A 119909-nucleotide genomic window follows, 5' to 3' on the forward strand; every position below is an offset into this window, starting at 1 on the left:
TTCATGGGACCTCCCAACATTTTGTGATTGGCCCCATCATGCCTATGGCAGCCATTTTGTAATTCACATGGGAGTTCATTGGTCAGTCCTCAAATCAAGAACTAGATACCATTTCTTGCATTTCAAGGCTGCAAACTATCAAAAACTGGTGTTCCAAAAGATTCTTAACATACAAGTCTGAAACTTCAGTAGTATTTACTTACTTTATTTATCGCTTTTGCCTTTCTCACGGAGGTTAGTAATCCTAATTTCAGCAACATGAGGCAGATTTTAATCCCAACATTTGCTTCTGTTGCTCAAAATAAATCTTCAGGATTCCAGAACGGCTTCACAATTTCTGGATCTAAAGTGCAGTATGAAGGCAGGAGCCACCATTTAAGAGTTTATCGTACTTGATCCCTCTGATTTCCAGAGATCTTAAGTGTGCTTAACTCTGTGTTGCATTGCGGTCAAAAAGCATGTTCAAATGTGTGGCGCATTATTTGAAGACTGTGGAAATGGAGCGCTGTCACATATTGCTAATTTAGAAACTGTAGAATACAGTGTTTACCTAGTTTTGCCAGCATTATGGGATGCTTCCTTTTTGCCGGTTTTTCTAAGTCGGGAGGAATTTGGCTTTTCCTTTATCTAAATGCTAGTGTATTACCCCTTCATCAAAACTTTTCAGCTGTATAATTACCTTCTGAGACATGAGTCACTTTGGCTCCGAATTCCCAAACCGGCTGCTCTCGCTATAAAAAGGGGCAGAGGGTCCTTTTGCCTGGTCTTATCAACACATCCTGCACACTGGTGAAGAAATGGAGCTCTTTTATAAGTTTTGCCCATCTTTGTTTCTGGTTCTTTCTCTGAAATATTCCACAGCCGCCCCTGCTCTCTTTGCATTGCCACGTACATCCAGCTGGAGAGACTTCTATATCGCACAGGTGCGTGATGCTTTGCACATTACAATTCCATGGGCACTTGATTTAGGAGACCAGCCCACTGCATGCGGTGAAGTTTTCTTTCCAGTTAATATGCAAAGGATCAGGCTATAGGGCTATGAAGCAGGCTTCAATGAGGTCAATAGGAATTACCTCTGACTAAAGAGTACCCCAGATCAGAGTTTTCAGACATTAAATCTATATTTGTAGTGGTAAGGAATGGAAGGGGGTTATATGCTATTTTTGTTATTTGCTTTTCTCAGGTAATTGGCAGCTTTAGATTTCTGGAACTGTAACCTTTGTAGCTCTTGAGAACTGTAATCTCAAAGTGGAAATAGATCAAAGGTTGTTTAAATTCTTACCATAGGCTGGAATTGCATGGATTGTTTATGGCACATGGTCATCCATGTTACTAGTCTGCACAAATACTTACAAATATGGAGAAGCAGGGTTTATTGTGAGAATATGTTATTGTGAGAATGCTTAAATGCTTGTGTACCTGGGATCTCATCATTGTTCTGCCTCTTATGTTTCCTACTTATATATCCTCGGTTGTGGGAAGATCATTGTCTTGACCATTTCTTAATTTGCATTCCTCATACTATCCTGGATGGTGTTCCTAGTGGGGAAGAATGTAGAATGGTATAATATAAACTGCTTTCTCTTTTCTGTATTTCAAAATAATTTTATTGAAATATAACAATAATTACAGCAAGAAGAAATGGTGGGTAAATACATACCTCAGATATTCAGGAAAAACAGTGCAATATAATGAAGAGAAGAACCCAGTCTTTTAAAGTAGCCACTATCAAGAAGAAATTAACAAAGTCTAGTAAATGGCATTAATGGCATGAAGAATTTGTTCAAAAACCTTTTTGTTAGCTAAATAGTCCAGAAAAGGAAACCAAACTGAAGCAAATGTAGGGGTCAGGTTCACTCTGAGAGTGAGCTACTTGTCCATTATACAGTATTCTTGTACTTTTAACAGCCAATCCTGAAGTGTTAAATTTCTGACACTTTTCCAGTACTTAGCTAAAACTGCCCTTGCTTGCTGCAATTAGTATTTCAAGAAGTTCCACATGAATAGTACAATCAACATAAGGATGCCATTGATTTGGTACCAGGATTTCCAACGAAAGAGGAATCTTTATGTTTGTAATTGCATATATCTGAGAAATAATTAGTTTCCGGAATTCCTGCACTAGGGTTGCCAAGTCCAATTCAAGAAATATCTGGGGACTTTGGGGGCGGAGCCAGGAACAAGGATGTGACAAGCATAATTGAACTCCAAGGAAGTTCTGGCCATCACATTTAAAGGGACAGCACACCTTTTTAAATGTCTTCCGTCCATAGGAAATAATGGATAGGGGCACCTTCTTTCAGGGCTCATAGAATTGGACCCCCTGGTCCAATCGTTTTGAAATATGGGGGGTACTTTGGGGAGAGGCACTAGATACTATACTGAAAATTTGGTGCATCTATCTCAAAAAACAGCTCCCCCAGAGCCCCCGAAACCTCCAGAATAATGAAGTGCTCAGCAGACATTTCCCTCCCTCTCCCCCCCTCCCCCCATTTCTGGTGACAAGCGAGGGATTAACCTCTCTACTCACAAGTTGCTACCAACTTCTCCAAAGTAACACAGACACACCATCCCAAGAGGAAACCTTTCAATCGGAGACTGAAGCCTCCGGAGCTGGAAACGCACATGGCCCTCTGGGGGTGGGGCTTCCCCTGCCGGCCAGCTGACTGGGGGCAGGAAGTAGCCTGGGAAAGCGGAAGAACCCCTGCTGGGACCTGGGGATTGGCAAGCCTATCCTGCACAAAGGGGAAGGACCGCCAACAGTGCTTATAGGTGCCCACATCTCCACATCCTCTCCAGCATAAAGGCGATAGGTCCATTTGAGCAGGCCTCGGATTCAGTGCGAGCTCACAGGAGCACAGCTCCTGAACCTTTTTGAGAGTTCCACCTCCTCCTTCCCACCTTGTTCATTGAATAGTAGGTGCAGCTGCATAACAATCCCTGGATTAGCTCCACCACCTATTTTTCAACAAAACGACCCCTGCATTTGAGTAAAGTGTAATTTCTGAGGGTCAAGTACCAACGTGCCAGTACTCTGAAAAGTTGGTTGTGTATATTTAGGTCCAGAGGTGTTTGAATTCCATAAAGTGTCATTCTTCAAGGGAGGGAGGTTTGATGCAGTTTTTGAGCCAGGAAGTGGTATAAGACCAATTGTTTTTATGCTTTTATTGTTGTTTATTTTACTGGTCACACTAATGTGCTTGTGTTGACCCTTGGTTTGTGAACCGCCCTGAGTAGGGTTGCCAAGTCCAATTTAAGAAACACCTGGGGACTTTGGGGGTGGAGCCAGGAGAAATTAGGGGTGGAGCCAAGATCAAGGCTGTGACAAGCATAATTGAACTCCAAAGGGAGTTCTGGCCATCACATTTAAAGGGACGCCACACCTTTTCAATGCCTTCCTTCCATAGGAAATAATAAAGGATAGGGGCACCTTCTTTTGGTGCTCACAGAATTGGACCCCCTGGTGCAATCGTTTTGAAACTTGGGGGATATTTTGGGGAGAGGCACTAGATGCTGTACTGAAAATTTTGTGCCTCTACCTCAAAAAACAGCCCCCCCCCGAGCCCCATATACCCACAGATCAATTCTCAATTATTTTCTATGGGAATAAATCTCCATGGGGAATAATAGAGTTCCCAGCAGACATTTCCCTCCCCTCCTCCCGCTTTCTGACAACCCTGAAGCGGGGGGAGGGCCTCCAAACCAGGGGATCCCCTGCTCCCACCTGGGGATTGGCAACCCTAGCCCTGAGCCTGCCTTCAGTAGGAAGGGCGGGATATAAATTAATTAAATAAATAAATAAGAGGGAGCTACTTCACCATAAAGCCATTTTAATAATTTGTACAAGGAAAGAATGTTTTTTATAAATTGGATGGAGTTTTGTAATGAATTGTTCGAAATAAGTGAGTTCTGATCTTCTATATTTCTTAATAGAATTTTCAGCAAGGTGACGAAGTTGTAGATATTGATACCAGGGAAGGGGTCTTTTGCTCCGTGCATCTAAAGCAGTCTTTGGAAGCATTGGACCATTAGATATGATTAAATATCATTATTTAGTTCTAGGTCTTTTCCAAATCTTAAACGAGTCATTCATATTAGCTGGGGCAAACCAAGATTGTTTCATAAAGGTTGAAAGTGGAGATATAGGAGGGGCCAATTTGTTTCTATAATGGTTCCATACATTAAGAGTACATTGTAAAAAAAAAAATTTTTAAAAGAGGCAGGCCTTTCTGTTTTCTTATTCCAGATAAGTTTATATATACCGTTTTCGCACACAGCTTACCTCGCAGTCACAATCCTGTTCCCTCTGCAGCATCTGTCTGATTTCCCACCATCTGCGCTGGAGTTACAGGAAGTGTCGCGGCTTTTGCGTAGCAATGGTAAACTGGGTTTTAGCAGTTTACGTTTGCTACGCAAAAGCTGCGGCACTTCCTGTAACTTCGGCACAGATGGTGGGAAATCCAACCAGACGTTGCGGAGGGAACAGGATTGTGACTGCGAGGATTGTGTGCGAAAACGGTCATAAACTGATCTTATCAGATCTCAGAAGCTAAGCAGGGTCAGACCTTGGAAGGGAGACCACCAGAGAAGGCTCTGCAGAGGAGCCAGGACACTAGAAGCCCTCCCACTATGCCCCCCAAGCACAAGAATACAGAGCATCACTTACCCCAGACTGAGTTTCCAACAATATGCTGTGGCTAATAGCCACTGATGGACCTCTGCTCCATATGTTTATCCAATCCCCTCTTGAAACTGTCTATGCTTGCAGCCACCACCACCTCCTGTGGCAGTGAATTCCATGTATTAATCACCCTTTGGGTGAGGAAGTACTTCCTTTTATCTGTTCTAACCTGACTGCTAAGCAATTTCATTGAATGTCCATGAGTTCTCGTATTGTGAAAAAGGAAGAAAAGTACTTCGTTCTCTGCCTTCTCTATCCCATGCATAAGCTTCTAAACCTCTATCATGTGACCCCCTCAATCAACGTTTCTCCAAGCTAAAGAGCCCCAAGCGGTTTAACCTTTCTTCATAGGGAAAGTGTTCCAATCCTTTAAATATTCTAGTTGCCTTTTCCTGCACTTTTTCCAATGAGGTGCTGATAGCTGTTAAAGTCCTATTCTTCTTAGGACTCCCCTGGCCAGCCATGGGGAGGGGATCTGGGGCATCCCACAGTAGTGAGAACAAAAGTGTAAGAATCTGGGATTATGGTTGCAACTATGGACCTCCCTGGGCCCTGCTGTCTATGGGGATGGCAGCGAGGCTCTTCAGAATGTTCAGGATCACATTGGACCACCATTAAAGAGTATCAGGGGTCATTTCATAGAGAAAGAAATGCCAGAGTTCATTGGCATAACTCATATCACACACCCCTGACATCACCAGAAGTTGTAGTAAATTATATCAGCTCAGCATCTACCTTAAAATGTTTCTTGAATTATAATTGTCATAACAAAACATTACTCCCATCATACTTTTTAAATTTCTTTGTCCTTTTATACTTTGTATAAATCGATGGTGCGGTCACATTTGGAATACTGTGTGCAATTCTGGTCACCGCACCTCAAAAAGGATATTATAGCATTGGAAAAAGTGCAGAAAAGGGCAACTAGAATGATTAAAGGGTTGGAACACTTCCCCTGTGAAGAAAGGTTAAAACGCTTGGGGCTCTTTAGCTTGGAGAAACGTCGACTGCGGGGTGACATGATAGAGGTTTACAAGATTATGCGTGGGATGGAGAAGGTAGAGAAAGAAGTACTTTTCTCCCTTTCTCACAATACAAGAACTCGTGGGCATTCGTTGAAATTGCTGAGCAGTTGGGTTAGAACGGATAAAAGGAAGTACTTCTTCACCCAAAGGGTGATTAACATGTGGAATTCACTGCCACAGGAGGTGGTAGCAGCTGCAAGCATAGCCAAGAGGGGGTTAGATAAAAATATGGAGCAGAGGTCCATCAGTGGCTATTAGCCACAGTGTGTGTGTGTGTATATATATAAATTTTTGGGCCACAGAGTGTTGGACTGGATGGGCCATTGGCCTGATCCAACATGGCTTCTCTTATGTTCTTTTGTCCTATGTGGCCACAGTGGCATGATGAAGATTTCCATCTGTCTGCTTTATATGTTTTGGTTATTTTCCCATTTTTGTGTGGGGAAATATTAGAAAGTTTGTCAAATCTTGGCGTTCAGCAAAATTCTTACAGGGGGTTTGAACAATGGAGCCCAGAATCAAGTGGGGTTTTTTGGGGGGGAGGGGGTGGGATAAGAAAGAAAGAGCACAATAAAATTTAGAGGTTCCAGAGCTCTGCTCCTGTGAGCTCCTTCCCAAAAAGAGGCCTGAAGGAGTATCAACTAGACATTGAAATTAATATTGTTATTTTTTTCTGTTTAGGGGAGAGAGAGAGAAAGAGACAGCGTTTTTTTTTTTCTTTTTCTCTCCACTAATACTGTGGAGAATTTCCTGTAACTAATACTGCGTAGGTTTCCTGACCTCTCTCTTATTTTAGGAATATCTTGACAAGTATTACACACCAAAAGGAGAACACAAGGTTGGAGAAATGACAGCAGATGGCAATTCAGTGACAAAAAAAGTTCGGCAAATGCAGGCATTCTTTGGCTTGCAAGTGACTGGGAAGCTGGATTCTAGCACCATGAGTGTCATCAAGAGGCCTCGATGCGGTGTCCCTGACGTTGCAAATTATCGCCTCTTCCCAGGAGAACCTAAGTGGGAAAAGAGAACGTTGACATACCGGTAATGAGTCAGCATCAATTGTACTTGAGATATTTAGAATTACTTATTTTATCTGCGGTTTTGGGTTCTGTCTTCACATTATTCCTACACATTTCTTTTCCATGTGTGTTCCTCATCATGAGAAATTTCTGCAAAAGGAATTTGGATATTTTATTTTGTTTCCGCTCATTAGTTATAGGTAGTCTCTCCAAGTATTCATATAAAGGATTGTTGCCTGGGTTGAGTTCCCATTTTCATCAAAAGTAGCAACAGATAACACACCGAGACACCTGTTACAGATGTATTACACTTATGGTAATTGATACCCTATAATATTGTAAAGATCTATTCCTATGCTGTGAACATAATGTTATATATATTGATTATATGTTATTTTATACCTCTTGTAACTTTTACAGAAGTGAAAAGTGCTACTGATATGAAATAATAATAAAAGTTTTATTGGGGGGGGGAGTAGCAACAGATTACATAGATCTGAAAAACAGCCACACACGTGAAGTATCAGAAACAAAAGTTGCATACATTGGTTTGTTATCTGTTTTGGGGCACAATTTAGAGTGCTGGTTCTGACCTTTAAAGACTAAACAGCTTGGATACAGGATACTAATCCTCACACCTACTGCTATCCAACCCATCAGCCTGCTTCTCAAACCCTCCTCTCTGAACCATGGCTTGCGGAGGTGAGGCAGTTGATGGCTGGAGACAGGGTATTTTCTGTGGTGGCACCTCAGCTTTGGAATGCACCTCCATGAGAGTCTCCTAGGGTCAACTTTTTAAGTGCCAGACCAAAGCACATCTCCCCCCCCCCCTCCCAGATTTTTTAATTAAGGGCTTTATCTTATCAGCTTTCTAATAGTACACTTCTGTGTCATGGGTAGTTTAATGCTGCTTGTGTTTTCAGTTGTAAGCTGCCTCAAGCAGGAATCTGAAGAAGCTACAAAGAAATATTCTAAATCAATAAATAAATACAGCTGGCAGGGCTTCAAGGGCTGGAAGTGAGAGGGAAAGAAAACTTGCTCTCCAGCACTACCATCACCTGGAATTGTCTAGGGCTTGAGGCAGGGCTTTTTTGGTAGAAAAAGCGCAGCAGCGACTCATTTGCATATTAGGCCACACCCCTTGACATGAAGCCAGCTGGAACCGCGTTCCTGTTCAAAAAAAGCCCTGGCTTGAGATATGAAAAGCAAACCTTCCTGATCACATCTGTTCAAGACACTGAAGCCCTCACTATTCCATCTGGACTGGGGGGGGGGGAGAAGTTTGCCCCCTTCTGGCCCTGAAGCTATTGCAGAGGGCTGCACTAAGCTGAACTTGGGAAGGAATTGGGTGTGAGAGACCCAAGCAGGAGAGTGTGCATCTTCCAAGGCTGAGTTTACCCGCAGAGCTTAAGAAAATGATAACTGGATTTGAGGGAGATGCCACTCATGGACCTCCACTCCATATGTTTATCCAATCCCCTCTTGAAGCCGTCTCTGCTTATAGCCTCAGAATTTCCTGTGGCATTGAATTCCACTTGTTAATTACTCTTTGAGTGCAGAAGTACCTCCTTTTATCTGTTCTAATCTTATGGCTCATTAATTTCATTGAATGCCCACCAGTTGTTGTATTGTAGGAAAGGGAGAAAAGTACTTCTTTCTCTGTCTTCTCTATCCCATGCATAATTTTGTAAACCTCTGTCATGTCATCACCTCTCAGTTGTCAATTGTCATTTCTACAAGCTAACTTTTCCACCCCCTTAATTAGTTTATTTGCCCCTTTCTGCACCTTTCCCAATGCTATCATATCTTTTTTGAGGTGCAGTGACCAGAACTGTACATCATTCCCAGGGGTAGAATTCTAGCAGGAGCTCCTTTGCATATTAGGCCACATACCCCTGATGTAGCCAATCCTCCAAGAGCTTACGAGGCTCTTTTTTGTAAACTCTTGGACTGACTACATCAGGGGTGTGTGGCCTAATATGCAAAGGAGTTCCTGATAGAATTCCACCCCTGAGTATTCCAAAAGAAGCTGTACCATAGATTTATACAGGGGCATTATGATACTGGCTGCTTTGTTTTCAGTTCCCTTCCTAATAATCCCAAGCATAGAATTCCCTTCCCCCCCTTTTTTTTTTGCAGTCACACACTGAGTTGACATCTTCAGTAGGTTCTGACCCACAATTCCAAGATCTCTCTCCTGGTCAATTATCACCAGTTTGGACCCCAGCAACATATATTTATAATTAGGATTTTTGGCTCCAGTGTGCATTACTTAGCACTTTCCCATGTTGAGCCTCATTTGTCATGTTGAAATTATCTTTCCTTATCTTTCCTTTCAGTTTCTTCTTCACATACCCTCTCATTTGAGAGAAGTTACCCCTTTGCCCTAAGTCAGCTGCAACTTGACAGCAAGAGAGAAAGAGAGAGAGAGAGATCTGTAGTTGCTCATTCTTATAGATATATCCTAGTATTGATCAGGCATAGTTCAAATAGGATCCATCTGCACAGCCCAAGCCAACAAACTTGCCAGCTCCCCTTGTTTGAGGAACCCAGGGCATTCGGCAAAACAGGACATGTAACAAGCTGCCATGACCCCAGATATTGTTGTTGACACAGCCACATGCACTGATGCTGCAGGAACACCCACCAGTCTCTGGGTGTGGTGCAGCAGGTGCATAACCATGTTTGTGTGGTTATGCAGAGTGATCTGTTCTTCAGACATCTTCTCTTTGGATGATTGATAAAAGCAGTAGATAACCTTCATAGCTTTTTTCGACCGCTGGTAGCAGGGGTGGAATTCTAGCAGGAGCTGCTTTGCATATTAGGCCACACACCCCCTGATGTAGCCAATCCACCAGGAGCTTATCAAAAAGAGCCTTGTAAGCTCTTAGAGGATTGGCTACATCAGGGCTGCGTGGCCTAATATGCAAAGGAGCTGCTGCTAGAATTCCACTCCTGGGTGGTAGAAAATGCCATCAAGTCACAGCTGACTTATGGCGACCCCTGGAGCAAGAGGCATTTAAAAGTGGTTTCCACCTTCCTGCCTCCTTGTCATGACCCTGGTATTCCTTAGAGGTCTCCCATCCAAATACTAGGTAGGGCTGCCCCCGCCTTAAGTGTCTGAGATCTGATGAGATTTGGTTAGCCTGTGCTTTCTGAGAATATCTGGGACTAAAAGCAAGGATACCTTCTTTACCCTGTTGGAACGATATCATGGAATATTTTTTTAATTTTTTTAATTTAATTTTAATTTAAAATCTAGCTCTCTAAATGGAATTTACTGTGAAGTGTTCACTGTGGTTGTTTAAGTGATACCTAGACCTAGCACACACAAACCGCTCTGGGCTGTGAAGGGGCAGAATTGCTTCAGCAAGTGCCAGTTTTACCATTCAACCATAGTCATGCAATGTTCTGGTAAATGCAGACTGAGTTTGTACATTGCCTGTAAGGTAAAGGCCATAGAATACAGCCATGGCTTATTGGGGCCAAACCAGACATTCAAGTTATCAAAGAGTTGTGTTTGGGTTGCTCAGATATGCTGGAGCAGCAGTAATGGGAAAATATTGTTGTCATGGGAAATGGCTGGGGGGGGGGGAGGGAAAAGCCCTTCCTCCCCTTGTGGTGGTGTTCCAAGGTCATTTGGGCTTTCCTTTATTTTTTAAAAAAGCCATTCCCTGCAAGTGCTGTGTGTGGCTCTGAGGAACCTGAGCTGGGTTGAAGAAACCTGGATCCAACTCTTTAAAAACGCGAACATCTAGTCTGATGTTTACAAGGCTGTAACTCTGCTGAAGATGGCACTGTGGGAAATTTGGAAATTGAAAATCAAATCGATAGAGCCAGTTTGGTGTTGTAGTGTGTAGACTCTTATCTGGGAGAACCAGGTTTCCCCACTCCTCCACTTGAAGCTGCTGGAATGGCCTTGGGTCAGCCATAGCTCTTGCAGAGGTTGCCCTTGAAAGGGCAGCTGCTGTGGGAGCCCTTTCAGCCCCAGTGTGTCTGTTGTGGGGAAGGAAGATAAAAGAGATTGTGAGCCACTCTGAGATTTGGAGCGGAGGGCAGGATATGGACCCAATATCATCATCTTCTTCATAACCTATGTTTTAAATTTACAGGATTTCAGTGCATAGAACATTACATTATATTGAAGGTAAATATGAATGTATAAGAAATTTGTTTCTGAGGTTGCTCTGATTGTACTTGATTGAGAAGTCTCATTTATAGAATGACAAATGCTCTCTCTCTCTCTCTCTCTCTCTCTCTCCATCTCTCAATGAATGAGTTAAAATTACACTTATGTAACTCCAGAAGCTATCTGTTCCCATTGCGTGACAATATATGAACATATGAAGCTGCCTTATACTGAATCAGACCCTGGGTCCATCAAAGTCAGTATTGTCTACTCAGACTGGCAGTGGCTCTCCAGGATCTCAAGTTGAGGTTTTTCACACCTATTTGCCTGGACCTTTTTTGGAGATGCTGGGGATTGAACCTGGGATCTTCTGCTTACCAAGCAGAGTTGTTTGTTCCATGGTGTGGAATGTCTTTTAGAAACAGGCACTAAGTACATATTCCTATAAATGGCTGACAGTAGTGTTCAAACATGAAAAAAGTTCTTTTGGCATGGGAAATGCATACAGTATAGAGTTAGTGTGGGCTGGCTAGATTTGGTCTTGAGAGAGCATCAAGAAATTGAGAGCATCAAGAAACTCAATGTCTTTCTCTCAACCAGAACAGACTGAGGTCAGAGAATTAGATTCCCTTCTAGAAATGCTTTGGGTTGAAATAGAGGGCCCAAAAGGAAATTTAACTATGGGAGTTTGTTATCGCCCACCAAACCAAAAGATAGAGGACGATTATAATATGATGGAAGGATTAAAGAGAGCGGCTAAATGTAAAAACTGTTGTAATAGGTGATTTTAACTACCCGCAGATTGATTGGGTCAATATGTGTTCTTGTCGAGAGAAAGAGATTGAGTTTCTTGATGCTCTCAATGACTGCTATGGAGCAGATGGTCTCAGAACCTACCAGGAGTGGGGCAATCCTGGATTTGGTCCTAAGTAATGCCCAAGACTTGGTGAGAGATGGGAGCTTGGTGAGAGATGGGAGCTTGGGAGCAGTGACCATAACATTATTGATTTCACCATTTGTATAAATAGAGAGTTGCCCCAAAAGACCGCCACAACCACGTTTAACTTTAAAAGGGGTAAATTCTCTGAGATGAGGAGGCATGTGAAGAGGAAACTGAAAGGAAAGGTAAATACAGTCAAAACCTTTGGGGAAGCTTGGAGGCTATTTAAAACTACAATCCTAGACGCTCAGATAAAATATATACCACAAGTTAGGAAAGGCACAAACAGGTATAAGAAAAGGCCTGCATGGTTAACAAAGTAATGGAAGCTGTAAAAGGTAAGAAGGACTCATATAAGCAGTGGAAAGCTAGTCCAAGTGAGATTAATAAAAGGGAACACAGGCTGCGGCAAATCAAATGCAAGACTGTGATCAGGCAGGCAAAAAGGGACTATGAGGAGCATATTGCAAAACACATAAAGACCAACAATAAAAATTTCTTCAAATATATTAGAAGCAGGAAACCAGCCAGGGAGGCAGTGGGGCCCTTGGATTACCAAGGGGTAAAAGGATTACTGAAGGAGGATAGGGAAATGGCTGAGAAACTGAATGCATTTTTTGCCTCCGTCTTCACTGTGGAAGTCGAGAAGTGTTTGCCCGCTCCAGAACCACTAATTTTGGAAGGGGTGTTGAAAGACCTGAGTTAGACTTAGGTGACAAGAGAGGAGGTCCAACAACTGATAGACAAATTAAAAACTAATAAGTCACCAGGTCTGAATGGCATACATCCAAGAGTTCTGAAAGAACTCAAAGTTGAACTTATGGATCTTCTGACAAAAATATGTAATCTTTCATTGAAATCTGCCTCCGTTCCTGAGGACTGGAAGGTAGCAAATGTCACCCCCATCTTTAAATAGGGTTCCAGAGGCGATCCGGGAAATTACAGGCCAGTCAGTCTGACTTCAATACCGGGAAGTTGGTAGAAACCATTATCAAGGACAGAATGAGTAGGCACATTGATGAACACGGGTTATTGAGGAAGACTCAGCATGGGTTCTGTAAGGGAAGATCTTGCCTCGCTAACCTGTTGCATTTCTTTGAGGGGGTGAACAAACATGTGGACAAAGGAGATCCAATAGATGTTGTTTACCTTGACTTCCAAAAAGCTTTTGATAAAGTTCCTCATCAAAGGCTCCTTAGTAAGCTTGAGAGTCATGGAGTAAAAGGACAGGTCCTCTTGTGGATCAAAAACTGGCTAATTAATAGGAAGCAGAGAGTGAGTATAAATGGGCAGTCTTTGCAGTGGAAGATGGTAAGCAGTGGGATGCCGCAGGGCTCAGTACTGGGTCCCATGCTCTTTAACTTGTTCATAAATGATTTGAAGTTGGGAGTGAGCAGTGAAATGGCCAAGTTTGCAGATGACACTAAATTGTTCAGGGTGGTGAGAACCAGAGAGGATTGTGAGGCACTCCAAAGGGATCTGTTGAGGCTGGCTGAGTGGGCGTCAACGTGGCAGATGAGGTTCAATGTGGCCAAATGCAAAGTAATGCACATTGGGGCCAAGAATCCCAGCTACAAATACAGGTTGATGGTGTGTGAACTGGCAGAGACTGACCAAGAGAGAGATCTTGGGGTTGTGGTAGATCTCACTGAAAATGTCAAGACAGTGTGCAATTGCAATAAAAAAGGCCAACGCCATGCTGGGAATTATTAGGAAGGGAACTGAAAACAAATCAGCCAGTATCATAATGCCCCTGTATAAATCAATGGTGCTGTCTCATTTGGAATACCGTGTGCAATTGTGGTCACCGCACCTCAAAAAGGATATTATAGCATTGGAAAAAGTGCAGAAAAGGACAACTAGAATGATTAAAGGTTTGGAACACTTTCCCTATGAAGAAAGGTTAAAACACTTGGGGCTCTTTAGCTTGGAGAAACACCGACTGCGGGGTGACATGATAGAGGTTTACAAGATAATGCATGGGATGGAGAAAGTAGAGAAAGAAGTACTTTTCTCCCTTTCTCACAATACAAGAACTCATGGGCATTCGATGAAATTGCTGAGCAGTTGGGTTAAAACGGATAAAAGGAAGTACTTCTTCACCCAAAGGGTGATTAGCATGTGGCATTCACTGCCACAGGAGGTGGTGGCGACTACAAGCATAGGCAGCTTCAAGAGGGGGTTAGATAAAAATATGGAGCAGAGGTCCATCAGTGGCTATTAACCACAGTGTGTATATATATATGTGTGTGTGTGTGTGTGTATAATTTTTTTTGGCCACTGTGTGACACAGAGTGTTGGACTGGATGGGCCATTGGCCTGATCCAACATGGCTTCCTTTATGTTCTTATGTTAAGATTTTGGGTACTTGATCTTAGTGCTCTTTGGGGCTCATATGAGGAAAGGCAGTCCCGGAGGTAAGTAGGTCCCTGGCCATATAGGGCTTTAAAGGTCATTACCAGCACCTTTGAAAGTTGGGTCATTTCCACAATTCCTTCCCTGCCCACTTTGTCACCTATGCTCTTCCTGAGGGTCCATTAGTTCCCAAAAATAAATTTTCAGGGGACTTGGGAGGCTGCAGAATGAGAAGGAACCAGGAAAGTTTCACTCCCTGAAGTCCAGCTCTTTTGAGGAACACGATATCTTCTGTTCCAAAAGTCAGGCTATTACATTTTCTTCCTTTTATGTACTGGAAACAATTTTGCTCATCTTACCTATATGCCAGTCCCTTTTATTCCCATAACTGTACAGATATACTTTCTGAACTGTGCTAATTTTTCCAGAGTATCCAAATATACATCCAGCCTGAGTCATGCAGAAGTTGACAAGGCCGTAGAGATGGGGCTGAAAGCATGGAGTAACGCTGCCCCACTGAACTTTGTCAAGGCAAATTCAGGAGAAGCAGATATCATGATATCTTTCCAAAGTGGAGGTAATTTGGTGTTCACCATGGATCACTTTATCTCTGTTGCTATGTAAAGCAATGGAATAATATCCCCTGGGAATTTATACTAACTCAGTTTCAACATGTAGAAGATCCTGAATGGGTAAAGCAATGGGTAGGTAAACAACAAAGAGATGGGAAAGGCGAAAATAAGGAGTGTGTGAACAAATAATACTTCAAATAGTTGCAGGTCAAGGTTGGGAGTTTAGCTTCAAGTAGATTCTCTGATGAAGATTCACTGTCTGCAGGAAATGCTAGGAAAGGTAAGAACTCAGTGACTATGGGGAAAACTGCATCAGTAGAGATAAGGGATGGGGAGAGGAGGAAATGCCTTCTACTGCTGTCTTCCTATCCAAGGCAGACAAAGGTTAACTTAAAAGCCAAGAAATAAACTATAGGCAGTCATTGTCCAAATGCCTGAACTGTCATCCTAATAGAGTTGAATGTTTCCATTTTGCACCTGGAATTCTAAAATTGCTGGTATTTTTGCAGCAGTTCTGCAATGATTGCCAGTTTCCATGGAAATGAGAGTATGTGCAAGACAATATGCAATTCGAACACTGCCAACCTAATGGCCATTCTGTCCGTGGCAATTCTGAAATAATGTTCTGTCCTTGTACTATTCATTAGATCATGGCGACTCTTATCCATTCGACGGGCCACGGGGGACTCTAGCACATGCTTTTGCACCTGGAGAAGGACTGGGAGGAGACACCCATTTTGATAATGCTGAGAAGTGGACGATGGGGATGAATGGTAGGAGCACAGTTCCCTAATGCAACCGAATGTATCTAGAATAGACCGCAAAGCAATATGATTTATTTGCTTATGCATATAAAGAGAGCTTGTCATTGTGAGAAATGCCCCAACACTGGCTGCTATGCTCCCCAGCTCTCAGGTTCCCAAAGCTGTACAACCATGTTCAGAGTTTGATCCGAAACTTACAAACTTTGGTAGATGTTTTTGCTGCCCCCTCTTGGAAAACCTTAATTGTAATATTTCATATCAATATTACACAAGTCCAATATTTGACAGACTGCTCCAAGTCAGTCTGTGTATTCCATTAGAATGTATATCATCCATGTTTGCACATATCAGCCGCAATTCCTTTCCCACGCACCCCCCTTCACATCAGATCTTTAAGGCAGAGTGACTGAACAGTTACATGTATAAGCTTAGGGCTTTTTTTTTTTTTTTTAGCAGGAACGTAGTTCCAGGTGGCTTGGCTTCAGGGGTGTGGCCTAATATGCAAATGAGGTCCTGCTCAGCTTTTTCTACAAAGAAAAGCCCTATATAAGCTGTCTTCACACCAGATGTCAAATGATCCCGAAGCAAACATATTAAAAACACAGATATTTTTTAAAGTTCTATAGATGGGGGAATAATACAGATTATTAAACAAATAAAAGAAAAACAAAGTCTCTAGCTAGATCGTATGCACAATATTTGCATGCACATGCACAAATGTATCGGCACATACAAACAAAAGGTCACTGTTCTCAACTGATAAGATGTCCTGGTTGGAACATCACAATACTCTGAAGAGCCTTCCTTCACCTATTAGCACCCACTGACGAAACTTCAGTTGATCTTCATTGTTTGTTTGCAAGCAAGCAACTAAATAAACAAAGATGGCCAAAACCAGATGGTGCACCCTGACATGACTAGAAATGGTACATTGAAGTCTGTAGAACTTACTAAGGTTGATAACAGGCTGAATTATTTGTTTTGCTCTGGGGGAATGGCTGTAGCTCAGTGATATGACATCTGCTTTGCATGCAGAACATCCCAGTTTCAAATGCCTGTCATCAGCAGCTAGAAGGATCAAAGAGTTGGTATAAAAGACCTCACCTGGAGAGCCACTGCTAGTCACTGCAAGCCACTGGCCTTAGTAGACCAATGGGCAGATTTCTGTAGAATGCAGCTTCTTTTATTTTAGACAGAAGCATCTGCTTATGTGAATCATAAATAAAATATATTTTGATAAAATAAAAAAGATTTTGTTTTGTTGCACAGGATTTAACTTATTCACTGTTGCTGCTCATGAATTTGGCCATGCCCTGGGCCTTGCCCATTCTACTGACCCATCAGCTTTAATGTATCCTACATACAAATACCAACATCCCTTTGGCTTCCGCCTCCCCAAAGATGATGTGAAAGGGATCCAGGCACTATATGGTAAGAACCAGATTGTAAAAATAAAGTCTCGCTTATCCACATTTTTTATATCCTTATCTTCCCTAATTCTTTTGATTCCTTCCATTTAACTACTGTATTCTTTCATTCACTGTCTAAATCTTTTGGGTTATGAATATACTTAACTTGGAATATTTATGTATGTATCTCCAGATACCTGATCTTCCCTTCCCTCCTTCATAGGTGACAGTGACACACTCTGTTTTAGCATTAATATTAAAATGGTTTAATAATTATTACATGCCTTTACTGTTCTTTAGACAGAAACATATTTCTTAGACAGAACCATATAAAAGGCATATTTCCTTTTCATAACCTTCTCAGCATAACTGTGGAAATATCCTGATTCACCACCCCCAAACCCCTTTGGAATAATCACACTTAAAAATATTTTAACAAGTTTGTAAAATTGTGATTTTAAAAATTGTGGTTTGTTTCATTGACTTTGTGCTCATATTTCAACTCAGTTTCCAGTTTTCCCCCTTCCGTTGTCATGAAGGCTAGCAACTCTCCTATTTATTTAAACCAGTTATTTCCTAGTTTCAGAGTAGCCATGTTGGTCTGTGGTAGACCAGTTAGATGGAGAGCCAGTTTGGTGTAGTGGCTAAGTGTGCCGGCTCTTATCTGGGGGAACCGGGTTTGATTCCCCACTCCTCCACTTGCACCTGCTAGCATGGCCTTGGGTCAGCCATAGCTCTGGCAGAGGTTGTCCTTGAAAGGGCAGCTGCTGTGAGAGCCCTCTCCAGCTCCACCCACCTCACAGGGTGTCTGTTGTGGGGGAGGAAGGTAAAGGAGATTGTGAGCCGCTCTGAGACTCTTCGGAGTGGAAAGCAGGATATAAATCCAATATCTTCTTCTGCATCTTCTATTATTTCCTTGGAAAGCAAAGCATTCAAAGACTGGCAACACTAAATCTGATTTGGGTTGGACAGTATCTATGTAATTATTATTTAAAAAGAAATCAGTACTAGAATTCAGTGTAGTTTGCCCTTCTTAATAGAATTGGTTGTTTTGTGTGTGATATTTCAGGATCACGACAATCTAGTTCCAGGGTCCATCAACAACCAGTTCCCAAACCACCAGCTCCAGTTGATCCAGACCACTGTGACTCCAGAGTCTCATTTGATGCTGTTACAGTGTTGGGGAAAGAGCTTCTTTTCTTCAAGGACAGGTAAGAGTTCCAAGTGGACAGACAGAGAACAGCATGTTTCATTTTCTGTAGAATGTGGCTGTGTGACAAAGCTTCAGTCTATTCCAGTTCCACTCTCATCCATGATTGCTCTGTGGCGATTTTTGCTCTTCTCTCTAAGCCTCATAACAAGTGTCACTTGTTGAGTCACTGACTCTGTCACCCAGATGGTCCAATCAGAACCAGCCTGAATGCCCAGTCTTACTGTTGACTGGCTTATCAGATCTATTTATTACAGTTCCTGGGAATAAGGGATATTATGATGATGATGAAGAAGAAGAAGATGATGATGATGATTGTTGATGTTGTTGTTGTTAATGATGATGATATTGGATTTATATCCCGCCCTCCACTCCAAATCTCAGAGTCTCAGAGCGGCTCACAGTCTCCTTTATGAAACAGTGACGGGGACAGTAGGACCAATGATAAACACTCGATCCATTGTGAAGCATGGATTTGTGCATTCTTTGCTACTGGAATTCTTGGAAACTGCTCCCAACCATTCTGAAGGAGAAAGCAGGAATTAATGCTCACATGCATGTTTACCAATTGGCAGCATGAGTATATAGTTTGTACCCACAGGCAGACAAGGCTACGTAGAAAGCTGTCCTCATACACCCTCCCTTATGCACAAACATAGTTTCATTCAATAAGTAATTATGGCTTGATGATGACAAGCAAGGATAGTTTTATGTCAGGAGCACATTTCCACTTCTTCAGGGCTTTTTTTGTAGAAAAAAAACAGCAGGAACTTTTTTGCATATTAGGCCACACACCCTGACACCAAGCCAGCCAGAACTGCATTCCCATGCGTTCCTGGTAAAAAAAAAAAAGCGCACAACAGAAAACCTGTGTCCGTGCAAAAATTACAAAGCAACTAGACCAGTATACTGTGTGAGCATCAAACTTCAGCTAAGACTATCAATTGTTGTGGACGTCGTTCACCAAAGAGTCAGTAGGAATAAGAATGGTTTGTGGTGGATGGTGATTTTTTGTATGGCTTCTCAAGATTTGTATGGACATATTATTTCTATTGAATTTTGAATTTGATACTGAATACAGAGTGTTGACATATACTGGTCTAGTTGCTTTGTAATTTTTGCACAGAGAGAGGTTTTCGGTTGTGCTAGCAAAAAATAAAAAACCCTGTTTCTTGAATTCAAATATCCTTATACCTGCACAGGGCATTATAGCAGACACAGAACAGGAACGGTGGTGGATCCAGTAGGTTGATCTCAGAAGTCTTCAGCTGATCTGAGGCCCAATGTTTTTATATGTTTGGTCTGGGGATGAAATTCAGCAGGTGTAGGGACCAGCTCAAAGACTGTCCGCTTACCTCAAATGTATATAGGGTTGCTATGTGCCTACTGGCATTCCATCCATCTGCCTCTTGGATTCCATCCAGTGGTCAGTGGGAGAAAAAAATGCTGTCATTTCTGTGGAAACACCAAAGTGAAATGCCTCTCTTGGAATTGCCAATAATTTTAAAGTTTTACCATAGAGTTTCCAGTGATATGTAGAGAGGCGTGACATTAACCTCTGGGCATTTATTAGAAATAACACCAATCAACTCTAGGAATAGAAAATAGAAAAACCTAGAGAGGACTGGCTTCACATTCAGGGGAAAACCAGAAGTGAAGCCAGTCCTTTCTTAGAGCTAAAAACTCTAACTCTGAAGGAGCTGGGGATGTTTAGCCTGGAGAGGAGGCGGCTGAGAGGTGATATGATCACCATCTTTAGGTACTTGAAGGGTTGTCATATAGAGGATGGTGTGGAATTGTTTTCTGTGGTCCTGGAAGATAGGACCAGAACCAATGGGTTGAAATTAAATCAAAGGAGTTTCCGGCTCAACATTAGGAAGAACTTCCTGACCATTAGAACGATTCCTCAGTGGAACAGGTTTCCTCGGGAGGTGGTGGGGTCTCCTTCCTTGGAGGTTTTTAAACAGAGGCTAGATGGCCATCTGACAGCAATGAAGATCCTCTGAATTTGGGGTAGGTATTTGTGGGTTTCCTGCATTGTGCAGGGGGTTGGACTAGATGACCCTGGAGGTCCCTTCCAACTCTATGATTCTAACTCAATGGTTCTAGGATTCTAAAGCATCATTTTGTCATCACATGGGCAACATGACATCACTTCTGGTGAAATGACATTGTGCTACCTGCACAGCACCATTTTTTAAAAAGTCACAACAGCCTTCAGTGGGCTGGCAGACCAGTACTGAGGTGATTTTCAGTTTTAAGCTGTCTTGTAAAGCAGTTTGTTCATTTAATTTTGAGGCTGCTTCCTTCTTTTCTCCTCAATAGGATCTTCTGGAGGAGACAAGCTCAACTAAGGAGTGTGCAGCCTCTTTCCATCACAAGCTCTTTCCCTCAGCTCATGTCAAATGTAGACGCTGCCTATGAAGTACCTGAGAGAGGAGTTGCTTATTTTTTCAAGGGTTTGTTCACTTTTGAAAACATTTGCGGTCTGACTGAAGTTTAGTCCAAAAAAAAAGAGTTATGAGAAAGATTATTTATCATTTCAGTGTTGGCCTCAGAGAGCTTTTATCCTTATTCAACAGCACTAAGAAAGTCTATTATGACTATTTTTATTTTTTAATAGAGGAGAAATACGCAAGATTTTCACAGGGCTACCAAGGGCTGCATTAGAAATGACAATGGCACACAGATGATTTTTTTTCCACATTCACATATTTGTCACATTTATTGTACGTCTTTATCACTGAGCCTCAAGGTGGATTACAGGGTTATAAAAGCAATGTGATAAACCATACAGTAAAACTGGATTGCACAGATAAAGCCCAATGAAATAAAAATAACACAATACAGCCAATGAACTGGGACTTTGCAGCTGAAGAATGCCTTCACCTAGATATCACAAACTAGCCCAATCTCATCAGATTTGGGAAGTTAAGCACAGATGGCCCAGGCTAGCGTGACCACCAAGGAATACTAGGGTTGCTACACAGAAGCAGGCAATGGTGAAACACTTCTGAATGTCCCTTGCCTGGAAAACCTTAGGTAAGGTAAGGTAAGGTAAAAAATTTTTATTTATATCCCGCCCTCCCCGCCTAGGCAGGCTCGGGGCGGCTAACATCATATTATATATATACAATAATAAATATAAAAACTTTAAATTTAACAATGAAACTTAAATTTAACATCATAAAAACCCGTTAATGCATTAAAATTCATAATTTGGTTTAATCTGGCAGCAATGGTGGCATTCTGACGCTAATTTCTGCCAGTGTGATTAATTCCATGATAACATAGGTGTGGTGTGGAAGGAACAGGACCATGTTGGCGGATCCTTAAATTAACAACAACTCAGCAGTTGATGTATGCTTGTTTAAAGAGGGCAGTCTTGCAGGCCCTGCGGAACCGATCAAGGTTCCGCAGGGCCCGCACCTCCTCAGGAAGCTGGTTCCATAGAGCGGGGGCCGCTATTGAAAAGGCCCGTGCTCGGGTATTCTGTAGCTTGATCTCTTTCGGCCCAGGGATAGTCATTTTATTTTTTCCAACTGACCTCAGTGCCCTCTGGGGTTCATATGGGGAGAGACGGTCCCTCAGGTAGGCCGGTCCTCGGCCATGTAGGGCTTTAAAGGTAATAACCAACACTTTGTACTGGACCCGGTAGGTAATTGGCAGCCAGTGCAGTCCGCGCAGCCCCGGCCGTATGTGCTCCCATCTCGGGAGCCCCAACAGCAGCCTGGCTGCTGCGTTCTGCACCAGCTGCAACCTCCGGGTCCGGCACAGAGGTAGCCCCAAGTAGAGGGCATTACAGTAGTCCAATCTTGAGGTGACCGTTGCATGGATCACTGTTGCGAGGTCGCGACGCTCTAGAAGAGGGGCCAACTGCCTTGCCCGCCTCAGATGGAAGAATGCTGACTTGGCAGTGGCTGCTATCTGGGCCTCCATTGATAATGAAGGCTCCAGTAAAACACCCAGGCTCTTACTTACAGGGTTGTCATACGTTGGCTGCAGCTTGACAGCAGCGTAATACACACAATTAGAAATGCAGTGTGGTGTGGAAGGAAAGGTGCACTGACACTAGGATTGCCAACTTCAGGTTGGGAAATTTCTGGAAATTTGGGGGTGGAGCCTGGCTAGAGGCCTCTTTACAGACTAGAGGTCCATTCCTTCCCTTCCCCTCCTCAACCCACCATGCTCCAGAGCAGCTATTTCCCCCTCCCCAAGTCCCAACCTCCAGAGCAGCTGTTTTCTCATTTACAGGGCTGCCAGGTCCTACTTGGCTGCCAGCAAGGGGGTTCCAGGGTCTGTTTTGGGATATTCTGGTGCCTCATGCAAACCTCATATGTTCATGCATACCATGGTGACATCACCTGGAAGTGACATCATCACATCACCAATGCTGGGGGGTGATGCTCTAGTTTTGGGGTAAAACTCTATGGTTTGAGCCCAATTTTACCATAGAGTTTTGCCTAAAAGCAGGAGAGCCCCTGCCAAGCCTGGGGGCCTGGCAACCATATTTAGGAAGGGTAGCAAGTCTTTATATGTTTTCAGCATCACTGATTGAAGAGCAATGGACAATCATATCTGAAGCTTGTCTTATGAACTGCTAGGCTAAATTTATCTCACAAGCAATATATTCCTCTATTTATTTAAGAACTTTACTGCCTCTATTTCTGGCTAACAGATAGTAAGTGAGAAATGCAAAACCAATAAAACTATAATATTCACATATAACATTGTTCAAAGTTTAGAACACTTTTTTAACAGTCCAAGGAAAACATCTTTCACGGCTTTTTTTGTAGCAGGAACTCCTTTGCATATTAGGCTGTACCCCGCAATGTAGCCAATCCTCCAAGAGCTTACAGTAGGCCCTGTAAGAAGAGCCCTGTAAGTGCTTGGAGGATTGGCTACATCAGGGGGGTGTAACCTAATATTCAAAGGCATTCCTGCTACAATAAAAGCCTTGATAGTGAAACCCTCTTGAAAGCCTGCCAAAGTAAACTCAGCAAAATTATGTGAAAAACTCACTGAAAAGCTTTATAACTTCATGGAAACTCAGTAAGAAAAGCCAGTTTGGTGTAGTGGTTAAGAGTGGTGGACTTTAATCTGGACAACCAGGTTTGATCCCCCACTCCTCCACATGCAGCTGCCGGTGTGACTTTGGGTCAGTCACAGTTCTCATAGAGCTGTTCTCTCAACAGCAGTTATACAGAGTTCTCTTGGCCCCACCTACCTAACAGGATGTCTGTTGTGGGGAGAGGAAGGGAAGGAAATTGGAAACTGCTCTGAGACTCCAAGTGAAGGGCAGGATATAAATCCTCTTCTTCCTCTTTTTCTTTGTGTTAAGATGGACCCTGAGGAGGGTGGAGTTTGACAAGGAAAGAGACCTCAGCAAGGTAGAATGGCATGTCCTTATGCCTGCAGAAATGCTAGTTTGCATTCAAGCCTCCACTCCCCAATTCAGTTAGGGATTACATTGGTTAAAATGTTTACAACAAACTAGATTAAAACACACAAGAAAATTCAAGCTACAAATGCACTGCCAGCTAATGTATCTCTTTTTTCTCTGTTTACCAGGACCTCATTACTGGGCAACTCGCGGGTTCCAGATTCAGGGGCCCCCTCGGACCATTGCAGACTTTGGGTTTCCCAGGCATGTGCAGCACATAGATGCAGCGGTCTATCTGAGGGATGAAAGGAAGACACTCTTCTTTGTAGGAGATGAATTCTACAGGTTGCTTTATTATTGCATCTTACTAAAAATAGATAATAAGAGAATTCAGATCAGCCGTTAAGGTTGAGTGGAAGTAAGGTTGACTGGCAGCTCTGAGTTGGATCCACCAAAAGTGCTGCTCACAGGAAAGTGATTTTTGAGTCTTTCCCTTCCTCACACAGCCTGTTATTTGTATAATACTCCTCTCTGAAAATCAAGAGTACCTTAGAAATAAATGTGCCTCAAGATGGGTAGAGGCTGCAGTAGACTTCCAAAAACTATTCAGAAGAAATTAAGGGCAATGTATGGGGAGGCTGGAGTTTGGGGAGGAGGTGGTGGTGTCACTTCCAAGTGATGCTCTAGGAATGTTCCCTAATTTCTGTGGTAAAGATCATAGGGACTAGGGGAAAATCCTTGAGTGTAACTATGGAGATGTTTTTTCTTCCTTCTCATCGATTTCTTAAGAACAGAGTGGGGACGGGGAGTTTCCCATTGGGCTTGGGCCACTGGAAGCCTTGGTCACTGACAAATGGGAAATTAAGGGAAAAAATGCCTAAATTCAGTGCTTCTGCTGAGATAAGCTATGAGAAGAAGAGGAGACATGAGATGATTTTTCTTGATTTCCCATCATTGCCTCCCCCTCTTCTTTGATAAATATTGTTTGCAAGGTTCTCCTGATCTTCCAGGAGGAGTTTCTGCAGGAGAAGGTAAGGAAATACCTAATCTGCCAACACCTTACATGAATTCTTCCAGAGTATCCAGACCTCAAGGAGGGAAAGAGGTATAGTACTGCCCGATCTTATCAGATCTCAAAAGCTAAGCAGGGTCAGTAATTGGAAGGTTGACCATCAAGGAAGAGTATGCAGAGGAAGGCAGTGACAAAACACCTCTGCTGCTCAATTGCCTTGATAGCCCCTTGGTGGGGTGGTCATAAGTCAGTTGCAACTTGACCGCACTTTACACACACCTCCAAACCTCTGTTTAGCCAAAGCTGATATAATGGCCATGCTTCTCTGCTTAACAAAGTCCAGTTAAACTGAGGCCGATTTCCCACACACCTTACCTCTGAGAAGAGGAACGTGAGAGTGGCGTAAGGTAAGTGGGAAATTGGTCTGAGTCTTTAAGCTGTCTACCAAGCACTTGGCAGATTCAGTTAAAACAAAAATTGATGCAACTGTGTACATGATGGCATCATTATATAAGAGCAAAAAGTTAAATGTAATTAATAAAATAAGAGCAAAAAAAACTCCAACCCCAATTGCTGATAAATGTTCTGTAGTGAATACTCAGTGTCTTCCCTGCCACATACTCCCCTCCCCTTTTTACAAGAGTACAGACCCTCAACTTACACTGAAGGAGTCTCATTGGATCAAGATATCTGGAGTGAAACTGTAAAACCTGTTTGGCCTTTGAATTACTCTGGTGTTAAAAGCTACGTGTTTTCTACTTCTGCATAAATTTCTCATCAGTAAATTTATGATAATTTTTAAAAAATCTTTTGTTGTTTGCTGATAGATCCAGGTGGGTAGCTGTGTTGGTCTGAAGCCATAAGAACAAAGTTAGAGACTGATTTCCCACTCACTTTACGCTGCTCTCACGTTTCTCTTCTCAGCTGGGCTTCCTTCCGATTTCACACTATCTACCCCGCAGCTGCAGCTAGCGTCAGCTTTTTTGTGTGGCAAACAGAAACTGTTTTTTAGAGGTTTCTGTTTGCAGCAGGAAAAAGCTGAAGCTAGCTGCAGCTGCGGGGTAGATAGTGTGAAATCGGAAGGAAGCCCAGCTGAGAAGAGAAACGTGAGAGCGGCGTAAGGTCAGTAGGAAATCGACCAGAGTCTAATGGCACCTTTAAGACCAACAATGTTTTATTCAGGGTAAACTTTCGTGTGTCTGATGATTAAGTGTGCCTGCACATAAAAGCTTATCCTAAATAAAACATGGTTGGACTTAAAGGCACCACTAGACTAACTTTGTCATTTGCTGAGCTTTCCATTAACTTTTAAACAAAAAAAAACCCCAATGCAGTAGTGAACAGGGTTAGTTTGATGTCTTTTCTTTCCCCAATTTCTTCTTCCTGTGCTGCTGATGGACAAGGGCAAGCTGAGTCCTTGCAGTGCATTGGGATTCTCTTGCCATGATCCTATCCCAAACAATAGTAGTTTGTGTAGTTTGGCCAGAGAAGCAGCCTGCCTCCAGGGGGATGCAAACAAACAGAAGGAACTAATTATAGACTTCCTAGGCTTGCCAATCCCCAGGTCCCAGCCAATCCCGCTTTCCCAACCTCCTTCCTGCCCCCAGTCAGCTGGCCAGCGGGGGGAAGTCCTGCCCCCAAAGCCACCATGTGATTTGTTTTTCCCCTTCGGAGGCTCCAGTCTCTGATCGAAAAGGCTTCCCCTTGGGATGGGGTGTCTGTGTTACTTGGAAGAAGTTGGCTGCAACTCGTGAGTAGAGAGGCCAAGCCCTCACTTCAGAGTCACCATAAAAGGGGGGGGAGAGGGGAGGAACGTCTGCTGAGCACTTCCTTATTCCCTATGTGGAGATCAATTCTCATAGGGTATAATGGGGAATTGATCTGGAGGTTTTGGGGGCTCTGGGGAAGCTGTTTTTTTAGGTAGAGGCACCAGATTTTCAGTATAGTATCTAGTGCCTCTCCCCAAAGTACCCCCAAAGTTTCAAAACGATTGGACCAGGGGGTCCAATTCTATGAGCCCCAAAAGAAGGTGCCCCTATACTTCATTATTTCCTATGGAAGGAAGACATTTAAAAAGGTGTGCTGTCCCTTTAAATGTGATGGCCAGAACTCCAATTATGCTTGTGACACCCTTGTTCCTGGCTCCGCCCCCAATGTCTCCTGGCTCCACCCCCAAAATCCCCAGCTATTTCTTGAATTGGACTTGGCAACCCTAAGACTTCCTCAAAGGCAATCCTAAGGCAAGCAAAGAGGAACACAGAAAACCTGCTGAAGAGTAACAAAGAAGAACCGAGAAATTCATCCCTCTGCCCACACACAAGCTATTGCTTGCAAGTGTTTCTTTAGATACTGATTGCCACAAAGTCTAGGGATGGCCACTGGCTTAGATGACTTTAGATAAGGATTAGACAACTCTGTGGCAGGTCTGTGGACTTTGGTTAGCCAAAGTAAAAATATCTCTGCACAGAGTGTAACTTTGAATATTGGATACTGAGCTCAAAACAATGTTCAAGGGATGAGTATCACTTCCTTCCTACTAGACTTATGAGTACTCAGAAGCATCTGACTGTGGGGAAGAGAATGCTGGACTAGCTAGACCCTTGGTCTTTCCCAGAAGGGCTTTTCCTGTGTTCTTATGCATTTACCACCAGAGACCAAAATTGGTCTCATCCAGCCAGCAATTCATCTCCCTGCTTAGGGGTAGTTATGAATCAGTGAAATGTGACTGCTGTTCCAGCAAGATCTTGCATATTGCATCAAATGAGTGTCAAAGTATACTCATAAATACATAATGGTTTGGAATCCAATGACTCCCTTCCACCACACTGGATCCAGTAGCACACTTCCATGAAGAATTCTTTCCCTGGGTGAAGCTTTTTCCCAGTTGAGAAATACTTCTTCCATTGGAGGGAGACTTAGCCAAAGGATGTCAATGGCTCAAACTGTGGTAAGATGGAGTCTCTGGAACCAGCCCAATGTACAGAGACAAGAAATTCCCCCCTGTGATGTCCCTTTCTCTTAAAAGCTTTGATGAAGTCAGAAGAACAATGGAGAAGGACTTCCCAAAGAGCATTGAGGATGAATTTTCAGGAATCAATGGCAGAATAGATGCAGCAGTAGAGGTGAATGGTGAGTATTTTGTACATGGAGACACTCCGTCCTCCAAGTCATTTCATTTTTATATTACGAGGCAAAGCAGGTAAAGGTGTCAAATGAAAGTTCAATAGTGCACAAGCAACCTTGCCTACCATTAAAACAGACTATGGCCTTGGAACAAGTTCCTTTAAATCAGTTCACCCACCACTGGCTGCCCCACCATGATAGAGCACTCATTTATCCTCGCACCACCATTCTTTTTAAACAAGGCCCAATTTAAATGCGATACTAGCTACAGTAAAGATTTGTTTTATGTAAGCCACATGATTCTGATTTGGTTGAAAAACATTTACTCTGTTTGCTGTCCCAGGCCCATGCTCTATTTAGCATACAAGTAACAGGGCTTTTTTTGTAGCAGAAACTCCTTTGCATATTAGGCCACACACCCTTGATGTAGCCAATCCTCCAGGGTTGTGTGGCCTAATATGCAAAGGAGTTCCTGCTACAAAAAAAAGCCCTGCTAGTGACTTTGGTGGATGTACCACTTTTGTGCTAAAGTTACATATGGATGTTACACTAAATAGGGGTCAAGCCAGGCTTTTATGTGGATTCACCGTGGCCACTCTGACCCAGATAGTCCAAGCTATCCAGATCTTGTAAGATCTCAGAAGCTATGTGGGGTTCACCCTATTTAGTATTTGAATGGGGACCACCAAGCAATTCCAGGGTCGCTATGTAGAAGCAAGCAATGGCAAACCACCTCTGAATATCATTAGCCTTGAAAATCCTATGGGGTCACTATAAGTCAGCTGCAACTTGACAACATGTTACACAACACACACACTTGCACACTGGGCCCCCATCATGTTTCAGTAAGTCAAGTAAAGATGAGTGGAGCTTTATTGCAGTTGTTTAATTAGTTGGTAACAATGGTGCATACTAGCTCCTCCAAAGCAACAGTATTTATATTTTTTGGTAGAGGGGGCAGCAATTTCTGTCAATCCCTATTCCCACTGCAGTCTCCCACTTTGCCTCACACCATGACCTCCAGGTACAAAATATGAAGGGCTCAGTAGGTTGCAGTAGGAGGGGAAAGCAGGAAAGTCTTGCTCTATGAAATCCATGTGAAGCTGGATCCATGCAAAGATGGTGTGTCCTAGAACTGACTTCCAAAGCATTTTACAGAATGAGGGCAATACATTCAAACAAATGCAAATAGCAGGAAATACAGTTCTCACAGCTAAATCACAAGAACCCGAAGACCCATGTCTTCATGGGAGGTGCCTGACAAGACAACCACCCTTCATTCATTGTTAGGTAATAAGTTCAATAAAAGCTAGATGGAACTAAGTATTTGAAGAAGGTTTTGGTTTCTGCGCACCAATAGTCAATTGCTACATGAGAAATTGAGAGATGCTACTTATACCAGTTAGGAAGCTCCTTCTCCCCTATGAATGCTCACAATTGCCATCCCAAGCAGAGTTACACCCTTCTAAGTCCACTGAAGCCAGTGGATCTAGATAGATGCAACTCTGCTTAGGATACCACTGTCAATATTTTCTCATGAGCCCTTGCTCTGGCTTCTGTGAATGGAATGTTTGATGGGCACCAAATATTTGATCGACATAAAAAACTCAGCCAAACCTCAGTAGAATAATAGAATTATTTTTCTCCTGAGACTCCTGCATCTCTATCTAGTTTTAGATTACTCTTTTATAACCACAGGTTATCACAATAGTTGTCTGGTATATTGCGTATATGATCTGTGTTACTTCAGACTGTTTATAGAGGTTAACGCTTTTGTGCATTTGTGGTAAATATTATTGTTCTCATTTTTTATCAGTGATATACTCCCCTTCCATAACAAGTATACCAAGAAATAATAATCCACATTTAAATAATAAATCCGTAAAACTGGTAGGTGGGAAAAGATCAAATGATACAATCACACAAAGGCAGGTTGGGATTTCCCTTTGGATTAGTAGGCCCAGTTTTAATTTCCTTCCTTTTCTCGTTTTTAGGATTCATTTATTTCTTTCTGGGACCTAAAGCCTATAAATACGACAAAGAAAAGGAAGATGTTGTGAACATTGTGAAATCCAGCTCCTGGGTGGGTTGTTGAACTGCAGAAGGTGTTGGATAGTCACAATGAGTCTGTGGAGATATTGAGAACTGAAGAGCATGTGAGACAGAACCAAAGACTTTCACTTCCTTCTTCAGAAGCACGATGACAAAATAGAGAAAGCATAACTCATTCAAATAAATGACAAAACTGCATTACAGAAAGCTTAAAAATTCCTCAACCCATAGTTTTTTGACATGTCTGTCTCCAGGGTAGCAAAAGAAGTGCTTCTAAGTGTGAGGAAGTCACTGCTTTGATGCCATGTTTAATGCCATGTCTTTCCTCTCAACAACGAGATAATGTATAAGAACTTTTGACGCTGCAAGTGCTATATAAATGCTAAGTGTCAAGAAGTCCTTGGCTCTCAATGTACATTCCTACCATTTTCAGTACGTTACAGAGACCTTCTCGTAGGCCCCCAAACTTTAGAACTGGATTCTCATTCCCTCATAGTACAATCTGTTTCTTCTTAACTTTCTGTTCAATATTTTTAGGGAAGGCAGAACTGCCAGGATGAACACACGTTCTTAACATAATGAAACATCCTTGTTCTGTGGGACAGTTCTTTTAAGCAAGCACACTCTGTTGCATGCAAGGACCATGCCAATTGTCATTGTTCATATAAAACAATGTCTCCTCTTTCAGCATCTATGTATCTATTTCTCAAGTGTGGCCCCCATCTGCAGATAGATAAACCCACAGATTGGGGCCACGTTTATGCCAAACACATTTTTTCTGCAAACCTGGGGGATCCCTGGGTTTGCAAAAAAAATCTGAAAAATAAAAAACATCATTTGGGGGGGTTTAAATTCCCTTGAATGAAATAAAACGTTTTCTGCACATGCGCAGACAACATACCTACTGTTGAGCAGCTGGAGAAGGGGCCAGAGCTTGCAGCTGCAACGGTGGTGGCTGCCATGGCGACAGACCCTGGAAGCTGCTGTTGATGGAAAATCTGGGGTAACCCAGTAGCTGCTCTGAGGTCAGCCACTATGGAGCCCAGCAGCTGCTATGTGGCCAGCTGTGGTGGTGGCAGAGCCCAGAGGCCCCTCTAAGCTCGGAGTAGCTCCCAGACACCATCATCTTTGTGGCAGACATGCTGGATGGTGATGGGGGGAGTGGGATCCCCCCTGCAAATGTCACAGTCTCCCCACTTTTTCTTTTATCTTTAACAACCCGTAATTTTACTATCCCAGCAAGAGGAGATGTATGACAGGGTGTCATGTGGTCATTTCCACTGGCAGGTGAGTACTCTTCTAAAGCACTAAGATCTCTGGCTAGCTCAGGTGTTCTACATAAATTGGACATTGGCCAAGCAGTGTTAAGGACCTCAAAGATCTTCAGTGAGGGAGTCAAGTACAAGCTTTAACGTTCTCCCACTGAAATCGGTAGCCCTTAAAAGTGCTTTGCTTGGGCTGGGTTATGCTTTTCATGCCTGGAGAGGAGGCGGCTGAGAGGTGATATGATCGCCATCTTCAAGTACTTGAAGGACTGTCATATAGAGGATAGTGTGGAATTGTTTTCTGTGGCCCCAGAAGGTAGGCCCAGAGCCAATGAGTTGAAATTAAATCAAAAGAGTTTCCAGCTCAACATTAGGAAGAACTTCCTGATCATTAGAACGGTTCCTCAGTGGAACAGGTTTCCTCGGGAGGTGGTGGGGTCTCCTTCCTTGAAAGTTTTTAATCAGAGTCTAGATGGCCATCTGATAGCAATGCTGATCCTCTGAATTTAGGGGGAGGTGTTTGTGAATTTCCTGCATTGTGCAGGGGGTTGGAGTAGATGACTCTGGAGGTCCCTTCCAACTCTATGATTCTATTATTCTATGTCGACCTTCTGCAGGCAATGCAGGGGCACTCCCTGTGAGCCACAGACCCGTATCTAACAAAATGCTGATTTAATGACTTTGGTTGCAGCATTCTTTGGAGGCCAGCCTCGTTTCTTTCAAAACAGTGATCTGAGTTTTCCTTTTCTCCTCAGTCAGCATCAATGAACCCTTGAGTACGACTGAAAACAAACAGCTTTTATCTTTCATTGGAAACCTATAATTGGGTTTGCAACACATGTGGAAACCTGCAAAGACACAGGTTGTCAGCTGAACATTGGGAACAAGTGGCAGCCTTTGGTGGGCAGACAGTGATGTTGCACGATGGTAGGCAACATCATGACATCACTTACAGTTTGTACTCAGGAATGACATTATTATGCTCTAGGAATTTCCTTATATCTCTGGAGGGTTTCACTACCTACCTCCATCCCTTGCTCTTGATGAAGCAAAGAGGCCCAGGGGGTCCTGAGTCTATGAGGCCAAAACTTGCTCATTGCCAAGAGGTTGGCAATCCTAGCAAGGACTGAAAGCAAATGGCAAATCTCATCCTGTCCTTCTGGCTTGAATCCTCTTACTGGCTCTGTTCCCAGGGCCAGATTAACAATTAGGCCAAGTAGGCACTGGCCTATGGGCCCCCATGCCTTTAGGCGCCTCAGGCTGGCTTCTCCCCCCAGTTTCCCCCCTGCTTGCAGCCTTCCCAGCCTGCATGTGCAGCCAGCAACTAAGCCGCTGTTTGCCCAACTTGCCTGGTGCGGCTGATGCTGGCATCATCGCCAAGTTTGCCTCTCTCTGCCTCTCCCCCACAGCTTTGTCAAAGGGGCTTTTGAGAAGGTGCCTGCAGGCAAGGACCACAGGCAGTGGGGCGATCACTCCAACTCTGAGATAATTTGCAAGGGGCCCCCCAAGATTTTGAGTCCCTAGGTGCCTCCACAGAGTTTAATCCGGCCCCATCTATTCCCATCCACCTCCAGCTTCCCATTACTGCTTATTCCGTTTCTCCCCTCTCTTTGTGCCTCTCCCTCCCATCTCTTCACTGCCTGCTCTTCCCCTTCCTTTCCCACCTCCCTATTGCTACTTGTTTCATTCCCCATACCTCTCCTACTGTCTCATCTGCTTCCCCCTTCCCTTCCCTCCCCACTCCCCTCTGCTACTTGTTTAGGATTGCCAGATCCAGCCTGGCAACCAACAGGAGACAAGAAGAGTGGAGAGTGGAGATATAGAGGGTGGACTTCAGTGTGATGTCACTTCTGGCTTTTCACCTAAGTGACATCACACCTGACTAGGAATTGGCTGAAACACTATGGTAAATCCATGGAGTTTTCAGTGATTCCTGGAGAGGACTGGCATCATTTTGGGTTTTTCCTGAAAGGGATGTCTGTTCTCTCTAGATAGAAATTGCCAGAAGCTCAATGATTTTGCCATAGAGCTTTAACCACTACCTAGGGAGGTATGACATCATTTCTGTGTTTCCCTAGAAATAATGTCATGCCATTGGCCAACAGTCATTTCTTTTCTTTTTCACCTGCTTTCATTCATCCCTTTGCTACTGACTACTCCTTCTCCCCAGGGTGCTTTTGGCTGGCATCAATGAATTAACGTTGGGTGCTGTTTTGGGTTGTTATGATGCAAAGTGTTGCCTAGATTCCATTTTTTCCCCAGTTTTTTGTGCATCACTTTTTACTTATTTGGCCTTTGATTTTATTATTTTTTTACTCTTCATCTTTTTTTCAACAAACTTGGAGTTTGCAAAAACCTATATCCTATATACAGTGTATGTCTGTTACAAATAAAGAAATGCACTATTTGTATGAACAGATGTTAACATTTTCCTGTTAAAACAAACAGGTTAAGATACTTTGGTGGGGTCTGGTTTGTTACCAGTGTTCCTTGCAAAGTGGGGCCACCATATTTTTAGGTGTCTTTGAAGGAATGAATGGACAACCTGTAACTTCTTCATAACAGAAACCTCTGAAGCCTAGCCCAATTATCTATGTGTATTTTAATGTCTATAAATGTTAGCACCAGAAATATATATCTTAAATAAACACAATTATTTTTTCTTCACGTCATCCATTCAAAATTGTCTCTTTTTTGCATTTCAGAAGCTTTTGCCTACTTGTAATGAAGACTTTCCTTCAAATAATGGATTTCTTAAGCTACCCCTTAGTCTCATTTAGCACCCTGCCTTGCTAATTGTCAGGAGGACTACTTAAGTACAAGGGTGGTAGGACTGCCAGCCTTCATGTTGGGCCAGAAGATCTTCTAGAATTACAACAGATTCCCAGACTACAGAGATTAAGTCTTATGAAGAAAAGGAGACTCTTTTGCTGGGTGGTCTCTTATGTCCTTATGAGGACATATGTCCTACTGAGGTCTCTTCTTTCCCTAAGCCCCAACCTCCCCAGGCTACATGCCCAAATTTCTAGAACTTTCCCATCCTGGAGCTCCAAGCGGTAGTGATCTTGACACTAAGCTAGAGATGGGTACAGTTTGGTATGTCAGGTGGAGGAAGTTTAATAACACGAGAGGAATCCTGCTAGGTGAGACCAGCAGTTCTTCTCATCTAGTGTCTTGTTTCATATGGTGGCCAAGTAGCTGCCCAGGTGGGCTAACAAATAAGGCACAGAAGTCTTTTGCCAAATGTTGACTTCTGGCATTCAGATTCCAGTTTTGGAATTGTATTGCCTCAGTAAGGTTGAGGCTCATCAATGGGAGAATGGAGCAAATAGCATATATAATTTTTTAAAACCAAGATTGGCTGGGTCATGCGTATTATTCTAATTTCTTCGCTTCAGCAGACTGCTGCAATAATCCATGTTTTGTATCTCCAAGGGGATGAGCGTAGACCATCATTCTCTAAGTCTACCCTACTTCACAGGCTCGCTGTGAGGATACAGTGGATCTCTTTGAAGAACAGAGTAGAATAAAAATTCACTAAAGAGATAAAGGAGTCCTTGAAGTCTGTATAAGAAACAAAGACTTGGGGCATTTTGTTACACCTTTGTAGGTGTTGACAACCATATCAATAGGTATGTTGGCCACCCACTCCTATGTTGAAGTCTCCCCACTCCGTATGCGTTCTCTAGGGTTTACACCAAAATAAAGCAAGATGTCAGTTGCCCAACCGTTTCCAACATTCAGTTCTTGGGAAAACAAAAAGGAAATACTGCCCATGATTGAGCATTTCATAATGAACAACTGACTTCTGTAAATGTTTTTTAATGGTACTTCCTGATCCTGGGGTTCAGTCAAAAACATCCAATATGAGCTTTTTAAGGGTTAGTCAGACTGCTTAAGTCATGGGATATTTAATCACTTGGATACCTCTGTGTGTGTGTGCGTGCGTGCAAGCACCAATGTAGATGTCTAGAGGGTGCTGAGGAATTTTTTCAGCCACTTAGGTGTGGCAGAAGAAAAGAAGGTGTTCTCAGCATTCCATATCTATGAGTCATTTTTCAGAATATTGTTTCCCACGTGAAGCCAAGTATATGATCAATGAAAGGATTCAGATAATATCTTGTACCATTTTCATATATCTAATTCTCTTGGGTGGCCATGCAGTGCAGACCAAGTAATGTGCATGATAGGGACAATCAAGGATGGGAGGAAGGTGTTTCTGCAAATTTGGAAACTTTAAAAAAACACAAAATTAGAAGCGGGAATAAAACCATCTTTTTAAATAAAAGAACAGCCAATACTATTTTGGTTTGCTATAGCAATGAGAAAGGCCACCAACAATGGAAAGAGAAAAGGGACCAAGCAGCAATAGACAGAGGAGGAGGGGCTTCACTTAATTTTTACCATTATTCTACCCACTTTGCTAACCTCTCGCCTTTAAAATGTGTTTTAGCACACATTATAGATAGGTCTTATCTGTGGAACTGAACAAACACACACAGATAGAGAATAAAGGAACCTTGTAACATGCCCCTAGTTGTTACTCTGTGTGTTTCTCTTATAACAAAAAAAGGATGGGGGGTTGAGTAATATGACTGGCCTCTAGGCAATGTATGACATCCCTACATTGTAAATCGTAATTAGTTTCCAACTGCAAGAACAGGAGAAAACAAAAGGTCTATCATTCTTCACTCGTACTCACGAAGTCCTGAGTAAGAAAGGTTAGGGTGGCAGATCTCCGCTTTTGGAGTTGTGCATGTTGTCCAGTTGTCCAATTCCATTGCCTTAGTTTGTTCTAGAACAAGGTTTACAGAATGTGAAACAAAGGGGCTATTCAGATGCACAGTATAATCAGTTGTCGCTGGATTAAAAATGGCTGATACCGGATTAACAGAGGGAGGATTAAAAGTGGCTGATCAGACAGCAACATCTGCCTCCCGGTATTAACTCGTAGTAGCCCCCCACCCACCCAATCCTTCTCGGAACTGGAGTATTTTGTTACCCGCTCCTTTGCAGTGCTTTTTGAGTTCTCCGGTTTCACCTCGTAGTTTCCCCGTCTGGATAGTTCCCGACCACCTTCTGGATGTCTGAGGGCTGTCCTGGAGCAAAAGGAGCCTCACACATCCGGTTTATGGTTGCCATTTTTTTTACTACTTAGTAATATGCGCATAACTGCATAACCACATAATGTTTTAACCTATGTTCATGTGCGCATATGCACATAATGTGCATATATGCATAATACATGCTTGCGCATAATGTGCATATAGGTGGAGGAAAAAACTGCATGGTGCCATCGTGTGGATGGCAGAAGACAGTTTCACCGCGGAGTGATTCGAATTGCAGTATGGCAGCCTGATCGATAATATCTGGAAAAAAGATATTCGGAACAGAACCGGGTCAGTTTAACATGGACTCAAAACGCTGTGTGAACAGGGCCTAGATGTTTTAGTTACTGTTTATATTAAAGCTCTTTTAAGCCATTCCTCCCTCTGTTAATCTGTCCGTAAACCCAGAAATATTACAGAGATTTCCTTCATAGTTGTTTTAAGGATAATCGCATGCACGTTACAACCACCTCAGGGCTCAGGTCACACAAGGAGGGTGAGAAACTGAAAACACAAAGTACCTCATGTGTAAGGACTTCAAATGGTGACATATTCAGTCAAAAAGCTGGTATATGGCAATGTTCAAAAGTTCACCACACACAATGTACACAATATATATATATATATATTAACTTATAACAACATAAGCTGTCAAAAACGTCTCATGAAAACTACACTGTGCTCCTTGACAAAAAGAAAGATATATTTCCCTCAGCAATTATTCCCTCAGGGTTCCCTATGTCTCTGGTAAACGGCTAAACCAAAAAGTATGCCACATGTATGTGACCAATCAAATTATGACAGGCACAAAAAGATGGCATCTGCCAGTCAGCAAGAGTTCATTGTACACCTATGTACATAATATAGCTGCTAGTGTACAAAAAATGTAATCTGTTAAAAGTCACTTATATATTATGCTGTGTTCCTTGACAAAGGGAAGGGCATATTTCACATCCTGAGCTATCATTTCTCTGGGGTGCTCTGCCTTTGGCTATACACATGGAGGTTCAGCAGGAACTCAATTGCATATTAGGCCACACCTCCTGATGCCAAGCCAGCTGGAACTGAATTCCTGTGCGTTCCTGCTCAAAAAAAGCCCTGCCTATATAACTCAGGAGCTAGTCTTGTTAGTCAACAAAAAAATCCAAAAGCAGTTGTTTGGTAATGCTTGTATTAGGACCAAAGAACAACAATCAGAAATTAATCAAAAAGAACAACAATCAGAAATTAACACCTTTGAAAATGCCAGAATCCTTCTTTAGGCTGAATGTGCATAGATTATTAATAAACTAAGAAATGCAGTCTTGTACAGTATGAAAATAAATATTGAAAGGATAGTCAGTGGTCTGAGCTATCTTGTAATGTCTATGGAATGGATGCTAATTAATTCATTAATGAGTGTGGTGTGGTGGTTAAGAATGTTGGACTAGTATCTGGGAGATCAGGGTTCAAAACCCCACTGGTGCCATGGAGGCTTGCTGAGTGACCTTGGGTCAGTCACACTCTTTCAGCCTAACCTAGGATTGTTGTGAGGCTAAAATGGAGGATTTAAGTGTTCTGCTAATTCATGCTTATAGACATAGTAGTGAGGAAGTAGTTTTTAATTCAAAACACCTCTTCTTTAGGCTGCATGTTTATATGATGATTTCAATGATCATATAAAGATATTAGGGAAGACAGCATGGGATAGAACAATCTTGTCAGATATGGGAAGCTCAGCAAGGTCAGTATTTGGATGAGGTACCAGCAAGGAAGGATCTGTGGAGCAAGGTGCTGACAAACCACTTCTGCTTCTACCTTGTCCTGAAATCTAGAGGATTTCTTGAACTTGTGCTCTTTGACCATCAGTTGCACATCTCAGAAGGTGTTTATGAGGTGATGTGGAATAGCTTAGTCCTATACAAAACGTAGGGTTGCCAAGTCCACCATGGAGTTTTCCTTCCCAAATTGCTAGAGCATCCGGGAAAACCATAGAGTTTTCCCGGAAACGCCTAGAGTGGCCAATGCACAGCATCACTGGCGCAATGATGTCACTTCCAGGTGACATCATTGCGACATCGGAGAAGGTTCCCTCCGCCGGCTCAATGTCGGCTGGTGGATTGGAAACCTCCAGGCTGAGCGAACCAGCCCAGGGGCTTGGCAGCCCTAACAAAACAGCTGCCAGTCACATAGTAAAGATCCTCATGCAGTGATGGCAACTCTCAGCTTGCCCTACATGAGAAAGACATGCCCAACCACTCTCCTGCATAAAGTGTTGTGTAGGAGAGGGATGAGGCAGGAATGGAGGAGTATTGACATTGCACTGATGCCTTTCCTACCAAATACCCAGAAGTGCTGCCACATCTCTAGGCTGACATTAATGAAACTAGGATCTGAGCAAAACTTTATAATTCCACCATAGAGTTTTGCACAAATACTAGACTGTCATATTGACATTATGCCAGTAATGCAATGCAACTTCTAAGTATTTGCCAGACCTGACATTACACCGCTGGCTTTGCAGCACATAAAAAAAATATCCCTGTCATTGCTACTCAGTGGGTCAGCAGGCCATGGAGAGAGACACCAGGAGGTGTCCCTAGTGCCTAGCTATCCTGCTCTGTGCAACATGGGGGATGATTAGGGTTGCCAATCTCCAGGTGGGGGCAGGAGATCCCCCCGGTTTGGAGGCCCTCCCCCCACTTCAGGGTCATCAGAAAGTGGGGGGAGGGGAGGGAAATGTCTGCTGGGAACTCTATTATTCCCATAGGAAATAATGGATAATTAATCCACGGGTAACTGGGGCTCTGGGGGGGGCTGGCTTTTGAAATAGAAGCACCAAATTTGCAGCAAAGCATCCAATCCCTCTCCCCAAAGGAACCCCCAAGTTTCAAAAAGTTTGGGCGAGGGGGTCCAATTCTATGAGCCCCAAAAGAAGGTACCCCTACCCTTCATTATTTCCTATGGAAGGAAAGCATTTAAAAAGGTGTGCGATCCCTTTAAATGTGATGGCCAGAACTCCCTTGGAGTTCAATTATGCTTGTCACACCCTTGCTTCTGGCTCCACCCCCAATGACTCCTGGCTTCACTCCCAAAGTCCCCAGATATTTCTTGAATTGGACTTGGCAACCCTAGGAATGATATACCTAGCCTCTACTTCACTTGGAACAGGAAAAAGGACTGGCCCAGATTCCCTACCCTGCAAGGCAGAAGATGTGCCTTACCCTGTATCCATGCCCTGCACTGGGAGAAGGAAGTAGCTGGCCAAGGCACCCAGGCAAACTTCTTATGGAGCAGCCTGGACGGGTTCTTTCTTTCTCCCAGATTGGGAGGCAAGGCCCTTCAAGAACATTTTTTTCCCTCCAAGGCTATCCCTAACAACACTGCTAATAATGTAATGAACCCTAGAAATTTTAAGAAGCAGGTGCCATAGGAAATCAAAGATTCAAGGGGGCATAATCATATAAAATATGCAGGCCCATTTTCTAAAAAAAAAAAAAAAGGCATATTCCTCCAATGGTGTAGCACCATCATACTTCATTGTGTTACAAAGGAAGATTATTGGCATTCTCTGGCAATCCAAAAGTAGGTAAATATTAACCTGTAGTGGAGTGCCCTGGGGAAAAGAACAAAGCACTATGAGAGGATGCAAAACAAACAAACCAGAACTCAATGAAAATGTGGGTGTTTCCCTGTCAACGTAAAATGGTCGATGTGACATAAATATCCAGGAGTCTTGATCACGTAAGAGTCCTTCAAGGTATGCCACACGATGTGTCAAGTGAACACAGACACAAAGACTTACAACACGTTCCTGCAAAAGGAATTTATGGCTGTATGAGTGAAATTTTGGAGATAGGTTCCTTACTGTACAGTCCCTGAAAGTTGATGCTATGAGAGATCTGTTAGCTGAGAGTGACTGAACCAAGGCCAGCCAATACATGTGAAAGCAGGGATATGAATATAGGTCTCTCCAGTCCTCAGTCAAAATGTTGAACTGCTAAACTGCACTAATTGGAAGCAAAATAGATCCCCTTCTGCCATGGATGGAGTAACCATTGCATGGATCCACATTGGTGGACTCTAATCTATAAAATCGGGTTTGACTTCCCTCTCCTCCACATGAAACCTGTTGCATGATTTTGGGCCAGTCATAGTTCTCTCAGAACTCTCTTGGCCCCACCTACCTCCTTAAGGAAGAGAAAAGTGGGGTATCAAAACCTACTGTTTTCCATCATCATCAGTTGAGTCAAGGTAGGGTGCCATCTTTGTGGCTAAAAGAAGCTCGTAGAATGCCTTTTATGCAGCTGCATTAACTTGCTTCTTCAGTAATAGTGCTGGGTAACCCCTAGGCTGAGTCACTGAGGGACAACTGGACCCCACCAGTGGTGAGAAGCACAATGTCCACCAAAACTTCTGTCTCCCCAATCAGAATTACTTCCATTTTGTCAGGATTCATTTTCAACTTGTTTCCCCAAAGTCATTTCTAGTTTGTCTAGATGAAGGATTATATTTATGGGGATGGAGAACGGCTTACAACCTGCTTACAATTCTAAAAATCATAACTTTAGGCTATGTCATACAGAATGGAAGAGTAGAAAAGGAAAGAGTCCAGCAGCACCTTAAAGACTAACAAATTTTATGGCAGAATGTGATGGAACAGGCCCAATTTGACTTCCTGGTTCTGTCAGCCCCCTCTTTGGCTTGCATTACTTCTTGGAGGGTTCTATACCACTTCTTGGCCCTAGGATGTGCTGCCACAACCTGCTCAATTTAGAGGTCTTGACTGAGAGGAACAGGACTCTCAATCCCCCTTCCCAGTTCTGAGGCTACCCAGCACCTGGCTACCATAGAGACCAAAGTTCTTCTTCACCCTCCAAGAAATAGTGCAAACCCAGAGGGGGGCTGACAGAACCAGGTCTGTAAGTCAAATTGAGCCAGTTCTGTCACACAGTGTATGAGTTTTCATGAGTCTCTGCTTGTTTCTTCAGAATGGAAGAGAGCTGCTTTCCAGGCTGCATTGCAAGACCAAAAGATAGCCTCATGAGTTTAACTGTCTTTACCACATTACAGTACATTCTTTTCCAATGCGGTCTGTTACACTTTGGCATTGGAAGACAAATGATACACTGCTGGTTTAAATAGGTTGCAGACACTGGCTCACTGCATTATGTGCAAATTCCAGAAAAGCTGAAAAGCTAACCAGCTACAAAATTATAAAAGGCACCATATACAGACGAAGGTCCTTCTCGGTTTGATCTTCCAACCTAGGTATTAAAAGTCGCCTTTATGGATGTTTACATCAGCTGAACTCTTATCTTTGACATAGCCCTGGCAGGAACCATCAAATTCTCTGGAACTTTCACCCAAAATGTAGACCTATAAACAGTAATTTACCAGGCGGAATCTCAGGGAAATGTCTAGTGACCTCATTGTTTTTCACACTCCTTTGGTTTCAGACAAGCCTAGGCGGAATGCTGAAATGAACAAGATGCTTATTTTCTCCCAGTGAGATAGCAGAACATTTTTTGGCCTATCACCTGTGCTCTTTTAAAAATGAAACAGAACTTAGCCTGCTATTTAGGGGCTGGGTGGCATCCCACCCATGCTCTGTGACTTTTCTTTGGTGATTGTTGCTGCCCCTGTTCTGGCTTATGGCTCTGTCACTTTGGAGCAAGTAGCTAAAACATCCTAGCTAATTTTAGAGTTTCAGTCCCAGCACAAGAACTTTTATAGACTCGTAGAATCATAGAATCACAGAGTCAGAAAGGGCCATACAGGACATCTAGTTCAACCCCCTGCTCAATGCAGGGCTTTCGTTCTGCCATATCCACAACCACACTACACATTAATGCTAAGATTTTTAAATCTGATATGCTCTGCTAACAGAATGTCACATCACAGGGTGAAGTGGTCTATACCAAAGACTTTCAGCATTTTGCTTGGCCCAGAAACCAAATTTAAGTTGAGGAAATGACTGCAAAAAAAAAAAAAAAACATTCTTCTACTTACTCTCCATCTAATTCTGGGTTTATTGAGCAAGCAGGGGCATTTCAAGATGATTTCATCTTAACAATACTGCTGAGTCACCTAAAGAAATCCAGAACAGTTGGCCTTTGTGGGAATTATACAGTTCCTCAGCCTTGGAGGTAACCAAAAGCAATAGCAACAAACTACCATAGCTATCTCTGTTAATTCAAGACTGAATGAGATTATCTCTACTACACATCAGGTTAGGGTTCCCAACATACAGTCAAACATGCAGTCAGCGAACTAACATTCCTAAATGCTGCAGGGGCCCCATTCTGCTAAGGATCATGGTGTGCAGAAAGTAAGAACTTTAGCCTTCTCTTCCACGCTGTTTTCCCAAGCTGAAACAGCCCTGGGGACCCACCTGTTCTGACAGCATGTGGCAGAGAGAAGGAAATGTGGTTTTAATTGATTCCCCCTTTCACTTCATTGCCTTCTTCTCATGATGGACCTAGTGATCCACTGACCCGACTTCCTCAGATACAGAACACATCTACAGGAGGGGCAGAGACAGGAATATTCCTGTTTATTACATGTAGCTTTCCTTGTATTGCATAAAACCCAAGCCAGAGATTCTTTAAGATGCCTTTTCAGGATACTATTGATAATTTCAGCAACTTTTTTTTTTTTAACAGCCTGGTCCTTATGTAATTAAACAACCAGTATATATGCTAGTGGTATAATAATTTTGTCCCTGTATCTCCCACCATTTGAAGTATAGGTTCTTGTCTTTTAAATCCTAGTATCTTAGGGATGCAGTACTCGATAGACTGTCCAGATGTGGAGGGGCTATGATTCACAGTTAGAGCACATGCTTTGTATACAGAAGGTCCCAGGTTCAGTCACCATCATCTGTAGTTAAAAGGATCAGGTAGTAGATTATGTGGAAAGACCTCCCTCTGAGTAGACAAGACTGACCTTGACAGACCAATGGTCTGGCAGCTTCATGTCTGTTTCCATACCACCTTCTCTGCCAATTAAGATCTGCTTCTTAAGGTAGCAACAACAGAAAATGAGTTTTTGGTGGGTTCTTCAATTGTAGAATTCTCTCACTTGGAGATATACCTGGCACATATTTTCTTGTCTTTTGGGTATCAGGTGAAGAAATTTTTATTTATCCAGAATTTGGTTAAGTGTTATTGTATCTAATTTATCAAATTTGAACAGATTTTTTAAGGGATTTTACCTACCATATGGTTTTTATCTGTTGCAATTTTATTGAACTAGTTTCATTTGTTACAGGGTTTTGTGTTGTTTCATTTGTTACAGATTTTAATTGCACGTATCCTTTAGTTGCATACTACATGTACTTTCATCATCCTGTGCTGCTCTCAATAAATTGAGTTTCTAATGCTTTACATTGCTTTTATTGTAGTTTAGCTGTTTTGAGATTATTGAGTTTTTTCCTTGTTTAGTTCATCTTAATTCTATTTTTTTTCTTTGCACTTCCATAAGCAGCTGTGTTCTGGAGAGGTAAACAAGTAGTTAAATATTATTTATTTATTTATTTATTTATTTATTTAGATTTTTTTTTTTCCTCCAGTCGCAGTCCCCCAAGAAGCCGGGCTCAGAATGGCTACAACACAGTCATAAATCATCACTTAAAAACAAATCAAAAGCTAGAGGCAAACAAATGTAGCAGAAGACGATGCAAAAGCCAGTAGAGTCACTATCTTACATGAAGGGAGAACCATCACTGCCCTCAGCTTAATGCCTGGCGGAACATCTCTGACTTGCTGGCCCTGCAGAACTGTGAGAAGTTCCATGGGGCATAGGTGTTATAAGGCAGAGAGTTCCACCAAGCTGGAGCCAAGGCAGAAAAGGCCCTGGCTCTGGTCAAGGATAGCCAGGGAATAGATTTCAATTTGCCAGGGTGCAACGCTCTTCCGGGGGGTATACTAGGACATGCAGTCTTGAAGGTACATAGGTCCCTGATTGTTTGGAGTCAATACTTTGAACCTGATCCAATGCTCCACCAGAAGCCAGTGCAGCTCTTACAGCACAAGATGGATATCTGCTGTGCGCAGTATCCCTGTATGGCCCCATGCTGTTGAGTTCTGTATTAGTTGGAGTTTCTGGGTCAGCCTCAAGGGTAGACCCATGGAAAGCGAGTTACAGTAACCCATCTTGGAGGTGATTGCTGCATGGATTACAATAGCTAGGTCAGGACAGGACATGTACGGGGCTATTTGCCTGACCTGGAGCAGCTGGAAAAAAAATCCCAGTCTAGCAAAGTGTGTGACCTGGGCCTCCATTGTCAGAGTGGCATCCAGGATCACACCCAGACTCTTAACATTAGGTGCCAGCAGGGGTTGAATTCTAGCAGGAGCTCCTTTGCATATTAGGCCACATCCCCCTGATATAGCCAATCCTCCTGGAGCTTTTTTGTAAGCTCTTGGAGGACTGGCTACATCAGGGATGCGTGGCCTAATATGCAAAGGAGCTCCTGCTAGAATTCCACCCCTGGGCGCCAGTCTCAGAGACACCCCATCAAGAGTCAGGAGCTGGCACCCCAGGCAAGAGCGCTCCCCACCCCAGCCCAGCCATAGGATCTCTGTCATGGAAGGATTCATTCTCAGCTGGCTTTGCTTTAACCATCCCATCACAGACTCCAACCATTCTGCCAGATACAAATAAATATATATATACTTCCCATATTCCATCCTATAACCACTTCATTATTGTATTATCATAACAAGGATTTATTTCAGATTTGTGTTGGGTATTTCACACCATTTTGCATAGCTAGCAGCAAAAAGCATGAATCAACAAGGAAGGAACAAGCAGTGTTGCAAGGATCTGGGGAGAGGTTTGAAACAACTGTGAAGAGAACAAGTTTCCATATAAAGCATTAAGTTGAGAACCAATGTTAGACCTAAGTGAACAAAGAACTCACATGGTATTTCCTGGTTTGCGATCAAGGGATCATAGCAATTACTCAACTGCACACAGAGACCATGTACAGCTTATGTTTTTGTCATGATGGTGCTCCTGGGTTCAGATTTCAGAGCTGGCTGGCGTGCAAAGTGTTCCTGGTTTACTTTATTGATTTCCTGTATTTCCCAGCTGCTTTTCCATAAAATGCTTTGAGCAACTTACCAAATGAAAAAGCAGCTTCAATAACATAAAAGCAAAACTAAATTGACACCAAAGTAATAAAACAATCCAGTGTTAAGAGACTGCTCAGATTTCAAAAATGTCTGTCACGTCATTTAGAATAGTTAGCTTTGAGTCCAGTAGCATCTCAGAGACCAATAGTTTCAGGATATAAACTTTCAAGCGTCAAAGCTCTCTTCAACAAACACGAAAGTGTATACCTTTATGATGGCTCTGTCCACTTCCCTCCCTCAGAGGCAAGATTCTACTCCCCCCACCACATTTTTCTTTCTCTTTACTGACTGAGCCACTCTAGTAATGTTTTTTCTTCTTTGCTGAAGAACTCTGGCTGTCCCATCCTGTCACAGTATGGCATTTTGGCTGTTCTCTCAGCCCAGAAACCTGAGAGAAGGATCAGCTTGATTTAACTTAAACAATTTAAATGGCACTCGAGGGGTGACCTGGCACACATGGGTTTCCCCCCAGTTTAAGAAAACATTGTTACATCCAATTTGTTAGAGAAACTGTGGGGTGGCGTAAGGTTGAACATTTCAGAGGAGCTTGGTGGCAAAGAAACTGCTTTCCTTCCAAAAGGTCTCATATTCAATCTTGTGGCATTTCCACTTGAAAGGACCAGGTAATAGGTGATGTGAAAGACCTTTGCCTGCAGTCCTGGAGAGCTGCTGCCAATCTGAGTAGACAAGACTGGCCATGATGGATCAAAGGTCTAATTGAACATTAGGCAGTTTCATATGTTCATGTATGTGGACATTGCTTGCAGCCAGTCCAAGGAGGGGAGGGAAGCTAAGATCTAACTTCAGCTGGGCAGAGCAATTTCCCCCTTTCCTTTTCAGCCCTTTAACAGCCCTTTCCTTTCTTTCACAGTTGAACCACAGTATAGCTTTATTCCTTTAACTGGATTTCTAGCCCTCCCTCTCCTGCACAGTAGGGCTCAGAGTGGGTTACAACAACAGAGATATACACTAATTTAAAATGATTAAAACATAGAATGATAGTTAGGGTTTGTAGAATCTTTCGGGCTCAAGTGCCGTGTTCTACTGGAGAAAGTTTTCCTTCCAGACGTTTCGTTCTCAGCTGCGGAGAACATCCTCAGTGGCGTTGCAGCCGGAGCATGCGCTCTGACCTTCTTGGCTGCTGTGCATTGAGTGGGTACCATTGAGTAGGTGCTGTGCATTGAGTACCACTCAATGCACAGCAGCCAAGAAGGTCAGAGCGCCTGCTCCGGCTGCAACGCCACTGAGGATGTTCTCCGCAGCTGAGAATGAAACATCTGGAAGGAAAACTTTCTCCAGTAGAACACGGCACTTGAGCCCGAAAGATTCTACAAACCCTAATGATGTTACCAGCCGTGAAAACCTGAAATCTTTCATAGAATGATAGCTTTGGAAGGGGCCATACAGGCCATCTAGTCCATGTAATCACGCAGTATTTAAAAACCTATACAAACACCAGGTGGTACAATTCAGGATTGTGGACAGATACAAATTAGTAGAAGAGCCCCATGGCACAGAGTGGTAAAAGCTGCAGTACTGCAGTCGGAGCCTTCTGCTCACAACCTGAGTTCGATCCCAGCAGAAGCTGGTTTAGGTAGCCGGCTCCAGGTTGACTCAGCCTTCCATCCTTCTGAAGTCGGTAAAATGAGTACCCAGCTTGCTGGGGGGAAAGTGTAGATGACCGGGGAAGGCAATGGCAAACCACCCCGTAAAAAGAAGTTTGCCGTGAAAACGTTGTGAAAGCAACGTCACCCCAGAGTCGAAAATGACTGGTGCTTGCACCTTTACTTTTACAAATTAGTAAGTGCTCCCCAAAACTATCTGTATGTGCACCCAACAATGTAACCAGATACTGAGTAGGTGGACCAAAACCCACAACCTGGTGCAAAGCAGGGTAGAGGAGGCTGATGTAGTTAGACCTCCCCACTGCCTCAGCCATAGGTCTGGTGGAACATCTTCAATTTACAGGGCCCTGCAGAATTGCAACAAATTTACACCACAGTTCAGCTGAGAATCATGAAGGGAGGAAGAGAAGTATTGCAATTGCACCAATGTGACTGATAGAAAAGGGGATTGTACCATGCTGAGGCCCCTACCCTCCCCAAACCTCGTTCTCTTCCAGATCTACCCCCTAAGTCTCCGGGCATTTCCAACACTGTCCTTGCAACCCTAAGGTGCACCATTATCTGCTCCAGTATGGAAGCCTGCTATGTTATATCCTTAGGACTGTCTTTAGAGCCAGAAATGTTTCTTTTAGGGCAGAGGTCCTCAACATTGTTGAACCTACAGACACAAGGTGGTGGGTGCAGCCACAAAATGGCTGCCACAGCTTACCTTCAATCACAATGTGAAGTTCCTTGTGCTGTGGTGGCAGCCACTGCCAAAGCAACTTTTTTAAAAAAATCCACACAGCCAATCAAATTTCCAATGGCTAATCAGAGAAGCCTTGCTGAGCAAAAGCCCACCTGGCCCTGCCCACTTTTTAAAAAGACTTGGTGAGCACCAGGAGAGGTAGCTGTGGGCACCATGTTGCCCACAGGTGCCATCTTGAGTACTCCTGGAGAAAAAATAATCAAAAGCTTGTTTTCACCCCTGCACATATGCTAGAGTTGCCAAATCCAATTCAAGAAATATCTGGGGGATTTGGGGGTGGAGCCAGGAAACTTTGGGGGTGGAGCCAGGAGACATTAGGGGTGGAGCCAAGATCAAGGCTGTGACAAGCATCATTGAACTCCAAAGGGAGTTCTAGCCATCACATTTAAAGGGACGGCACACCTTTTCAATTCCTTCCTTCCATAGGAAATAATGAAGGATAGGGGCACCTTCTTTTGGGGCTCATAGTATTGGACCCTCTGGTCCAATCCTTTTGAAAATTGGGGGGTATTTTGGGGAGAGGCACTAGATGCTGTACTGAAAATTTGGTGCCTCTACCCCAAAAAACAGCCCCCCCCCAGAGCCCCAGATACCCGCAGATCAATTCTCCATGATTTTCTATGGGAATAAATCTCCATAGGGATTAACAGAGTTCCCAGCAGACATTTCCCTCCCCTCCCCCCGCTTTCTGACGACCCTGAAGCAGGGGGAGGGTCTCCAAACCGGGGGATCCCCTGCCCCCACCTGGGGATTGGCAACCCTAACATATGCTAGTTGCAAAACATTAAAGAAGCAGAAATTGCCACCTAAGGATGAATGGATGAGGAAATTGTGGTCAAGTAGGTCAGTGACTAATATTGCACTATATAAAAGAGTCTGGGGGAAATATGAGATATATACTCATAACTTTTTGGAATAAAAGTTCATGTTTATAATCTTTTTTTAAAAAAAAAAATCACAGCATTTGAGAAGTTACCCTGTATTGGCTGAAGCATCTTCTCTTCTGTTTTTCTCTTCCCTCATATTTTTTAAATACAGTTTTAAAAAATGGCAATAGCACATATCGGCTGTTCTGGAGTGGCAGTGGAGGGGACTACATTAAATTCCTACCTCTCTGCTGAACAGTGAGACATTCCGTTTTGGTTTCAGTAGTTGCAGATCGTTAGAAGATTCTTTATTACAGTACACAAGCCCGAATCTAAAATAGCACCAGAAGATAAACAGATATATCCAAACATTTTGCCCTCAGCTGTTAAATATAACCTTCACTGATGCAAGTTGGTCCCAGCCGAACTAATTAACCAAAGCCTTAGTCCAGCAGTTCCAAACCTTTGACTCTGCAGGCATCTTTGGAATTCTAACATTGCATGGTGAATGCAGTCACAAAATGGCTGCTATAGAATGCCTGCCAGAGGAGGCAGAGTCAGTCACTCAATGGCTGCGGCAGCTTACCTTCGGTCAGAGAGTGAAAATCTTTGTGTGGTGGTGGCAGCTGCTGCCAAAGCAACTTTTTGAAAAATCTGTGCAGCCAACCAGATCTCAAATGGCCAGTCAGAAGCCTTGAAAGGAAAAAGCCTTCTCTGGCCTCAGCCACATTTTTTTTTTTTTGGCAGGTGCCGAAAAAGGTGTCAGCAGGCACCATGGCACACACGGGCACCATGCTGGGGACCCCTAGTCTTAGACAATTAATCAGTTAAATGCCTCATAGGTTTGCTGCCTGACTCAACCTAAATTCAGGCTACTCGTTCATCCTTAAAAGATTTCTTGAGATTGGAAATCTGTATATATGGAGCTAAGCAGAAAGCATTCTGCCATTTAGGGCTAAGAACAAAAAGAGATGGGATGCAGCATCAAACCCGATAAGAAAGAGGGGGAGGTGTTATTTTAAAACAGCTGGGAGGCCCCAAGATTCTGGCCAAAAGCCTAATCCCTTTCACCTACACCTACACAGTTTTATAGCTGCAACCACTCTCCTGAGCTACAATGTGTTCTGCAATGGAAAGCATATAATTACCATGCAAGAAGCCCTCCGTAGTTTTCCTGTGGGGCAAACAGCAATTCAGTGTGTATAAAACTCATTAAGTACATCAAAGAAATCAATGCTCATGATGGACAATCCTGCACAGTCTGATGCACAGGGTAAACAGTCACCTTCTAAATGTTGCTTTCATAAAACTCTTCAGCTGGGCATCCATGTTGCCTACTCTCTCTATATGTAGGACTGCTAATTCCATCCCATACTATTGTCTGATGAAGTGTGCTTTTAGCACATGAAAGCTTCCATCCTGAATAAAACCTTGTTGGTCTCAACGGTGCTACTGGACTCCAACTTTGTTATAAAACTTTTCAGTGTACTGGTAAACTTTATATGGTATTACAATGCTTGAAACAGGTTACCATAATGTGGTGGTAGTGATCTGTGTTGTAGAAACCCTCATAATGTGATGATCCCCATTTATTTTTATTTTTTAATTTTATTTCTCTTATATTTTATTTATAGCCATACCCACAAACCATATGCTTCTCAAGGAGGTTTATACATCAGAGGCTGTATATAGTTCTGTCTTTAAGAGACAAACAAGATTTCGGGAGGGGGAGTATGACCTTTGTAGAATCAAAGATCCCTTCATCAGATATCTGATGCCAGGTCACTGACAATGGGAACTTTGACACACAAAAGTTCATACCCTGAAACTAAAGTTGGTCTCTAAGGTGCCACTGAATTCGAATGTAGTTGTTTATATGTTTATTTTTGTATTTTATTTAAAACATTTATTAGCCACCTTTTTCCTTTGCAGAACTCAAGGCAGCATACAATATAAATAAGATGAATAAAAACAATTATTTTTTTTAAATAAACACAATGGGCTGATTTTTTAAATAAAAACCCTAATGTCCAGTTCACACGGTAAAATCCAGTTGGAAAGTGCACTTAAAGTGGATTGGAAGTGGGCTATTCAGTGTGTGTGACTGCAGCCTCAATCACACAAAATAAAATGTGTCTGTAGAATACAGCAGCAACACCTCTATTGAAGTGTAGCAGCAGGATGTTTATGACACATTGTACAATATAGCCGATAAAGTTTTGATATTGCAAACCTCTGGAAACCTCAGATCCACATTATTTTGAGTGGACTCATTGGGGGATGGGAAGACAAAGCTGTGAGGAGAAAAACCAGCAATGGCCTGTCAAAATTGGTTTAAAAGACAAAAGAATCCAAGCTTGAGTTGCTTGAGGGAAATGAGCGGTAAACCCAGATTAAAGTGCATCAGTATGTAGCCTTAAAGGGTGTGTAGAACCAAAAATATATAACATTGTAAAAATTCTTCTTGGACTTAGATTCAAAAAAATGAGGGTAGGGGCACATTGAAAAGGGAGTGTCTATGGACAGAGAAAGTCCCACATAGCAGAGCAGCTTAACAAAGTTTATTCAACAAGTCTTCATGAGAAATCTTGATACTTCTCAGAGTGTTTGGTTATCCATTTTAATATTGAAAAATTATGTTATTAGTTTACAGTACTGTTCTTATTTGTGAAATGTCCCAAGCAGGCCTCTGGAAAAAAAATTATCTGAATGGATGGATGGATGGATGGATGGATGGATGGATGGATGGATGGATGGATTCCTTCTGTATCTCGAATAGGCACTTATAATGAAATCTGGATAGAATGCAAATACATTTAAACTGAACTGATTAACTAATTGGAAAAGTGGAAAATCAGATAAGAATTTTTGTATTGGTTGACTGACCAACTTCCAGCTTATTGATTTAATATAAGGAAGTTCTTTTTTCCCTTTCTTCTAAATTCTGTGGTTTCAGAAGAGTAGCCAAATGACAAATAATGTAGGCTGCTGCCTATCTTGGATTGGCATCAGGAAACGCAGACATATTTCTTCATACACTGAGGAAATATAAATATTCAAAAAAGTGACAGAAACTCACAAAACCACAGTCGTGATTAAATGAGTCAGCGTGGGGGTTATTGCTTGTTGTTCCTATATAAGTGTGTCCTCTGGCTGCTAGACACCAGTTCAAAGACTTTCTTCTTTGATACAGACCATTTAGCAAGCAGCATCATGAAGGCCATCTTTCTGTGCATTGCTCTTTTTCTGCTTTCTAGCTTTTCCTTCTCAAGCCCTATCCTACCAGCACAACACATTGAGGATCTGAAGTCTATAGAGGTATGTGAGATCCAAATTTTGATCAGCTGTAAAAACAATTTATAATGCGTGACCTGCTGGTATACTTCAGTGAATATCTGGCTACTAAATTCTGAAGATGCTTTTCTAATGATGCCATTTCTGCATAGCGTGGGTGGGGGAGGAATTGTAAAAAAAAAAATATGGAGAACCAGATGTGATGCATGACTTCAATTCAATTTGCTTTATTGCGGTCCATGACCAAATACATAGTACAATGCAGACCAACAACACCCCCAGAAAAATTGTGCAAATCTAGAGGGACCTAAAAAGGTAAAACATAGGATATAAAAAATACAGATAAAAAATTAAAAGATTATACAGCTCCAGTAAAATATTAATTAAAATACACTGATTAACATTTGTTTCAGTTTCAATAGCATTTATGGTACTATACAGAATACTCAGGGATTAAGGTAAAGTAAAATACAAACTTGGGAATATTCAAAAATAATTTAAAAAATGACAGTTTCAAGACCCCTTCATTTCTTTATTTTATGTAATTATCTCAAGTGTCTTAAAATTTAATCAAATGTGACATCAAATGTGATGCAATCGTAGGTCTAACAAAGTTGACATGACAGCAGCTTTATATTTTTTACTTATGCGTGCCCCACTCATGTATGAAGTGGGGGATAAGAAAATTAATTGAACATTAAAAGGGGCACATGGTTGAGGGGAATTAAATGTGTCCTCCTTCATGAGGTAATTCCTAAGAAGTTATTTTCTATGGCTGAACTTGGAGAAAAAGGATGAAGAAATAGAGTAGATGGAGAGAAGTTAGTTCTCCTCATACATGTATCTCTTTGGGGGTTAAAATAAGATCCCCCAGCTTGTTCCTTAACATAGTAGGAGTCAAGTTGCACCTTTAAGATCAACAAAGTTTTCTTCAGAACATAAGCTTTTAGGGTTGCCAAGTCCAATTCAAGAAATATCTGGGGACTTTGGGGGTGGAGCCAGGAGACTTTGGGGGTGGAGCCAAGAGCAAGGGTGTGACAAGCATAACTGAACTCCAAAGGGAGTTCTGGCCATCACATTTAAAGGGACTGCACACTTTTTAAAATGCCTTCCTTCCATAGGAAATAATGAAGGATAGGGGCAACTTTTTCTGGGGCTCATAGAATTGGATCCCCAGTCCAATCTTTTTGAAACTTGGGGAATATTTTGAGGAGAAGCACTGGATGCTATGCTGAAAATCTGGTGCCTCAACCTCAAAAAACAGCCCTTTCACAGCCCCAGATACCTGCGGATCAATTCTCCATTATTTCCTATGGGAATTGATCTCCATAGGGAATAATAGAGTTCCCAGCAGACATTTCCCTCCCCTCCCCCCACTTTCTGATGACCCTGAAGTAGGGGAAGGGCCTCCAAACCATGGAATCCCCTGCCCCCACCTGGGGATTGGCAACCCTATTTCATATGCTGTCTTCAGACAAGGGGATAAGGTGCAGTGGACTGAAATACATGTAGTTGGTGGGTTAAGTGCAAACTGATACAAAGCTAGGATCACATGGCAAAACAGTGTAACAGATTAGAAGGCCATTTGGTCTGGATAGCCATAAAAGGTAATAAAAGTTGCCTGCCAATTGGTGTTGCTGAAAGTCTAGGTAAAACAAAAGGACATGTATTTCCTTGTTCTTGTCCACCTAATTTACTTAAATTTGCTTTGTATCAGTTTGCACTCTTAACCCACCAACTACATGCATTTCAGCCCACTGTACCTTATCCCCTCGTCTGAAGAAGTATGCCTGCATACGAAAGCTTACATTCTGAATAAAACTTTGTTGGTCTTAAATGTGGCATTTGACTCCTTCTTTGTTCTACTGTTTCAGACCAACACAGCTGCCCACTTGGATCTGTTCCTTAACATGTTTGCTTTCTATGGGTAGGGATTTTTAAAATATATTGGGGGAGTGGCAAAACTGGTCATGCTGATCTTCAATCAGTGAGATATCCAGACACAGGGTTTTATTCTAGGAGACATGTTTGTTGCCTTCTCTCTTCTTCCAATAGCCCCTCAAAAAGCCAGTCCTGGGAGTTGGAGGATCATTATGGGGGAAAGCCCATAGGGGCTGTAATGAGGAGGGGGAATCATCTCCTTTCACTTGTCTTGGTGGAGGGCTAATTTTGCATGATTTCCCCTCCTCTTCCAGCTTCCCAATGCCACATAGCATTTTTCACAAGTTTCCGTAAACACTTGTGTCAGCAGTTTGGAGTTGGGTCTCAGTGGTCTGTTAAGAAAAGGGCAGAGTGGGCAAGATTTCCCTCCACAAATACAATCTTTCAAGTGTATGTCACATTAGTATCTAATGCCACAAAGATTGAACTACATGTGTCCAACAATATCACCTTATTGTTGGGGAAAAAATGTAATGAGTTTACACTGAGTTTGTAATGAGTTTACACTGCTAGCGGGCTTGCCCATAGACACAGGGTTCTAAATCATTGGGGAAATACAAAAATTCCATCAATAGGAAAAGAGTTAATAGAGTTATTCTGCTCTGCATCAATAAGAAAAGAGTTATTCTGCTCTGCAGCCGAACTCCTTTTAGCACACTCTTGGAAGTCTGATCATATACCTACAGCTTCTGAATGGCATATACGGCCTGGGCTGCGCGGACTGCACTGGCTGCCGATTGTATACCGGATCCGGTACAAAGTGCTGGTCATAACCTTTAAAGCCCTATATGGCCAAGGACCGACCTACCTGAGGGACCGTCTCTCCCCATATGAGCCCCAGAGAGCACTGAGGTCAGTAGGCAAAAATAAACTGAATATCCCTGGGCCGAAAGAAGTAAAACTGCAAAGCACCCGCACTCGGGCCTTTTCCGCCGCAGCCCCACAACTCTGGAACCAGCTCCCAGAGGAGGTGCGGGCCCTGCGGAACTTAGATCAGTTCCGCAGGGCCTGCAAGACCGCCCTCTTCAAACAGGCGTTCATTAATGATGGTACCAATGTTTACTGCTAAATTAATAATGCTTACCGCCACTGTTAGTCTAGGAATGTTTTAATCACTGATTGGTTTTAATGTGTTCTTAATGTTTTATTATTGTATTGTTCATTTTAAATGTTGTAAGCTGCCCTGAGCCTGCTCTGGCGGGGGCGGGCGGGGTATAAATAAAATTTTACATTACATTACATTACATTACATTACATTAAAAAATTGTGTGATCTTTGTGTAATGGATAAAATAGCTTCAAACATTCATGAGTCAGAAACTGGGATGTTTACCACTAATTTTGAGGCATTATGGTTCCTTTTTTAAAAAATTACCTTTCTAATCAAGAACCTATTCTATTGTTGTCCAATACTGTCAAAGCTATACTTCTTAATATGCATGTCTGTAGGCCATACAGTTTCATTATGGAAACATGTAGCCCTTTGGAAATGTATGTTAAGACTTTTTTAATGCTATTTCATTTAGTATGTTGCCTCTTTGATGCCTATGTAATATTACCCCATTGATTGTTCATGTATTTACTTATTGCAGTTGTTGTATTTAGTCTAGTTTCTCTAATAATTTTTTTAAAACATTTAAAATGTCTTTCAACAGACTTTACCAAGCCAGCCACTGAATCCAAGCATAGATGCAGGTGTCTAGTCCCCAGGACAGCACTGTGTTTTTGATCCAGCTGGGAGAAATGTGTGACCATGCACAGATTATCTTTCTGGATCAAGACTACTAAGTAATGGACTACCATGGCTCACCAATCTAGACTTAGTTCATGGGCTGTTTCCACTTTAGTAGTTCTGTTGTTCCACAAATTATCAACATATGTTGGTACTGACCTGCAACCCCACAGCCACTCTTTCAAGGAACAGTATGTTCATTAAAACTCTAAGGTAGCTAGTGTGTTTTTTTTCTTCATCCAGATTTATCTTGACAAGTTCTTCCCATACCTTCACAAATCGGACAGTCGTGAACTGGTAGATCGAATCAAGGAAATGCAGAAATTCTTCCATTTGACTGCAACCGGGAAGATGGATGCTGCAACAAGAAAGTTAATGGAACAACCTCGGTGTGGGCTCCCAGATCTGCAAGAACTAAAAGCAGCCCGACAAATATGGTCCAAGAGAGTGCTGACTTACAGGTTAGCTCTATCCTCTCTCTCTTTAAAATATCAACAGTTCGATTTCCAGAATTCCAATATTTTTAATTTATTGTGTTCCTCAAAGGATAAATAATTATACTCCAGACCTGCGTAAATCAAAAGTGGATCAAATCATACAAAGGGCATTTCAAGTGTGGAGTGACGTGACCCCACTGACATTCAGAAGAGTTAATGGACCTGCCGATATTGAAATTCTGTTCGCATATGGTGGTAAGCCTTTACTATTATCAACTAGCAGAACAGAATCCCTGCATTCCAAATGGGAAGGGGCCATGGCTCAGTGGTAGAACATCTGTTTGGCATGCAGAAGGTCCCATGTTCAATCTTTGGCATCTCCAGCTAAAAAGATCTGTCACTAGATGATATGAAAGACCTTTAGTGGTGACCTTGGAGAGCCAGTGCTGGTCTGAGTAGACAACAATTGACTCTGATAGACCGACGGTCTGATTCAGTATAACAACTACAACAAAAGGTGCACAGTTCTTAGACTAACATCCAGGGCTTTCTTTTGCATATTGGCAACACCCCCTGATGTCACCATTGTTTCACAGAGGGCTTTTTTGTAGAAAAGGCCCAGCAGGAATTCATTTCCATGTTAGGCCACACCCCCTGACACCAAGCCAGCCAGAACTGCATTCCTGTGTGTTCCTTCTCAAAAAAAGCCCTGGTAACATCCAAGAATGCACAGCATTGCATTCTTCGCTGATTCAGTATAAGGCAGCTTTATGTGTTCATGAATATATGCATAGAAACCATTTCCTTTTTCTGAAACACTACAATGTCAGAGGCCCAGAATCACTGCAGGATGATCTCTGAGCTAAACATGTAACACAAATGGTAGTTTCTGAACTGCAGTTTATCATAATGCTTCTTTCCTCCTATATTTATCCCACCATTCTTCTAAAGAGTGCAAGACCAAATTCACAATTCTCCTTGCATTTCTATAACTATCTTGTAACAGAGATCAGGCTGAGAGGGAGTAATTTGCCCATGTGAGTGTTTAGCCAAGTGAAGATTTGAATCCAGGTTTCCCAGAACCTAGCCTGGCACTCTAACCATTATGCCACCCTGGGCAGGCTTTCAGTTTTCATATTCTTCCCCTCTACACACACACCTCTTCCCTTATGGTAACTCACTGCTGCCGAAATACTCCCAACCAGGTTCCCCATGGCCACTGGCAGAGGAGGGGGGTAGGGCTGCCAGACCCAGGTTGGGAAACTCTTGGAGATTGGGATATGGAGCCTGGAGTGGACAGGGACATCAGTGGGATACAATGCCATATAGTACACCATTTTCTCCAGGGGAATTGATCTCTGTAGTCTGGGCATGAGCTGTAATTCCAGGGCATCTCCAGATCTCACCTGGAGCCCAGCATCCCTACTCCAAACTCTTTTTTAAAAAATGCATAAGCATTATAAGTTATGTACCTCATATGGAAGCAACATTGCCATTTCCACCAGTACCACCATTGACACCCCCTCAAAAAAAACACCCCTCTTCATACAACACAGAATATGGACAGTCAAATTGTCAAAGACTACGGGACTATTTGAATATGCTGAACATTTCAGAATATTGAATTTATTCCTTATTGAACAGATTTTTTACCTTAACAATGACTACATTCTCTTTCAACTTTAGCCCATGGTGACTATCCTTTTGATGGAAGAGGGGGAACTTTGGCCCACGCCTTTTTCCCTGGAAGTGGCTTAGGAGGAGATGCCCACTTTGATGAGAGCGAGCAGTGGTCAGAATCCAATAGAGGTAAATTCACACCTGAAGCAGTAGATAAGTACACCTTAGCAGGTCCCTTCACCAACTGTCCACCTTACCTTGTGCACTGTCCTACACTGATCTCTACTGAGAAGTTATGCCAAGAATCCTAAGCAAAAGACATGCCACTATGAGTACATTACTATTCCTTTATTGCTCATTTCCATTAAAAGCAGAAGTGGCCAAGAATAGTCTTGGCCAAGAATAACAATGCAGTCAAACTTTTCAAGTTCTTTCCCTGGGCTCTACATGAAAAAAATGTGTGAGAGTTTGTTTATAGATAACTTAAATATAGATGCACATGTGAGTGTTGCTGTAGAGCTGTAACTTTTTATATAGATATATGATTAAGTGTGTGTGAATTAACATATATGCATAACAGACAACTGTTAGACTTGGGACCATTGAATCCATTGAAGTACTGGGTTTCATCACAATAGAGAACAGCAAGAGACCACAATCCAATTATATTATTCTATATTTCTTTATTAAAATGTTTCTGCTCCCTTCCTTTTCCCATAATGCAAGGCAGCATACAAACCCAAATTTCAAACATGCAAAATGCAATGAAATCCCAAATCACCACAGTACCTGCTGCTTTGCTGTTGTTCAGTCGCGCAGTCAATTCTGACTCTTTATGAACCTGTGGACCAAGTCACACCGGCCCTCCTACCCTCCACCATCTTCTGAAGTCTGCTCAAATTCATGATAGTTACATCAGTAACGCTGTCCAGCCACCTCGTCTTTTGCTACCCCCTTCTTCTTTTGCCTTCTGTCTTTCCCAGCATCAGGATCTTCTCCAGTGAGTGCTCCCTTCGCATTTGGTGGCCAAAGTATTTGAGCTTCAGCTTCAGCATCTGACCTTCCAGGGAACAGTCAGGGTTGATTTCCCCTAGGGCTGACTGATTTGATCTTCTTGCATTTAACACACAACTTCTCCCGTCCTTCTTTTTCTTCTGTGTTTTAGAAATCAACCTCTTCCTTGTTGCTGCACATGAATTTGGTCACTCCCTGGGGTTGGCACATTCAAATGTCCCTGGTGCCTTGATGTACCCTACTTATTCTTATGTGAATCCTGCCACCTTCCGTCTTCCTGCTGATGACAGGAAAAGGATCCAGAGATTATACGGTAAATTCAATACGAAGAATGTGTTTCTTGTGATGACTTCACTTTTTAACACAGTCCTGTCCTTAAAAAATAAATTAATTAAAGCCCTTCTGGCTTGGGCCTGTAGTCTTATCTAAGGCTAGGACATGCACTTCTAATTTATCAACAGCTGATTCGGCTTGTGGATCAGTCCACCAACATATAGCTTGCCACAAAATAGCATGGTTGACGCTGATGATGCTCAACAGGGCTTTCTTTGTACCAGGAACTCCTTTGCATATTAGGCCACTCCCCTCTGATGTAGCCAATCCTCCAAGTGCTTACAGGGCCTACTGTAAACTCCAGGAAGATTGGCTACATCAGCGGAGTGTGGCCTAATATGCAAGGGAGTTCCTGCTACCAAAAAAGCTCTGGTGCTCAATACCTAGTGAAGGGAGAGCTTAATGGATTAATAGTGTTGGCCATCTATTTGTTGAGCTGACCCTGACATGTAGCATGCAACAAATGCAATGGATGGAGTAATGGGTGCCGAACAAAAAGTCACCATAATGGGAGCAACATCTGCAGCTGCCTGAACATTCCAGAACTAGGTTGCTGGAATCTGATATTGATATTTTAAAGATGGACTTTATTATCCACATCTTCTGTGAAAGTGTCCGCACGGCTATTTCCCATATTTCCTTGAAGCTTCCCTTGTACTTTATTTCCCCTAACCAATTTCTTTGCTTTTCTTTATCAGGAAGGAGACGCCAAAACCCCCTGGAGAGCTCCATTATGCATCTTACGAAATGAAGTATATTGTGTTTTGAACTGGTTATGCTTCCTTTTGAAAGGTTTTTGTGTGTGTGTTACAAAGCAAAGTGACAAGAATTCAATTTAATTTTGAAATGGCTGAAAGGGAAGCAAAAACTCAACAGTCAGATAAAACGTTCAGTTGCGACTATCTAGGGCTTGCAATAATTGTTTCCCAAAGGATAATGGTGGGGATTTTCTCACTAGATTTGCACATACACAAACACACTACACACTTACCCTGAACTCATCTCAACCTTTTCCAGATATTCTCACTGCATTTACATCAATACATGTGAAAGGATACCCTTGCTGTGGGTGGTAACAGTAGTGGGCTCCCTTTTCATTGCTGAGGGGATATGAGAAGTGGTCAAACCCTGGTGCAGATGCTAAGGTCACAAAGCAAAAAAAAAGGGAGCATGGAACCTCCTAGCTCTTTGCTTTTCACTCTATATTGTCATTCACTCTTTGTCGGACCTGAAGGTTTCATCCATTTCAAGCCAATTAAAGCCTTTGCCTCTCATGATACAATCAAAGTCCTGTTTGCCATTCCAGCAAAGGAGAACCACACTCCATATCTGGGAATAAATTTTAGGCCGACTGTAGGGAATCTAGCAAATCTACACCAGTTGGGTGTGGACTCTAGTCTGGGAGAGCCAGGTTTGATTCCCCGCTCCTCTACATGCAGCTGCTTTGTATGACCTTGGGTCAGTCACAAGTTTTCTCAGATCTGTTCCTCTCAAGAGCAGTTCTGGGAGAGCTCTCTCAGCCCCACCTACCTCTCAGGGTGTCTGTTGTGGGGAGAGGAAGGGAAAGGAGATAATAAGCCACTCTGAGACTCCAAGTGAAGGACGGGGTATAAATCCAATCTCTTCTTCTTCTTCAGATGTTTCACTGGACTCTGGTAGATTTCTGTTTTGATGTCCTTACATTCTGAAGGTTCATCTGCTGCTCTCTGTTGTGTTACAATATTGTTTTCCTTTATGAAATGCTTGTGGTTCCAACTGTATTGATTTTCTGCCAGCTGCACAGGATGTGAGGCACTATTCAAAATTTTCAAATAAAAATAAATACAATGTTATATATGCAGTCTATTACTATTACTGTTGCTATTACTACTACTACTTCACAGGTGATAGGAATTGTCATCTTGACATAGTAGACTTGGAACAGGAAGATCTGGGTTCAAATCCCTGCTCAGCCACTAAATCTCACTGAGTAATTTGGGCTCTACTTGTCTATTTTATATGCTGGTAGCATTTCGCATAATTTCCCACAGAAACAATTACTTTCAAATAGCCTGTTGCAGCGTAGTCATATTCCACTTACCAGAATGGCCAGATTTGTCTACCAATAAAATTTTCTGAAGACTTAGTATGACTATATAGAGCCAGTTTGGTGTAGTGGTTAAGTGTGCGGACTTACCTGGGAGAGTTTTGATTTCCCACTCATCCACTTATGGCTGCTGGAATGGCCTTGGGTTAACCATAGCTATCGCAGGAGTTGTCCTTGAAAGGGAAGCTGCTGTGAGAGACCTCTCAGCCCCACCCACCTCACAGGGTGTCTGTTGTGGGGGAAGAAGATATAGGAGATTGTAAGCCACTCTGAGACTCTGATTCAGAGAGAAGGGCAGGGTATTCTTCTTCAGTGGGTCTTCTTCTTCAGTGGGTTAAATCAGATACTAATTGTGGACAATAAAGTGTTTAAGTGCATTTATTGCTGACCCATGTGATGCGCTGATCTCACATGCTTCTCATGTCACAAGACTATTGCAAATATCAGTTTATTTTAGGCTACCTTTTCAACTCAACAGCTCTTTGCTACATGTCAGTTCTAAAGTCACTGGGGATGACTGTGACCTTTTCTTTAAAAAAAAAAAGCCAACGTATCTGTGCTATCCTATCCATTTGCACAATAGAAGACCAGTTTATATAACTGTACTATTGCCTGATGTCAACAAGTGGACAGTCACGTTATGATTGGGGCACTAAAGTCATGAACAAATGTTCCCTTTAGAGTGCTCCAGGAAAGGCAAAAAAAAATCTGTATATTTCCAAGCTTCCTGGAAAACTGTAGCACCAAAGGCCTATAAAACAATTACTTGTACAATATTCTCATAATTCATATAAAATTTTGTATTACACACACAATAAAGATATCTCCAATCATATACAATGTCCAATAGTCTTCATGTGAATAAAAGTCCCAAAGGGTGATTAACATGTGGAATTAACTGCCGCAGGAGGTGGTGGTGGCTACAAACATAGCTTCAAGAGAGGGTTGGATAAACATATGGAGCAAAGGTCCATCAGTGACTATTAGCCACAGCATATTGTTGGAACTCTCTGTCTGGGGAAAGTGATGCTCTGTATTCTTGGTGCTTGGGAGGGACAATGTGTGATGACTTCTAGTGTCCTAGCCCCACTGATGGACCTCCTGATGGTACCTGGTTTTTTGGTCACTGTGTGACACAGAGTATTGGACTGGATGGGCCATTGGCCTGATCCAACATGGCTTCTCTTATGTCCTTAAACAAATTCTTGTGAGTTTCCTTTCTTCTGTTGAAATTGAAAAGAAGTCAAGACAAAAAGTCTTCTTCTGTGTATAAATAGCCGAAGCAAAAAGGGAACCGGTTTCAATAGGTAGATCTTCTTCAGCCCATAATTTCACTTGTCAAAGAAGGCTTCACATACTATCCTAACAGAAGACTAACGGTTATACACTGATCCACAAAGAAAAGCACAAAACTAAAAACATACACACTCTCACTAGTTACCCAATGTCTTGTGTTTGAAGCGATGGTCTTAGTCAATTTCACAGGCAGTAATTTCCACGTTCTATTGCCAGTATCGCTTCTCCTGAGAAGCACCTATGCTCATAGTACTAACACATTTATGTTGGAATTGGATACAGCTGTTGGATTTGCTGCTATAGCCGAAAGATCACTCTTAAAGGTAAACTGTATTTTTACAGAATTGTTGACATCTACATACACTACACTCATGTTTCAACCACTTTATCAAAATAGCGACAGTTACAGATCCTAATTGGAGCCTGCAAGCGTTGCTATTTTAGCCTTATGAATTACAAAAATGCTGGCAATTCCATGTTCTGATTAAGACCCATACGCATGACTGTTTTGAGCTTATGAATCCAGTAACACACTCTGTGCAGGAGGTGTTCTTGGACATCCACTTGTACATATGGGTGGACTTGAAACTTCTCCAACACTAAAAATTTAAAATCATTAGGGGAATGTTTTGCCTGTGAAATTTACTAAGACCAGTGCTTCAAACTACGAGTCATTGGGTAACTAGTGAAAGTGTGTATGTTTTTAGTTTTCTTCTTTTCTTTGTGGTTCAGTGTATAACTGTTAGTCAGAGTGTTAAATCAGTGTTTGATTCATTAAATCTGTCGCATCAACTATCACCAGTGGTCTGACCTAGCCTCAGATCGCAAAGCATGGAGGCACACCATCCACCAGGCTGTCTCTTCCTTTGAGAACGCACGCATAGCTGGTCTTGAGGACAAAAGGAGATTGAGGAAGAATCGCACTGCTACAGCACCAACCCTAAATCAGACTTTTCTCTGCAGCCACTGTGGCCGGACCTGCCTGTCCCGCATTGGTCTTGTCAGCCACCAGCGAGCCTGCAGCAGATGTGGACTATTGCACCCTTCTTAAATCTTCGTTCGCGAAGCCAAGCCGAGAGAGAGAGAGAGAGATTCATTAAATCACAAAAATGTATCCGTAGAACACAGTAACAAGACATCTATTGAAGTGTAGCAGCAGGACATTTACAACGCATTGTACAGTATAGCGGATAAAGTTTTGATATTGCAGATTTCCGGAAACTTCAGATCCACGATATTTTGAGTACACCTATTGGGGAATGGGAAAGCAAACCTGTGAGAAAGAAACAGCGATGGCAAAAATTGGTTCAAAAGATAAAAGAATGCAAGCTTGAGTGGCATGAGGAAAATGAGAGGTAAGCCTAGATTGAAGTGCGTCAGTATGTAGCCTTAAAGGGTGTGTAGAACCCTTGTACATAACCTTGTAGAAATTCTTTTTGGTCTTAGATGCAAAAAAAAAAATGAGGGCAGGGGCTCATTGAAAAAGGAGTATCTATGGATAGAGAAAGTCCCACATAACAGAGCAGCTTAAAGTTTATTCAACAAGTCAACAACAGAGCAGCTTAAAGTTTATTCAACATGAGAAATTTTGATACTTCTCAGAATGCTGGGTTATCCATTTCAATGGCTTTTTTTCCAGGACTTTTTAATAGAAAAAGCCCACCAGGAACACATTTGCATATTAGGCCACCCTCTGACATCACCATTATTTCACACAGGGCTTTTTGTAGGAAAAGCCCAGCAGGAACTCATTTGCATATTAGGCCACACCCCTGATGCTAAGCCAGTCGGAACTGTGTTTCTGCTCAAAAAAAGGACTGCTTGTTTTTAATATTTATAATTTCTGTCATTATTATGAGTTTATGGTGCTGTTCTTACTTGTGAAATGAATATATATTGTATTGTTTTTAGTGTTCATTGTATTATTTTTGTCTATCTGATTTGTTGTATTTTATGTTTTTTTGAGTTTCTTGTTTTTATATGTAAAATGTTGGGGGTTTTTAAAGGAGATTGAAAAAATGTCTTGAACAGGTCTCTGGAGAGGTGAAATGGATGAATGGATGGATGGATGGATGGATGGATGGATGGATGGATGGATGGATGGATGGACAGATGTATTCCTTCTGTATCTCAAAAAGGCACTTATAATGAAATCTGGATAGAATGCAAATACATTTAAACTGAACTGACTAACTAATCGAATGGAAAAACAGACAATAATTTTTGAATTGACTGTCCTACTCCCAGGTTATTAATTTAATATTAGGATGTTCTTTTTTCTTTTTTCGAAATGCTGTGGTTTCAGAAGAGGAGCCAAATGACAAATAACGTAGGCTGCTGCCTATCTTGGATTGGCATCAGGAAACACAGACGTATTACTTCATACACCATGGAAATATAAATATTCAAAAAAGTGACACAAACTCAAAAAACCACAGTCATGACAAAGTAAGTCAGCATGGGGGTTATTGCTAGCTGTTCCTATATAAGTGTGTCCTCTTTGCCTGCTAGACACCAGAGGCCAAAGAGTTTCTTCTTTGATACAGGCAGCATCATGAAGTACGTCCTTCTGTGCACTGTTCTTTTTCTGCTTTCTGGCTTTTCCTTCCCAAGCCCTATCCTACCATCAGAAATCATTAAGAGTCTGAAGTCTATAAAGGTATGTGAAATCCAAATTTTAATCAGCCGTACAAACAAATTATAATGCATGACCTGCTGATACATTCAATGGATGTCTGGCTACTAAATTCTGAAGATGGATTTTCATGATATAATTTCTGTATGGTGAGGGGGGGGTGTGTGTAAAAAAATTGTGGAGAACCAGATGCGATGCATGACTTCATTTATGTTATGTAATTGCCACAAGTGCCTTAACAAAATTTAATCAAAAAGACATCAAATGTGATGCAATTGTAGGCCTAACAAAGTTGACATGTTGACAACAGTCATATATATATGTCTGTCACGTATGCCCCATTCCTGTATGAAGAGATGAAGAAGTTATTTGAACATAAAAAGGGGCACATGGTTGAGGGAAACTAAATGTGTTCTCCTCCATGAGGTAATTCCTCAGAAGTTCTTTTCTGTGTCAGAGATAGAAGAAAAAGGCTGAAGAAATAGAGCAGATGGAAAGAGGTTAGTTCTCCTCATTCTTGTATCCCTTTTGGAGTTAAAATAAGGTTCCTCATCACCAACTTTCTTCACAAGTGAAACACAAGATTAAAGGAACAATGGCTGCCACTGTCACATTAAGTTTGGTCCTGAATGAACATCCCCTTCCCTCAATAAAATATCATACTGCAACATTGTGCATATGGTGCCTCAGACATATTGGGCCAAATTCATCCTTGTTCTTGTCACAAGTAGAATCATTAACAATTTCTTCATCACTACTGCGACTGTATTTCCACAACCCTTTCTTGATGTGTGAGTCTGTTCAGCTTCCTACAACCTTATGGGGTTAGTCTTTACTAGTCCATTTTTATAGATCAGAAAGCAAGTTTGAGGATGCAAATCTGGAAAAACACTAGAGTGTCCAGAAAAGCATCAGACCATTTGATTAGTGACTAGTAAGATCTCAAAAGACAGCATCAGCAGGAAACCAGCCTTAGTGGAAGGCTGATTTCCCCTCTTCTTCCACCTTTCCATGCCACATGGTATTCCCCACCACACAAGGTTCCCTAGCATCCTCATCAGCTGTTTGGGCTAGGATCACAAGGGTCTGCAAGTGGGCAAGATTCCCCTCCACAAATACCTTGCACAGGCTGTTTGTAGGATCCAACTCATGTCTTCAATAGACTTTTCCAAGCCAGCGACTGAATCCAAGCATAGGTGCAGATGTCTAGTCCCCAGGGCAGTACTGCATTTTTGATCCTGCTGGGAGAAATGTGACCATGCACAGATTATCTTTATGGATCAAGACCACTAACAAATGGACTACCACGGCTCATCAATCTAGACTTAGTTTATAGGTTGTTTCCACTTTTGCAGTTCTGTTGTTTCACAGATTATCCACATACGTTGCTGACCTGCAACCTCACAACCACTCTTTCAAGGTGCAGGATGTCCATTAAGGTTTTAAGGTAGCTGGCTTTTCCCTCTCTTCATCCAGATTTATCTCAGCAAGTACTTCCCAGCCCTACACGGTCTCACAATGGAAGAACAAATCAAGCGAATGCAGAAATTCTTCCATTTGGTTGTGACTGGAAAGATCGATGCTGCAACGAGAAAGTTAATGGAACTACCTCGGTGTGGACTTCCAGATCTGCAAGAACTACGAACATCCCAACAAATATGGACCAAGAAAGCGCTGACTTACAGGTTAGCTCTATCCCTCTCCCTTGTTAAATATCAACAGTTTTATTTCCAGATTTCCAATATTTTTATTTTACTGTGTTCCTCAAAGGATAGATAATTATACTCCGGACCTTCCTAATTCCAAAGTGGATCAAATGATGCAAAAGGCTTTTAAAGTGTGGAGTGACGAGATCCCGCTGACATTCAGTAGAGTTAATGGATCTGCCGATATTGTAATTTTTTTTGCACATGGCGGTAAGACTTTATAATTATCAAATAACAGAACAGAATCCCTGCATTCTAAATGGGAAGAGGACATGGCTCAGTGGTAGAACATCTCTTTTGGTTCGCAGAAGGTCCCAGGTTCAATCCCTGACATGTGCAATTTTTTGCCACTGTGTGACACAGAGTGTTGGACTTGATGGGCTGTTGGCCTGATCCAACATGGCTTCTCTTATGTTCTTAAAAGGACTAGGTAGTAGGTGATGAGAAAGACCTGTGACCTTGGAGAGCCACTGCCAGTCTGAGTAGACAGGGTCTGATTCAGTACTAGGCAGCTTCACATGTTCATGAATCAATGCATTTTTTCATGCATAGAAACCATTTCCTTTTTCTGATGAATTACAATGCCGGGGACCCAGAATCAATGCAGAAAGATCTCTGAACTAAGCATGCAACACAAATGGTAGTTCTGAACTGCAGTTTATCATAATGCTTCTATTGATCTATCTACATATATTTATCCCACCATTCTTCTAAAGAGTGCAAGACCAAATTCATGATTCTCCTTCCATTTTCATAACAATCTTGTAACAGAAATCAGGCTGAGAGGGGGTGATTTTTCCCTGTGCGCATTATGGCCAAGTGAAGATTTGAATCCGGGTTTCCCAGACCCTAGTCTGATATTCTAGCCCAGGGATGTCAAACATGCAGCCTGGGGGCCGAATCAGGCTCCCAAGGGGCTTCTATCAGGCCCTCAAGCAGCTGGCTGTCATCTGCTTCCTTCTCCCTCTCTCTTGCTTCCTTCTGCATCACAGCTTGCTTTGCCAGGCTTGCTCAATAGCACAGGAGCTACAGAGCAAAACCTTTATTTTTTACTGAGGTTCCTGCCTTGGAGAGGAAGAGGGGGCGAGGGATAGCTTGCTTTGCCAGGCTCTCTCAATCACACAACAGACCTACTGACCCAAGCCGCTCTGCCTTTTATTGGCTGAGGCTCCTCCCCCTCCTGGTTCCCTGAGGAAGGAAGGAAAGAGCCAGAGCTTCCTTTCCCCAGTTCCCTCGGCCCCATGGAAGAAATACAAAGAAAGGGCCTTTAAGACCGAGTGCTAATATTTTATGGATGTTTTAAGGTTTTTTTTTTTTTAATCTTTATGTTTGTCTGTGACCTTTATAAAGTTTATATCTCTGCTACACACATGGCCTGTCCCCACTTGACATGGCTCGGTCCGACAAGGTCTCATTTAGGTCAAATTCAGCCCTCATAACAAATGAGTTTGACACCCCTGCTCTAACCATTATGGCACACTGGTCAGGCTTTCAATTTTCCCATTTTCCCCCTCTACCCCCACACCACTTCCCTTACCTTAACTCACTGCTGCCAAATTACTCCAAATCAGATTCCCCATGGCCATTGGCAGAGGATGGAGCCCAGTATCCCTACTCCCAACTCTTTAAAAAAAAAAAAATTGCAAAAGCATTATAAGTTATGTACCTCCTATGGAAGCAACATTGCCACTTCCACCAGTACCACCATTGATGCCCCCTAAAAAAAAAACACCCCTCTTCATACAACACAGAATACGGACAGTCAAATTGTCAAAGACTACGGGACCATTTGAATATGCTGAACATTTCAGAATATTGAATTTATTCCTTATTGAACAGATTTTTTCCCATAACAATGACTACATTCTCTTTCAACTTTAGCCCATGGTGACAATTATCCTTTTGATGGAAGAGGGGGAACTTTGGCCCATGCCTTTTTCCCTGGAGAAGGCATAGGAGGAGATGCCCACTTTGATGAGAGCGAGCAGTGGTCAGAAACCAATAAAGGTAAATTCATCCTTAAAGCGGTAGACAAGTAAACCTTAGCAGGTCCCTCGACCAACTGTCCACCTTACCCTTGCACTCTCCTACACTGATCTCTACTGAGAAGCTATGCCAAGAATCCTAAGCAAAAGACATGCCCCTATGAGTACATTACTATTCCTTTATTGTTCATTTCCATTTAAAGCAGAAGTCGCCACGAATGTCTTGGCCAAGAATAACAATGCAGTCAAGCATTTCAAAAATGTGTGAGAGTTTGTTTATAGACAATAAATATATACATGCACACAGGGCATTTTTTGTAGAAAAAGCCCAGCAGGAACTAATTTGTATATTAGGCCACACACCCCTGACAACACTATTGTTTCACACAGAGCAGGAGTTCATTTGCATATTAGGCCACACCCCCTGAGATCAAGCCAGCCGAAACTGCGATCCTGTGCATTCCTGCTCAAAAAAAGCTCTGCGTGCACATATAAACAATAAAAATATAGATAAAAATATAGATGCACATAAACAGAGACTAGATGGCCATCTGACAGCAATGTAGATCCTGTGAATTTAGGGGGAGGTATTTGTGAATTTCCTGCATTGTTCAGGGGGTTGGACTAGATGACCCCGGAGGTCCCTTCCAATTCTATGATTCTATGTGACTGTGTCTGTATAGCCATATCTTGTGTGTGTGTGTGTGTGTGTGTGCATAAAAATATATTTATTTATTTATTTATTACTTTACATTTATATCCCGCCCTCTCCGCAAGCGGACTCAGGGCGGCTTACAATATCATAAAAACAATCAATTCCATAAAACATATAAAACCATAATTCACTTGTTATATGCATAACAGATAATTGTTAGCCTTGGGACCAGATGAATCCAAGTATTGGGTTCATCGCAATTCAGAGAAGAACAGCAAGAGATGACAGTCCATTTATATTATTTTATATTTCTTTATTAAAATGTTTATGCTCCATCCCTTTTCCCATAATGCAAGGTGGCTTACAAATCCAAATTTCAAACGTGGCAAAATGCAATGAAATCTCAAGTCACCACAGTACCTACTATTACAAGCTAAGTATTTAACACACTTCTCCCTTCCCTTTTTCTCCTGTGTTTTAGAAACCAACCTCTTCCGTGTTGCTGCACATGAATTTGGTCACTCCCTGGGGCTGCCACATTCAAATGTCCGGGGTGCCTTGATGTTCCCTACTTATTCTTATGTGAATCCAGCCACCTTCCGTCTTCATAATGATGACAGGCAAAGGATCCAGAGATTATACGGTAAATTCAGTACGAAGAATGTGTTTCTTGTGATGTCTTTACTTTTTAACACAGTCCTGTCCTTAAACAAAAATAATAATAAAAGCCCTTCTGGCTTGAGCCTGTAGTCTTATCTAAGGCTAGGACATTTACTCTTAATTTATCAAAGATGACCCATGCTCCAACAGCTGATTCGGCTTGTGGATCAGTCCACCAACATATAGCTTGCCATGAAATAGCATGGTTGACGCTGATGGTGCTCAACAGGGCTTTCTTTGTAGCAGGAACTCCTTTGCATATTAGGCCACACGCCTCTGATTTAGCCAATCCTCCAAGAGCTTACAGGACCTACTAAACTCCAGGAGGACTGGCTACATCAGGGGTGTGTGGCCTAATATGCAAAGGAGTTCCTATTACAAAAAAGCCCTGGTGCTCAGTAGCTGGTGATGGGCGAGATTAATGGGTTAATAGTGTTGACATATAGCAATGAATGCAATGGATGGAGTAATCAGTGCAAAACAAAAGGTCACCATAATGGGAGCAACATCTGCAGCTGCCTGAACATTTCAGAACTTGGTTGCTGGAGCCTGATATTGATATATTAGAGATGGACTTTGTTATTATCCACATCTTCTCTGAAACTGTTTGCATGGCTATTTCTTGTATTCCCTTGAAGCTTCTCATGTACTTTATTTCCCCTAACCAATTTCTTTGCTTTTCCTTATCAGGAAAAAGACGCTAAAACCCCCTGGAGAGCTCCATCGTGCATCTCACAAAATGAAGTGTACTGCATTTTGAAAGATTTTTTTTTTTTAAACAAAGTAAAGTGACAAGAATTCGATTTAATTTTGAAACGGCCAAAAGGGAATCAAAAACTCAACAGTCAGATAAAACATTCTGTTGTGACTGCCTAGGGCAGTGTGGCTTTTGAAGCCCCCACCGCACTGTCAGCTGGCTTGGAGAAGGCATTTCTCTCTTTAAATCACTTCCCCAAACCAAGCCAGCTGGCAGCTTGGAGAATGCATTTAAAGTTGCTTTTTTTTCCAGCACCTCCTCTCTCCTAGGGTTGCTAAATCCAACTCAAGAAATATCTGGGAACTTTGGGGATGGAGCCAGGAGCAAGGGTGTGACAAGCATGTCTGAACTCCAAAGGGAGTTCTGGCAGTCACATTTAAAGGGACCACACTCCTTTTAAATGCCTTCCCTCCGTTTGGAAATAATGAAGGTTAGGGGGAATCTTCTTTTGGGGCTCATAGAATTGGACCCCCGATCCAATCTTTTTGAAACTTCAGGGTGTTTTGAGGAGAGGCTCCAGATACTATGCTGAAGTTTTGGTGCCTCTATATAAAAAAACTGGGGGCCCCTCAGCTCCAGATACCCATGCATCAAGTCTCCATTATATCCTATAGGAATCGGTCTTCTTAGGGTATAATGTAGTGCCCAGCAGACATTTCCTCCCCCGCCCCCTGCTTCCTGATGACCCTGAAGCAAGAGGAGGGCCTCCAAACCAGGGGGTCCCCTGCCCCAACCTGGGATTGGCAACCCTACTCCTCCCTCCTCCATCTATTTGCCTTCCTTTCTCCCTCCCTCCCTCCTTGCAGCTCTCAAACATCTGGTGTTTATTTTATGTGGCTCTTACACTGAGAAAGTTTGGTCACCCCTGGGCTAGGGCTTGCAATAATTGTTTCCCAAAGGATAATGGTGGGGATTTTCTCACCAGGCTTGCACATAGACAAACACACTACACAAACTTACCCTGAACTCATTTCAGCCGTTTCCAGATATTCTCACTCCATCCAAATCAATACATGTGAAAGGATACCTTTGCTGTGGGTGGAAACAGTAGTGGGCTCCCTTTTCATTGCTGAGGGGATATGAGAAGTGGACAAACCTTGGTGCAGATGCTAAGGTCACAAAGCAAAAAAAAGAAGGGAGCATGGAACCTCCTAGCTCTTTGCTTTTCATTCTATATTGCCATTCACTCTTTGTCGTACCTGAAGGTTTCATCCATTTCAAGGCAATTAAAGTTTTTGCCTCTATTGATACAATCAAAGTCCTGTTAGCCAGTTCAGCAAAGGAGAACCACATTCCACATCTGGGAATATGTTTTAGGCTGACTATACTGGTAAAGGAATCTAGCAAATCTACACCAGTTTGGCATAGTGACTAAGTGTGTGGACTCTAATCTGGGAGAAAAGGCTTTGATTCCCCACTTCTCCACATGCAGCTGCTGGTATGATCTTGGGTCAGTTACAAGTCCTCCCAGAGCTATTCCTCTAAAGAGCAGTTCTGGGAGAGCTCTCTCAGCCCCACCTACCTCTCAGGGTGTCTGTTGTGGGGAGAGGAAGGGAAAGGAGATAGTAAGCCGCTCTGAGACTCCAAGTGAAGGGTGGAATATAAATCCAATCTCTTCTTCTTCAGACATTTCACTGGACTCTGGTAGATTTCTGTTTTGATGGCCTTTGTTTTGAAGGTTCATCTGCTGCTCTCTGTTGTGTTACAATACTGTTTTCCTTTATGAAATAGTTGTGGTTCCAATTGTATTGATTTTCTGCCAGCTGCTTGGAAACCTAAAACAGGAAGAGATGCACTATTCAAAATTTTCAAATAAAAATAAATACTGCTTGCAATGTTATAAGTGTAGCTCATTGCTATTACTGCTGCTGCTGCTGCTACTACTTCACAAGTGATAGGAATTGTCATCTTGACATAGTAAACTTGGAACAGGAAGACCTGGGTTCAAATCCCTGCTCAGCCACTAAATCTCACTGAGTAATTGTGGGGGGGGGGGGGGGGTTGAAGTAATAACAGGCTCTACTTGTCTATTTTATATGCTGGTAGTCAGGGCAACCGATACATTTACTTTACAATAAGTAAACAATTACAATATTACACTTATTACAATAGGCTGTGGCAGAGTAGTCTTATTCCTCTTACCAAAATGGCCAGATTTGTCTACCAATAAAATTTTCTGAAGACTTAGTTTGACTATATTTTCTGCAATGTAGTTAAATCACATAACAATTGTGGACAATAAAGGGTTAAAGTGCATTTCTTGGTGCACTGATTTTCTCTCATATTTCTTATGTCACAAGAATATGTCAAATACCAGTTTATTTTATTTATCTATTTATTTATTCCTCGCATTTATATCCCGCCCTCCCCGCCGAAGCAGGCTCAGGGCGGCTAACAACAATCAAACCCAAACAACAGAACAATAAGCAAACAATTAAGATTAACAATCATTACCAATTAAACAATTTAAAACAGTTTAAGATAATTTAAAACAATTTTTGGTGCTAGTGTTGGTACCGTTACATTCAGCGATGTTGGGCATCTACTTATACTGTAGTTTAACTAAAGGCAAATCGAAATAGAACCATTTTACAGGGCTTGCGGAACTGGGCAAGGTCCCGCAAGGCCCTTACATCTTCTGGGAGTTGGTTTCACCAGTGGGGGGCAGCAGTTGAGAAGGCTCTTTCTCTGGTAGCCTTCAGTCTCACCTCCCTTGGCCCGGGGATTGACAGTAAATTCTGCGATCCAGATCTAAGTACCCTCTGGGGAACATGTGGGGAGAGACGGTCTCTAAGGAAAACAGGTCCTCAGCCATATAGGGCTTTAAAGGTAATAACCAGCACCTTGTAGCGAATCCAGAATACTATTGGCAGCCAGTGCAGTTCCCACAGCCTTGGCTGTACGTGCTCCCGTATAGAGAGACCCAATAACAGCCTGGCTGCTGCATTCTACACCAACTGCAGTTTTCGGATCCGAGACAAGGGCAGCCCCATGTAGAGGGCATTACAGTAGTCTAGTCTCGAGGTGATCATTGCATAGATCACAGTTGCTAGGTCACTGCGCTCCAGGAAGGGGACCAACTGTTGTGCCTGCCTAAGGTGGGAAAAGGTGGATTTCGCAGTGGCTGCTATCTGGGCCTCCATTGCCAATTTGGGCTCCAGTAGTACCCCCAAGCTTCTGACTTTGGGCACCGATATCAGTGGTGCCCGATCGAAAGCTGGTAGAGGGATTTCCTTTCCCAGACCACCATGACTCAGGCAAAGGACCTCTGTCTTCATCGGATTCAGCTTCAGACAACTCAGCCTGAGCCACCCTGCCACGGCTTGCAGCGCCAGGACTAGATTTTCTGGGGCAGATGCTGGCTGGCCATCCATCAGCAGATAGAGCTGGGTGTCATCAGTGAACTGATGGCAACCCAGCCCAAATCTCCAGACAATCTGGGCAAGGGGGCGCATATAGATGTTGAACAACATCGGGGAGAGCACTGCCCCCTGAGGCACCCCACAATTAAGCAGATATCTCTGGGACAATTGTCCCCTGATCGCCACCCTTTGTTCCCGACCAAGGAGAAAAGAGGAGAGCCATTGCAAGGCCAACCCCTGAATCCCTGCGTCAGCAAGGCGGTGGACCAGCAACTGATGGTCAACCATGTTGAACGCCACCGACAGGTCCAACAACATCAGCACTGCCAACCCACCTTGATCCAGATACCGCTGAAGATCATCTCCCAGGGCGACCAGCACTGTCTCCAACCTATGGCCTGGACAAAAGCCAGACTGGTGTGGGTCTAGGATGGAAGCATCCTCCAGAAAGCTCTGTAGCTGCAGCGCTACTGCCCTCTCAATGATTTTACCCATAAAGGGTACATGCGAGACCGGCCTATAGTGTGCCAATTCAGCCGAGTCTAATGTTGGTTTTTTCAAGAGGAAATGGACTACTGCCTCTTTGAGGGGCCTTGGGAAAAGCACCTCAGAGAGGGATCTATTTACAATATCCCATATAGGATATTGAAGCTCCATCCGGCACGCTTTAATCAGCCAGGAAGGGCAACGGTCCAAATCACATGTTGTTTTAGACCAACTTTTCAATCAACTATGGTATGCAACTCAACAGCTTTTTGCTACATGTCACTTCTAAAGTCACTGGGGATGACTGTGACCTTTTCTTTAAAAAAAAAAAAACCAAAAAGCCAACTTATCTGTGCTATTCTATCCAGTTGCACAACAGAACAGTTTATATAACTGTAATGTTGCCTGATGTCAACAAGTGGACAGGCAGGTTATAATTGGGGTGCTAGAGTCACAAACAGATGTTCTCTTTAGAGTGCTCCAGGCAAGGTCTTGTGTAAAAGTGTTAAATGTTAAAATGTTAAATACAAAACAAAGGTACATTTTAGCTTCATCAAAGGTCAAAGATATAAGTTCATGTTTAGATGTTAACATCTAGAGCAGTGGTCCTCAACCTTTTTGGCCCTGGGGACCGGCCCCAGGGCCGGCAGGGTGGGGGGCACCCAATTTGGCCTCCCCTTCCCCCCCCCCAAGCATTTCCTTCTCCCTCCTTTGCTCCCCATGCAGTCCCGCAGCCCCCCCCGTGCCACCTCACCACCTCATCCTCCCGTTTTTCTTCCTCCTTTGCCGCCCTGCACAGCCTCACTGCCTCCTCCTTCCCTGTTTTCCTCCCCCTCCTCCTCCCATTTTCCTCACCCATTTCCTCCTTCCTCCTTTGCCGCTGCCCCCTGCACAGCCTCGCCACCACCTCCTCCCCTCGTTTTCACCATTTTAAGGCCTGGGAAGGGGCTGTGAAGCACCTCCCGGGCTGACCTCTCCCCCCCTGAAAACCGCCACAGCAGCAGTGAGCATCTTGCCTCCTTCTCTTCCTGGCCTTAAAATGGTGAAAACGGGGGGGAAAGAGGAGGCGCTGTGAGGGGGGGGCGGCGGTGAGGCTGTGGGGGGCGGCGGCAAGGCAGCACAACCCGTTTCAAACAGCCCATGACCTGGTACTGGTCCCTGGTCTGGGGGTTGGGGACCCTTGATGTAGGGGACCCATGAGGACTTGGGGGAGGGAAATCTCATCTCCACCAGATAATTTTCCTCCCAAAGCTACCTCCACTTTTCCTCCTTCCTTTCTCCTTGCTTGCCCCACAGCTTCTCTTCATTTCCTGGTTCTGTCCTTCCCTTCCTCCCACCTATCTGTCTTAATCCCTTCCCTCATCTGCCACTTTCCCTTTCGTCTCCTCCCCGCACACACTCACCTTCACAGCTTGTCTCCTTCTTCCTTGTCTGTCACCAGTGTCTGTTTTGCATCATTTCCTTTCTTCCTCCCACCTCCATCCTCTCTTTCTAATCAGTGATCTAATCAGTGGTCTAATCAGTGATCTCCCAGATCTCTTGCAATGACACAGACTAAATTGAGCATAACTCACAGAATTGGGTTGCAGGCTGGTTGGTTCCCCCACCCCACCCCCAAAAAAGTATTCCCCCAGCACAATCACACTGTTTGTGAAGTTGGTTTAGCCCCGCTTACACCTGGTCTGACATTCTCCCAGCTCAGTGCTTCGCAGAACTAATTTAACTGGTATGAATTCAGTACAGTTCTTGCAGAATTATCTGTATATGCTGCATTCACTCCACATTTTTCCCACTCAGACTTTTCCCAGTAGCCAACTGCTGCTTCTCCAAGATTATACATTGGTCAATCACACCCCACTTTTCTCCACAGTGGCTTGAAACAACAATAGGAAACAAAGGGTGAGTATAAATGGGCAATTTTCTCAGTGGAGGATGGTAAGCAGTGGATTTCCACACTGGGTCCAATGCTTTTTAACTTGTTCATTAACGAGTTTGTGTTGGGAGTAAGCAGTGAAGTGGCTAAGTTTGTGGATGACAATAAATTGTTCAGGATGGTAAGAACCAGAGAGAATTGTGAGGCACTCCAAAGGGCTCTGTGGCAGAGCAGGGATTTGAACCTTCAAGCTCCTAGTCTGACGCTGTGACCACTATACCACATCTGAAGAAGTGAGCAGTGACTCATGAAAGCTCATACCCTGCCACATATTTTGTTATTCTTTAAGGTGCTACTGGACTCTTTTTTTCCCTAAAGTGTGAAATAATCATAGATGACAACAGATTAATGGTTTCCCACGACAGTCTTTATGAAGCCACTTTTAGTCATCCATGTGTGATCCTGGCACAAGGACAAGATTAATTAGTCAGTCATATCCATTGTCTTCTACCAGGAATAAAGTTATTTAACACTGCACAAATCAATGAACAAAATACCACAAAGATTCATGACTTACATTCTCAAGTTTATTCATTAAAATTACCCTTTCCCAAAACAAATGCAGCTCAATGGTGCATTGTTATTCTTCCTGAATTTGACAATCAGAACTTCCTTATGAGAAGGGATTTCCCAAGCTCTCAGATACACTAGAAATGTATTTATTTATTTAATTGGATTTATATCCCGCCCTCCCCGCCGAAGCAGGCTCTGGGCGAATCACAACAGTAAAAACAGGTTAAACATTAACTAATTAAAATCTTACAATAAAACAATTAAAACATTTTAAAAACTGTTTGGTGCTAATAATAATAATACATTCCAGTAATTTCAGTCTTCTTGAGTACCCTCATATGCGGCTATCCATTAAAAGAAAGTTGAAATAAAGCTGCCTTACAAGCTTTGCAGAACTGAATAAGGTCTCGCAAGTCTCTTGTTTCTTCTGGCAGTTGGTTCCACCAATAGGAGACCTCTATAGAGAAGGCTCTCTCCCGAGTGATCTTCAATCTTGCCTCCTTCAACCCAGGGATTGATAACAGGTTCCATGTCCCTGATCTAAGTACCCTCTGGGGAACATATGGGAAGAGATGGTCCCTAATGGCCATAAGGAGCTAAATGGCCATGGGAAGAAATGGCCATAGGGAACTAAAACAGTCTGGCTGCCGTGAAACAGTCCCAAGCAAACTGTGTAGGCATAAGTAACCACCTGATGAAGTCAAGAAGCAGATTAACAAGGCCAGAATGATACCCAGAGAAAACCTGTTACAAGACAGACCCGGAAAAGACAATAACAGAACACCACTAGTGGTCGCACACAATTCTAAACTGAAAACAGTTCAACGTTTCAACAACTTACTTCTATTGGATAGAGACAGCTCTCTTTCAAAAGTATCTTTTCTTGCGCACAGACAGCTCCCTAATCTCAAATAACTCCTCACCCACAACAATACAACATCTCTTCTGAGCATGGACACCGGTACCAGAGCTTGCTTAAACCCAAGTGCCAACTTTGCTGCCACAAACACCCAGACAACACAAACACTGGACCTAACAGCATTAACTACACCATCTCAGGCTCATTCACTTGCTCATCTTCCAACATTATATATGCCATTAAATGCCAACAATGCCGTTCAGTTCTCTGCATAGGGTAAACAGGACAAACCTTCCACCAGAGGATAAATGGACACAAATCTGACATCAGGAATTACAGAACTGAGAAAACTGTGGGAGAACACTTTAACCTTCCAGAGCATTCAATGGGTGACCTCAAACTAGCTGTTTTACTGCAAAGGAACTTCAAGAACAGAATGGAGAGAGAAACTGCTGAATTACAAATTATTATGAAACTTGGAACAAACACCTCCCCAGGACTGAACAGGGATATTGGTTTTTTTATCTCATTACAGATGCTAAACCCACACTCAGTGAGTATAGTTACTCATCCACAGTATTCCAATGTATTTCTCTTTTAGAATAGTGTATCAGAATAATTTTTGGAACTGACATACTCAAAATAGGGATATTGGCTGTTTATCTCATTAAATATACTTAACCCATTTTCACTATATTTTATTGTTTTCTTTTTTTCTAATGGCAAACTAGAATGATGTTTACATGTTAAATAGTAAATTAGGTGGACAAGAACATCACTATCCAATGTATTTCTCTTTTAGCTATATTGACATGCTCAAATAGGGATATTTAATATAAAGCCGCAAAAAACTGTGGGAAAATAACCAAAAAGACTGAAAATTATTTCAAAAATATATGTGATTAATCAACTACCTCTTAAACAATATAATCATTAATATCTCTATAACTTTCAAAAAACAAGGTAAATGTGTAAGAGAACAAGTTTACACCATCCTGTCAGTTCATCATGTCAGTTTCAGACTTCAAGCACTCAATGACTATTCACCCGGCTCCGCAGGAAGAATAAAGTGCCAGTGCCGACCAGATTTCAAGTGCAGATTATTTTAGTTTTTCAAAGATGTTTCTTCTGTTGCACAGTTTTTTGCAGCTTTATATTACGTTTCTGTTCTGTGGGACTCTAGGTTTCACAAATAGGGATGTTGGCTGTTTATCTCATTACGTATACTAAACCCATCTTCCACCATATTTTAATGTATTTTTCTTCTAATGGCAAACTGTATGTATGTTACATGTTAAAAGGTAAATTAATTGGATGGAAAAGCTTCTGAGAATGTAATGCCCTCTTTTTGACCCAGGCTTATATAATAGACATACATTCTCACATTTTGACATATTACTGTTTTATTGCTTTCACATACTCATGCTACCCAGATCAAAGATTTGCTCAATTTGTTAATGTTACTATTCTGTCATTTGTACCATTTTGCATTCTGGGTCGCTGCCTACCAGCTATATGTGGCTCTGCACTGTACCTGATTCCTCGTCTGAGGAAGTGTGCTTGGAGCATACGAAAGCTTACGCTCTGAATAAAACTTTGTTGGTCTTGAAGGTACACTTGACTCCTACTTTGTTCTACTGCTTCAGATCAACACGGCTGCCCACTTGGATCTGTGTAGGCATAAGAAACAGACAACCACGCTCTGGTTTTTCTTTTTTTATTATTTTTAAAAAACATTTAGTGGTCATAAATATATTACATAAACACTACAGATACAGTTAAGTCTTATGTACAGAGCATAATATTTTCAATAATGAGTTTTGTCAAGATCCCTTGCCATTTTTTGTTTTGTTATATATTTTAAACTGCTAGCTTGCTTTGCAGATATTGTGTCTAATTAGTATTGAAATAAGCTGGGCTCCTTGGCTACCTCAGCACAAGCTGGCTTCTCAAGGTTACCAGAGATCTTGTGGTGTATGTAACTGCTTTGGTTTTCTTGTGAGAACCAATTGTCTTGCTAAGGCGTGCTTTTGGTGCTTGAATTCTGTCGGGGAAGTAACAGTTGCAGATAAAGGTATATAACCTGGGTACACCCTACCCCCCCCCCTCAGTTTAGACACTTTCCTTTGGAAGTGTCCATCATCTGTTATTCAAACAAATACTTATCCTGACTACATGGAGAATGTCTTTTATAGAAGATAGCAGCAGAGTTCTTAACCCATGGCATTTTTAATTAATAGGGCTGAATCAACAGGGGGCTGATTTGTATCTCTGTAGGAGAAGTCTTCAATCATAATAAAAACCAGAACAAACCTTCAATCCCAATTGACACTGGACTCATGGTCTATTTTTCTAGTTACAACGGAAAAAAGAAAAACAGGAACACTATCAGGATCTCTGATAACTCCACACAAAGTGAATATAAACCAAAATTAGTCACATAATCGTGCCTGGCATAAGACTTGGAATCCAAGTTAATAATGAACTTAAAATCACTGGGATAAGCCAGATACTGCTAATTTAAACTGCACTGAACAGATTTAAACAGAAATAACTTTTTGCAATGTAGCAGCCCTAATGGCCCAGACTACCCTGACCTTGTCAGAGCTCAGAAGCTAAGCAGAGTTGGAACTTGGACAGGAGACCACCAAGAAAGTCCAAGGTTGCTAGGCAGAGGAAGACAATGGCAAAACACCACTACTCATCTCTTGCCTCAAAAACCACATGAGGTAGAAGTTCCTAAGGTTGCCACAAGGTCTCAATGGCACCCTTTACCTTACTTGTTTAGTGGTGCCAGAGCCAATCTTTCTCCCAGGGGCGTAGCTAGCGCTTTGGGGGCCCGGGGCCCAAGATTTATGTGGGCCCCCCTATGTGTGTGCACGCCGCCAGAAACAGGATATGATGTCACTTCCGGTGATGTCACTTCCGCAGGATGGCCACCACTTGCGAGGGCTCATAGAATTTGACCTCCTGGTCCAATCTTTTTGAAACTTGGAGCCTGTTTTGGGGAGAGGTATCAGATGCTATGCTGCTGCAAATTTGGTAACTCTACCTCAAAAAACAGAGCCCCCACCCCAGAGCCCCGCAGATCAATTCTCCATTACACCCTATGGGAATCGGTCTCCATAGGGAATAATGGAGTGCCCAGCAGACATTTAAAAAAAACCCCCCCAGGCTTTCTGGTGACCCTGAAGTGGTGGGAGAGCCTCCAAACCAGGGGATCCTCTACTTCCACCCGGGAGGGGAGTTCTAAATCCAGGAGCCCTCCAGGCCCCGCCTTGAGGTTGGCAGGCCTCTCGATCACAGCAGCTCCCTGGTCCTCCCAGCTCTCCAGAGCCCTTCCCAGGCGCCAGGCAGCCCAGCAGCCCGACGTGGTGACACCTGCGCACAAAGCAGTTCCTCCGGCGCCGCGGCGGCGAGGTGCAGTCTGGCCAGGCGTGGCGTGTGTGTCTGTCGCGCGATCAGGTGTGCCAGGCAGGTGTGCACGTGCCCGCGCGAGCCAGCAGCACGGGGAAGACGACTCTGACGACGACTCCGACGGCCGGCCGCCGCGGGCTCGCCCAGCGCGGGGACTACAAGTCCCATGGTGCCCCGCCGCCAGCCGCCGGGCGGGGGATCCCCCCTGTCCTGCCCTCGGTGCGCTCGGCAGGCCCGCGGCGCCCTGACGACGGCCTCCCCGCTGCCTGCCTCCCTCCTGCGCAGCGCCGGGACCAGGAGGATGCTGGCCGCCTCCCCCGCCGCTAAGACCAGCAGCAGCAGCAGCGCCGAGAGCTGCTTCCTGTCATGGGTGCTGGGGACCCTTCAGAGGAAGTTGAGTCTGATGAGGAAACTGTGCCCCTGCCACCTGCACCAGTGCCCCTGCCTCCTGCTGGAGAAGATCCCAGCCCCCCTGCCTCGCCCTCTCGGGTGGCTCGTGTGCGTGACCGCCTCCGGCAGGACCTCAGGGATCGGAGGAGGGCGGCACGCTCACAAGCAAGACGCTCCCTGAGCCCTGAGTTCTGAGAGGATTCTGGCCCTTCTAAGAGCAAGGATGCTTGAGTGGTAACAGGATCCTGGCTGCCTCCCTGAGCCAGCAATTAGCCCAAACGGGCAACAGCCAGCAGAGGGCTATATAGCTGTGGGCTTTGGGAGGAAGCTTTGTGGAAGCAACTAGTCATCTCCCTGACATTCTAGCATCCACTCCGGCTTGACTTTGGTTCCTGACTCCCTGACTTTGGCTTTGGACTTCTGGACTCCCTGACCTCGGCTTCTGGACCTCAGACCTGCGATACTTCTACAGTGATTCGGATTTGGCGCCTCGGACCCTCCTGCTTACTGGCTACAGACCTCGGACTGCCTCTGGACTTTGCCTGACCCGGCCCCAGCCGTGACAGATTGCTTCCACCGACAAACACCCACTCCACAGGATGGATGCTGAAGCAAGTGAAACCACAGAACTACTGGCTGCGCTCCAAGCCCAGGTACAGCAGCTAACACAGGCAGTAGTGCACTTGCAGCAACAACCTGTGGCCAGTGCTCCAGCCAAGTGCCCAGTTCCCCCACCTGACAGATTTGGGGGTGCCGTGGAAGAATTTCCTGCCTTCCTAGCACAGTGTCGGCTGTACTTTGAACTGAGAGCACGGGACTTCCTCAATGACAAAACCAAGGTGTGTTTCGTCATCAGTCTGTTAAAGGGGCAGGCGGCCAAATGGGCCACACCCTTACTGGTCGCGTCCTCTCCCCTACTGACTGATTACCAGGGGTTTGAGGCCCACCTGTCTGCTGCTTTCTCAAACCCAGTCCAAGCAGCCACAGCCAACCGGAAGATCAGGGCACTGAAACAAGGCAACTCCTCGGTGGCTCAATATGCCACTGAATTCAAGTTCCTGACCCAGGACTTGGCGTGGAATGAGGCTGCCCAGATGGACCAGTTTACTGAGGGGTTGGCAGAGGAGGTCCTGGATGAACTGGCCAGGGTGGAGCAGCCACCCACGCTCCAAGAACTTATCACCCTCTGCCTCCGCATCGATGGCCGCCTGGAAAGTCGCCGCCAAGCCAAGACCAGAGGGCGCCAGCTCCCTGCGCCGTGCTACCTGGCTCCTCGCCCGTCCCCAGCTAGTACCAGCACCAAGGATGAGCCTATGCAGCTTGGAGCTGCTCGACCCCGCCTGACCCCAGAGGAAAAGACCAGACGCCGCACGCAGAATCTGTGCCTCTACTGCGGCACGGCAGGCCACTATGCCTCTGGCTGCCCTGCTAAGCATCGGATACCTGGACCTTCGCTGCCACCGCCGCCAAAAGGGCAGCCCCAGGCGTAAGTGGACCCCCCAGCCTGGGGCGACTAGCTGGGTCCTCCGAACAGCGGGCTGATACCCCAGGGCCATTCCTGCTACCAGTCAAACTCCGTCTGCCTGACGAATGCTGGCTGTTCGTGTATGCCATGCTGGACTCGGGAGCGGCCCACTGTTTTATAGATGCCGCCTTTGTGAAGCAGCACCAGATCCCTGTGCAGACAAAAGGGATTCCGTCGCTGGTGGAGGCTATTGACGGGCGCCTCCTCCGTTCTGGCCCCGTCACCCAGGAGACCTGTCCCATCACCTTCCACGTCCAGCAGCACCAAGAACAGCTGCGGTTTGATGTCGCCCGCATGCCTCGCTTCCCGCTGATTCTAGGCCTTTCCTGGCTGAAGCTGCACAACCCCATCGTGGACTGGGCCCAGCAGGAACTACGCTTCCGAGACCCATGCCCCCATCTGACTCCTCCCACCACTCTAGCAGCTGGCATCCCGAGTGGTGGTCCTCAGCTCCCTCAGAAGTATGTGGACTTTGCTGAGGTCTTCGAAGAGACAGGAGCTGATCAGCTTCCCCCTCACCGGCCCTACGACTGTGCCATTGATTTGGTACCTGGGGCACCACTCCCGGTGGGGCGTCTGTACCCAATGTCGGAGCCGGAGTTGGCAGCTCTGCGAGACTTCCTGGACAAGAACCTGAAACGCGGATTCATCCGACCCTCAACCTCTCCCCTATCTGCTCCAGTGCTCTTCGTGAAGAAGAAAAGTGGGGAGCTCCGGCTGTGCAATGACTACCGGGCCCTGAACAAGATCACCATCCGCGACCGGTACCCTCTACCACTGATCCCTGAACTCTTGGATCGCCTAAAGGGGGCCCAAATCTACACCAAGCTGGACCTCCGTGGAGCGTACAATTTGGTGCGCATACGGCCCGGAGACGAATGGAAGACCGCGTTTGGGACCCGATACGGGCAGTACGAGCACCTGGTAATGCCCTTCGGACTGACCAATGCCCCCGCTGTCTTCCAGAGGTTCATGAATGACATATTCCGGGACCTGCTCGACCGCTTCGCGATCATATACCTGGATGACATCCTCATTTACTCCCGCAATCCTGCCCAGCACGCCGAGCACGTCCGCCAGGTCCTGCAGCGCCTACGAGCCCATGGTCTCTACGCCAAGCTGGAGAAGTGCGACTTCGACCTGCGCTCCGTCGAGTTCCTTGGGCACATCGTGTCACCGCAGGGGATCCTCATGGACCCGAAAAAAGTAGAAGCGGTCCTGACCTGGCAGGCTCCTCAGAATCGCAAAGACCTGCAGCGGTTCCTCGGTTTTGCCAACTACTATCGGCAATTCATCCCGGCCTACGCATCCCTGACCACACCCCTGACTCAACTACTCCGCCCCAAAGAACCCTTCCACTGGTCCCCAGAGGCCGATAACGCCTTCTCCACCCTGAAGACTCGCTTTGCCACCGGGCCACTCCTGAGATACCCCGACCCCCAGCTTCCCTTTACGGTGGAAGCTGATGCCTCCAACGTGGCCCTGGGAGCAGTGCTGTCCCAGCGCGAGGAGCCGTCCCAGCCACTACAGCCCTGCGCCTATTACTCGCGGCAGCTCACTGCTGCAGAGAGGAACTATACCATCTGGGAGAGGGAGTTGCTCGCGATCAAGGCGGCGTTTGAGGTTTGGCGACATTACCTCGAAGGGGCTCGCCACCCTGTTCAAGTGCTCACCGATCACCGGAACTTGGAACACCTCCAGACCACCCGCCGTCTCAACCAGCGCCAGATCCGGTGGTCCCTATTCTTCTCTCGCTTCGACTTCCGGATCTCCTACATCCCCCATACCCAGAACCGGAAAGCAGACGCGCTCTCCCGGAAACCGGAATACGCCCCTGCCTCAACTGAGACCGCGCCCGCTGCTCCAATCCTGCCGCCCTCAGTATTTGCAGCCACCTCCACTTCACCAGCACTCGTGGAGGACATTCGGGCTAGCCAGGCCAATGATCCCTGGGTCCAGCAACACCTCCAGGCTCTCCAAGATGACCCAACAGGGGAGTTCACGACTCGAGGCGGCCTCTTGCTACACCGCGAACGCCTCTATGTGCCGCCCGGGCCCTTGCGGGCAGAAGTGCTACGCCTGACCCACGACTCGTTACCCGCCGGGCACTTTGGACAGCATAAGACCACCCACTTGCTGACAAGGGAATTCTGGTGGCCACGAGTTCGCGCTGATGTTGCCCGCTATGTCAGCTCCTGTGACGTCTGCCGACGGGCCAAAGACATCCCAGCCAAACCCTCAGGGTTGCTGCAGCCCTTGCCCACATCTTCAGGACCCTGGGATACCATCTCGATGGACTTCATCACGGAACTTCCACGCTCCAAGGGTCAGACTTGTATCTGGGTGGTCGTCGACCTATTTACCAAGATGGCCCACTTTGTTCCGTGCCCGAAACTCCCCACAGCTCAGGAGACGGCCCAGCTTTACCTGCAACACATCTTTCGTCTGCATGGACTCCCAGCCCATCTGATCTCCGATCGGGGCCCTCAGTTCTCCTCTCGGTTCTGGCAAGCCCTCCATTCCAGCCTGGGTACTCGAGTGCACCTGTCCTCGGCCTACCACCCACAGACAGATGGCCAGACAGAGCGCACCAATGCCACGCTAGAGCAATATCTCCGCTGTTACACCTGTTACCAGCAGGATGACTGGACCACTCTATTGCCCCTAGCGGAGTTTGCATACAACAACGCGGTCCATTCATCCACCCAAATGACCCCGTTTGCTGCAACCTACGGGTACCACCCTCGGTTCTTCCCAGCGATCCTACCACCCACGAATGTCCCCGCCGTCGATGCCTACCTGCAAGAACTCCGTGCCAGCCAAGACTTGCTCCGAGAGCAGCTACAGCAAGCCAAGGAGGCATATAAACGGGCTGCGGACCGAAAGAGGCAAGAAGGCCCTCCAGTGCAGCCGGGGGATCAGGTGTGGCTCTCAACTCGCTACCTGCGCCGGCCTGGTCGGTCTCACAAGCTGGATGCACGGTTCATTGGACCCTACCCCGTCGTTGAACAAATAAACCCCGTCGCCTTCAGGCTCCAGTTGCCACCCCACCTCCGCATTCACCCCGTGTTTCATCGCTCCCTCCTTGTTCCGGCTGCACCCCCTGACCCAGCTCGGACTCCTTCCCCACCGCCGCCACCACCAGTGTTGGTGGATGACGAGGAAGAATATGAGGTGCGCCAGATCCTGGACTCCCGGTACCATCGTGGAGGCCTCCAGTACCTGGTGGACTGGGAGGGATACGGCCCAGAAGACCGGTCTTGGGAGCCCGAGGACAATCTTCATGCCCCGGACTTGGTGCACCAGTTCCACAACGACCACCCCGACCTTCCAGGTCCCTCGACGGAGGGGGGCCCTGGGGGGGGGGATAGTGTCATGGGTGCTGGGGACCCTTCAGAGGAAGTTGAGTCTGATGAGGAAACTGTGCCCCTGCCACCTGCACCAGTGCCCCTGCCTCCTGCTGGAGAAGATCCCAGCCCCCCTGCCTCGCCCTCTCGGGTGGCTCGTGTGCGTGACCGCCTCCGGCAGGACCTCAGGGATCGGAGGAGGGCGGCACGCTCACAAGCAAGACGCTCCCTGAGCCCTGAGTTCTGAGAGGATTCTGGCCCTTCTAAGAGCAAGGATGCTTGAGTGGTAACAGGATCCTGGCTGCCTCCCTGAGCCAGCAATTAGCCCAAACGGGCAACAGCCAGCAGAGGGCTATATAGCTGTGGGCTTTGGGAGGAAGCTTTGTGGAAGCAACTAGTCATCTCCCTGACATTCTAGCATCCACTCCGGCTTGACTTTGGTTCCTGACTCCCTGACTTTGGCTTTGGACTTCTGGACTCCCTGACCTCGGCTTCTGGACCTCAGACCTGCGATACTTCTACAGTGATTCGGATTTGGCGCCTCGGACCCTCCTGCTTACTGGCTACAGACCTCGGACTGCCTCTGGACTTTGCCTGACCCGGCCCCAGCCGTGACACTTCCCACTGCACGCCCTCGTCTGGCACGACTAGCCCGCCGTGCTGGAGCAGGCGCTCGCCTCCGCGCAGGTGGGCTTCGGCGCTGGGGGAAGGAGAGGGGGCCCCCCTTGGCAATGCAGGGGCCCCCCCAGACCCCCCAGACCTGGGGCGACCCGCCCTCCCCGCCCCCCCCCCTCCCTACGCCGCTGCTTTCTCCTTCCTTATCCTACATCTTCTTTCACTTGAGGGGGAAAAAAACTTTTTAAAAAAGAAAATGCTGGTAATACCTTTTGTGACTCAATTCAAAGGGCCTATTCCTACCATGAAGTGAACACATTATTACCCCAACTGGACAACTGAGTCAAGGTTGGAATGTCCCCACACACCTACAATCTGAACCTACATTCCAGGGGGCCTTTACGTCTGTTGTAAGGTCAAACTCTTTGTCCCCCAGAAAGCAATAAAGAGGGGGAGACAATGGCTGCAACCACACTATGGCTGCCAAGCTTCTGGGCGAGGTGGGGGTTCTCCTGCTCTGGAGGTCCCCAACCCGCTGGCCTACAGTGGGCCGGCGGGGGGATCCCCTCCTGATGCTGCTGGTGAGATGATGTCACTTGCAAGTGACATCATCGAGCCAGTGATGGCCGCTCTAGGAGCCTCTGGGAAAATTCTATGGTTTTCCCAGATGCTCTAGTGATTTGGGGGGGGGGGGAACTCTATGGTACCAGGTGTAGGGACATCACATTTATTTCTAGCTACTTGTCTGTTTGGAGGGGGTAATTCCTCCCCACCAGCCAGCTGACCAGCAGCAGAGAGGAGCATTCGAAACAGGGGGACCTCCGCCTCCACTGAGTGGGAGGGAGGGAGAGTCTGCCATCCTTAAGTAGCAATGAAGTAAATAATTCACTTGAAGAAATGGCATCTGCTATAATGAAACTAAAAAAGAAGAAAGTGCTTGGTCCTGATAGATTTGTTCCTCAGTTTTACTGATGCATTAACAGCATTCTCGATATACTCTTGTTTTTCAATCTTACTTCTATCATGCCTAAATGCTGCCAATTTTTTCAAAGCACTTTAATAGAAATTCCAGAAGCAGGGACATTTATTAAATACAGTCATGTTGCCCTATAACTCTTCTGAACCAAGTTTATATGATTTTGACATCAATCTTAAAGAACAGGTTAAAATATATCTTTTCCAAATATGCTAATCCTTCCTGACAGACAAGGCGCAGCAAATATTTGGAGACTGTTTTACTTAACTGAGTCAGTTCAAAGGAAGGAACACCAGGAATCATGCTTTTTTCAATGCAAAGGAAGTCTTTGCCAGATTGGCAAAAAAAAATGTTTTCCTGCCTGAAGACTTTTGGATTCAGCACTGGGGTGAAAAGGTTTCCACTACTTCATTGACAAGTATTTTTATCCACAGACATTTTCCCCAAATGTTTCAGCTTTTAAGGGGCATACAATAGGGATGTACCTTTCTGCCTTCTCTTTGTAATACCCTTGAAATCATTGGCTCTAATTACATTAAATTACCGCTCTCTACAGATGACTGGTGCTTGCACAGGGGACTACCTTTACCTTTACAGATGATATGATCAACTTCCTAAGTGATGTATTTAGAGTCAGTAGTTCCTGCGAAATTTTAAATAGAATATGGATATATATAAATCCAATATCTTCTTCTTCTTCTACAACAGGTATAATATATAGAGAAAAAATAAATACGTAGGAATAACAGTGCCAAAGGAAATTCAGGATATTTTCACACTTAATTATCTCCCTGTAATCAATTTTATAAAGAAATTACAGCTGTGACCATATTTAAACCTATTTGTTTGTGGAAAATCTTTGAAGGTGACGATTCTCCCCAGGGCCCCTTTTTGTAGAAAAATCCAAGCATATTAGGCCACACCCCATGATGCCAAGCCAGCCGGAACTGCATCCCTGTGCACTCCTGCTCAAAAAAAAGCCCTGATTCTCCCTAAAATGTGTCAATAGAATGCATATTTGAGAGATTTATAGGAAGTTTTTTTCCCTGATTCCATATGGGAAAAGAAAACCCTGGGAATAAACTCAAACCATGTTTGAGAAATAGTTGGAAGGTGGTTTTGCTATTCCCACTTTAGAGTTATGTTATACCACAAAGCTGATCTGGGTTTTAAACTGATTGCGACTATATTAAGTCATGCACAGCTCTGACAGTGCAATCCTGAGAACACTGTCCCGGGCCATTCAAGAGACCAGGGGTGGCCAAACTGCAGCTCAGGAGCCACATGCGGTTCTTTCACACATATTGTGCAGCTTCTGGAGGTTGAGTAGGTATTTAATACAGGTTTACTCTCAAATAAGCATGCTTAGCATTGGGACCTCTGTCACCCTCTGAGCACTGACTCATAGGTAGGCTATTTTCAATGAGTGTGAAGCAGGGAAGGAGGGGGAAATAGGCAGGCTTGCAAGCTCTTCTACTTCACCATGGAGGCTGCCCAGAGATCTAGAGTGGGGAAAGAGAGCACAGAGCCAAGGGAACCACAGGAAGGAGGGACAGAATTAAAGAGATCAGCGCAGGGTTCCCCCTTTAGTTTCATACAGGGCTTTTTTTGTAGAAAAAGACCAGCAGGAGCTCATTTGCATATTAGCCTACACCCTCTGATATCACCATTGTTTCCCACAGGGCTTTTTGTGTAGAAAAACCCAGCAGGAACTCATTTGTGTATTAGACCACACCCTGACAACAAGCCAGCTGGAACTGCGTTCCTGCTCAAAAAAAGAATGCTAGTTTCATAGCTCTTGTAGGAGTTGTATTTCCTAATCTTGGTGTCAAGGCAAAGGGAGATGCATAATGATGCAAATGATGCTCAGTGATTTATATGGTTCATGTGTGCTTCCTTCTCTCACTGGTGCCAAAAAAATAATTCACTAACTTTTTCCTTTTCTGGTTTTGGTGACTGTTATTCACTCCTTTAGGGGGGGTTTTAATTCTCCTTCTAGAATGGTCAGTTGTAAAGTTCATACATATGTATTTTATCTTTCTGTGCAAAGATAGTATTAAGAGTTTTAATAAAGACTTGTGCTTAACATTTGTTTATGTCTTGTGGGTCAAAAACATCTGACATTTGTTCTATGTGGCTTTTACATTATCATGTCTTGCAGCTCTCAGACACCTGACATTTGTTCTATGTGGCTCTTAAGCAAGTTTGGTCACCCCTGCAATAGACATAAACAGAACTGGAAAAGATTTTTTCAACATCTGCAATTTCTTACCAAGCTCTTCTACCTGTTCATTAATGAGCAGGCTGGTTATGAAACTAGCAATATTTGAATTACTCTTTCAACAACATATTAAAGGTTGCTTATCAAAAATTTATTAAATGTAATTGCAACATGAATGTAAACCTTTAAAAAAAAGCTTTGTAAATAACTGAGATCGAGACTGGGGACATGGTACCGGTCAAATAGTATTGATATACATATTGTCCAAATGTTCCGTGCTCTCAGCTTACTGGTTCAGTGCAACGTATCACCTTTAAGGATTGCCAATATATGCCAAAAAAAACCCCTTGGGTAACTACTGGTACTGTAATCTGTGCAATGCCTCCTTTGTACTTCTTTGGAGGGAATGCCCAAGGGCATAACTATATTGGAATGTGATAGCAAAGAAAATATCAGATTGTTTCAATATTGGGTTGGATCCAATCAGATGTGCATGTTTTTTTCTTTTGCTGAATTTTGCCAGGTTCCCATCTCTATTACAGCTCCCATTTCATATGGCTGAGAGATGATGAGAAAGTCCTCAACCAAACTGCCTGATCTTGTTAATTGGAGGTGCTGGGGATTGAACCTGGTGCCTTCTAAATACAAAACAGGAGCTCTACCACTAAGGCCCAGCTCCCTCGAAATAAGGGCCTTATTTCCACATAGTGATAGCATCACCTGCTAGGGTTGATGGTACTGAAGGCTGCTGGAAGGTTCAGGAGAATCAACAGGGACACAACCCCCCTGTCAGTGTCCCAGCAATGATCATCAGTCAGGACAACCAAGGCCATTTCCACTTCAAACCAGGCCTGAACTGGGATTGAAATCGGTCTAGATAATTCATCTCTTTCAAGACCACCTGAAGCTGCATAGCCACCACCCACTCAACCCACTTTGCCTAAGAATGGAACATTGTCCATGGAGTGGAAGGCCATTGGGATGCAGGCACACCTTCTTCAGTGCTTATTAAGTGCCGCCTATTTCAAAGTGGCCGAGATTACACTATGGACCTACTTAACCATCGTAGCCTGACGCAATGCTATTAGCCACAAGGGGCAAATGGGTCTCATGACCACCTATTTCAAAGTGGCCCAGACTCGGTAGGCCACACACTGCTAAGTAGCTTGTCCCTGCACCAGGCCTCACCTGTACAACTCAGACCAAATGCTCAATAATACTCTGATATGAACCAGCAATGGCATCTAAGTCACAGCAGATGCAACTTCCAAGTGTCCATGAGTTTTACTTTCATCAGGTCCATAAAGGTAGAATGATCCACGCAGGGCCGGCCCTGCCACTAGGCAAACTAAGCAATTGCCTAGGGTGCCAGCCTTCTGGGGGTGCCAAATTCATCTGTTTTTGAAAATCAGTTATCAGTGCAGACGGGGGATGGAACCAGAAGTTAGCCTTGCCTAGGGTGCCAGATAATTTAGGGCCAGCCCTGGATCCATGTCAATGGTAGAATGGAAAATGTCCCCAATACCAAGCCACATGAGTACTGGCACTATGTATTGAAGCTCAAATATTCTGAAACAGCACCATGCTTGTCATGGCCACCATGAAATTTTGAACCACTCTTGTCAGAACAAAGTTGGAGTCCAGTGGCTTTATTCTGGGATAAGCTTTTGTGTATACATTTTATTCTGGGTATAAGCTTTTGTGCGCATGCACACTTCTTCATCTGCTTCAGACCAACACAGGCATGCACCTATCCTGCTTCAGACCAACATCTCCAGTTAACAAGATCAGGACCTGATTCACTCTTGTCAGGGCAGCCTTGGCATGACCACTGAGGTCCCTAAAACAGAAAGGATTGTGGGTCCTCAATGCCAAGTATGAGACCACCTCCATCAGGCAGGGTGACCATTGGGCAGCAAAGTGACCAGTACACAAACGAAAATCCCTGAATCCCAAACATCAGTTACATACAGTCAAAGAAGTACTTATTAAGTGCCACGGAGGCCACACAGACTTTGACTATGTTTCATTCCTACCTGATTCTGTACCAAGAAGTCTGGTTGGCAATTCTAGGAGACAGCCCCTTTCACCTACCCTGATATATAACTAGCCAGCTTCCTCATCCAGTATGAAGGACACTTTACTGTGAACCAACCAAGTATTTTCAACAGGACTTTTAGGCTTGGTAGGTGCTCAGTAAGATCAGGCGAGAGGACCAGAAGAAGGAATGGTAATAATCTGATGACCCCCTTCTTCCCCACACCTTCTCCTACCATCATACCTCCCTCTGCCCACCAGTACCTTAACAGTGGCACCTCTTGCCCCTCTCCCCGAAGTACACATTCCAAGTCACCTGATAAAATATAAGCCCACTGACAGCAGTCCACTTTTAGTGGCTGTTTGTCAACCCCTGATGGAAACTTTCTCTCTTGGATACTGCATGGTCTGTTTCCAGACCTCCATAGAACTGATATAGAGAAGGGGTATTAGCCATGGAAAAGCAATTTTTGGTGTTACCTCTATTAAAACCCTTGTATGTATCATGGATCTCAATCTGCTGTGATTATTCTCTATGGTCATTCAGGAGTAGGAAAAGGAGGAGTAGGAGAGGAGAGTGGATTTATACCCCCTTCATTGGAATCTTGGAGTGGTTTACAATCTCCTTCCCTTCCTCTTCCTCTCCACAACAGACATTGGTGCAAAACTGGAAGTGATGAAATCACATTGGAGTGATGTTCTAGGATTCAGCCAAAACTCTGTGGTTTAACCATACAGGTTTGGATGAATCCTACAGCTTCACTCCAACATGATTACATGACTTCCTGTTTTGCTCCATATGTGATGTCACATGTGGGAACAATGCTGAAGTAATTGTCCCTGCCCCTCAAAGGCTGCCATCTGCAGGGTGGAGAGAAGGAGAACTGCTCCTCTCCTGAGGAGGAAGCAGATGGGTGAAACACCAACCCTTTCCGCTTTCACACTCATACCAAGAATCTTTGGATGGTTTTCTTTTTAGGTCACTAGCAATGATCTGGCTCCTCATAGGAGACAAGTCTGAGGTACTGAAAAGTTCCAGTTGGCTTTAATACAAGCACTGTATTAAAGAGGATATCTTTCAGTGGGTGAGATGATCAAGCACTGGAAGCAAATATGTCCATAATACTGACCAATTACGCTCTAGCCTTTAATCCTGGTTCTGCCCTGTCCCCAATCTGACCTTCTACACTAGAATATCAGAATCATAGAACCAACTCTATGATTCTAGTGTAGAATGTTTGAATTCTGCAAATCCTTTTGTTTTTCTTGAGCTAGAACTCCAGTAAGAGGTGGTACAACTCACTGGACCTTCCTTTCTGCTATATGAAAGACCACTGAGAAATAGCATAATGGACCACTATTTCAGTGAGTCCTTTCTAGCTCCATCACAGCTCCATGGGCAAATGGATTTTCAGACAGACACCTGGCATATGCCATCACCCAAGAGCCACATTGCCCCGCTTTAACCACACAATTTAAATTGTTCACAAGCCACCATCTCTTGGCACTGTTCTACCTATACAGTTGAACTGTCTGTATAGGGTTCAAATGTTACAATGAGCCTCAGTGGCACAAAGGAAGTTAGGCAAGAGGTGGAGGTGGGGTTGCACAGCAGGTGTATTGGCTGCACAGCAGCTTCCCTGTATCTTGTGGCTCTAGCAACTGAAAGAAGTGATAGGACTATCACGTGCATGGAAGGGGATGGTGGTGGAAACAAGTTGCCTTTGACTTGGGTATTACACCAGTGGAATGTCAACAACAACCAAATAGACATCTCTTAATGTTTCCTTATTATCATTTTGAAATTGTGACACACAAACAAAAAAAATTCAGCGACAAGCACAAAAGGCAGGTAAGAGATGATATGCGAGCCACCTGGATTTTCAAACCAGTGCCAATGGTCAGACCTATATAAGCTTATCCTCTTTGGTTGCAAGAGACTGGAGGCCAAAGGCATTCTCTTCAGTGCAGACTCTTTGGTCACCTCCACAATGATGCACATACTCCTGGGCATCGCCATTTTGCTGCATTGCAGCCTAGCCTTCCCAGTTCATTTAGAAGACAAACCAGTCCACTTCTGGGATGAAGATGACTGGGAGGTAAGTAAACCTATGCTGTGCCATAGAACAGTACAGAAGGAGTCTTGCTGCAGGGCTGAGAGGGACATTTCTTTTTTAAATGCAGTGTTTCTTTACGTGATACTGGTCAGCAATATGCAGTGGCAGCTTCCTAACCTGAAAGGACAAAAAAAAGGCATATGAGCAGGCCTCGGATTCAGCAGGAGCTCACAGGAGCACAGCTCCTGAACCTTTTTGAGGGTTCCCCCTCCTCCTCCCCACCTTGTCCATTGAATAGTAGGTGCAGCTGCATAACAATCCCTGGATGAGCTCCACCATCTATTTTTCTACAAAGTGACCCCTGCATATGAGAGGGGCTGTGGCCCAGCGGAGAGCCTCTGCTTGGCAATGCAGAAGGTCCCAGGTTCAGTCCTCTGGCATCTCCAGACCAGGCATTAGGAGTTGTGAAGGACCTCAGCCTGAGACCCTGGAAAGCCACTTCCAATCTGAGTAGACAATACTGGCTTTGATGGACCAAGGGTCTGATTCGATATAAGCCAAAAAAGGCACGCTAAGTAATTACCATCACACACAAAAAAAATTCACTATAAATTGCTATATTGCAAAATATACAATACATTTTTGAATTTATAAATTTATAATGCTCACAGTTGCCCTGAATCTGTTTACAAATATGTGAACGTATAAGGCAATTTGAGTATTGAACAAAGGAACATTGTAGTTCCAATACAAATCAGATTGTGCATACAAAGCCACAAAAAGGAATACAGTGCATATCAATCATGAACGCAGTTAAGCAGCGGTAAAGCAGCAAACACCCATTCCAGAAATTGTGGTGTTTCAATTTCTCTTCATCTGTTTCAGAAGTTATCTAGTAGGCTGCTTCTGTGGACCCTGATTTCAGCATCTCAGTATTTTGGACATAAAGTTCACAGCCTAATAATGGAATCCTTTGGTTCTGTGAGCACTATAAATTTATAAATTCAAAAATCTTTGTTGTATACCACCAACAGAATTTGTTGCAGATGCTGCAATATAGCAATTTATAGTGATTTTTTTTTGGTGTGATGGTAATTGTTTAGCATGCCTTTTTGGCTTGCACTTCTATACAGTTAATTACGCTAAGCTTTCCTATGCTCTAAGCAGATTTCATCATTCTCTGCTTAGAGCATAGAGAAGTCTGCTTAGAGCATACGGAAGCTTACATTCTGAATAAAACTTAGTTGGTCTTAAAGGTGCAATTTGTCTACTGCTTTGTTCTATTGCTTCAGACCACCACAGCTGCCCACTTGGATTTAATTACGCTAAGTTCCCCTTTGTACTTGTATCTGGTTAAGTATAAGGCAGCTTCATGTATTCATGTGACAGGAACATAGATCCAATGTTTAAAAATGCATTAGTGGCTATTAGCCACAAGGTATAGATGGAACACCATGTCTGGGACAGTGACGTTCTATATCCTTGGTGCCTGAAGGGACACAGTGTGAGGGCTTTTGAAGTTCTGGCCCCATTGGTGGACCTCCTAATGACACCTGGGTTTTGGCTACTGTGTGATACAGACTATTGGACTGGATGAGCCATTTGCCTAGTCCAACATGGCTTCTCTTATGTTCTTATGTGAAGCCTACAGTGTTGCACTGACTCAGTGATGCCACTTCTGAGTTCACATCTGAAGTGATGTCATTGTGTCAGTGTAACATTGTTTGTCACTATTCTATTCCGCCCATCTCCTGAGAGCTGCCAGACCTGGGCTGGCACCCTTGGCTCTGCCTTAGGGTTCTGGTCAATGAGCTGAAGACAATTGACCTAGGGTATTACAAGCATATTTGTTTTTAACTGTCAAATAGGGCTGCCAGGTTCAATTCAAGAAATATCTGGGGACTTTGGGGGTGGAGCCAGGAGCAAAGTTGTGACAAGCATAATTGAAATCCAATGGGAGATCTGGCCATCGCATGTAAAGGGACCACATACTTTTAAATGCCTTCCCTCCATTGGAAATAATGAAGGATAGGGGCACCTAGAATTGGACTGTCTGGTCCAATCTTTTTGAAACTTGGAGGGTGTTTTGAGAAGAGGCTGAAAATTTAGTGCCTCTACCTCAAAAAACAGCCCCCCAGAGGCTCAGATATCCACAGATCAATTCTCCATTATACCCTATGGGAATCAGTCTCCATAGGGAATAATGGAATGTGCAGAGGCATTCCCCCCCCCCTCAGTTTCTTATGACCTTGAAGTGAGGGGAGGGCCTCCAAACCAGGGGATCCCCTGCCCCCACCTGGGGATTGGCAAACCAGAAACCTCTGAAGGTATATGTGATCCAAATTACTAGGCTGTAATGTCCACAACCCACCTGGGGAGTGGCAACCCTACTATTAAAGGTAGGGAGACATGCAGTATGCATAACAGACACACAAATAGTTCTGCCTTTTTTCCTCTCAATTATCCAGGACTACCTTGATCACTTCTTTCCATGCCACGATGAGAAAACCAACCACACCTTTAAAGAACGACTTGAAATCATGCAGCGATTCTTCCATTTGAATGTAACAGGAGATCCAGACTCTGAAACTTTACAGGTGATGCATCGGCCTAGGTGTGGAGTCCCTGATGTCTTAGAATATAACACACTGCCTGGAAATAAAAAATGGAAAAAGAATCCTTTGACTTACAGGTTGGTGGGATTTCAGTTTTTGATGGTACTATGTACCAGAGCTATTTCTTAAACGCTAACATATTGTTTTTCTCTGCTGCTCAAAGAATCAATAACTTCACTACCGATCTGGATCCAGAGAAGGTGCGTGAAATAATAGAAAAGTGTTTTCTAGTGTGGTCTGATGTTACCCCGCTGCGTTTCCATGAGGTACACGGAAAAACTGCTGATATTGAAATTTGGTTTTCAAGAGGCGGTAAGGATTTGTCTCAATATATATTTGTCTACTGATTTAGCATGTTGATCTTGACAATTAGTAGAAAAAAGTACGAGTCCAGTAGCACCTTAACTAACAAAAATTGTGGTAGGGTATGAGCTCTCTTGAGTCGCTGCTGACTTCTTCAGATACTTCAGAAACAGGCATCTGAAGAAGGGAGCAAGGACTCATGAAAGCTCCTATCCTGCCACAAATTTCGTTAGTCTTTACGGTGCTACTAGACTTTACGGTACTACTGCTACAGACAGACTAACACAGCTACCCATCTTGATCTCGCCAACTTGGAAAGCCTCACGATTAAAGTAACACAAGGAATTTAAACGTTCCCAAGCATGAGAAATCTGCTCAGGTGTTTAAAAGATATTTTTAACAGCACACTGGGTTGACACTTTCATTGAGCTATCCACTACCGAGCTATTAAAAAAAAAAATTGAGTTGCCCTTTAAGTTTAGGTTACAGTTTCCTCCAAAGGAAAGGGGACTCAGAGCACCAGTTATGTTATTCTGTGTATTTCCACTTCTTAAAAGCCTCAGAATTTTGTAGCATTAAGGATTATTCCACTCAGAGGGCTCTGAAACCTTCATCTAGCCTAAAGAGCCTTTGTCCTACTTACATAGCTGTGCAATTTTGCTGAAAAGAGGGGTACAATATAGACCAGGACCTAGGTAGTGTCACTAGCCAGCAGCTGGTTCTCAGCAGGAAACTGAGGGAGGGGGTGGTCACATCCAGGGCTTTCTTTGTAGCAGGAACTCCTTTGCATATTAGGCCAGACCCCTCTTATATAGCCAATCTTATTACAAAGCCTACAGTAAGCTCTTGGAGGATTGGCTACATCAGGGGTGTGTGGCCTAATATGCAAAAGAGTTTCTGCTAAAAAAAAAAAAAAGCCCTGGTCACATCAATGGATTGACATAATTTCTGGGGTTTACCTGGAAGTGATGTCACATATCTCCTCAGAAAATGCTAGAGTGCCATATGTGGACTACCTTTTAAGATTACAGCCCATAACGAGATTCTTTTTGAACAAACTGTTCTTTTTTGAAGACTTCTACTTTCTCTCTAAATATTGTGGAAATAAGAAGTCAATAAAAATGCTGTCCAGAGAAACTTCAAGACATTGGCCATAAGACTGACAGCACAAGCCTAACAATGTTTACTCAGACCTAATCCACTGGCTTTACTTTCATGTACATGACAAAATGGTTAACAACAACAATAAAAAATGCTCTTAGGATTGCAGCATAGAAGACCTTGTCCTGATGAATATCTTTTCTTTTTCCTTTCTTATTCAGCTCATGGTGATTTCAGTCCTTTTGATGGACGAGGTGGGACCCTGGCCCATGCTTTTGGCCCAGGTCATGGCCTCGGAGGAGATTGTCACTTTGATGAAGATGAAAAGTGGTCTGAAATAGATGATGGTATAGCTATAAACATATAACTAATAGGGCTGCCAGCTCTGGGTTGGGAAATTCCTGGATATTTTGTGGGTGGAGCCTGTGGAGGGTAGAGTTTGGAGAAGGTATAATGCCACAGAGTCCACCTTCCAAAGCAGCCATTGTCTCCAAGAGAACTTATCTTTGTAGCTTAGAGATCAGCAGTAATTTCAGGATATTTCCAGCCACCACATGAAGGTTGTCAGCTCTAATGCCTAGAGAGCCAATAGGCACAAATGACACTGTCTCATACAAAACTTAATTGCTTGTCAAACAGTAGTGTCTACTCGGACAGTGCTCTCCAGAGTCTCCAGAGTCTCCAACAGTGGAAGGTCTTTCCCAGCACGGGGAGGTAAATTAGCAGTCCAATCTGATCCTTTTTGGTCCAGGCCCCTACCTGGTGGAATGAGCTCCTGCTGGAAATCCGAGCCCTGTGGGACTTATCAACCCTCTTCCGCCAGGCTTTTAATTAATCCAGCGGGCATCCTTTGAAAGTCATCACTTTCCCCAGCATTTCACCATTATGGTGTTATGCTGTTAAGTCATCAGCCACATGCTGTTGGGTGGTTTTGCTGCTTATGTCTATAAAGATTGTTTACTGTGCTGCTCCTGTTTTTGTAATGTTTGTTTTATTGATATTATTTTAACTCTGTTGTTTTTACTGCTGTAAGCTGCCTTGAGCCTGCTTGCGGGAAAGGGCGGGATATAAATAAAAAAATTAAATTAAATTAAATCCACCAAGTAAGGCTCACTGATTTGAATGGGACATACTCCCATGTATGGGTATACCAGGGGTGGCCAATGGTAGCTCTCCAGTTATTTTTTGCCTACAACTCCCATCAGCCCCAGCCAGCATGGTCAATGACTGGGGCTGATGGGAGTTGTAGGCAAAAAAACATCTGGAGAGCTACCGTTGGCCACCCCTGGGATATACTATCCTGACCTGGATGACCCAGGCTAGCTGATCTCATCAGACCTAGGAAGCTAAGCATGGCTGCCCCTGGTTAGCACTTGGATGGGTGACCACCAAGAAAGTCCAGGGTTACTACACAGAGGCAGGCAATTGCAAACCACCTCTTTGTCCCTTGCTTTGAAAACTCCATGAGGGATTGCCATAAGTCAGCTGTGTCTTAACAACACTTTTACACATGTAGGATTTTTGCTTTTGCTTTGTTATGTGAATTCTAACCTATCCATTTGGAAACTCTTTGATTCATAGTTTGTGAAAATGAAAAGTTCTCACTTATGCCTTTAGTGAGGCAAAACACCCATGCATGAGGACCTATATGTCAGCATCAGTTTTACCACTTTTTAATTTGCATGTAAACCTTGGAAGATATCATCAGTTGTTTTAATATTGGGTGTCATCAGGATATTAATAACACCAGCTACATATTTCTTCGTCTGAACCACCTGATGCTGTCCTGAGCCAGTGGTTAAAAGTGAACAAATTGAAATTGAATCCTAACAAGACGGAGGTGATGCTGGTTACTGTGGTTAAGGTCTTGGAGGGTGTTGTATTTCATGGGGTACATATGCTCCTTGCTATATCTGTTAGGACACTTGAGGTTTTACTTGACAAAGACCAATTCCCCACTCGCTTTGTTCTGGTCTCGTGGCTGCTTTTCCTGCAGAGCTTCTGCTGGATTTTTCACAAGCTGCCCCAGGGTGGTGAGTTGCCCCACCTCTTTTCAAGTTCCCTCCATGGCAGGCAGAAACCGGTTTTCAGAGGATCCTGCCTGCTGCGGCGGGAACTTGAAGAGAAGTGAGGCAACTCACTGCCCTGGGGCAGCTTGTGCAGGAAAAGGAGCAACGGGACCGGAACAAGGTGAGTGGGGAATCAGTCTCAGAGAAACAAGTGAGTTCAGCTGCCAAAAAAAAAGACCAATTTCGCAGTAGGGCGGTTGGAGAGCCCTTTTGATCCCAGCGTTTCTCTCCGTTTTCGCACAAGTTGCCCTGGAGCTGCAAGTTGGCGCGCCATTCTCCAGTGGCAAGCAGAAACCGCTTGGAAGAGGATCCTGCTTGCTGCAGAAAAGCGCCATGCCAACTCACAGTTCCAGGGCAACTTGTGCAAAAAAGAAGAGAAACTCCAGGAGCAAAAGGGCTTTCCACTCGGAACAAGCCTCATGCAAAATCAGCTTCAGTCTTCTTCACCCAACTCAGAGGCGTGCTACCTCAATGTGGCTGATCTGACCACATGGATCCACATTAACCTGAGACTATAGTAAAACACCATACATAGGATGGCCCTTAAAGACAATTCAGAAATTTCAGTTTCTGGAAAATGCCAGAACTTGATTATCTCCTGTTGGTTTCTCTGACTGACTGAGTGTGTTTGATTATTATCAGGAGCAAGGTGGAATGATATCACACTACTTCCACTGAATTAATAGTCCCTTCATTGGTTGCTGATCAGTTTTAGGGCTTGGTTCAGTGTGCTGGTTGTTACCTATAAAGGCCTTCATGGCCTAGGACCCATACATCTGTCTCCCAACATGCTCCCCTGCATTAGCTTTCTGCAGACAAAATGTGATCAGCTGCAGCCCACACTCAAGCCTTTTTAACTGCAACTTCTAGCTGGTTAGCAACTTACCAAATGAAGTTAGGAAAGTCCCCATGCTCTGGTCCTCCTGTAGACTCTGCCAAACAGAACATTTAAAAAGGAGTTTTGGGAAAATGGGTTGTTTTTTAACATTATTTTATAGATGTTTTATTGTTATTGATTGATTTTAAATATTTTTATTACAATCTACCTTCTTGTTGAGAAACGCCGGCTGCAAGTGCTGTAAAAAAATTCTTTACTGTCTTTTAGAGATCAGCCTTTTTGTGGTTTGTGCCCATGAAATTGGTCATTCTTTGGGGCTGGACCATTCATCTGATCCTGATGCCTTGATGTACCCTACCTATGCTTATACAGACCCAAAACATTTCGTACTTCCATTGGATGATAAGAAAGGAATTCAAAGTCTATATGGTAACGTAATATTTTAATATGTATAAGAAAGGTGGATGTGTTACCCAAATAGCTGACATGTATATATTTGACTAAAAGGGTGTCCCTATTTTAAGGTATCAGAAGCCTTAAACACACATGTGCTCAGGGTAAATATTATTGGGATTGTCCTTTTTTATATATATACACCAAGGTCCAAGATTTGATCTAATGCTGAATAAGGTTGCACAGATTCTTAAAAATAAATGGACATTATTTTAAAGTTAAGCATTTCTCAACAAAAAGAATAATAGCAAATAGGGAATTAGCAAATTTAATACAGAGTTTGAGATATGTGAGTACGCACTCATAGTCTAAAAAATTGCTTTATAAATCCTAGTTTCTACTAAATCCTAATCTAAACAAAAGCTACTAATTTAACGAGGGTCTAAAGAGAAATGGGAGGGGGGTGAAGAAGAGAGAAAGACACGCAAGCCTTTCTGGTGAGTGAAGTCCTGTAGAATTCATCAGAAAGACGGAGAATTTTTCTTTTCCCAAGCATGGTAGTAATTGCATTGTATCCTCTCTTTGAAGTGGTGTGATCTGCTATTCAGTGTTTCTCTTCTCCCTCCAGATTAAATACATTCCTACCTACTATTTCAAACTTTGGTGGAGGCCAAGTGAAGAAATAAAATAAAAAAAGATATGTAGTCTTTAAGGAGGGTCAGTGAAGGGATCTCAGTTGCATAATCAGGTGCTGATCTGAAAGGCTGCTCATGGTGTAATAAACTGGGACAGGTACCTTCCCCATCTAGAAAACTAAGCTTGCACGGAGCCACTTGATTTAAACCCTCCATGGGCTATAGAATTTCCTTACAGGGTTCCCAGTTCAGGTTTTAGAATACCTGGATCCTCCCCCAAAGAAACCATAACTCTGGTAAAGGCTCATATTTGTTTCAGCCAATGGGCTGTAGACTCCCCCATTATTGAGGGTGCGGTCAGACAAGCACTTTGATCCGTTGTCATTGCTTCTCCCCAACAGATTTAAAGTGCTTGTCCAGACATCCAGACATCCACATCTGTCCCCTGTTCCCCTCTCATCACCCACCCTCACTCACCTCGGACTTTACTGACACTGGATAAAGTCCAGTGATTTTGGCTTGAGCCAGTCTCACTGCAAACTTCTGGCATCTGATCTCTCCATAGCACAGTCAAGCCCTTTAGGAGGCCTGACATCCACTTTCTGGCTGCTTTTTTTTTTTGCTGTTAGCAATGTGCCCATAACCGCATATTCACCCAACGGAGATGCTTATTTGCATGCACAGAGCAGATTTTTTAAAAAACAAAGTTGACTGCGCATCCTGTCTGTGCTGTCTGTCTGATCGCATTTCTCCAAAATAAATAGTTCCACAGAAATCAGAGGTGCACCCAAACCTGTAGTGTGATTGCACCTTTAGTCATTCTTCAAGTTTTAGAATGCTTGAGCAGTTAACCCTGCATAGGCTATAGAATCTTTGGGACAGGCAATTCACTACACATTTCAGAATACTTGAAAATGGGACTAAATTTTCTGAAAGACAGCCACAGTGTCCTTGCTTTGGGTTAAATACCTGGGTTTAGAATATCCAGAGTAAGCCAATTTAAACAAAAATACGGAAGGGAGAAGAAGAAATTGGATTTATACCCTGCCCTTCACTTGGATCAGAGTGGCTTACAATCTCCTTCCCTTCCTTTCCCCACAACAGACACCCTGTGAGGTAGGTGATGCTGAGAGAGCTCTTTGAGAGCTGCTCTTGAGAGAACAGTTCGAAGAGAACTGTAACTGATCCAAGGTCATCCAACAGAAAGACACTAATAAACATTAAATCCATACTACTCAAGTGCAAACCACTCAGTGACAAAAAAAAAAGTCTTTCAAACAGAGTCCCAAGAAAATTGGCAGGTGAAAGACAGAAAAGCTCTCTCCAAAATGATGGACTCTGGAAGACTTGAATTATGCACCCAAACTACACCGAGGTCCCTCACCCAATGATGATTTCAACACAAAATAAGTGCCTTTTTCAAGTATGGATTTAATGTCTATTAGTGTCTTTCCGTAATTTTGCCATATGCATTCAATAGTTTATTAGTCATCCTGTATTTTCATATGCTATGCAGGATTTTGGATTGTTATTACTAGTCTTATGAATTCTTTCCGCTTTCCCAGTTATTTTGCTGTCTTATAGACAGGTGCCCATTGAGCTTTCTGTCCTAGTACACTGACAGCAGCAGCAGAAGGCAATGGGAGCTGGGGGCAGGAGATCCCCAGCGGATAACTGACAATTCTACAAGTTTTATAAATTACCTGAGAAAGGAGGGGAGGAAACCCTCCCCATCAAAGATGTCTTCAAGGTGGTTGCCAACATTATATAAAGCACCAATAAAAGCAAGATAAAAAAACAACAATAATAACTTTGTCCAGAAAACATAACTACGGCATCTTATTTGAGCCCTCACCGCACATCCCATGGACCACTGGAACACGAAGATGTTAAGCAGTTTCCTAAAGGCAAAAATGCCAACCTTTGTAAGGAATGAGAGTGCCCTAGTGAAAAACCCTCCCTCAATGTAATTTGTCTAGCCTCCGCCACAGAGATAGAACTTTTGTTTCAAATGCAAAGCAAAAGCGATATTTTTGTCTTTCCCATTTCTTTCACACAGGGCCAAATCCAGAGGACACTGACGATTTAGAGGAATATGACTATACAGAGGAAGATTTTGATCCAGATGAATATCCATATCCAAGGAAATGTGAGCATCCAGAGGAATATTACAATTCAGAGAAACATGAGGATAAAGAGAAGCATATTATCGAGAGTCCATAAACACGAAGATGTTAAGCAGTTTCCTGAAAGCAAATATGCCTGTGTGGGATAGAGTCCACAATTAGAGTGCCTGAATAAAAAAGCCCTTCCTCATTGTCATTTGTCTAGCCTCTGACACAGAGCTAGAACTTTTGTTTCAAATGCAGGGCAAAAGCAATCTTTTTGTCTTTTTCTACATTTCTCTCATGCAGGGCCAAATCCAGAGAAACCTGATTATACATGGGAACATGAGGATTCTGAGGAATATGACTATACAGATGAACATGATTATGAACATCATTATGAACATCTGTATCCAAGGAAACATAAGCATCAAGAGGAATATTACAATTCAGACGAACATGAGGATAAAGAGAACCGTGAGTATTATTGAGAGTTTCAGAAACATGAAGATGTTAAGCAGTTTCCTGAAAACAAAAATGCCAACCTTTGTGTGGGGTGGAGTCACAGTGAGAATGACCTAGTGAAAAAGCCCTCCCTCATTCTCATTTGTCTAGCTTCTACACAGAGACAGAACTGTTGTTTCAGATGCAAGGCAACAGCAATCTTTTTCGCTTTCTCCACGTTTCTCTCATGCAGGGCCAAATCTAGAGGAACCTGAGGATACAGAGGAACATGAGGATACCGAGGAATATGACAATACAGAGGAATGTCATGATAGAGATGAACGTCCATGTCCAAGGAAACATCAGCATTCAGAGGAATATTACAATTCAGAGGAACATGAGGATAAAGAGAAGCGTGAGCGCTATTGTTGTTTAAAGATTTTTCTTCAGATTTTATAGGGTACAAGGGGGAGAAGGAAAAGTGGGAATTAGATGGAATCTAAATAAACAGACATTTTAAAATTTCAGCTAACCAATAATCTCACTTCAAAACAGCTCATAATTTAAGATTTGTAATACATTCAATACATTTCATTTCAACACCTATTTTCTAAAGTTACACATTTAAGGCCAAATTATTCCCATAATAATTATCACATTTTTCTTCTGCCATATTCTCTTATCCTCTTGTCCTCAATCAATAAATTAAATTTAAATTACCTTTTAACAACTAACAGGAAATGCAACCACTATACCACAGCATTAAACAACACAATTGTATGCAGTGCCAAATACAAATTAATAATACTGATGCCATCTTGGATTTTAGGACTGAAACTGCAAATGTATTGTATGTATACAATGAATTTTAACTATTTTACTGTAATTTATTTTAACATTATGTATTTTAACTGTTGTGAGCCACCCTGAGCCCGATAGCAGAAGGTGGGATAGAAATATAATAAAATAAATAAATAAATAATATAGTTATTAACCATCTACATAAAGATGTGTGTGTGTGTTTAGTTAAATTATTAATAGTTAAGTATAAAAATGGAATATTGAACTTACATTACATTCAAATAGAGTATTATAATATTCCTTTTACATTTTTTCCCTTTTTACTTATAATACTCAAAATAAGTTGCCCATTTTTTCAAAAAAATTTATCAACCTCTTATTTATATAATGAATTAATTTCGCCATAGTCACACATTCTGTCATTCTACCTTTCCATGTCAGCCTTCTTTAAATTCATAATTGGGGTTTTAGAGGTCCAGCAGATATCAATCCTAGAATATTAGATGCCTGTCAGAGGAAAAGGTACCGTCTTTAATACTTGGATTTAGAACACTCCAGGCATCAGTTAAATGAAGTGTGTCCATATAATGGAAGGTAATTTACTTCTCTTCATTCTCTTAGATTTATTCTTTTGGGGGGTCCATTACTCCATTCATGCCTCCCAAAATCACAACTTCTCCTTCTTGAAAGTCCAATAAGGTTTTTAAAAAATTCTCATAGAATTTTTCTATGTAGAGATAGATTAGAGCAAGTGTGTCAAACTCGTTATGAGGGCCTGATCTGTCGTAAATGAGACCTTGTCAGGCCAGGCCATGTTGGGCTGGGCCATATGTGTACCTACTTAAGATTAGGTAGCAGACATATTAACTTTATAAAGGACACAGACAAACTCAATTAAAGATTTTTTAAAAAATAAAAAACTTAAAATATGCTTAAAACATTAGCACTTCTTGGTCTTAAATGTGCTTTCTTTGTATTTCTCCCATGGGATCTACAGAACTGGGCAAAGGGAACTCTGACTCTTTCATTCCTTCCCCCAGGGGACCAGGACGGGGAGGAGCCTCAGCCAATAGAAGGAAGAGAGGCTTGGCTCAGTAGCTCTGCTGTGGGATTGAGAGAGCCTGGCAAAGCAAATTCTGCCTCTCCTCTTTCCTCCCCAAGGGAAGAGCCTCAGCCAATGGAGAAAACAGAAGTTTTGCTCTATAGCTCCTGTGCTACTGAGCAAGCCTTGCAAAGCAAGCTGTTATGCTGAAGGAAGCAAGAGAGAGGGAGAAGGAAGCAGATGACAGCCAGTTGCTCATGGGCCTGATACAAGCCCTCCAGGGACCTGATTTGGCTGCATGTTTGACACCCCTGGATTAGAGTATAATTTTTATCTTCTGGAAACATGATTTTCAACATAATATATCTTCCTTCTGTGTCTAACAGTTCTTCTATAACATTAAGACACTGGTTCAAAATATAAACTATAACCCCTCTTTTCTTTTCCTTGGCCAATGCACAATGAACTTTCCCCAATTTCTTGTTTTTAAGATGTTCGTGATCTTTCTTTATGCGCGTTTCTTGTATACAAATAACATCTACTTTTTGTTTCTTAAGCAGACTGAATGTTCTGGATCTCTTAATAGGCTAATTCAAACCGTTTATGTTAACCAAGAAGATCTTTAAACCATTCATTTTATCAATATGCCGCTGCTACAATATGCCTCCCTGAGCCTGCCTTCGGTGGGGAGGGCGGGATATAAATTTATTAAATAAATAATAATAATAATTAATAATAATAATAATATGTCTAACTTCCCTTTATCTTGCTCCAGGGTTTCCTCTGGGTTACTCTCCAGTTTCTCCAATAGTAACTTGGCTTGTTCAGTTGTTGGTATTGTTCTTTTTCCTTGCAATAGAAACACCTCAAGAGCAAATGGAATTCTCCAATGATATGTTATATATCTTTCTTTTGTGAGGCTTGTCGCAGAGAATCAAAATCCTTTTTTTTTTCAGTAAGGTATTAGGCAAGTCATGAAAAATCTGGATTTCAGTACCCCAAACTCTGAGGAGATTCCCTTTGCTTATTCAGAATAAAATCTCATGGTTTTCAATGTGTTAATTTAACAAGTCTCTAGGTTTATTGTATTTTTTTTTGCAAATTTCGAGTTGAGTCTATATATCTAATTAATATCTGGAAAGTCACCTTCAATCTTGAAATGGTCCTGCAGTAATTTACAACAGTTTTACCCTAGGTTGATTGTACCAAATTCTTCTGAAATATTTCTAAAACATAAATTGCAAATTCTGCTTTGGGTCTCTTAGTATTTCAATTTCTTGGTCAGCCAATTTCAGCTGTTGCTCAGTAGTTTTCTGTTTTACTTTCAAGTCTTTGCACTGAGCTTTAAGAATTCCAATTTCCTTTGAATTATTATGAGCTTTCTTCTATATCTCAGATAAATCAGTTGTAAACTCTTTTTGCAAGGCTGATATATATTTTTGATCCTATCGTAGCTTGCTTAATTTGCTGTTGAGTTCTTTCTTCAGATTCTTTAATCTGGGCTGTGATGGTATTTCTTGAGCCTATATGGATTTTTGAATCTTGACCATAAAATCTGCAACATGCTGTTCTTCCTCTGTTTGCTGTCTTTTCCCCCCTGTTCTGTCTGGTTGACATTTTATGGCATCTGTTGGATCTTCTCGCTTTATAAATTTGATATAATCCCCTCATACAACAATTAAACAACTTAAAGTTATACACTCAACACTCTTTCTATAAAATATGACTAAATATTATTCCAAAATGAACAGTATAGATTACTTAACAACAGTATAGATAGTGTAACTCAACAAAAGTATGGATTACTTAACTCAATATTTTCTATAAATTATGACTGAATATGACTAAATATGATTTCAAAATGAACAGTAAAGATTACTAACTCATCAACAGTATAGATAGTTTAACAGAAATAAGGTTTGCTTAACTCAACAGCTTAAATAAACGGTATGAATTGTTTAACTCAACAAATATCTACAATTATACAAAATATGATCTGTCTATAAAAAATGTCCCAATTCTTAAAGAAAAACAGGAATTAATAGAGATAATAAGAATATTAAAATTTATATATAAGGAATGAAGATAGTAAAGATTTATAGGTTAAAGGAGGGTTGGGTATGGTAAACACTAGTTTTAGTATGATTAATATAATAAATTAGTATCACTAATGCTATAACAAATTCATTATACATTAATATTGTTATTTTTAAAACAATGAGAGTTTTCAAGTCTTTAAGTCCTTCGATGTATCTTCCCTGGATAGCAGAAGGCAGGCAGCACAGTCACTTGAAAAAAGCCAGTATTGAATTGTGTTGTATTTTGTTGACCAGGAGATGGCAATATTGAATTATGTTGTATTTTGTTAAGTAGGAGATGGCAGCAGAGCACAAAAAAATTTAATCTCAAATTGAAAAAGCAAAGCTCTCACTCCAATCTTCCTGTCAGGTCACTCCTCCTTTTACAAAAGGATCCTTATTTATATAGTTCAAACAAAATTATATATTCTTCAAAGTTCAACAAATTTGAGCCCAGAGAGAGGAAAAAAGTTCTCAACACAGCTCAGTGAATCCCAGCTTTCAAGTCACACTGCAGTCAGCACTTTCAAACTGGTATATATAGTGGAGGTAGATTATTATTATTAAAGCTTATATTTTCACAAATGCTTTCGGTCTTCTCCTTCATATCGTATCTGTTCCTTAGTTAATGTCCATTTGAACAGCCAAGTATAACTTTCTCAAAAATATCTGTCAGATAGCCAAAAGCATTAATGAGCAGGATGTTTTCTTTCCCAAACTTATCTCTCAAAGTCCGTTTAATGAGTAGTCTGAAGCAAGTTAAAGAACTGCTTTTATAAATACATAGAAAGTGCAGAAATAAAAATGAAGTCCAAAAAGGAATAAGGGAGAAGGCAAAAAAGAAAGAGAGAAAAAACATTTGGTCGGGCAGCTCCTTTTGTTACTAAAAACTGACCGATATCTTCAATGAGATGTACTCTGGCAAGAGACCAGCAATGAACCCTTGTGTTGCTGCTTGAGACCAGTGCCTCTCTTAGAGTTGGAAAAAGATATTCAGCCTTTTTCCAAGTGCCATCAGCACTTCTATAAATAAATGTCCCAAGAGAGAGTTAACAAGCCTCCTGCTTCAGAGCGCCATCTTTGACCAGAAGTCAGCCAAGTGTGAGCATTATTGAGTGCTCCAGGAATATGAAGATGTTAAGCAGATTCCGGGAAGGAAAAATGCCAATTTTGTATGGGATGGAGTCCACAATAAGAGTGCCCTAGTGAAAAAGCCCTCCCTCATTATCATTTCCTAGCCACTGAAAGAGGTAGAACTTCTGCTTCAAATGCAGAAAATTGTCTTTTTCCACATTTCTCCCATGCAGGGCCAAATCTAGAGGAGCATGAGAATACATGGGAACATGAGGATTCTGAGGAATATGCCAATACAGAAGAATGTGATGATGAAGATGAACATGTGTTTCCAAAGAAACATGAGCATCTAGAGGAATATTACAATTTAGAGGAACATGAGGATAAAGAGAACCGTGAGTATTATTGTTCCAGAAGAATGAAGATGATAAGCAGTTTCCTGAAAGCAAACATGCCAACCTTTGTGTGGGATGGAGCCCACAATGAGAGTGCCCTAGTGAAAAAGTCCTCCCCTATTGTCATTTGTTTAGCCTCTGAAAACCGTGAGTATTACTGTTTCAGAAACATGAAGATGTTAAGCAGTTTCTCCCATGCAGGGCCAAATCTAGAGGAACCTGAGGATACAGAGAAACATGAGGATACCAAGGAATATGACAATACAGAGGAATGTCATGATAGAGATGAACGTCCATGTGCAAGGAAACATCAGCATTCAGAGGAATATTACAATTCAGAGGAACATGAGGATAAGGAGAACTGTGAGTATTATTGTTTCAGAAACATGAAGATGTTAAGCAGTTTCCTGAAAGCAAACATGCCAACCTTTGTGTGGGATGGAATCCACTACGACAGCGGCCTAGTGAAAAAGCTCTCCTTCATTGTCATTTGTCTAGCTTCTGACAAAGAGATAGAACTTTTGTTTCAAATGCAAGGCAACAGCAATCTTATTGCCTTTCTCCACATTTCTACCATGCAGGGCCAAATCTAGAGGAACCTGATGATACATGGAAACATGAGGATACTGAGGAATATGCCAATACAGAGGAATGTCATGATAGAGATGAACGTCCATGTCCAAAGAAACATCAGCATTCAGAGGAATATTACAATTCAGATCAACATGAGGATAAAGAGAACCGTGAGTATTACTGTTTCGGAAACATGAAGATGTTAAGCAGTTTCCTGAAAGCAAACATGGCAACCTTTGGGGAGGGACGGTGGCTCAGTGGGAGAGCATCTGCTTGGGAAGCAGAAGGTCCCAGGTTCAATCCCTGGCATCTCCCAAAAAAAAAAAAGGTCCAGGCAAATAGGTATGGAAAACCTCAGCTTGAGACCCTGGAGAGCCGTTGCCAGTCTGAGAAGACAATACTGACTTAGATGGACCAAGGGTCTGATTCAGTATAAGGCAGCTTCATATGTTCATATATGTTTGTGTGGGATGGAATCCACTACGAGAGTGGCCTAGTGAAAAAGCTCTCCTTCATTGTCATTTGTCTAGCTTCTGACAAAGAGATAGAACTTTTGTTTCAAATGCAAGGCAAAAGCAATATTTTTGTCTTTCTCCACATTTCTCCCATGCAGGGCCAAATCTAGAGGAATCTGAGAATACATGGAAACATGAGGATACCGAGGAATATGCCAATACAGAGGAATGTGATGATAATGATGAACATCTGTATCCAAGGAAACATCAGCATTCAGAGGAATCTCACAATTCAGAGGAACATGAGGATAAACAGAACTGTGAGTATTACTGCGTGTTTCAGAAACATGAAGATGTTAAGCAGTTTCCTTAAAGCCAAAATGCCAACCTTTGTGTGGGATGGAGTCCAGAATCAGAGTGCCCTAGTGAAAAAGCCCTCCCTCATTGTCGTTTGTCTGACACAGAGATAGAACTTTTGTTTCAGATGCAAGGCAAAAGCAATCTTTTTGTCTTTTTCCACATTTCTCTCATGCAGGGCCAAATCTAGAGGAACATGAGGATACCGAGAAATATGACAATACAGAGGAATGTCATGATAGAGATGAACGTCCATGTCCAAGGAAACATCAGCATTCAGAGGAATATTACAATTCAGAGGAACATGAGGATAAGGAGAACGGTGAGTATTATTGTTTCAGAAATATGAAGATGTTAAGCAGTTTCCTGAAAACAAAAATGGCAACCTTTGTGTGAGATGGAATCCACTACGAATGTGCCTTAGTGAAAAAGCTCTCCCTCGTTGTCATTTGTCTGACCTCTGGCACAGAGATAGAACTTTTGTTTCAAATGCAAGGCAAAAGCAACCCTTTTGTCCACATTTCTTTAATTCAGGGCCATATCTAGAGAAATCTGAGGGTACCGAGGAATATGACAATACAGAGGAATGTCATGATAGAGAAGAACGTCCATGTCCAAGGAAACATCAGCATTCAGAGGAATATTACAATTCAGAGGAACATGAGGATAAGGAGAAGCGTGAGCATTATTGACTGTTCCAGAAACACAAAGCTGTTAAACCGGGGATGTCAAACATGTGACCCATGGGCTGGATCGGGCTTCTATAGGGCTACTATGAGGCCCGCAAGCAACTCACTGTTGTCTGCTTTCTTCTTCTCTTGCTACCTTATGTGTAACAACTTGTTTTGCCAGCTTACTCAATCAAGTTATAGATCAAAGCCTCTATTTTCTCCATTGGCTGACCAGTACATGAAGCAACTAATGTACAAAACCTCACAATGCCCAGCCATTTCATTTTTTCCTCTGGGTCTTAGGCTCAAAGCATTGACCATGTGATTTCTGTATTGAATCTCAATAAATCAAAAGTAAGTTTGCAACTTACAGACACACACCTGAACAGCTCAAGATTGCTACAGCACAGACATTGTCTCCAGATTTCGAAGCAATAATTCAGAGCAAGAGGTGTCAGTTATCACAGACTGTTAAACAAACTATTGCAAAAGTGCTAATTTTTAAGCATGTTTTATTTTAAGTTTTTAAAAAATCTTTGTGTTTGTCTTTCTCCTTTATAAAGTTTATATCTCTGCTATCTGGCATTACATTTTATAATACACATGACAAAGCTCAACAAATGAGTTTGACACCCCTGTGGTAAACTGTTTCTTGAAAGCAAAAATGCCAACCTTTGCATGGGATGGAGCCCACAACGAGATGGCCCTAGTGAAAAAGCCCTCCCTCATTGTCATTTGTCTAGCCTCTGACACAGAAATAGAACTTTTGTTTCAAATGCAAGGTAAAAGCAATCTTTTTGTCTTTCTCTACATTTCTCTCATGCAGGGCCCAATCCAGAGAACACTGAGGATATAGGGGAACGTGAGGATACAAAGGAATATGATAATACAGAGGAATGTGATGATACAGATGATCACCTGTCCAAAGAAACATGAGCATCCAGGGGAACATTACAATTCAGAGTAACATGATGTCTAGCATGCTATTTCTGAATATTGAATTGGAAATACTTCTCTCTTCCTCCCTTCCCTCCCTGTCTTCCTGTACTCTTTCTTTAGTAGTAACTCTCCCCTGCATAATAAATCTCACCATTTCAGGATGTGTAAGTAACCTTGTAATAGTAATGTAAAATGCCTCTCCCACAGTTTCTCACCAACAGGTCTTATCAGCAAGTAAAGAATGTGTGAGAAAAGGAGATGTTGCTGTTCCTTAGTGACCATAGTTGATAATAGCCTTTGAACCCTCAATGTAATTTGCATCTTTATGTTATTCTTTTGAAGTTATCTGTAACCCTGCCTTTGAAGTAACCTTTAAGATACCATGCAATGCAAAGATCTGTATTACTTCCAAGGTTTCAGTCCTTGGAGCAAGTCATGGAATTTCAATAAAACAAGTCTTTGATTTAAAACAAAAGCTTGATTATTTCGAAATATCGATTCTTGACATTTTGAAAGTAATCTTCTTGGGAATTTAACCGAACTAGCAACTTTCTAACTGTATGGCGGAAAGAACTCCAGACAACGGCAAACTCCCTACATCCCCAGAGAGAACACGAGGTGAACCCCGAGAGGAAGGCGCCGGGGGGCGGACGCCTCCATGGCACATCCTCGATGCTCGGCAGGCCACAGGAAGAGGGTCCCCTCTACCCATCTAACAACTCCTCATCAATCCCAAAGTGTGGGCCCCCAGAATCTCCACTACCCTGATGGACGAGGCACCGGCTCAGAGAGAAGCAATCTTGGCGCGCCCATCCCAATGGGGAGGAGTGGTGGACGAGAGTGATCAGGATGCAGCGAGAGCCAGAGAAGGGGGTGATCGAGACGAGGAGGAAGAGAAGAATGGGGACCCAGACCCTCCATGCCCAGACGAAGAGGAAGAGGAACCCGATCCTGACGACAGAGGGCTCTTCCAAATGGTGAGGAACAAGATAGCTGAGATGGCCAAATGCCTGAGAGATGAGATGCAAGCCAATGCTACATTCATGGCGTAAGAAATGAGAAGGCAGCTGGAAAGAGTATTGCCTCTGGCAGACCCAAGAGGGGGACCGATACCCCCTCCAGCGAGGCAGCTGGCCGCACCACAACCTCCGCTGCCCCCCGTCCCTCAAGATTATGGGAGAGGGAGAGAACTGGATGCCACCTTTGATGGGATCCTGAAGATGTGGAATACTTCTCCATTCAAGCTAATAGCTACATGCATTACTGGGGAAACACCTTCTCTGACGAATTCAGCAGAGTGGACTACCTGGGGTTGAAACTAAAGGGGGCTGCCAAGCGATGGTACGTGAGCCTATATGAGACCAGGTGCCCTGAATTGAATACAGTGGCCGCTTTCCTTCAAGCGCTACTGACTCAATATGAAGATCCACTCCAAGAAACCAGAGCCCTTACCACTCTACGAGACCTACAACAAGAGTCTAAATCTGTGCGTGAGTATGCTGCCGAATTCTGAGCCAACACGGCCAAGATCTGGGGTTAGAACGAATTAATGAAAATAGAGCAGTTCCAGAGGGTCCTGAATGCGAGTGTACTGGATCGGTCGCTGCAGCAAGCACGCCCCACCACGTTGGTGGGGTGGGTGCAGCTAGCTGGTGAGGTCGAAACCAACATGAAATGAGTGGCCCTGCAATGGCAACAGCAGCAAGGGGGGTAAGGGGGGGCATGAGTCTCAGTCAGAGGCAAAACCAGATGGGAAAAAGGCCAACCCCGCAGGGGGAGCGACCAAGCCGGTTAACTCCCAGGCGCTGCTTTCGGTGCAGGGATCTAAATCACCTGGCCACCAATTGCCCAAAGCGACCTCGAGGCCAATAGAACTCGAGGCTCACAGTTTTTTAGCCTCCAGCTCACACATTTTTGTCCCAGCTCAGGAAGGATGGCCCCAGAGCAAACTAATTTACACAGTAGCCAAATTGCTTGCTCACAACTTTAATGCCAGAGTTTTTGCTCACAAGACTTCACAGCTTAGAAGGAACATTGGCCATCACCCCTTTCCATCAACACTTAATCATATATTTCATCTACATTTACTGAAAAGAAATTTCCAGTTAGCTCAGAAACCACTAGTTCTGATTTGATCCGGGATCATTTAGGGGCATGTGAGAGCCATGTACAGTAAACATCAGACTAGGATAGCAATCAGATGTGATAGTTTTTCATTTTAAATTGCATCTTTTCCACAACTTCTAATTCTGAAGTGCTAGCCACACCTAGGGTTGCCAACTCAGAGTTGGGAAATTGCTGGATGTTTTTTTTGGGGGGGGGAGGGGGAGGGGGATAGATCCTGTGGAGGATAGGGTTTGGAGGACCTCAGTGAAGTATATTGCCATAGGGTCCACATTAAATAGCAGCTTTTTTCTTCAGGGAAATTGATCTTTGTATTCTGGAGATCAACTATAATCAATGGAGATTCCGAGACCCCAACTGGAGATTTGAAATTGATGAGCAGAAGGTTTAGAACAGATAAAAGGAAGTACGCTTACCCAAAGAGTAATTAATATGTGGAATTCACTACCACAGGAAGTGGTGGCAGCTACAAGCATAGACAGCTTTAAGAGTGGATTGGAGAAACATATGGAGCAGAGATTCATCAGTGGCTATTGGCTGCAAAGTATGTCTGGGGCACACTATGTCTGGGGCAGTGATGGTGCTCTCTCCAGTGTATCCCCTTGTTTGATGAGGTGTGCTTAGAGAGCACACAAAAGCTTACGTTCAGAATAAAACTTGGTTGGTCTTAAAGGTGTCACTTGACTCCTGCTTTGTGTATAGTGTGGAATCCTTAAAAAGCTTCAACAAACTCCAAAGGGATAACCCTATTATTGTGGAGCAGCAAAAATAAAATGAGTCTTGTGACAACTTACAGGCTAGAATAAAATCTCATTCCTCCTTCAGCTGTCTCAAGACTCCAGGTTTTTGGAGGGAGGAGCAGTTGAAAAATACTCCAGTGTGGCAGTAAACCTTTCACTCCAGTCAGTGTTCAGTGTTTCTCAGGTATCAGCCTGCCATCTGGTGGACAATACCGTACTTGCCATGTCACTTTTCCCATCAAGGACTATATGCCTTGTAATTTTTATCCCGCCCTCCTCCAAGAAGCTGGGGTGGCTTAGATGCATAGTTCTTCCTGTGACCCAGAGAGATGCAGTAAGAACAGACAATTGGAAAAAATGGTCACTCCACAAACATGTTATTTCATGAGCATTTGTTCAATTTAAAGAAGGGCTCATAGAAGTGCAAAAGGATGTGAATTCATCTTGTTTCCCTACAGGTCTCCCCACCCCCCATATTATACTGCCACTCGATTGTTAGAATTCCCTGCCCTCAGAAGTATCTTTTGTGGGTATGCTAGGGGTTAGAAGGAGGAGAGATCTATTATGTGTCTGAATTTCTTCCATAATTTAGTTGGACCATGGCTGTAATTAACTAGCTATGGAGCTGTGTTGGAGCTACCCTACAATCTTTTCTAGGCTAGCGTTTTTGTACACCCACCCACGCACCCACCAACAACACAACATAGTCCATATGAAATACTCCAGTGAAGAATATTCCTATCCAGTCACTGAAAACAATATTAGACAACCGATTGTAGGGTTGCCAACCTCCAGCTGGGCCCAGCCTGGAGATCTCTCCACATTATATCTGTTGACAGAGCTCTGTTCCCCTGGAGAAAACAACTGATTTAGAGGGTAGACTCTATGGCATTGTGCCATGCTGTGGTCCCTCCACTCCCCAAACTCCGCCCTCCTCCCTGTCAACCTTAGATCAGTCTCCACAGCAGAGGCAGCCTGCTAGACATCTATGAGGGGAAGGGCCTCTTAAGCACATGAAAGTGAAGATCAGGAAATGCTGTTATTCCCTGTCACAAATGGGAAGGAAGCTCTTATAGGGAGAAAACAGACTGCAATTGCCAGCCGAATCCATAATTAAAGAACGTTTTGAGACTGCTGAGACCCAAGACTGTTGGGTTGATGTAATTATGAGTCTATGCCTACCCAAGAGTATCGGGTTGATCCCTCAAGTTTTCTGATCTTGTGATGCCTCCTGATCTTGTCACTGCCCATGCCTTTCTGGAATGGGAACACACTGCACAGAAACATGTCCACACCTGTTATTATCCCCTGTTTAGGAAAGGGTGAGAAATGCATGCCCCAATGGCCTCTGGGAAAGGAACACCACAGCAATCATAGTTGAAGTGGAAGGGGGAGGAGGGAAGCAAGCATCCCTTCTATTCCCAACATAGGCCTCCACATCCTGGGGATAGTGTGGGATAGGGATGCCAAGTTTTCAGGCTGGGCAGGGTTTCCCCCGCCCTAGAGGTTCCCAACCTGCTGGCCTGCATTGGGCCGGCGAGGGGGATCCTCCACTGATGTCGCTGGTGTGATGTCATCGTGCACTGGCCGCTCTAGGAGTTTCTGGGAATTTGGGAGGGGAAACTCTACGGTACCAATTTGGAAGGGAAAACTCTATGGCCAGAGGCTGCAGGGGACTTGGCAGCCCTAGAGAGCAGAAGGGAAGTGGGGTTGCCAGCTTTGTGTTGGGAAATTCCTGAAGATCTAGGGATGGATCCTGGGAAGGGCAGGATTTTGGGAGGGGAAGGACCAGTGGGGCCATGATGCCATAGTGATGCCCTTCATAACGCCGTTTCCTTCCAAAGAATTGATCTCTAGTCTGAAGATCAGTTGTAATTCCGGAAGATCTTTAGACCTGAAGTGGAGGCTGGCCACAATAGCAAAGCAAAAAAGACCAAACATTGGTTGGGATACCACCTAGGCCCAATTCTTGCTTCTAGAGCAGCAAAGTATCCAGCTTAGTGTAGTGATTAAAGTGTTGGACTAGGATCTGGGAAAACCAAGTTCAAATCCCCATTGTGCCACGAAGCTTGCTAGATGACCTTGGGCTAGTCTCTCTCTCTCTCTCTCAGCTTAAAGTAGCTCACAGGTTTGTTATGAGAATAAAATGGAGGAGGGGTCAACATTCACTGTCCTGAGTTCCTCAGAAAACAGGCAGGATAAAAATGCACAAAATAAATAAAGTCTTTCAAGATCTGGTAGTCCTGAAAAGAGAGGGGCAATCCCAGACTCGGTTCCTAGAAGGATTCTTTCAACAGCATCCCTGAAATGAGTGAAAAGACAAAAAAGCCTCATTATCCAGCAATTAAGGGCAGTTAAAACCATGAAGATTTCCTTATAAATCTGTGGAAGGGTGGCCACATAGGGCTGTCAACTGCAGCACCACATCACTTCCTGCAAAAAACCAGGAGTGACATGGGTACCGCTGGGTATTGACGATTTCTAGAGCTACCCTAAGTCACTTCCAGGTTTTTAGAAGGCATGATTTGATACTGTAGCCAGCATCCCACTTTAAAAAAAAAAATCTCCCACTGCAGTTCTTGAGCAGGTACCACCAATAAAGAGACCCAACAATTCCTCACATTGTACTCCATTTCATTCTACTAGCCGCAGCTGGACCAACCATCAACCATTATGGTGCATCCACAGAGCCATCTTATGATGCACAAATCCATTTTCTCAGAGATGAAACAGCACAATAGAAAATGACACTTAGCTGTCTGAAACCACTGAAGTAATAAATACAGTCTCTGTGAAGAGAAGAAACAGCTCTGGTGACAAACGGAAAACCATAACAGAGGTCGTATCAGTGTGGTAACAGACAGCATGGGAATAGATCTATGCTCATGATGTTCCACACCATTCTAAGCAGAACTGATTTAAATTGGGTTACGAAACCCTTCTCCCCCCCACCCCAGCTCAACTGGTTAGTTGTTGTCACTAAAAAAAGGTCTAGGGATCTGAAATGTACTGAGTTCAATCCATGAGGAGACTTGGTTACAGTTGATCAAAGCTCTTTATTAGCAATTACAGCATGGCAACGGTTAAATTAAAACTACTGCACTGGGCCAACTATATACACTCAAGGTTCCAGCACTGGAACATCATTGGATCATTTGAACCAGCAAGGGTTAGTGACTGGTCCAGGGAAGCAGAGATATGGATCCAGCTTCCCATTGTTCCAGAGTCCCCAAGCTCAGTCTTAAAAGGCTCCAATGAGCCACATTAGCATCCCATTAGGAACTAGCAACCCACATTAGACACAGAATCACATACACAACAAGATCCAATTAGGCCAGGCAAGTTTATTTATGTATGGAATGAGGTCACTCTTGGAGTGAGGCTGGCCCTCTCTCCCCACCCTCCTCTCTGATGATAACAAGAGAATGCCTAGGATACTTCATTCACTACCTGATGTTCACATTGTTGTCAATTGGCAATGCCCAAATCCTAGTTTAACTGTGGATATCAGCACTTACTTGGGCTAATTTCCTGTCTCCTTTAGCTGAAAAGACAGAGGCATTAGGGGTTAGCTCAGAAGCAGAAAATTTGGGAAGGACAAGGATTGGATCCAGCCAGCTTTTATGCTCAGTCTTGACCAATTCCTGATTAAAGACACAGCCCATAATCCACAGTTTTTGGTCAAGGGGTTCCCATAATCCGCAGCATAGCCTTTGTCCAGAGGCTGGGCACACCTGGCAGCCAATGAGTATGGTTGCCAATCTCCAGGTGAGAAATCCCATATTAATAGGGAGAATCACAGAGAGATTGAAAGCAGGAAGTATAACAGAGAATTGATCCACGAGTATCTGGGGCCTTGGGGGG

The 119909-nt window shown here is 43.3% G+C and overlaps 2 protein-coding genes across 2 annotated transcripts; both read left to right on the forward strand.

Moving 5' to 3' along the window:
- The first annotated feature begins 797 nt into the window (after positions 1–797).
- On the forward strand, positions 798–29904 carry LOC132569132 (matrix metalloproteinase-20-like). Its single transcript, XM_060235315.1, has 10 exons — positions 798–923; positions 6503–6747; positions 14578–14726; positions 15369–15494; positions 16755–16916; positions 17964–18105; positions 20430–20563; positions 23676–23832; positions 27525–27628; positions 29617–29904. Exons 1-10 carry the CDS (start codon positions 798–800, stop codon positions 29715–29717), a joined length of 1446 nt encoding a protein of 481 aa, XP_060091298.1. The 3' UTR covers positions 29718–29904.
- Positions 29905–51618: 21714 nt separating this feature from the next.
- Positions 51619–70502, forward strand: MMP7 (matrix metallopeptidase 7). The gene is made up of 6 exons (XM_060235316.1): positions 51619–51723; positions 55615–55832; positions 55918–56063; positions 68380–68505; positions 69620–69781; positions 70489–70502. The coding sequence occupies exons 1-6, from the start codon at positions 51619–51621 to the stop codon at positions 70500–70502; spliced, it is 771 nt and encodes a 256-aa protein (XP_060091299.1).
- The last annotated feature ends 49407 nt before the right edge of the window (positions 70503–119909 follow it).

Source organism: Heteronotia binoei, chromosome 3, assembly GCF_032191835.1.
Source record: "Heteronotia binoei isolate CCM8104 ecotype False Entrance Well chromosome 3, APGP_CSIRO_Hbin_v1, whole genome shotgun sequence".
NCBI classification, from domain to species: domain Eukaryota; kingdom Metazoa; phylum Chordata; class Lepidosauria; order Squamata; family Gekkonidae; genus Heteronotia; species Heteronotia binoei.

What these genes read in the sequence shown, in the direction of transcription:
- LOC132569132 (XM_060235315.1), top strand. Translation starts at nt 798, where the DNA reads ATGGAGCTCTTTTATAAGTTTTGCCCATCTTTGTTTCTGGTTCTTTCT. An exon ending in GAGACTTCTATATCGCACAG is followed by an intron (nt 924 to 6,502) that starts GTGCGTGATGCT and finishes CTCTTATTTTAG; the next exon opens with GAATATCTTGACAAGTATTA. An exon ending in AGGGATCCAGGCACTATATG is followed by an intron (nt 16,917 to 17,963) that starts GTAAGAACCAGA and finishes GTGATATTTCAG; the next exon opens with GATCACGACAATCTAGTTCC.
- MMP7 (XM_060235316.1), top strand. Translation starts at nt 51,619, where the DNA reads ATGAAGGCCATCTTTCTGTGCATTGCTCTTTTTCTGCTTTCTAGCTTT. An exon ending in AAGAGAGTGCTGACTTACAG is followed by an intron (nt 55,833 to 55,917) that starts GTTAGCTCTATC and finishes TGTTCCTCAAAG; the next exon opens with GATAAATAATTATACTCCAG. An exon ending in AATTCTGTTCGCATATGGTG is followed by an intron (nt 56,064 to 68,379) that starts GTAAGCCTTTAC and finishes TTTCAACTTTAG; the next exon opens with CCCATGGTGACAATTATCCT.